This window comes from Amblyomma mixtum, chromosome 8 (genome assembly GCF_055824585.1).
Source record: "Amblyomma mixtum isolate Tamu chromosome 8, ASM5582458v1, whole genome shotgun sequence".
Classification (NCBI taxonomy): domain Eukaryota; kingdom Metazoa; phylum Arthropoda; class Arachnida; order Ixodida; family Ixodidae; genus Amblyomma; species Amblyomma mixtum.
In genome coordinates this window covers 684,402-806,297 of record NC_143019.1, presented here as the reverse complement: position 1 = coordinate 806,297, position 121,896 = coordinate 684,402, and the positions used below count along the sequence as shown (strand labels likewise).

The 121,896-nt window shown below is 47.3% G+C and overlaps 2 protein-coding genes across 2 annotated transcripts; one reads left to right on the top strand and one right to left on the bottom strand.

Annotated features, from left to right (window-relative positions):
• Positions 1-21,754: 21,754 nt before the first annotated feature.
• PolG1 (DNA polymerase gamma, catalytic subunit tam) lies at positions 21,755-25,519 on the bottom strand. The gene has a single exon (XM_089556330.1). It carries the CDS (start codon positions 25,432-25,434, stop codon positions 21,898-21,900), a length of 3,537 nt encoding a protein of 1,178 aa, XP_089412456.1. The 5' UTR covers positions 25,435-25,519; the 3' UTR covers positions 21,755-21,897.
• An 819-nt stretch (positions 25,520-26,338) lies between these two features.
• LOC149331105 (ubiquitin thioesterase OTUB1) lies at positions 26,339-72,049 on the top strand. Its single transcript, XM_089556329.1, has 8 exons — positions 26,339-26,473; positions 26,832-26,884; positions 42,636-42,734; positions 45,843-45,961; positions 48,997-49,081; positions 54,242-54,345; positions 65,126-65,216; positions 70,359-72,049. Exons 1-8 carry the CDS (start codon positions 26,395-26,397, stop codon positions 70,554-70,556), a joined length of 828 nt encoding a protein of 275 aa, XP_089412455.1. The 5' UTR covers positions 26,339-26,394; the 3' UTR covers positions 70,557-72,049.
• Positions 72,050-121,896: the final 49,847 nt, after the last annotated feature.

Genomic DNA, 121,896 nt, shown 5'->3' with positions numbered 1-121,896 from the left:
TGAGTTGGCATCACTGGTCGCGTCAGTCTCTGTGCCCGCAACCGCGCCAGCGTCTTTGCGCCGGGCGTGTGTGCGGTCAAGATGCCTCCAAACGCTAAGGACATCCTTCGCATCCACTGGGCTTAACCTTGATAAGCCTCCAATTTTTTTTAGCAGCGTCCGCTCCGGCGGACGCAGTTGTTGCTGCGATGCGCGTCTTTTCCTTCCTTTTTCTCTTTCCTCTGATCTCTTAACTCTCCTCTATCTGCACGTGGCAGCGGTGTTGGCTTGGCTCGAGCCAGTAGGCAGGCCCGTGCAATTTCCTTTTCATCCTTCTCTCAGTCACAACAACAACACAACAGCCGTCGGCGCAGTGGGGCGGTAGACACGGCGGATGCGGGCTGAAGAAGCGGATGAAGTTCCTTTCGCAATTTCCGGGCTTAACCAAGCTGAGCCTCTGCCAATTTTTTTCCGTCCATGATAAGATCAACTTTTTTGTTTTCGTTTTATTGCACTCTTTCAGCGGTATCGGAAAAAGGATACTGCAGGCTTTGTTAGACATGAAGGTTTTCCGGATGCGTTTCTTCATGCTTACTAATACAAGCCCACAACTTCACGGCGGTCTAGTTTCTTCTGCCGAAGACTTAGTACCCGTTTGGACAGCATAGCTATTGCGATGGATGCATGTCAATATATCGCAGTGTGGTGACGAGGCAAAAAAAGTGGTTCCTACCGTGTCTCTCTTTTTTTTTTTTGCGAAAGACGTTTTATCGCGAAAAATAAAATCAAACATGCCAGACTGGCTCAAGACTTCCAAAACAAATGAGCCCTGTAGACGCTACAGGATTCTTTGACATGGGAGCGTAAGGCACCCGTTTAGCGGAGAACCCGGCCGCGTGTCGAAAATATTCCGACTGGTCGGAAGAGCCGTGACGTCACACGTTGAGCTGTGGAATAAGAAGTATTAGAGTGAAATTGCGATAACGAGTTCATATCATCACTCAAATGTCATTATGAAATGTAGGGATGTAAAGTAAGTTCTATACGCTGAAAATAAAAATTGCATAATCAGTTAATAATGGAATCATTGACCCTTGTGTTGCGAGGGGAACACATTACCTCTAGGCCATTGAGGCCCATTCGCTCCGCTTGTTTAAAAACTGATTGATTGATTGATTGATTGATTGATTGATTGATTGATTGATTGATTGATTGATTGATTGATTGATTGATTGATTGATTGATTGATTGATTGATTGGGGTTTAACGTCCCAAAGCGACTGAGGCTATGAGAGACGCCGTAGTGAAGGGCTCCGGAAATTTCGACCACCTGGGGTTCTTTAACGTGCACTGACATCGCACAGCACACGGGCCTCTAGAATTTCGCCTTCAAGAAATTCAGCCGCCGCGGCCGGGATCGAACCCGCGTCTTTCGGGTCAGCAGCCGAGCGCCGTAAATTGGTAGTGGTTTAGATACAGCGACGGCAGCGGCGCGCCAGCTGTGTGCCATGTGACGTCACTGCTCCTCGCGCATGCGCAGTATGGCCTTTCCTCGGCTCCACGAAATGTCTCGGCGACTAGCGTAATGTTGCTCCCGCAACGAAAACTGCACTTTGTAGGCTATTATAAAGCACTATGTCGTGGTGTTTTCGTTGGCGAGTTGGTGTTTCCCCGAGAAAACTGAAAAAAAAAGAACTTGGTTAAAAATTTCAAAATTTGTTTCCCTCGTCCCGAAACAGCGTTCGCGCTGATGTGTGACAAATTTTGCATTGCTTTATAAGAATGTGAGCACTATAAGCGTGTCAATAACCAGATGCTTCTTGTAACACACATATGAATTAGCTTACGTTGCTCTGTCTGACCCATTGATTTCCTTTAGGAAGATCCTGGCATTGGAGGCAAAAGGAAGGGACCAACAAGCCACCTTAGTGCTAATTCTGAGTGTGAAGTAGTGGCTGCTCGCAATACAAAAGCCTCCAGCAGGACAAGATGTTATCGGTGCGCGCGCGTACATTTCGCCAATAGAAACAAGGCCCATTTCTAAAGACCTCTTTCCAGGAATCTCACTCAGCTATTCTCCTTCGCTCATCAATTAAAATCGCCTGCGATGTGGATGTTTGGTGTTATTTTAAGCGTCCTGGCTAGCAATTACCTCTCGAACGTAATTAAAAAGCGAAAGACTGGGGCACCGAAAATTGTTGTTACTTTATAATAGTGCAAGGTTTTACTTTGCGAAGCGAGATGAAACATAAATAATCCCAGAGAGAAATACGCATGTAGACAGAGAAGAAGACACACGACGTAGATTCGACCGAAGACGTCACAGTGCAGGAAATAGCTTCCCCTGGTAGCGCAAAACCCCAGCGCGCGAAGCCCCAGAAAAACAGGCAAGATAGGCGAGATTTGACGAGAAAGATCGGAAGAGAAAGAGGAGAGATGAATGAAGCGGGCCAACGATAAGAAAAAAGGGGAAATAAAAGGCTGCTGGATATAAAGGACGAAGATAAACGGAAAAAAGAAACGCCAAAAGGGTCTGGAGGGCTAGCCCATGAAGGGGACAGCGTCGTGCAACCCGACACCACTTGCAGCGCCGAGGCATGGCAGAGGGCGCTAGCAGCCATTTCTCTACTATTTTCTTTTTTCTTCGGCTTCCATGGCTTTCGCTTGTGCCTGCGTCGTCCATCGCATCGGCCCACTTTGCAATGATTACGGCGTAATCCGAGACGGTAATAATGCCTCAAGACCGCCATTTCTCATCCTCGTTCTCTCTTAGTCTAGTCCCCTTTTTCCCCGAATCTCGGAGCCTGCACCGTTATCCCGTTTGTGCTTTTTATTCCCTTCTGTTTCCTCTTATTTGCGCCGTCTGCTATTCATTCGCCTTTTGGCGCGCATTTGTCGTCTGCCGCCCGTACCCCCTCTTCACCCCTGCAACGCCCTGCGTTCGGCTTGGCTGCCTTGTCTTCTTCGCCTCGGCTTAGACTCGATTTTGTTCTTTTCGCGACGCGTTCTTTTCCTTTGTCCACGTTGTCTGCTTTTCGCCCATCGCAGGCGCATTTGTCGCCTGCTCCTCTCATCACACTACTGCCGCTGTTGAAGAGTAGCCTGCTGATCGGCTTGATTTGTGTCGGCTTGACTTGACTATTTTTTTTTTTTTGTATACGAAAGCATTCTCCAGCTTTCGCGACTGCTTAGTCTTACTATTTTGTTTTTGTTCTGTCTTAACTCGCCCCAACCTCACTGCCACTATGGACCTTCTGCCTTGCCGCCCCAACTATCCGCAGCTCTGCTTTGTCATAAAAGGATCCAGCGATTTTGTTTCACATTATCGCAAGTTTCTACCCCTCTAACCAATTTCAAAAATGCTTTTGTTAAGCTCTCAGCATGTGCTTTCCCTCGTTACTGTTGTTTTATATTTCCCTTTATGCTAACAGTTTTCTTTGTTCTGAAGAAAGGCAATCATTTCCACGCCCACTTATATTTTTCGTCTGGTATCGCGCCATTGTATTCCCGTATTACCACACGCGTACCCAGAAGTCATTGATAACGTACTGCATCGCCACACACACAATAAAAACGGTGACCCTCAAAGTGCTCTAATATTCCATGGCTCTATCAACGCAATTTCTTTCATGAACTTTTTTGTTTTTGCTACTAACGTATAATAGACAAATAATCTAGCTGCTAAGAAAAAAAGAGGGGGGTGTCACCTACAAATACTACCACGCAGCCATTCCATCGCAGGTACAAGGGACTACATATATAGTACAAAGAATTTTGCAGTCCTGCCCAGTGATTACTAATCATCATCATTATGATTCGGGCATCTAAGTCCACTGAAGCACAGAGATCTCTCTCGTTAGCCTCCAGTTAACCTTCTCCTGCGCTAGCAGCTGCTGTCTTATGTACTCACAAATTTCATATTATCATCAGCGCAGCTGACTTTGCTACGTTAGCCTTGTCTTGGAAGCCACTCCTTTACCCTAAGGGACCATCGGTTACTGGCTGGCTCTAATACACTGTGACATTGCATTCGGAAAATTTTCTCCTTTTCAGGGAATTTGAGGAGCAATGTTGTGGAGAAAAGGAATCTTTACGGAGTTTCGGAGAATTCTAAGGAACGAAAGCGTCTCACGTTTGGAGTTGTAAGTCTAACTAAGGAAATATTCTATTACGGCGTGAAACTTCACTGACGATACATGCGTTCTTCTGTCTCCACCCTACTCCCCATCTATTTCCTATTTTTTTACGTCTGCTAGGATATCCTCAACTAGCGTAAACGTAGACCGCACGTTTCTCATCATCGTTGCAGAATCTTGCTAGTGTCAGAGCGCAGGACCGAAACGCATTACCGCATTACTTTCGCATTACCAAGGTGCGTATTCATGCGGCAAACACGGTTTGCGAAGCGACAAAAAACAAAAACAAGGAAGTTAAAGAGGGAACGGATGGGAAGGAAGGGAGAAGGGGACTAACCTGCTCGTCTGTGGACGTCTTTGCACGACCACTGGGTTGTGTCGTTGTGACGATACCCTTAAATGTGGCGAATTACACTAGGCTTCTAACCGTTTAGAAACCAACGGGCTATTCTGAGAGCTTGCTAATTGAAAAGTGTAGGAGGCAGCCATTGCAGGTTCATTAGGTTTTAAAAAAATGTGGTCTGTAGACGCATTATGGTGAGACGAAATGTTTCTCTTGCAGTGGTGCAGTTTTGGGTTATTAATCACTAATCAGCGATATACTTTGATCCCCGTAATGAAAAAAAAATGATAGCGATTACGACGACGACGATGATGATAGTCAAAAAGGGTGCTTCTTCTGCAGTAAGTGGCGCCACCATTGCTGTTGCCATTCGTAGCTGGCCGTGGCGGAGCACTCGCGTAATCACCTGCTGAGAGAATTTTGCGACTATAATCTGGAGAGCAACCCAAGTCGTCTAAGTGATTTGTGCCACCTGGTGAAAAGTGCTACATCTAAAAAGCTGGTTTGTAACCACTGAACGAGGTTAACGTTATCTTCTGCGCTAAGCTGCACCACCGTAATCAGATGATAGCTTGCAAGCTGCACAACCGCTTCCGCATTACGGTGGGCGTTTAGGGCTATCCCTACCAGTTGACTCTTAGAAATAGAAGAGATCTGGCGTGCTTTCTCCCCGGTTCTTAAAACCGGACCGAATATTTATAATAACGTGTTACCAAGCACTGAGATTCATTCATACTCCTAAGGCATTCGCTAGATTCCATTAAACTCCTTTCCCAGTTTTCATGTGACTCGTTGACTTCTTTTTGAGAATCTGTTAGGTGCTTTTGGATTTCGCAATTAATGAGAGCTAGAAAAAGATCATCCCTCAGCGGCATAAATTGTGAGCACGTTGCAGTGGTGCGCTACCGAGAAAAACTGGCTGCTCACGCTGCGAGTTGTGGGTGCTTCACTGCAATAAAAACCGTTATGCAACGAAGCCAGCTTCTGGTTGCGCTCTCAGTGCTGCGAGGTGAAAACAGCCGTACGTCAGGAATTGATTACCAAGGGCCGATACATGTCCAACATTCTTGGCCAAAAATTTCGAATATTGGAAAATTGCGGGGTATTGTTATGGAAATGTTTAAGGTAATGGTCCATCCTTCCGTTGTGCGGCAAAATCTTTATTTTATAGTTTTTACATCGCTCGCATTGAGCAGTTAAGACTGCCGTAGAAAACCAACGGGGAACGCTTTCAACGATAGCAAAGATATTAAACGCAGAAAAACTGCAAGCGTGCCGACGGGCGACCTGCGAATATATTGATTGCTATAGTGAAATCCTGCAATACATAAAAAATTGCCTTCGTAATCTCTTCACCGTTCAAAAATTATTTTGTTCAGAATTGTTGGATGTGTGTGTGTGTGTGTGTGTGTGTGTGTGTGTGTGTGTGTGTGTGTGTGTGTGTGTGTGTGTGTGTGTGTGTGTGTGTGTGTGTGTGTGTGTGTGTGTGTGTGTGTGTGTGTGTGTGTGTGTGTGTGTGTGTGTGTGTGTGTGTGTGTGTGTGTGTGTGTGTGTGTGCGTGCGCGCGTGCGTGTGCGTGTGTGTGTGGGGGGACGAAATTGCCGCTGTGCACAGACAAGACGCCAAAGATGTCTCTCCCTGGCAAAGAGGGCGTTCGTGTGAGAGCCTGAGAACTTATCCTCCGGAAGCCAGTGGAAGGCAACCCCAACCCAAAGGAGGCGGAGCCCATCCCACTCCCCTATTCCCGCATGCTCCAACTACACCGACTGTACCCCAGAACTAACTCACCATATCACAAAAATCTCCGCCGAGCTGCTGCGCTCGAGCTGTGGCAGGATCATAATCATCAGCCTGACTACGCCCACTGCAGGGCAAAGACCTCTCCCATGTCTCTCCAATTAACCCTGTCCTTTGCCAGTTGCGGCCACCGTATTCCCGCCAATTTCTTAATCTCATCCGCCCATCTAACTTTCTGCCGGCCCCTGCTATGCTTGCCTTCTCTTGGAATCCTCTCCGTTACCCTTTTAAGGGTAACCAGAGGTTATCGTTCCTTCGCATTGCATGCCCTGCCCAACCCCACTTCTTTCTCTTAATTTCAACTAGGATGCAATAACCCACGTTTGTTCTCTCACCCACACCGCCCGCTTCCGATCCCTTAACGTTACACCCATCATTTTTCTTTCCATAGCTCGCTGCTGCGTTGTCCTTAACTTAAGCTGAACCCTCTTTGTTAGTCTCCACGTTTCTGCCCCATAGGTGAGTTGACAAACCAGTGCAAGCCCTGTGGTGCTGGAAACTGATACATTTAGCCGTCGATGCAGAGAACAATGCACACTGAATGGTTGTGCAAGCTATGTGCGAAGGCGCATTGATTCAATACTAAGCGAAAACCTCAGCTGGCTCACTTCCGTCGCATTTCAAGTCATATTGAGCGCGATTACGTTGGAGTCTCTTTGAAGTCGAGTGTATACAGAAAAACCAAATGGGTGGTTAGCAGCTGCTGAAGCTAATTCGACCCGCATACATCTGTAAGTAGCGGGAAATTAGATAGTTTTGCTACAGCTCTAAGCAACCTGTATGAAAGCGGAAATGAGTGCAAATAAATGAAAAGCGCTGTTGTAATGGTACCAGGGAGGTTAATATAAACCCAAACCATTCAGTGCATACAAGTGAGGTTACAGAGTCAGTGTCAGTATCTGAAGCAAAGAAGTGGTATTTACGCAGTAATCAGCAGCTGGACATGACTAATACCTGTACCACACGTGCTCAAGAATTGACAGTAACTGCTTAAGGCCTGAAGTTTGTTAATGACATTATTTACGGAGCTAGTGCTACACATTAACATTTAATGTTATTTTACGGAAGTCACGATTACGATGGCGCCTACAAGGCAGTCAAAAATTTCTCCTCAGTATAAACAGTTTTCGCGAGCAGTCCCACGAAACACAAAAAGAGCTGATAGACGCTTAAAAAATGTGTTTCGGCAAAGTCGTTCAACTGTAATATAAAAATCATTTTTGCAGAAAATGCCGCAGTTCTTGCTTGACAAGTCGAGTAAGTAGCGATAAACTTGCGTGTCAGCACACAGGCCGCGAGCCTGTCAGAAGTGTTGGTCAAAATGGCAACCTGCGCATCTGGAATGCAGTATACAGAGATGTCTGTTCTGACTGAAATTAAAACTGAACCATGTGCTACTATAGTAGGATACAACTTTAAAAAAAAAATCAGCACTTGCTAACACTGGGCCTCGGTCCGCGGCGTCCTGTATTACTCCGCTGCCCAATAGCAACAGTAAACGAAATCAACTTTTTAATCTTTGACTATATCAAACAATCTACGTATCAAAATTATAGAGCTCATAATTTTTTTCTTGTGGTAAGCTTCTTGTTTGGATAATAAGGAACGTTTAAGCTGCAGACTACTTTTTCGCCGTGGAGGAATTATGCGCGGAGAGGCTGAATGTGGGCGGAGCTTCACTGCAGACTTAACTTGTATCCGACTTAGGTAGCTGCTATTAACAAAGTTGCATACTTTTCTGCGCGTGGAATGGGGCGAGAGTACGCTATTGGGTATGATGGGGGTTCGGAGGTCATTGCTAGCTTGCTGCTGCTAGCTGCTGCTCGCTTGACGGAACCGCGGTCAAGCTTCAACGCCCGTTCCCACCACCACCGGTACAGGAGTGCCGTCGAGCCAATGAGTTGGGTGATGGGAGAAAGATTAAGAGTGGGTTTATTTACATTTTTACTTCATGGTGATTAAAAGTGAGACTTTTCTGCCACATTCGTTGTCGACTTTTATATCCTTCTCGTTCCCTAAAGTCCATAGGTTGAGGACGCCCACACCGGAGTGGGAGGGGCCTAGAGCTTCCACTTGTGCGCACAAACACAACACCGCACTTAGGGTCACGCCCCCGTCACATGTTGAGTCTAGGGGAAAGAAGGTTGTCGTCGAGGTAGCGTGACTGCTGTAGGTGGTGGTTTCCGGCCAGCCGAAGGTGCCCGCGGGTCACTGACATCTAGCTGTTCTTCATCAAATGACACCCGCCGCTCGAGGCCGGAACGCGAGGTCACGAAAAGGCCGGAAAGTGGTTCCGCGTGCTTGGAGATGTTCGCGATGGTTGGGGATGATGCCCGCCCGCTCGTCGCGGTGCTTGGCACGCCTAATAAGAGCCATAGGAAACGAGGCTCTTTGTTCCCCGGCATGGTCCCGGCAATTGGGGAATATAACGTCCGTCTCCCCGTGGCGGCGGCGGCGGCGTTCGACAAGTGCAGACACTTCGGAAAGGGGGTCTGGTTTTGCTTAAACTTCAGCCCCTTCGTTTTGGTCCTGCACTCCGACCGGGCAAACTCGGTCATTGGAATCAGCTGTCACCTGGGTCCTCTCCGTGCGGCCATGACGGCAGGCCCGAAAGTAATCACACTCAAGTTGCTCGCAGCCATATACAGTAGAAACAGGCGTGCTGGCAGCTTCCAAACGAGACCCGCTGACGACGATCTCAACAACGCATTGCTCTGGCGAATGACTTGTGGCGAACTCCGTAGGTCGCGAATGGCAGTAAGGCTAATGCCATTAAATTATGTGTGTGGCACCGCGCGAATGGCATTAAAACCTAATGGCATTAAATTCTTTCATGTGGCACGGGTATTACCGTTGGAAGGCATTAATCTTTGCCAAGCGGCATCGAGGAGGAGATGACATGAGGGATGGTGAAGGAATGAATTAAAACCCGACGGGCCCAGCGTCAGTCTCTGGGTTATGGTAAAAAGATACGCCATGTGTTCCAGCGAAGGCTCCAAATTATAAAAAAAAAAAGGCTCACTGAGGGGAAAAAGTGCTTTGCGCGGCCTTCTTTCAGTGGTGGCGAATGTGAGAGATGAGGCTAGTAAAGATTTTACTACTCCGGCTCAGTAGCCGAGCGCCATAGCCACTCAGCTACCGCGGCCTGCCTACCACGGCAAGCCGTGATTTAGGGGCACGGGAGCATGTCTCGAGCGCAATGTATCTCATTCAGCGCTTCACATGCGAGGCGCTGAATGCGACACAGCTCATACGATAACGGAAAACATTATTCAAGCATTTTGGTTTGCTTTATAATTTGTTCTCTGTAGTTTGCGAAAACGGTGCAGGCAGCTATGAGGTTGCCTTCAGACAGCAAGAAAAAAAAAAACGCTTTGCGCAGGCACTAAAGTTGTTTCTGACGACATCAGAGCTCTCTGTACGGAACTATCTTCCAAAAATGGTTGGTTTAGTTTGGTTTATTGGGGTTTAACGTCCCGAAGCAACTCAGGCTATGAGGGACGCCGTAGTGAAGGTCTCCGGAAATTTAGACCACCTGGGGTTCTTTATCGAAAAAAAAAAACATGCAATATGGCTCTTTGTAAATATGGCTACATTTTTTTTTTCACACTTATTTGAGAAGGCATTTAAGGATTGCCAATGGGGATTTTCCTCTCCGTAACAATGCTTCATAGTGCGACGTTTAAAAGGTTAATTTGTAGTCATGTTAAGTTTCATAGCTTCAACTATTAAAGTACTAAAGTTAGGCCTCAGAGATTATAGTAGCAGGTGGCTTTTGACATCCAAATCAGTTTCCAGATATTGAAAAACGCGACTGTACTTAGCGCAGCTGCATAATGAAATGCGTCAGAGCCACATCACGAGCGCCCATCACTATGCGCCGGTGCGCATGTCGTGTGGCCTCTGTCAAACCATGGCAGGAATGACGAAACGGTTTACTGTGTCTAAAGCCGGGCGGCTGCGAAAACATAAAAGGTGGCTATGATTGGAAGTGATTAGAAAACTGGTGGCTCAGAAGTAGAGCTGTGACATAGTTAGAAGTGTAGGAGCCCATATTGAAGGAAAAAGGCGAACTTTATTAACAATTTACAACACAGTTAAACAAAAATAAAAAAAGGCGAGCATGGTGGCTGTCGCCACCACCCTGTTTCAAAGGGGACCGTCCGTCCGTCCGTCCGTCCGTCCATCCATCCATCCATCCATTCATCCATCCATCCATCCATCCATCCATCCATCCATCCATCCATCCATCCATCCATCCATCCATCCATCCATCCATCCATCCATCCATCCATCCATCCATCCATCCATCCATCAATCCATCCATCCATCCATCCATCCATCCATCCATCCATCCATCCATCCATCCATCCACCCATCCATCCATCCATCCATCCATCCATCCATCCATCCATCCATCCATCCATCCATCCATCCATCCATCCATCCATCCATCCATCCATCCATCCATCCATCCATCCATCCATCCATCCATGTCAGTATATATGGGAGGGGGACCCAAAGAAAACCAGATGTTTTGTATAAAAACTTTCTTTATTAACATCTGCACAAAATTCCTTCAGTCACCTTCAAAGTACTCTCCACTAAATGCGATGCACTTCTCATGTCTTTTTTTCCCGCTGTTTGCACCATCTCTGGAACTCTTCAACTTTGATATCGTCCAGTGCCCTTGGCAAAGCTGTTTTTACAGCCTCCCCATAATCAAAACGCTTCCCTTTTAGAGTTTTCTTCATTCTCCGAAAGAGAAAAAAGTCAGACGGGGCTATAGGTATGGTAAATACGGAGGGTGGGAACAACAGGCCAGCCCCAGGCCAAACAGTGGGTCGCATTTAAGGCCGTGTGTGCGGGGGCATTGTCGTGATGAAAGAACCAGTCACCTGACTGCCAAAGTTCTGGGTGTTTCCTCCGCACATCCACTAGCAGAAAGTTCCAAATAAAAGTGCTGGTTAACAGCCTGGCCAAGGGAAACAAATTCTTGATGCACAATTCCACGTACATTAAAAAAGGCAATTATCATCATCTTCACATTCGACTTCAACTGTCTTGCTTTTTTCAATTTCTGGGTCATACGCGTAACACCAAAGTAAAGTTTCTCAGGTTCCCTATCTTTGCACCAGAGGTGCCCCGCCAGAGACGGTTTGTTCACTTGAAAGACCGAAGCGTTTCTTCGCACCAGGGGTGCCCCGTCAGAGACGGTCTTGTGATGAGTTGACACGCAGGGGTAAGACGAACACTTGAAGTTTATGTACAGATATTTACATTGCATACAAGCTCAGGCACTAGAGACAAAATTAAACCAACAACAAAAAGGTGGAACTGGCTAACACAAGGGGAGGCCCCTACTCGGCATAGCCGAAGATGCATAGCATCTCACCTTAGCCCAGAACCCCGCTTCCAGCTCCGGGGCCCGGTTTTAAAGCCCTAAAGGCCCGGCCCACATTTCGTAGCTTCCAATCATGTTGTGCTCTCAACATGATTGGTTCTTCAAGGGCATGGCCAGCTCTCCAGCTTCAACAAGGTAAAACCACCCTCTCTACCACTAAATAAACATAAAAACAAACACAAATACACATTCGTGCCAGTACGTGCGCGAATCGGTACCGCGGGGCGGGGGCCACCCGTACTTCCTGACGCGTTCGTGAGCGGCCGCGTTCCGAGAAAGGAGACGCTTCGCTTTGAGCGCTCCCAGCCGCGTTCCGATGTCTCCCTCTCCCTCCGATGACCCCGCGTACACTAACGATCCCTTACAACCAACTCTCATCACCTGTAATGAATTTGGTCAAGAAGTTTGGATCACTTTCAATCTCTTTTTTTAAGTCCCGGTTCAAATTCAGTCGAATGTTTTTTTGATACAGTGTGAGAAGGCGAGGAACAAATTTAGCGGAAACACGTCTCATTTGCAACTGCTCAGTCAAAATCCACTGACACGAGCTCCAACTACCGCCTGTATCTTCTGAAATTCGGTCGATCGTGAAAGACGATCTTCGTTGATTTTGTAACGGATTTTTTCAACGTTTTCATCATTTCAAGACGTTGAAGGACGCCCAGAACGAGCATGGTCTTCAACACTCATCTCACCACATTTGAAGCGCCCAAACCATTCGAATATTTGTGTGCGGCTGATAGCATGCCAGGCAGCACCGAAACATTGCGATAATGTTACATTTTTGTTATGCTCAAATGTTATTTCAATGTCCTTAATGTCCTTTTTTTCTAATGTTTTTGTAATGTTACATATAAATGTTCGAATAAACTTCCACAAACATTTATGAAACATGTAAACAACATAAATGGAACTTTCTCGAAAATGGTGAAGCAGCCCCGCGCACAAGCATGCAGGCCTGCCAGTGGTGACGGCACTGTCACAAAATTCGGCGCATTTTTGAAGCAAACAAAGAAAAACAGCGCCGCGCGGACGCGTCTCGACCAGGGGAGGAGGAAACCCCCGCGGAGCGCCTAGCCTGCGTGCGTGTGCTCTCTCTCTCCTTCACCACCGCTCACCGCCACGGCGGGCGCCGAGGGAATGAGTCATACACGAAGACTTCTCTGGAACATCCGAGTCGCTTCTACAGCTGACGGGGGGAAGAGGGGGAAGCCTTGCGTGCGCTAAGACGTGTCCCCCTCCTCTGCACTCGGAAGTCGGCGACGCCGCCACGATGGCGCCACGCCGGAATACGCTCGAAACTTCGAGATGCGACCGCCGTACTCTGACCAATGGGGACGCGCGGCCGGCGAGAGAAAGAAAGGGAAACTACACTGGAGATGCTGCGTGTATGTGCGCGCCTACTTTGGCGCGTAGAACAAACAGACGTCAGAGCGAGCCTATAAAAGAAGGACGCTGACAGCTATCAGTCAGTCCGGACCGCCGTTTAAGCTTCATCGAAGCGCGCCCGTTCGACTCCCGGGAAAACACCACTCGGCCACCATCGGACCAACGAGGCAACAATCGCCAGTCTGCGGGACGGCATCGTCGTGGAACTCTGGTCGTCGGCCTGCCGCAGTGCCCGGTGAACAAATTGTGTTTTGTTTGTTTACCTCTCTCTCTTGTGTTAGTGCACTTTAGGTGCAATATTGCCTTTGTACTGTAGTCTCTCTCTCGAGTTTAACTTTGCACGCGTTGCATTGTTTTGTTAATCGCTTTGTATGTGCTTGTACTAGTGATTGTGTAATCCTCTGTATCGTCTCTTTGCTGTATAAACTTTGTTTTGTTTGTGAACCTTTGGCTCCGACCCATTCTCTGGCTTGCGACCAGCGAAAGCTGGGCACCGAACGCCCAAAAACCTCTTGTCACTTGGTAGCTGGTCTCCGCTGAGCGTGCCACGCTGAGTCGAGGGCATCTCCTTTGAGTCCGAGACCGCTACCCCCACACGCTCTAAGGGTGTCTGGGAGCTTCACGCTAAAAGTGCGCGAAGTCTGGGTGACAGGCACACAACTTACAACACTTTGCAAGAACCAACAACAAGAGCGACACCTTCTCCGCTACACTACAGCACAGCAACTCGTATTCACTCGCCTCCAAACGGATATCATGCCGCCGAGCTTATATACTCGCCACTGCGGGATGTCCCAGGAGTGACAGTGGGGAATGGGTAATAACTAAAGTTTCGTGACAAAATAATGGGGCTCTTCATGTAATCTATGGCGAGTACTATCTAAGAGATGTGGTTACAAGGTACTGTTAGTTGAAAAACATCTTTTCTCTAAGAACAGTGAGAAAATGTCTGGAAATCCGTGCTCGAAATATATTTGCAATGTTGTTTTATAGTTGCGACTCTAACATTATAATAAAATTTAGAAGATTACATTAAAACAACGTTTGTTTAGAATGTGAAACTAACGTTTCCTATGTAACTTATAATGTTATATGTTAATTTTTAATGTAAATGTAAAGTTACTATACAACATGTAACATGCCTTATTAATACAAAAATTATACTGGTACAACATAAATGAGAACGTTATTAGGTGGATAAAGGATTATTTGAGCGTTAGGCGTCAATGTGTTGTTGTCAACGGGAAACAATCGCATGAGGTGGCTGTAACATCAGGGGTGCCTCAGGGATCCGTCTTGGGCCCATTACTGTTCATAATTTACATGAATGACATCTTTTCAGGTATTTCTTCATACATGCGTCTTTTTGCGGACGATTGTGTATTGTATAGAATTATTAACGATCAAAGTGACTGCGATGCATTACAACAGGATTTGTGTAAAGTGGCCCAGTGGTGTGAGAACTGGGGAATGCATATTAACTTACAAAAATCTGTACATATGTGTTTCACTAAAAAGAAGGTTCCCCATATTTTCACTTATAACATAAATAATAGCAGACTGCTTTCAGTGTTGGAATTTAAATATCTTGGTGTATATTTAACAAGTTCAATGTCTTGGCATCGTCACGTGCATTTCGTTACTGCCAAAGCCTGTCGTGTTGTAGGTTTCCTGCGACGTAACGCTAAACTTTTCCCTTTAAAGACTAAAGAACTGCTGTATAATACAAACGTTAGAAGCATACTTGAGTATGCTTGCACAGTCTGGGATCCGAAAACCTTGCTTGACGTTCAAAAGCTAGAAAGAGTTCAGAATTTGGCTGTTCGTTTTGTTTTCAATAACTATGGGCGATATTTTAGTGTAACGAGCGCGAAAAAATCTTTGGGTTGGGACTCACTTCAAAAACGTAGGAAAGTACTGCGTTTAAAATTATTTCATAATATATTTCATTCTAGAACTGGAATAGACAGAACCAAATATATAGCCAACCCTGATTACGTGTCTTTACGTAGAGATCATTCACTTAAAGTTAAAGAATACAGGTGCCGGACTGACCTTTTTAAAATGTCTTTTTTCCCCAAAACGGTTTCGGAATGGAACAAGCTGCCTGAGGAAGTAGTGTCCATATTATCAAATGATTCATTTTCTTCCATGCTGTGACATTTTTTTGTGTATAATTCCGTGTTCTTTCTATCTCATTGTTATCTTTTTTTTTGTAACCACCTGCACGCGGTGGCATTTGTGTACTTTTTCTTCTACCCCCCCACTGTAATGCCAGCCAATGGCGCTGTGGGTATGATGATAAATAAATAAATAAATAAAAAAAACATTACTCCAACTTATACATAACATTTTTATAACACTATTCTAATGTTCGGTGCTACCTGGGATCCTGTTTAAAAGCCTGTTGCAACATTTGGTACGCTTCCGTTGCCAATTTTTCAAGCAGGAAAAAAAATTTCAAACACACTCTTCGTTCTTTTAAACTTGCCATAAAGAATCCCAGGTGGAACAAAAAAAATTGAAGGCTTATCAAGGTTAAGCCCAGTGGATGCGAAGCATGTCCTTAGCGTTTGGAGGCATCTTGACCGCATACACGCCCGGCGCAAAGACGCTGGCGCGGTTGCGGGCACAGAGACTGACGCGACGGCGGGCGCGCGCCGCCTCATCCCTGGCGTGACGTCACATATCACGTGATGCAGCGATGGTGGCGCCGCCGCCGCGTCGCGCGCGACGGCGCGAACCGAAGCGTGGAGGCCTCCGCCGGGCGACGTCCGACGGCGCGATATGGATATGAGGCCCCATCTGCAGCCGGTGTGACGTCCTCACGTGACGTCATGTCAGGTGACCTACTTGAAGGTGACTTGAAGGTCAATGGTGGCCACCGCCGGGCGTCGCGCGAAGGACCGAAACCTACGTTAATATGCTTCGCATAATAACAGCAAGCGAAATATGACACTACGCTCAAATGTTAACCTACAAATTGATGCCGTCTGCACAGCTGTTTCGTGAAGGTCTCTACTGACCCCATCTAGCGGTAGAACTTTACTATGGCTATGAATGAAAGCGCGCTCTCAGTGTTTTTTTGGGTCCCCCCTCGTAGTCCAGAGCAGCCCAGGCAGGGAACAAAAGACACATGACACATAAGCTGCTGTATGAGGTGTGGGTGTGGCAGCGTGCGCCGAGAAGGCCAGAATCCGCCCTTATCATGCTGCCGTTCTGCGTATGCGCACCCTCTCCTCCTCCAGCTGCATTGGTTGAAAACCACAAACCGCTAGCTTCTACTGTGCAGTTCATGCATGCGACAGGCTTAAGCAACAGATGTCATCAGCTGCCAAACAGACACTTGCCATCTCCCATGCGCAGTTGGTGCCCCGTGATACCAGATGACGTCTTCATTGCAAACGAGCGCTTTTTTTATTGCGTAAGCAATATTACGACAGGTTTGAGCCCTTCGCGTCGGGGCGGCCGCGAGGCACGTTTGACCTTGAAGGGCGGCTCGAGGCGCGGCGCACTATCCCAGGTAGCACCGAAACATTGCAATAATGTTACATTTTTGTTACGCTCAAATGTTATTTCAATGTCCTTTTTTTTCTAATGTTTTTGTAATGTTACATATAAACGTTCGAATAACCTTCCCCAAACATTCATGAAACATGTAAACAACATAAATGCAACATTCTCGAAAATGGTGAAGCAGCCCCGCACAAGCATGCAGGCCTGCCAGTGGTGACGGCACACAACTTACAACGCTTTGCTAGAACCAACAAGAGCGACACACTACAGCACAGCAACTCGTATTCACTCACCTCCAAACGGATATCATGCCGCCGAGCTTATACGAGGTCTGTTAGAAAAGTATCCGACCTTTGGCCGTAGAAAAAAAACTTGCATAACTGGAGCGTTCCAAACCTAGTCACCTTCAAAGTAGTCTACTTGGGACTCCACACACTTCTCCCAGCGGTGCTGCCATTTTGGGAAGTATTCCGAAAAGGCCCCTTTCGGAATGGAGTTTAGCTCAGCTGTCGTTGCAGCCATAATGTTCTTCCTTGTCTGAAATCGCGCTCCTTTCAATGGCCTTTTGATTTTGGCTACCAGACAGAAATCGCAGGGGCCATATCAGGAGAGTAAGGAGTGTGTTGAACTACAGGAGTCTGGTTTTTCGCCAAAAAAGTCTGAATCAAGTGCGAGGAATGTGCGGGAGCATTGTCGTGATGGATGCGCACTTTCCTGTTGACCTCAACTCCGGGTTATTGGGCCGCACAGCATCACGTAGGCAACAAAGGACACTCCTGTAGCACTCTTTGGTCATTGTTTGACCCTGTGGAGTACGTACTCGTGGTCTGCCACACAGAGGGTGCCAAAGAAAGCAGTCAGCATCACTTTCACATTGCTGCGCACTTGGCGGGCCTTCTGAAGTCTTGTGGACGTGGAATGCTTCCACTGTGACGACTGGGATCTGGTTTCCGGGTCGTACCTGTACACCCAAGACTCGTCACCAGTTATTATGATGTTGATTAAGTCGGGGTCACTGTTTGCGGAATCCAGCATGTCCTGTGAGACTTCAACACGAAGCTGCTTTTGCTCCACCGTGAGCAGCTTCGGCACGAATTTCGCCGCAACTCTCTCCATGGCCAAATCTTCGGTGATAATGGAATGTGCGGAAAAATTGCTCATGTCCACCTCTTCCTCAATTTCTCGGATAGTCACGCGACGGTCCCGCATCACCACAGCGTTCAGTTCGGCAATGACCTGGTCATTTCGGCATGTTGATGGCCGACCGGAGTGTGGCTCGCTCTCCACCGATGTGCGGCCATCTTTAAATCAATTGTACCACTGTTTAATCTGTGTGCTACTCATAGCATCTTCACCGAAAGCCGTCTGAATATTCCGAATGGTTTCCACTTGGCTGTCGCTCAGTTCATGGCAAAATTTGATGGAGTAGCGCTGCTTCTGTCACTCCGCCATTTTCCTTGCAATAAAAAAACCGACGAGAGCACTGCGCACCGCCTCACTCAAATGCTGCTTCCCAGCGACTGACCCTATCGGCAGGCGGGAAAAAATTCGTGCATGCGCACAAAGGTTCAAGGTCACGTGATGCAAGCGCGCTTGTTTCATATCCATCAGGTGTTCGCAAAAAAAAAAAAAAATAACGCCGGATACTTTTCTAACAGACCTCGTATACTCGCTACTGCGGGATGTCCCATGAGTGACAGTAGGGAATGGGTAATAACTAAAGTTTTGTGACAAAATAATGGGGCTCTTCATGTAATCTATGGCGAGTACTATCTAAGAGATGTGGTTACAAGGTACTGTTAGTTGAAAAACATCTTTACTCTAAGAACAGTGAGAAAATGTCTGGAAATCCGTGCTCGAAATATATTTGCAATGTTGTTTTATAGTTGCGACTCTAACATTATAATAAAATTTAGAAGATTACATTAAAACAACGTTTGTTTAGAATGTGAAAGTAACGTTTCCTATGTAACTTATAACGTTATATGTTAATTTTTAATGTTAATGTAAAGTTACTATGCAACATGCAACATGTAACATTACTCCAACTTACATAACATTTTTATAACACTATTCTAATGTTCGGTGCTACCTGGGACAGCTGTAGCCGCGCCGCTGCCGAGTGGAGGCGCTGCCCTCGCCGCGCTCTCGCCAGCTGCGGAGTCTGGAGAGGAGGCTGGAGAATGGGGCGGGGGTATAAATTGCGTTCGCTCGCTTGCCGGCTATGTCGTCATGCCGCCTGATAAACAGAAAGGGAGGCTACATCGGCTTGACGAAGCCAGGAAACGACAACGGGCTTCGGAGACAGATGAACGCGAACAGCGCCTTGCTAAGCAGCGCGCTCAAGACGCTGCTAGACGGGCGCACCGCGTCTCTATCGAAACCGAATCGTCTACAACCGGTGATGATCCCGAATGGAACGCTATGAATGCTTACGCAACCTACCAGGTTTAACCAAAGTTAAACCCCAGCTAATTTTTCTTTTCTTCAACCAGTTCTCGCTCACTCCCCAGAGGGCGGCACCACGCCTTGCGAAAAGGCGGATTCACTGCGGCGCTGTACAGAGAATCCCGTTTCCGAAATTGTAAAAATTGATATGCCCACAACTGTTCAGACAATAACCTCAAACTACCACCGGCTAAATGTAGTACAAACAAAAACAAAAATTGGTGCAGAACACCGTGCGGACAACCACACCAAATGTCCATTCTCAGTGAAAATCGATTCTGTTATGAAGAAGCGCAGCTTGTTGGGCCAGTTGGTGCATGGTAAGTGGAAAACCAGCGGAAAGGACGTGTTCGCAAGCAGGAGACGTACACAGGACAACACTTGTGCTCAGACTTGTTTGGCAGTGGAAGATACATTTTACTGCTGAGAAAATGGGATTCAAAACAGGAAAACTTTCTGCTTGCCACTAATTCAAGTTAGTGGCGTCAAGACTGAGAAAGACTACTAATGCGATCAGTGCTTGGAAGGGAATGGCAGTGTAGTCGTGTCACAATCCACGCACTAAAGGCGTATGGATGAATTGATTACCACAGTTTGCGGGGTGGCGACGCCTGCGATTCGTTTTTTGACTTTGTCCAGTTTGTAAAAGCTCTGTTTCCAATAAAAGCATAGCTTTCTTAAGATTCTCATAAATGTCCAGTCATTCAAACGTGGTCATCTACTGGTATTGGTCAACTTAAATTTGAACTCAGCGTCCCATTAAGTACAGTCTTGTTTACTTACAGCCTCCAACGTTGGCTCTGATATGCTGCAACAGCCATACTTTTTACCGTAACAAGCCGATATTTAAATATTAATGCATACACGATGAAACAGATAGTGGAGCTGAAAGAACGAATGACTTCGAGTACTCCATGTCTGAGAAAGAACAGAAGCCGTTATGCGACATAGGTCAAACGCTAAAGCAAGAAAAGACATCAGATTTAAAGAAAGGTGCCAATTTAGATATAAGGCCGTCATGAAGAACTAAACCACAAGACAATTATTTGGAAAACGGAGTTTTTAAGTGTATGCATTTTTTTTTTTCAGCCAAGCACAAGTGTCCTAGTTGAGGTTATTTTTACTAACTGCAACACAGTTTTAGTCACCAATGATTCTCTGGGAACTTGGCATTCCACTGTTACAATGCGAGAACAAGACGCTTGCCTTGATGCCCTAGTCTAGATGCAAGGGCCCGGTATGATTTAATGGCTGCTTTCAACAATATGACCACTAAATATTGGAATAATAAAGTTCCAGGAGCATCTTAGCAAATTAAAACAGGAAAGCACAATCCATTCTGGCACTTGTTCTGAGGTTCCACACAATTCTGCAGCGTGCATAAATCCAGGTAGTAGTCGCCCACATCAGTGCCCATGGCAATGGTAGACTGCCAGCGCAGATTACTACATTGTTATTCTTTAATGCACATTTCACACAATGTGCAGAAGTTAGAGCAGGCATTGTTGCAGCAAGCTTGGTGCACTATACTTCGCAAATTCTTTAAATTTAGTGCGGCTGCTTAATGTTCACCTCCTTTGTGAATATGTTTGTATATGATGCCTTTTCAATGAATTTTACGCTAGTAGATGAAGACAGTCACTGTCAGAGGACGATAGACACCCAATTTTAGTTCTTTCAAATGATATATTACACATTAGAATTAGAGGCTTACTATGTGCCTCTTGGCTACGACTGGTAAATAATTTACAAGTGAATTTCTTCTTGATGCTGTTTCGGTTTGATCAACTGGACGATTGCTGCAATGTGTTGAAAGTGTTTAGATCATATCAGGCAGAACAAGAAAACAATACAACCACTGACGCCTCCTCTATTCTCATTCCAGCTCTTTAAGCAAACTGGCCCAAGCATTGCAGTGGATTATAATTACCTACACATCAGCTATTATATTACATTTTTTATGTGCGCCAAACATAAACACTCCCAACTAATCATAGCAATCATCCGGCTCATTAAACCAAAACAGCCTCAAGGACAAATACAAATAGAAATTATTCAGCGGAAGTAAGTGAATGTTACAGGGTAAACCATGAATTGCAATGCCTAACGCATCATTTGAAAGAAGAAAACATGCAACTAGAACTAGGTGCCTATGGTACTTTAAACAGCCCTTTCGACCGTATGATTGGAAACAGCCTTGCTAGATACGAAAGGTGAAAGAAAAGTGGCGGCATCTCTGTCATTATTAGAAATGCAATGAAATCAATTACATTACAGAGACAGAAGGCATGAAACTGGATGCTATACAATTAAAAGAAGTGAGAAAAGCATCGGTGGATTTTAAAATGGCACGGTAGGTAACTATGCAATTAAAAGAGCAATGCGTACACCCACTTCTGTTGAGAAGGAAACGTACCTACTTTAAAGTTCGAGAAACAAAAAAAAAATCTCCGCAAACACCATTAATGAGATATTACACGTGCCAGACTTCTACCCAGTAGAACCGGAATGAAACACAATTCCCAAGCCCATTATTCTAATCTTAAACATTCAGGATTCCCACAGAACTGTCAGTGCGAATGAAACACTGCTGGCAGTGCAATGCTTACAAAGCCACCTAATACGTACAAAGCTGTGTCGGAGACCCATGCCTGCAGTAGATGTGGCATCAACATACAATACAGCTGCGAACTAACCTTATCAGTGCGTAAAAAAATCATCCAGAAAAAATGAGTCCAAATGTCAGCAGTTAGTATTTATTTACTTCAGGGCCACTTTACCCTGAGTACAAAAGCCTGAGGGTGCCTGCCTCACACGTCTAAATGGACTAGGTTATAAACATAAGAACACCCTTGAACCTTTTAGCTGCAGTGAAATAAGAAAGCTCAGGCTGCATTAGCCTCGCGTGACAAACAGCCTCCGCTCGTCTTCTTCAGGACAGTGTAAATGTCCAGAGCTTCCCCTGGAGGGATGCCATAGCCTTCCTTCAATCCCTGGGGGTTCGAAGGCGTCACACAGTCCATGTCCACCTCTTTTCTGAGCACAGTGTCAACTTCCACACTACTGAAGAATGCCACACTTTGCGGAAGGTCCCGCATGCCTAGCCTCCAGGCAAAATAGGAACGCGTCAGCAAGTTTGTCACCTGTAGAGCCAAGGCAGCTCTGTACCTGTCCTCGGATGCAACCAGAAAGCGCACTTCATCATGAATGCTGACGGCAAAGCGGCCACGAATTGCAAAGTCTTCCATGAGCCACCTCATGGTGACCAGCATCAGGTGAAGGTAGTCCACTGCAGAGCTCTGCACGACCCAATTGATGCGGCTATTGAAGAAGTTGGTGTTCACAGCAGCAGGCTCCAAGGCACGGCTGATGCAGCAGCCCAGGACAGGAGTCTTTGGAAGCTTTGAGTTGGCAATGGATTCAAGCTTGTTGAACATGTGAGACTCGCTTCCACCAGACCAGATCTTACGAGCACCATGAATGTGGACGTTTTGGCCGCCAACGTTTTCACTGGCATTCACCCTCACACCCTTTGTCTGGGCATACATCATCTTTGCCTTGGACGCAGCCTCTTGGAGAGTCAGCCTGTGGTTGAACTGCATAAACAGCCTTTGTGCGAATGGCAAACCAGCACCGTAGATACGGGCATAGTTGATAACTTTTGCCTGATCCCTGCTGATGCCAACAGATTTGGCAATGCGGCTGTGCATGTCTGTGCCTGCTGCCTTGTTGCCTTGGAGGGTCATCCACCCAAAGGCAGTACAGCCATGCATGCCCCCAAAGTAGGCGTCTGCAAATACAGATGCAATCCAGAGCTCTTGCGAGTCCACATCAGCACCGACAATGTGGTATCCCTTCGGAGCTTGCACCATGCATTTAAGTTCACTCCCCACACGATCCTTGTACGCATTGCTTGCGGTCAGCCAGGTTGTCTCAACTCCTCTTCTCGTCACTGTGCCAGCTGGAATGATCCGCGGCAAAATGACGCCATAGTCTGCACAGCCATCGGGTTCCACTCTCCCTGGCAGTTCCTCTCTATCAAACCACACCACCATCTGTCCCATGATGCGGTCACGAGCATTCTTCCAGTATGAAATCATCTTGCTCAACGACAACACCTGGTTGGCTTCTGGATTGTCACTGGACTGAAGGATGCCGTCAGAAACCTTAGGCAAGAAGTCTTTTGCCAGTGGATTTCCAACTCTTTTATGAGGGCCATCCTTGTGTGGGAGCCTGAAAAAATTACAGCCTTCTATGCCAATGTCTGTGTCAGCATCTTCCTGCACTCGCGGAGCATCGGCTCTCTCCCCTAAAGCCCTGCGCCAGAGTTCCTTTGCTCCCTCTTCTGGGATGTTTTCCAGCTTTTTCCACATTGCATCTGCGTCACCGCTCTCCACAGAACAATTTTGATAGCCACAAACCTTCAGAAACTCCGCAAATGGAAACCTTGGCATTTTACTGTTGGTTCCCTCTTCATTCCTAACAGGTGCGGTAACAACAGACCCATCATTTTCGGTTTTCGGAACCAAGTAGCCCCAGCCGTGCTTTTCATCATAGTGAACAGGGTAGCCGTCCCACTTCAGGCGAAGTAGCTTAGGCACTGATCGCATTTGTGTACTTATCAGGTATGGTCCAGGAGCCCATTCTGGGTTGTCCTCGGGTTTGGCTGGCGGCTTCACACAGAAGTCTCTGTACCAAGCAGGATAGCCAGGCATGAACGGCTGCACCTTGTACAACAACTTTGATGTATCAAAGACGTGCTGAACCTGTATCAGCAATTCTTTCTCAGAGGCAACTGGACTGCTGTTCTGGCTGGCTTCCAAAGCTGAGGCTGGCTTTGAAGGTGGATCAGAACAGTCCTCCAAATGTTGCGGGCTCTGTCTCGAATTTGGTGGTGTTATCTCAGAACTGACACGGGTGTCTGTTTCTGATCCATCTTTGATAGCATCAGACATGTTTGCCAAGATTTCCCTAGAGGCTGCCTCACTGGTCTTCTTACTTTTCTTTCTAGAAGCATTTTTTGGAGTAACCTGTGATTCAGCAGGGTTTTTTTTTATCCTAATGCTCTGTACTGACCAGTCAAGGTCCCAGAGCCACGGATCTTTCTTATATGCCTCGTCGTGTAACAGACGGCAAGATGCATTGGCAATGCTCGTCAACATCTGCTTCAGCTCCTGCTGATAATCTTCATAAATGGAGTCTGCTTCTTTGAGGTAGCGTTCCCAATTCTGGTTAACTGGCAGATATGCCGTCAGCATCTCCAACATGCCTGCAAATGACACAGGGTGTGGGAAACGCTCAAAGTATAATGGAAGCAGCTTTCCCAGAACAACATGGGTAGCCACCACGTCATTGGCACAGTACGTCATGAGCTCATGAAAATTGTCCGCAATGTCCTGCAGCGTGCCACTCACAAAGGTGTCCCTGGATTCCTTCTTCAGCATTTTGCCCCCAGAGTAGAGCTTGTACACATCTGCCAGATTGTTGAGGGAACTGAGGTCTTGCCACATTTCAACAGGCGGACCACGCGTGGTCTCCGATGTCTTCTCTGACTTGCTAGCCATGGATAAAGCTCGCTGGAAACTCGTCAAACCTGAAACACACATGTGGAGGGACAGAGTGTCCAGAAACCTGAGGCGGCTCCCTTCAATCATGTACTGCTCCTTGATGAAGGACCTGTCGAAGCCCACGTTGTGGCCGACTACTATTCTAGCCGGCGACTTTTCCATACCGGTGTTTCTCTCCAAAGGTATGAGGTCGCTCAACTTTATCCGCTCTTTCCACCTGAACCGCTCGCCGACTAACTGCGGGCTGCACCAGGAGAACCAACACTCGCCAGAGGCCGCCGTCGCTAACGTCGGGTAGTGTCCCTCTCTCACGCACACCTCGACGTCGAAGATCAGCGACGTCTCGTCGGGGCAGTCGACTGTTATCGCTTCTCTTCCGTCGTTGACGTACTTCGTCCATCCTGGCGCGAAGTTCCAGAGAGACGGCATGCGTGGTAAGGGCGTGGCGCTCAGTTCTGCAGCGGCGTTCTTGTAGTCTTTGGAATAGCGGTGGCCAAGCTCCAGGAAGTGCTCCTCGAGGTTCGAGCCTAGCAGAGGCGGTAGCTTGAAGTCGACGGCTGGCAGAGGCGCGGTGTCGTGACCCCATAGCTTCTGCTCCTTCAGGTGAAGCACGCTTCTTTTTACGGCGTCGGGGACGGGCTTGTCGCAGGCGCCACCGAAGACTTGCCGGTGCAACCCAGCCGACAGCATTTGCACTCCGATGGGGTTGAAACGGCGCGCGTTTTCTGGTTCCGCGCTGCCGCTGCAATGATCCGGCAGCGCCGTTTCGGAAAGCGAAGCCGCATTTTGGCGCCGCCTGAGAGCGACAGATTTATCACGAAGGAAAGACAGCGGTACACGCAGCTGGGCTAGCATCAGGGGTTGTCACCACGAAAGTTCATGAAGATATTGTACCGCAATTTCGCTAACCGCATGCGCCTTGTATCCGGCCATGCGTGTTTTGTTTACGTTGGCTAGAGGTAGTCTGCTTATTACTCTAAAGAAAATAATAAAGAATTGAAATGTATAGCAGCGTCACCTATGGGTTGTTCATGTCATGTGGGCCTAAAGCCCACATTAGTTCTATGACCACAAAAATTACAAGATTGTCGAGGCTCTGCGTAAAGAATCTGTCTTAATCCTTCCGCTTTTTTTTTTATAGTAGACTACTATTGCTACAATTTTCTAAGTAACTGCACCTCTTCCGAGTATCTGTTGAAACTGCTCTTGAGCTGGCCAGTGAAATCAAAACCATCAAAACGCTTGCCGTAACTCTGATTATCAATGTACTGTATTATTTTGTAACTATAATTTCTTCAATACACGTCATTTTAAGTCAAGTGCAAAGGTTTGTGTTTCTGCAGGACAGTTTTGCAGCACCGAAACGCTTGTTTCATGGAGAAGTGCATCGTAGCTCTATGCACTTCGTCTTTCCTCACGCGGAAACCGAAATGAAACGAGGAGTGAAACAACGTTTTAAGGGATCTAAAATGTTGTAGTGAAACCCGTTAAAGCCTTTAATCAGAATAACTGAGCAATACTAACAAACAATAAATGCATCTTTTGTGACAATTATATTGTTTAGACAGATAGCTGCGCCATCAAGGAGCTAAAATTAACACTTTTTTAAAGTAGTTTTGGGAATAACTTTTGCGTTGCAAACTTTTTTTTTCAGGCCGTTAATGACAAAATAGCGTTTAAATTTTAATTTTTCGCCAATTATTTGTGACTTGTAGAGGAATGTTGTTTATGCGGAGTCTTACAGCCGGCAGGATTAGGAGGCAATGCTCTGATTCAAACGAACGCCTGCAGGCGCGCAGATGTCGCCACTCCAAAATGAACCCTTCGAACGTAAACATGGCCGATGATGTGCGGCAAGCTGAACCAAATTCACCCGCAAAAAACATGATGTCAGGTACGTTTGGACGGTAGTAGCTACGCATGCATTCGAACCGCTGTCCTGCACTTGTATGGAAGGAACTGCGGCCCGAAGTTTTGGCGGAAACAGTTCGAGGACCGGCACCCATTGTATTGGCCTCCTAGGCCTTAACCGCTCCTTGCATTCGATCGTTGGATTTGTTCTATCTGTTCTGTCAAGTGAGCGATGACTTCCTCGCTGGTTGTTTTTAATGACTCCTCGTCCTCTGCGTGAATGCTGCCGATATATTATTTTCAGTTCGCCGAACGTATTTACGGGCGTTTCTGTTTGGACGTCGTGAAGTGCGGTGTTGTGTGCGCTTGTGACAACTTGCTTTTCCGGCTTCGCCTTTCAGACATCAATCACGACGAAGCAATACTTGCGCAAGAAAAGGAAATTGAGCGTGAGGTAAGTGTGTATTCCTTTTTTTTCTTGCAGCGCCTCTTCAATGCCTCCTAGCATAAAGTTCCATCGCACGCGCGGGTTTGTCGTAGCTTCGCATACCGGTGCGTCGCGCGGCGTCAGCGTCACTGGGTGTCGGATCTCGGAGCACCTAAACGGTTAAAAAAGAGCGTGTTCCACTGTGTAGTCAGCTGTTAAGACGTTTTTTTCCCGTCCCTTCCTCTCTATACAATTTTTTTAGGTCGCTTCTGTGCTGAAAGACGCTGCGGCGTTCAGCTTTCATAATGAAACGTGTTCCGAGGAACGCTGGCAGATTTCTCTCATTTTCGAAGGCAATATAGGGAACAATGTGGTGCTGGGAACGGGAACCCTTAGTCGCATCGACTACTCTAGCCTGTGCAACATATCGATGTTTAGTTGTGAGCAAATCAAAGCCTGCTGCACTCATATTTTTCGTTTTGTGAGACAGGGTAGGGAACGGCACAAGCCTGTGTACAAATGGATTCTGGTGCAATGAGACTGCCATGTTAAGGCCAAATACTCTGTCGGCATATTTTTTTTCCAGGGTCTATTTGTGTGCATTGCCATAACCCATAGCTGCCGGGGTTGTTGCGTGTACCCTGGCATAAATTGCGATGATCATAAGTATGCAAGGTTGAATAGTGTTCAAATGCATATTAGAAAGCAACGTTTTTTGTTTTTTTTTGCCGCCGCGGTGGCTCAGTGGTTATGGTGCTCGGCTGCCGACCCGAAAGACGCGGGTTCGAACCCGGCCGCGGCGGTCGAATTTAGATGGAGGCGAAATTCTAGTGGCCCGCGTACTGTGCGATGTCAGTGCACGTGAAAGAACCCCAGGTGGTCGAAATTTCTGGAGCCCTTCACTACGGCGTCCCTCATAGCCCGAGTCGCTTTGGGACGTTAGACTCCCACTAAACCAAACCAAATCAAGCCTATGGGCCCTGGTGCAAAATCGTGCCTTGTAGAGCTCTGCAGGTTTAATTGTGATAAAAACTACATTCTATAGTTTTACAGGTAGCTAAGCGACATGTTGAAAAATATTTCACACCATACCTCTGCAACAAGATTTCTTCTTTCAAAGCATATGCCCGAAATGTTTTCAGATTGTAGTGGTGCCTTTGTGGGAAAAAACTTCATGCACAAAAGCGAAAGTAAAGGGATTATTCTGTTTTAAATCTTCCTGGTTTAATCCAATGCATTTCATGAAATGGACGTTCAACAGAATGTCCCGAATGTCAGGCTCGGATTAAAATTAATGCTGCTTATTTCGGCACCTGTTACACAGGCCGCGCAACTGCAGACAACTGAAATCAAGACTTTGGAGCTCTGTAAACGCAATCAATTGTCACTTGTTCGAGCCAGTGCCCATCGCACTGACTGTTGCCAGATGTTGCATTGCTGACGTCACCTTTAAATGAGCTTCGAAGTTGAGTGACCTGGCGGTGTGTTTTTTTTGTTGTTTTTTTACTTGTTGAGGCATTAATTATAGCACACTGCTGTATTGTAAAAACTGTGACCGCGTTTAAACTGATTTTGTCGGCGTTTTTTTTTCTCTCTGGCCAGTCAGAATCAAATTGAGCTTGGGATGTTTATTATTAAGAAACACGGCCTGTTTCATGTGTGTATCTGGTTGGTGAAGCAAGGATGGAGGGTTTCCCCACCCAGCACTTTCCGAAAGTGCGTGCAGTTTCCTAAATATAGGTATTGCTGCCATCGGCTGTCTTCTGCAGGTCACTTGTATGATATCAAGTGCTTTCTTGCATCATTACCTCTCAGATTAAACCACTCCGTTGTCAATTTAGAGGCGGTAATCACAGTCGCCAACTCGCTTGACGTGATGGTCAGTGTCAAGAGTTTGAACTCAGTGGTGGAAAAGGAGTTCTGCTGCTTTAACACCACAATTTTGAGAAATTAATGTATTTCACTGCCAAAGGAGCAACAACAAAGTCAGAGAGCTGAGCGGTCAAATTTTGCTTGGAACAAAGATTGGCATGGTGTTTGGCTTCACTGTTTTTTTATGAGGCAAAAAAAAAAATGGCACCCCGCTTAAGCGATACATGTTCCTGCTGGTGTGCCATGCGCTTGTTTGGTACACCGGTTTGCTGCTGTTTATGGGGTTCTGTGGTGGCTGCCTGCTAATATGCTTGCACCGGCAGACAGTCAAACCTCGCCACTGCAAAATTCATGGGACCCTTGAAAAACTTTGCTGAATTGGAATCTTCGTGGCCGTAAAATTAGCAAAGAACAGTGTTGGATTGGATAATCAATGTTTGTTTCCATATCTTTGATTTAAATACTGATTCTGTCATGCATGTATTTAGCTGATTATATGCCATAAAACATTGTCACATGTTTATGTAGGCCCAGAGGCCCGTAGCAGAGAGCATAGAGAAAACTCCTAAGAGAAGAGAATATTTGACCTTTGGCTGCCGAGGCTTGATATATCTCTCTGGATTAACGCAGTCAAGCCGAGCTTTTGCTTGGGTCTGACGAGGATATGTCACCTTTGACAGCTTTCAACTCACCGTCAGTGCCATGGCGTGTTTTTTGCAGTCCCATTGCATCACAGTTCTTCGTCGCAGTTTTCCATTGATATCGCCGACCTATCGTAACGCCCGTCTCACGGGCACTTTAGATCCTAATTGAATTCAGTCTGCATCTAGGATTTTGAGCGCGATTGAAGCATCCAGTGCTGCACGGGCATTTCTGATGCTCATTGAGAAATTGCCCTTATGTACGCAGGGTGGCACCAAATGTTAAGCCACGATCCGTAGTATGCTATGTCCACTTACACAGTGCAACCAAGGCCTGTGGTCTCGGTACGAAAGTGCGGGGTGACGATTACGATCCACCCAACTTCTTTTTCTTCGCCGACATTCTGTTGTCAGCTGTGTGACAAGACGCAGCGGAAGCGGTCGCATGGTCGGCTCGCTAACATGTGGACGGTAGCTTTGTTTGCGCCGATGGTAGAGCCTGGGGCTGAGATTATTGATAAGTCTGCTTTTTTGTAGCAGCATGGCGCACTAAAAAAGGTCTGTCATGCGGTTTGATCAGTTTGACATGTTTGCTTTATTAAACTTGCCTTCATTTCTATAGCCTAGTGAGATCAAGAGTGCCAACGCCCGCTTTGAGTTGCGCTTGGCACCTCAGGTGCGCATGGAGAGTCGTGATCATGCCAGGCAGGATCGGGATCGATTGCGCTTGAGAATGGTGTGACAACCTTTGATCTGCATTGAATTCGATGAGCATTGACCCAGTGAGGATCAAAAGTGCCCGGGTGTGTGACAGGGGTGTTAGATCCTGCTGATAACTTGTGTCTGGAAAAACAGCTGAAAAAACTGTCTTGAATAAATAGCGCGAACGAAGACGAGCACAAAAGACAAGAAAATGGACGACGCAGCGCTGTGTCGTCCATTTTCTTGTCTTTTGTGCTCGTCTTCGTTCGCGCTATTTATTTAAGATGCTTAAATCGGCCAACGCTGTTTGGTTATGCTGCACCAATGCACTGTCATTGACAACCAAGTGATTGGACAGAGCCCAGACGTGGTGAAAAATAAAAGTAGGCAGATAAGCCAATGCACCCAAGGCAAGCACTCCATCAGCATTCGCTTGTGTAATTAGGCTTTGGGTGCTGAGCTCAGCCTGGAAGCCGGAGGTCCGTCATTTTTGGATGCAGTGACTCTGATAAGATTAGCAGATAGCGAAACAGCAGTTAGTATCTGCAAAGAAGGAGTCAGGGTTGTGAGCAGTGTTTTGTGATTGTGGCCCTCGGGTCGCTAGGCCGTGCAGTTTTTATCCGGGCAGTCTTGGTGTAGGTCTCCGGAATTAATTCGACCGCCTGTGCAATTTCGCGCCATCTCAGCGTGCCTGATGTGATGTGTACACCAGAGTGATGGGTCGCGGCAACTTCTGTAGTGCTTTGGGGTGCACAAATTCTTTGTCTGTGACAACGGGCGTGATCTACCATAGGTTTCCTAGCAATAAGCACCTTCGCGACAAGTGGGTGAGAGCTGTCCGCCGTGTCAACTGGTCTCCGAGGAAGCATTCCCGCTTGTGCTCGAAACATTTCGCGCCAGATTGCCATGAAGACAGCGTGTACTTCAGAGAGAGCTTTGGACTCGCGAAGGTTTCGTTCAACCGACGCTTGAAGGCATATTCTGTGGCAACGTTATTCGAGTACAACCGCCCATCACAGTGGCCAGTTGAACGAAGCGCGCCCGTCAAGAGGAAGCGGTATGTTGGATTATGGCGTGAACTCACTTCCAAAAGCTCGCCGTCGAGACAAAGCTTCGCAAAGAGAAGACTGTTGGTGGTGCATGCCCCTGTAAGGACGTTGCTTAAGTTGTGAGCAGTGTTTTGTGATTGTGGCCCTCGGGTCGTTAGGCCGTGCAGTTTTTATCCGGGCAGTCTTGTTGTAGCCTCCCGCTTGTTTCACGGTATGTTGGATTATGGCGTGAACTCACTTCCAAAAGCTCGCCGTCGAGACAAAGCTTCGCAAAGAGAAGACTGTTGGTGGTGCATGCCCCTGTAAGGACGTTGCGCACCACGGCAACGTTCGGGCAGCAGATTCTTTCATCAGGCTGGGTCGGCCAGCACTCGCCACACGAACAGCTGTCAGCGGGAGCATCACATTAACTTTGTTCTGACGACTGTGTCACAAATGCATGCACGAGAAATGACTCAAATCAAGTAATCAAATCAAATAGTAATAAATCAATCAAAAGTAAGAAATCAAATGACTCAAGTCAAGTAAATGACTCGAGTAACTTCTCCGAGTTCAGACCGTCTCCACGCTGGAGGTGACGCAGCCTGTGGTGTAACTCGGCGGGCTCGCGCAGCGGTCGATCATACCTGAAAGGCGACTCGTCCAGTCCAAAATCGTCGAATGAGTCGTTTTCTAAAGACTCGCTGGTCTCGGAAAAGCTGTTCTCCGCGCTTTCAGTCATGTCGACAGCGCGGCTCAGGGTAGTTGCAATACCTTCGGGGACTTCGCAGCGCGGCGAACCCGTCAGTGACGTCACAGTCAATACCGCACGAAGGCACCTCCCCGGTTTCGGTTTTGCGGTTTCGGTTTCGAGTTGTGCGTTTCTTGCTGTTTAAAAATTATTTTAGGGTAACTTTTGAAAACCTTGTATCGTACACATTACAGGAGGTTCTTAGGAACACAAATAAGCCATTAACTTAAAATGGCTGAAAAATCGCCGGAGTTGCCCTTTAATGACACCCTGATCGAAGTCAATAGGAAGAGATGGGCTTGGGGAGGGCATGCAATGCGAAGGCAAGATAACCGCTGGTCCTTAAAGGTGCAGTGAAGAGGAATCTGAACTAGTCTTTTTGCCGCGGGAACTCAATCTACACGTTCCGAGCATTCTTAGAAACTTCGATTTATTGCCCTGTGTTGCCGATTTCCATAATTAAATCGAATTAATGGCCGGCTCCCGCATATTTTTTTTAATTCTCCCCGTACAGTGGGCGCAGTCTACCAACGTGCAGAGTGCCTTTCACCCAGTCCCTTGGCGACTTTCCGCTCTGCCATCGGCGGAGTAATACGTAGTAATCCGTAGAAGCAAATAGTCCGCGCGTATTTTTATTTCTGCGGGCTTATTTTGCGGCTATATTATCTGCGAATGAAACCATTTATTCACGGAAACCCAAAAAACAAAATAAAGCGAAATCAAAGCCTCCACGGAGCTGGCTGAAAGGCAGTCCATGCGTTGGTCGACTCCGCCCACCGTACGGGGAGAATTAAAAAAATAAAGGCGGGAGCGGGACGTTAATTCGATTTAATTAGGGAAATCGGCCACACAGGGCAATAAGTTGCAGTTTCTAAGAATGCTTGGAACGTATAGATCGAGTTCCCGCCGCAAAAAGACGAGTTCAGATTCCTCTTCAGTGCACCTTTAAGGGTAACGGAGTGGATTCTAAGAGAAAGTAAGCGTAGCAGGGGGCGGCAGAAAGTTAGGTGGGCGGATGGGATTAAGAAGTTTGGTGGGGTACGGTGGCTGCCGCTGCGAAGGTCAGGGTTAATTGGAGACATATGGGAGAGGCCTTTGCCCTGCAGTGGGCGTAGTCAGGCTGATGATGGTGGCTTTCTCCAGTGAGCAGGACATGCAGTCGCGCGGGGTGCACATTGCTGCCACCATGTGATGATAGTGTGCATTGACTTGGAAACTTGCTTTTGATGAAACCAAACGAGATAATAAATTCCATAGACTGCTTTGCATGTGCAATAATAAGCCAGTGGTCGGTTCTTTGTGTTACTTAAATTGCAAAATAAACTGTCAGATTTACGTTTGTTTTGCCACTGCTTCATTGAAATGGAAGCCCGCTCTGAAAAACTTTTCTCTGAGGGAAGTTAACTGCCTTACTTTAAATGGTTTGCTTGTGGGGAATCAGAGAAGGATTTTGTGGTAGTGGAAATTTTGTTGCGGGTTTCCACTGTAGCTTTCTGGAGCCACGAATAGAAACTAACAGTGCAGAGTGGTGGCTTCTATAACCCATACAGCCACAAAAAGCCATGTGGAGGCATGCATAAGGACTGCATGAAGCTATCACGGTGTACACTCATCATCATCATCAGCCTGACTACACCCACTGCAGGGCAAAGGCCTCTCCCATGTCCCTCCAATTAACCCTGTCCTTTGTCAGTTGCCGCCACTGTATCCCCGCAAACTTCTTAATCTCATCCGCCCACCTAACTTTCTGCCGTCCCCTGCTACATTTGCTTTCTCTTGGAATCCCACTCCGTTACCCTTAAGGACCAGCGGTTATCTTGCCTTCGCATTACATGCCCTGCCCAAGCCCATTTCTTCCTCTTGATTTCAACTAAGATCTCATTAATCCGCGTTTGTTCCCTCACCCACTCCGCCCTCTTCCGATCTCTTAACATTACACCCATCATTTTCCTTTCCATAGCTCGCTGCGTTGTTCTTAACTTAAGCTGAACCCTCTTTGTGTTAGCCTCTACGTTTCTGCCCCATAGGTGAGTACCGGTAGGATACAGCTGTTGTATACTTTTCTCTTCAGGGATCTTGGTAAGCTACCATTCATGATCTGAGAGAACCTGCCATATGCGCTCCACCCCATTCTTATTCTTCGTTATTTCCCTCTCATGATCCGGATCTGCGGTCACTACCTGCCCTAAGTAGACATATTCTCTTACTACTTCCAGCACCTCGCTACCAATTGCGAACTGCTGTTCCCTTGCTAGGCTGTTGAACATTACTTTGGTTTTCTGCATGTTAATTCTTAGCCCCACCGTTCTGCTCTGCCTGTCTAAGAGCAGAACGGTGGGGCTAAGAATTAACATGCAGAAAACCAAAGTAATGTTCAACAGCCTAGCAAGGGAACAGCAGTTCGCAATTCGTAGCGAGGTGCTGGAAGTACCGTATCTTCCGGTGTATAGGATGCGGCTTTTTTTTTTAAATCTTGCTGGTGCGTCCTATACAAGGGTGCGTCTTATACGCTAATGTTTCGCTTTTTTTTTTTTTGCGACTGCAGAAGTTACTCAGGTTCATGTTCAAGCTTTTTTCATTGAAAAAATATTACTACCAATGACGCGATTGTAACGTGGTTAATACTTCAATACGGGGACCGCCGTGCGCAGCTTTTCTTAGGTGAACTTTATCATGAAACGGCTGGTGTGACGACCGTTTCGGAGGCGCCAAGCAAAAGTAATGTGAAATGCCAAAAGATGAAGACAATCGCGCTTCTCGCCATTGTCAAGACAAGTCAAGACAAGCCGGTGTTCTTTTTTAGCCACCCTTTGCAACTTTGCTCCGTGTACGTAGTATGAAGAGAATGTTTCAGCTGCATTGCCGCCAGAAATGGGCGAACTTTTTGATAGTGGATATGAAGATGAAGACTTCGTAGGTTTTAGGTAGAAATAAAATGTTGTTATGGACATAATGCAGAGAACTTTCGTTTTTTCTTTCTTTTTTCTAAAATGTGGGCGGGTATAGCGTGAGTGTTGCCTTTTTCGATCACTTAGCGTTGCTTAAGAATTTCTCACAGGTACGGTGAATTTCGCGATGGTCGCGCAAGCGTGTTTAATTCTCACTAGCCTAGCCGGTTAAATTGGGGTGCGTCTTATACACGGGTGTGTCTTATATGCCAACTTTTTCAATGACAGCCTGCATATATGGTGGGTGCCTCTTATACAAGGGTGCGTCTTATACATCGGAAAATATGATAGTAAGAACACCAAGTGAGGCACTCAAGTTCACAACAAGATCCACCTGTTAAAGCTGATCCTGGGCAAATTGGTAGCTGCGTGGACACCGAGAATGTTTAGTTTAAGTAATTTTACGCGGTCTTCACATAGGAAACGCATACCACCCTTACGCACTACTTTGCGGCGCTCGTGAGTCAAGCCAAAACTTCTTTGTGAAGAATGGGGAGACCGCGACAGTCAACCACATTTTACATGTGTGCGAAACTTGAGCTCCGAAAAGAAGCATTTCGCTGTACATTTCAGTGAACACATTCTTCTCCGTCTTAGGTTAATTGTGGATAGGGCGAGTGTGTTTAATGGTCCTAAAGGAAGAAAATTGTCGAACGGACATTAATTTTGACCTTGTGTATGGCACATGCTAGCCTAAGTCAAGCTTGTACACATTGCCCCAAAACAGACGTGACTTGCAGAAGCCATTGATGTAGTCGTAGCTTCCGTCCGGTCCACAGGCACAGAAAATTGTTCCTGAGCCTGAGCAGAGAACATTTTGTGATTACATAGGAGTGGCCTCGAATGTGTGTGGCATTGGTCGCTCGTCATGTCACGGTTGATTTCCTGTCGTGACATTGGACGTGGCTGGCAGGCACCTCCGTGCAGTGTGATTAATCACGACATCGTGAGAATCTGTGGACATCATTAGTTTGAGGGCCTCCTTAAAGGTGCACTGACAAGGAATCTGAACTCGTATTTGTACCGCCGGAACTCGTCGTGAGAATCTGTGGACATCATTAGTTTGAGGGCCTCCTTAACTCCTTCGCTACCGCGGAAAAATGCACGATTTGGAGCGTACTGAAAGAAAATTTTTTTTCTCAAGAACTAATACACCCCAGCGCATATTGCAAAGCATGAAATTGTAGCTTATTAGTTACACTTCTGAATGAAACAAACATAAGAGTTGTGTGTGCAAAAGTAAATGAACATTTATTTGTGAAATTTGCTAAAAACACAAAAAAAGTATATAGCAAAAACAAAAATTACCGGCTGCACTAAGTCCGAACTTGATTAGAGGAAAACTGGAATATACAAACTGTTGCACATGTATATAGCTGTCATTATTCACAGTTTCAGCTATGAGAAAAATTTACTGCACTTTCCATGGCTTGTCAAGTCAGGAGTCATGACTGTGGTGCCACTGGGAAGAGCAATCAGGGGTGAAGATGTGAAGCAGAGGTAGACTGACAAGTGCTTCACATAAGGTTTTATCTTTGTTCCTTCCTTGTTCTCTGATAGCCAAGCTTGCAGTTTTTTCTTTTTTTTCATTCTTTTCGGTTGGTGTTGAATGGATTTTATGAGAGAGAGGATTGGGGGCGTGGACTTCTTTTCCCTCATCATACCCGAAGATTTCTTGAATGAGCTGCTTCCTGAAAGCCAGCTGATAAAATTTGGCATTTTAGGCAAGCTCTAAAACATCAGGATCGATGAAATAAGTTTTATCGATGTGGTTCAAAAGCCAGGACACTTTCCAAGTGTTGCCAATAGAAGCTGCCTCCACTGAATCATCCGGGTCCGTTACTTGCAAAAAACAAAAAACAAAAACAAAACAAAACAAAAAAAGCGAAAAACCAATTTTGAGAAATGATTTTTGATGGCAGAGGGCCAGAATAGATTATTCTGGTATTTCAGTAGAGATACAGTCGTGGCAGGTCAACAATTCCAATGTATATGATGATTCCAATGAACATCAGACTCTCCAACAGATTCACGTCTTCCCATGAGCCGTCACGCCAAATTTGCTGAAAATCTTCATCTATGCATACTTATTAGTGTTTCCGCACACGGTCTTCATCATTTCTGCCGTGAAGAGCATCAAAAAAAAGTTGAGAAGTCGAGCGAATCTCTGTGCGCCGCTCCGCAGCGATGCGCCGATATGGACACCTAGCTGTTGTCTTGGTTGAAAAACGCGACGCGACCTTGAGCATTTGGCAAACTGTCCTCGCCATACGTTGTCAAGACCCTGAAGCACAAAAATAAACCACTGTCATCAATTACAAACCATATGCACCGCAGAAAACACACAGCAAACGAAAACAGAACTTACATGCAAGTATGCACTGATGTTCTAGGCTCCCGAGGCGAAGTCTCGCTGTCGAAACCGAAATCCGACGTTTGTACATTGTTGCCCGACTAATAACCGCTCCTTTCGTCGCAAAAAACGAAACCGAAACCGGCAGACGTGCTGCTCGGTGTCAACTTTCGCTTTCGAGGAGCGCGCGGCGACGCGGACGCTATTTTCTCCGGCTGACGCTGCTGCGGCCGTTCAAAGTTTTATTTTTCACGGCGCCCCCTCATCTCAAAACACTGAAACCAAGGCTGCAATCGAAAGAGCAGTTGTTGAGCTCGCTAACTAGATGGCGGAGCACGTCCACAACGCTCCAAAATTAGCTTTTTTGCGCGGGCGATTTGAATCGATCATATGCGAACGATGGCCTATGTTGCAGTAGTGAAAGAGTTAAAGGTGCACTGACAAGGAATCTGAACTCGTATTTGTACCGCCGGAACTTGTTGTACACGTTCCAAGCATTCTTGGAAACATCAAATTATTGCCCTGTGCGGCCAATTTCCCTAATTTAAATCGAATTATCGTCGGGCTCCAGCCTTTTTTTTTAATTCCCTGCAAACGGTGGGAGGAGTCAACCAACCTTCCACTGTGGCGGCTTGCCGCTTTGCCATCGGCGGAGTGATACGTAGTGATCGGCGAAAGCAAGGAGTCGACGCGTATTTTTATTTCCATGGGCCTAATTTGCAGCTATGTAGTCCCTGACTAGACCTATTTATTCATGGAAACCTAAAAGAAACAAAATAAAAGCTAAAGCAAAGTCGCCACGTGACTGTCTGAAAGGCAATCCATGCGTTGGTCGACTCCTCCCACCCCATGCGTGGAATTTAAAAAAAAGGCGGGAGCCGGACATTAATCCGATTTAATTAAAGGAAATCGCCCGCATAGGGCAATAAATGGAAGTTTCTAAGAATGCTGGAAACATGTAGATCGAGTTCCCGCGGCAGAAAGACGAGTTCAGATTCCTCTTCAGTGCACCTTCAATGCGCGTTTGCCACTTCATTTTTTAGTCTCGTATAGTTCAGCGTATGACCACTTTTGCGATCAAGTTGGTCTTTCGCTACACGCGTGCCTGTCGGATAAGGTGCCCTGTATTGTCTGAATGAATTTTTTTTGTTTGAAACCTGCGCTGTGCTAGTGTCTTCTCTGAGGTGCACCAGTGTTGGGCTTTGCCGTTTGGGGTGCCAACAACCTCACCGTTTTGTTTCGAAATCAGTTTAGCGATGCCGTTATACGCTCCCAGTGGCGATATTTTTGGATGTGTGAGCTGCAAAATGTCAGGCGCAGCTGCCAGACATAAGTCTAATACCCCTGTCACACAGCCAGTTTATACCTGACCTTTTTAAAGCTTTTTCCATTAGCCATTCCTAAACCTCGTTTTCCCCGTTATTAGTGGGTAGTTAAATTTTTAGGCCCTTTACACCACTGAGAGCTTCCACATTTTTATTAAATCCCACAGAAAACAGTTCCTATACCTTGTGTTTGGCGCATGATGGCCTTAGCTGTCTATGTGCCATTTTACCCAACACAACAACACAACACGGCCAGTTTCAATGGCTGTTGTGTCGAGAGCCTTCGAGATTCTCTGTCACTGCCGAACTTGGAGGAGTTGCGTTGCTGCTACACGACAAATCTCAGTGGCCATTGAAATGGTTCTGGTGCTTTGCGCCAAGCTTGTGTGGCGGCACAATTGCTACTTTAGATTTTGTGAAAATAGCGGAAAAATTTTTATAAAGCTAAATAAATTTTGAAGTGCACTTTTTTTTGGAGTCGTGGGAGGTTTTTAATTTACTGTTGAAAGCCAGTTACGTTGCCTTGAAAGACTCTGCCTTTTTTTTTGTCTGGCAACACTGATGCCACTGGCATTTACTTTCTTTTGCAATGGAGAGCACAAAATTAATGCGCTCTGAACCAGACCGATGCAATTTTTAATTTGTTGTACAGACTGATAGGTTCCTGCTTGCATTTTAGTTTAGGAGAATAGCGCTTGTTCATACTTTTGTACCGTGCACGAAAGTGTGCATTGTGCCGCTCGAAGCAATGCTATAGTCGGGTGAAACTTAAGTCTGCAGTGAAGCTCCGCCCACATTCAGGTTCCGGGCACAAAATTCCTCCTCGACGAAAAAGTAGTCCACTGCTTAAGCGTTTCTTGTTGGCCTAAACAAGAAGCTTATGACAAGAAAAAAAAATTGAGCTCTAGAATTTTGATACGTGGATTGTTTGATATAGTCAAAACATTAAAAAGCAGATTTCGTGTACTGTTGCGAGCCAGCGGAGTAATACAGGACGCCGCGGACCAAGGCCCAGTGTTAGCAACTGCTGTTTGTAGCAGCAGCGGTCAGTGGCCTTTAGAGTTGATAGACCGTCTGGTTCGAGGGCCTTGGAAATGCCCGTGTGACGGGGTACTGTTTCAAGGTGAAATTTACGAGTGTCACGGCGCATCCGAGCTTCGCACAGTCCTTGCGAAACGGAATGGCGTCTTCCAGCCAAGCAGCAGTGAAAGCCGTTGGCATGGAACTGCCCCATCTTTTCAAAGTGCCCTCATAGTGCCTTTGCAGACATTGACTTGGCTTAAAGGGGTGGAGACACCAAATTTTGAAGCTATAAAAAGCCTGCTATGGGATTCCTATGTATGCAAGGGCACTCACAGCCAGGTGTTGGACGCAACAAACGTTTCAAAAATATTTTAATTCGGTTCCAAAGATTACCTAAATGCTCACTCTCACGATCTAGACCCCATCGCTAGCGCCATCAACGCTGACGTCACAAGGGGGTAAACAAATTAAAGTTTTAGTGACGTCATACCAAAATACAGTGACGTATGATGAGCGGGGCACAGCCGCGTGAGCGCAGTCGACGCACCAGCGAGCCGCATTTGCTGCTAACCGCCACTCGCTCGGTTTGCGGCGCGCCGTTGCGAACAGCGTCGCAGCGTCCGATTGCAGCTCGTCGCCTGCGTCCGGCCTGCTAGATAACGGCGAGCCGCTCGCGACAAACGCAACGACGGGAAGCGGCAACCAATGCGAGCCCGGAGAGCGGCAGCGTCATGATGAAATAGGGCGCACTCCTTGGAGCCGGGCGGCCTGCGCCAGTCTTCGTGCCGACCACCGGCATCCGAAGAACTCGACAGTATTGTTTGTTCACATTCATAGCAAACCCTGGGATATATGAATATCAAAAATGCATCGTTTCTGACGATCGTTGGCAAATACCGAGTTCCTGATAGAAGTGATGACTGCGATGCAAGCAAATTTCATCCCATATCGGTTTTGTGCTGCTGCTACCTGGTGCGGTTCGCCTGCCGTCTGCTAGCTCTGTTGCTGAAGACGTCGGGGAAATCGAACATGTCTTTTATTGTGGGACGAGTTCACAGTAAAGGGGTGCCGAGCGGAGCACGTTTCTGAGCGCTGGCCAGTCCCGAAGCGCCCTCAGCTGCGGAGTCGGTCGTGAAACCAGCTCAGGCCTAGCGACGACTAGGGCAGTCTGGGACCAGCGCGCAGGTCGTCGCCCGGCGTTGCCGCAGGCAGTGTCGTTGCCGAAAGATCCACTTTCAGTACAGTCATGCTGTCGTATCTCGAATCTAGGAAGCATCCTTACTTGTAGCATGGCTGTTTTGTGCGGACGTGAAGTACGCCGTGCCTGCCAGTCGGTCGGCCAGCCTGGATACCGTCTGCCGACGTCATAAAAGCGAGCTAAGGAGTGTTCTTGACGTAAATAATAAACCATGGTACAAGAAATGTGAAAAAAGTGTCATTTTTGAGGATCGCTGACCAATACTGAGCTGCTGGTACAGGTAACAACGGTGATATGAGCAATTTTCTTGCCAGAACCGCCTCGCAGCTGCCACTGGCCCGACGTTGGGGTCCGGCTCGCCTGGCGCCCGCTAGCTCCGCTGCCGAAAGCGTCGAGGAGATTGACCATACTATTATTTTATTGTGAGATGATGCTGTTGACATTAAAGCTATTTGTGAAAAGTATTCCTTTTATTATAGCGCAGGCGACTACCGAAGCGCCGGCCGCTTGCGAAACAGGCTATAGGCCTAGCGACGACCACGGCAGCCAGCCAGGCAGCAGCAGAGCTCGTCGCCCGGAGCGCCCGCGAGCGGTGCCGTTGCCGAAAGCTCCCAACATAAGCAGGCATGCTTTGTCGCTGCTCGAGTATAGCTGGCAGTTCTGATAACAAGGCGATTTTGTCTTTTCTTGTGATATTTGTACACCAACCCAAGCAGCGCTCAGGTACTGCTGCACGGCGGCGAAGTGTGACACCGGTTGTGGGCGCAGCGCAGTCATGCTTACTGGCATTTTCCAAAGTGCTTCGCATCCTCACGCGAACCCGCGAAGGCGATATTAGCGTGCGATAAAAAAAAAAAGTTGATGTCCTCACTCATTGGATTCAGATCCGTCAGAATCCGAGCTGCTGGTACTAGACATGCTGTTGTTTTTTTTCATGCGCTGGTCAGCACGTGTGTGAGAAAGCAGACGATGCAGCAGTAGGTGCGTCACAACTTTTGTGGACCCACGTGACCAAGCGAAGTAGTTGATCTTCCCCCTCTGTGACGTCACTGTCCAACTCGGCGTTCCGAAACCGAAACCGAAAATCGTTCACCTAAAAATGCGATAATAAATTATTCACTGTGAATATATGAATCTCTGAGTGTGTATCATGCTTCCTGGAGCCATAAGAAACGTTTCAAACTAAGAACGCCCGAACCACAAATTTGGTGTCTCCACCCCTTTAAGGGGGGCCTGGTCTTGAAGAAAAAATTTCTATTAATGAAGGCACAGTTAATAAATCTTCAGGGAATATGTATTTTTGTGTGCCGATTCTAAATATGTCATTTAATTTGTAAAACTGAGTACTTATGTAATTTTTATGCATGTATTTTGTGAAGAGCTTTGAAACACATTTCTTGCGAGAAACTTTCGGAAATATATGCCATTGGGTTCTCTTGACGTCAAGGAATGCCATAAGGGTAACTGTCTTCCTGCCTATCATAGAACTTGAGTTATAGGGCTTCGAAGTTGTCGCTTCAGAAATGAGAAGTGTGTATTCCTGTCACTGAAGTGGCAGCTTCAGTACCCTATTACTCAAGTTCTCTGGTAGCCAGGATGATAATTTTACCCTTATTGCATTCCTTGGTGTCAAGAGAACCCAGTGGCATACATTTCAGCGAGTTTCCCTTAGCAAATTTTCTTCAAAACTCTTCGCAAAATACTTGCATAAAAAGTGCATAAGTGCTCGTATGACATATCTAGAATCGGCGCACAGCAATGCGTGTGCCCTGAAAATTTCATAACTATGACTAGATGAATAAAATTTTCTTTTCAAAACCAGGCTCCCCCCTTAAGGCGTGCAGAATTTTTTGTGGCACTCCCCGAAGAGGACACACACCCCGAGCCGTGTTTTTCACGTGCGTGGCTGTTTGCTTTTTCTTTTCTCGTGGTGGCAGATCGCCGAGCGCATTCCTCTGGTGGACATCAAGCAGGACCTGTCTGTCCTGCAGAAAGAGTACGCCGCCGATGACCTCGTGTACCAGGAGAAAGTCAAGGCGAGTGGCAGCACCTTGGACCCATGTCCGTGCATGTTGGGGAACCCCCCAGGTGGCGCTAGTGAATCTCGGGAACGCGCCACTAGTAGTAGTAGTAAACACATTTATTGTAACAAAAGGAAGAGTTAGGGAGTAGGGGGTTGGGGATAGATAGATGTGGAGCTTCAGTGGTCAGTCTTCCCTAGTCCAGGATCCCGTTGGTCTCCGCCACTGCCTTGGCCCTCGTCACCAGCATAAGCTGTGCGCCACTAAGGCTCCCCACATAGCCAGCGTGCCGCTAACCACTCTGTTTTTTTTTTTTTCAATGGAAACTTCATTACAAGAACAGGTGATATACACAAACACTGTTTGGACCGATAGCTAGAAAGCTAGTGGTCGGTTCAATATAAAAATTACTTGCAGTTCAGCCACGGAGCGCAGAGGACTAAATATTAATCATGATATACACAATAGTGCAGGTTACAAAAAACACACAGCAAAAAGCCAAGAATAAGGTGGGAGACTGCAAGAAGAATACAAAATATTAAAAGAAACAAAAATAAGAAAAGAACACACAGAATACAAAGAGAAGGCATACCAAAACCAAGCACCAAGAAAAATGAAAACTTTAAAAGGGCGCAAACACACACGACCACAAAGTACAAGAGACAAATATGAACCAACTTGCCCAAAAAGAAGTGTTAATGAAGAAAAATGAGTTGTCAAGAATTCACAAAACAAGAGTTTCAAGCAACATTTGATTAGACTTTTAATGCAGCTTACAAGTCATTTTAAAATTTCTGGCTACCTTTACCTCGATGGGCAATCCGTTCCATATTTTTGCTCCATTGAACTCTATCCAGCGTTCACCATATACATTGCTACATTTTGGAAGGTTAGATTTACAATTCTATGCTTGTCTTGTATTATGGGAAGGTAGGGCAAAAAGGCTTAACGGAAGAGGAGAGCTAGTGTTTATTATGCTGTTTATCAAAAGCGAGATTTTATAGTTGAGCAAGGATGGGAACGATAGTACTTGATTAGCATCAAAAATGTTGCTCCTAGAGTGATCTGAATCAGATCTTATCGCGTTCAGTGCTCGTTTCTGGAGACAAAATAAAGGGGACAAGTAGTTTTTATGTGCGCTTCATATTTTCATTGATTTGGAGAAGAACTGCGAGGAGTTGGCCTCGTGTGTGCTCTGTGTTGCGACCCGGGTAGCATGGCCGTACTGGAGATGGGACGAGGAGGATGGGAGACTGAGCTAAGAGGGAGGCAACGAAAACTTTATGCACTTATTTACATTATTTACAAAGAGCGACTGAGAATGACTCTCAGTGGAAGGGAACTTCTTCGTCAACCGGAGTCGACGGGAGCTAGCAGTCCTCTTTCGGCCACACTCACAGCCGAGTTAAATAGGGTTCGGATTCCCCAGATCCCTGGTTGGGGAATAAAGTTCAAAGAGCACTGTCTAATCGGACGGACCGAAGTGGACGCTGGTGTTACCACCCACGGCAGGGGCGGTGCGGGCTGTTCCGCTTTTTCGCAGCTCAGTCGATGGGAAGGGGTAGATGCTGATGCTGGCTAATCCAACACGGCTGGAAAGGATTCTCCCGCAGTCTACCCGCAGGTGAATGAACGTGCTTCCCTGCTGGATGTCCAGAACATGAGACCTCTGCGAGGACACAGCTGTCTTCAATTAACAGCCAGCGTGACTGTGTGTAGCACCCCTTCGTCCTTCGACGACCCGAGGGTATACGCTCGGCCTGACTGGTGCCGCCACATCGCCTCCGCTTCTGCTGTGGCTGCCGTTGTCAAATTTGCGCCCTTAAGCCCCCTTCGCATCTTCGGCCTTCGCTGCTGCTGCCGTGGTCACCTCCGCTCAAGGAGGTCCCCTGCCCTAATCCACTTAGGCTAGGAGGGGGGCATCACAAACACCACACCGCACCGCTGCCGTCGCGAGGTTGTTGACCTTGTCGACTGTTCACGGTTGCTGCTTGATCGGGCCCATGTGGCCAGAAGTACAATCACAACCTGCCAAGCCACAGGGTCATATGCTTCTTTCAGCTACCTGCCATGCCCACTGTATTTCATTCAATGAGAGTAGCTTTGAACTCTCATAATTAGTACTCGGGGAAGCAGCATTGCGCTTCAGGAATTCATAAAGTGGTGCAGTAGAACCGAGGTTGTTGGGGTTAGGATGGGACTGGTGAACAACAAGCGAACAAACCAGGAAACATAGCAGCTGAACACATTGGGAAGCGAGTCTCATGTCTTGCCATCTCCCTGAATTCCGGGGTGTGAATTGCCGATCACTTTCTACTTTTTACGAAAATCCCCACAAAATTCTTCCTGTGGCTTGTGCTTGACGCATGATGACCTTAGTTGTCTATATGCCATTAAACCAAATAAAATTCAATGCAATTTGTGTTTGCGCTATTTTCGTTCCTGTCTCTCTATAAAAAAAAAATTTGTGCTCTGTGCCAGGTGTGTGGATGAAGGAAGACGACAGTTGCTAAAACCAAGTACTAGTATAGGAGAATGTTTCTTCTGCTTTCTAATCTACCATAGTTACTCGCGTAATTTGTACCTTTTTTTATATGAAAGCTTCAAAGGAGGGTGTGGAAATTACGCAGAAATTTTCTCAAGGCATCCCAAGAACACAACGCAGGTCATAATGTGCAATATACACGGTGTGTCACCGAAGACTTTACAGTTTTTCAAAATAGGCTTTTCGAGTTAAAAAGCGCTTTCTTCGGCATAGCATTGTCAGTGGTGTAGTACATCAGAATACAGCTAAGACGGGCTATCAGGCTGGTTAATAGTATTTAATAGCTAACTTTTTAACTATTACTGTTTGGCTCCTTAATTATAGGGTGGCGTGCAGCCCACCGTAATTAACACCCATGTCAGTTCTTAGAATTTCAAAAACGTGCTAACTCTCGACACTGTAGCCCAACAAATTCTGGCTAAATTGCACCAAAATAAATAAAAGAGAAACATTCTCCTATGCTGTTTGGTTTCGGTGGCTGTTGGCTTCCCTCGTATGTCGTAGCCAGCCCCTCATTTAGCCCTTCTTCCCCTGTGGGCTCAAGTGTGCGAATGGTGTCTCCTGGATCTGTGTGGCAGGACCTCCGGAGCAAGTACCAGTTCATCCGAAAGACTCGGCCCGACGGCAACTGCTTCTTCCGCGCATTCAGCTTCGCCTACCTGGAGAGCCTGCTAACAGACAAGCAGGAGTACACAAGGTGTGGCAGTCACTCGTGTTCCCCTTGTGCTCACCCCCCCACCCCCGTGATGCCTCCGCTGAGCAGTTGGACGTTGTGAAGTCGAGGAAACGGGATTTTTCCGTTAAGGGGGCAGCCTGGTCTTGAAAAGGAAATTTTATTAATCTAGTCATAGTTGTGAAATTTTCAGGGCACATGTATTTTTGTGCGCCGATTCTAGATATGTCAATTTCATGAGCGACAGATACAAATACCGTATTTGCTCGCATAATTTGCGCCCTCGCGTAATTTGTGCACCCGTAACTTATTACCCAGATTTATAAAAAAAACTTTTAACCACATATTTTGCGCACCTCATTGCGTGAAAACGCCAGCATGCACGCGGGAATGCACAAGCAGACCGCATCGATGCGGCGCACTGCCAAAGCCAAGCCAAAGCAGTCCCAGCCAAAGCGAAGCCGCGACGCAGTAGTAATAAGCAAGGAGGCCAGAGGGCTAGCCTTCGGTAGTGTAATGTGGCAAACAAACATGAGGTAATGACATGCTAGCCGAAATACAGTGTGGACAGGGCGCATAGTGCGAACGGAAAACGACTGCTGATCCCTTGGCATTTCGATGGAGTCGAAATTCTAGAGGCCTGTTAAACCCCCGTAAACCAAACCTTAGGGCAATGGAGTGAATGCCAAGAGCAGGCCAGCATAGCAACGGGTGGCAAAGAGTCGGCTGGGTGGACGAGATTAGGAAGTTTACGGGGGTAAGGTGGCTGCAAGCTGGCACAGGACAGGCTTGGCTGGAGGTCGTTAAGAGAGGTCTTCTTTGTCCCGTAGTGAGTGTGGTTCACCTATGGAGAAGAAAGGTGGAGGCTAACAAAGAGGGTTCAGCTTATGTTCAGGACAGTGCAGCGAGCTATGGAAAGAAAAATGATAGGCGTGACGTTACGAGATCGGAAAAGGGCGGAGTGGGTGAGGGAACAAATGTGGGTTAATGACATCCTAGTCAAAATCAAGTAGAAATGGGCATGGGCAGGGCATGGGATGCGAAGGCAAGATAACCGCTGGTCATTAAGGGTGATGGAGTGGATTCCAAGAGAAGGCAAGCGTGGCAGGGGGCGGCAGAAAGTTAGGTGGGCGGATGATATCAGGAAGTTTGCGGGGATAAGGTGGCCGCAACTGGCGAAGGACAGGGTTAATTGGAGAGACATGGGAGAGGACTTTGCCCTGCAATGGGCGTAGTCAGGCTGATGATGATGATGATGATCGTATGTTACTGTGTTCTAATGGGTAAGAGTCTGCTTTGGCTGAAAAGGACACTCTAAAAAGCTCAAATGAAATGCAGCTCATCGCTGCTTATTGCCTCCTTTTTTTTTCGTGCGGACTGCGGTTTGCTAAGACAGCCTTGTGCACACAGCTTCCTGCTTGCAGGGGGTAACTGTGGAATCCATGTTGGCCACGGCATGAATTAAGTGGCGGGAAGTTTTTTAAAAGTCCAAGTTCCTAGGCAGTGAATACATTGTTTGCTTCTAGGCGAATAACAGAGCCAGGAAAACTAATACAGTTGACTTTCGCTAAAAATTGAGTTGCGTGGAGTTGTCTTTAGACCTCGCTATAGTCGGATACAACTCGAGGGCAGAACAGCCTTGTCTCAAAGGAGGCCCTCCAGCCTGTGGCATCGACCGATTCTCATGACGTCGTGGATAATCCCCTTGGACCTGCTAGCCGGACATCGTAGGGTGTGGCAGGTGAAAGGGGAACATGCCAGAGTTCAGTCGCATTAACCGCTGAGGAAAATCAGTCGACATGATTGGTTGGAGGCAGTGGCGTAGCCAGAAATTTTGTTCGGGTGGGTGGGGTTGGCTGATGTTGCAGTGTGACCTCCTCATAAAATTTCTGGAGGGATCAAACGCAGGAATAATAAGTGCATTGCCATCGGCAATGCCATTGTGTAATAGATAACGCTACGAACTGTCTAGACAAGTGAAATATGTATTTTTTTTAGATCAAAGAATGCATTTGTATGTCTTAAAAATCTTGGCAGATATAACTGACACCAATGCTTCCATGTTTTTGCGTATTTACTAACTAAAAAAAATACCACACGAAGTCTCGAACTATATCAATCCAAAACCAGCAAAGGAGAGCATGCCGTTGATATGAAAACGTATTAAAGACCATGAAGTGAGCAACTATAGAGGACAAGTATTTGAATGAATCTTTGTTGTTCAAGAACCTTTGCATCTTTGTACATATGCAATGGCCCGGGAAAAATCTCAGTGACGCTGTCCTTTGTTCTAGGGTACTGTGCAGCAGCAGCTGTCACCGGTCATGCATTGCGAGTAATTGCACCAAAATTTTAGTCGCAACAGCGAGCACATGTATAAACAAGGAGTTCTGCAAAATATACATTAGAAGTGCGAAGAAAAAAAATGGAGTATTAGAAATGCGAAGATGCAACTTGATAAAGCACAGAAAATTGTCGAATCAAAGTCACTGTATGGATACACAGAACCTCGCAACAAGATATTTAAATACACGTTTGTCTCGATTAAATATATGTATCTAAGAAAAAGTCACTCTATATAATGCGTCCAACGAGGCAAATAAGCATCTTGCGCAATCCCAGATAGTAAACTTTACACACGGAAAGACAGACGATCCAGGCAAAAAGAAAACTATGATAGCAGAAGTCTCGATATGTACTTGGGCCATGATGCGGTCAGTGACAGTTCGAAAAATTTTTGGGGGGCTGAAGCTCCATAAGCCCCCCTCCCCTGGCTACGCTGGAGGGCCTCACTTGAGGGGCATCTGCCATTTCATTCTTGAGTTGTATCTCACTATAGCTCTGAGCGTATGTGCCATCCTGGTTTTGGCACCGTTTGACTTTCACTCACCACCCTGATGCCCTAAACTCCGCATACATTCATTCGGTTCGTTTGAATGTACGCATGTAAATTCTACTTCGCTTGAAAGAAAGTTGCAACCCAAGTGGCAGTTTGCCTGGGCTGGCTGCAACCAAGTGGGCAGGCAGCAGGGATGAGACACTGTGGCTGCGATTTACAGGTTCAAGGGCCTCGCTGAGGCAAGCAAGGAAGGGCTGGTCTCCCTGGGCTTTCAGCGCTTCACCATCGAGGACTTCCACGACACGGTGAGCAGGCTCTAGTCACCACGAGTGTGTCCCGGCATTGGGCCAATTAGCTGTGCTGCCATTTCTTTCACCCAGGGCACAGTGCTTGAGAGCTAGTAATGCAATTTGCGGTCGACATGCAGTCTCCGACCGATATTTCGGACTCGGTGGGACCCGAAAATGGAAAATCCGTGAACTTAAAAAAATGAACTTTTCTGCGAAAAACCGGCTTTCAAAATTGCGAAAATCGCCCCTCCCCATGTTCCGCCTACAAGCGATATTAGACTCTGAGTCCTAGCCAAGCTTTCTTCATGTCTGCACCTCATGGTACCAGATAGCGCAGTCATGTCGCGAATGAATGCACTCGCTGCCCGAAGCAAGAGCAGTCAGTTTGCATGGGGCAATTATGTTCACAAAAGTAGAAGCTAGCACCTCCGAATGCAGTCTCCCCCTCCTCCTCCGCTCTACCATGTTTGCTGCCCCCGCGGGGTGTGTCGTCCAAGCGGACGCTGCAGCTGTCGTCCGGCTGTACCATTTTAGATGCGATCGTGCGCCCTTTGTAGGCCATCTCAATGGCAGTGGGAAGCATCTCATTATCTCGAATGGCAACGAGGGAGAACAAATAGCCAAGCCTATCCAAGCCAGTTGGATTGCGCCCGCCAAGCCGATTCTGTTCAAATCCAAGATGGTGCCTTTCATGGTCGCGGCAAACGGGTTGGGTTGGTTGGCAAACGCTCTGAAAGTTTCGGCTTCCGCTGGCACCATTCGCGAGTCCACCAGGCACAGCACGGCTCGACGTGTGCATAGAAGAAAGTAGCGATGCGGGGCGCTCACTATTTCCGCGGTGAAGTTCAAGAAACGCCGAGAGGCCCTTACGTTTTTCGGCCGGTTCACGCACCGCAATGTTGCAAGTACGGCACGTTGGGCAAACAGCCCCGCTTACCAGTAACGTAAGCGCGCTGATGTCGCATATCGCGGCACTCGTGGGGTGACTGCTCACGGCTGTATCGCTTTCAAAGGGTCCAATCTTCACCTCCGAAGCGCACACAAAGTTCACTGCGGCGTCAATTTCGCCCAAGTGGCCGTTGCCCTGGTTAGGGCTAGCTGGCGTCGGGCGACTGTCTTCCGCTGTCGCTTTCTGACGCGGCTAGCAACGGCGTCCTCGGTACGCTTTCTTCGTGTCAGATTTCCGAGCTCGGATATCGCGCTTCTTCGTCTCGTCGTTCATTTTGAACCAATTGAGAAAACAAACGCCGGAGAGATCGATGTAGACGCAGCACAACGCGAAAGCAGGCGATAAGAGAAGAGGGGGCTTCACCGCAGTTGCGCATCGGTCTCGGCCAATGGCGGCTGCGCTAAAGCACCACGTGATTTAAAGGTCCAGTAGAAACGCTTGAAATAGGTGCCGAAAACTTGTTTTTTTTTATTATTTACAGCCCGAATACGAAACTGCAGGAGATGCTGTTTGAGAGAAGAAGGCTTACTCTTCCTCTCCAAGCAGACGGCAATGGCGGGCGCTCCCGCGTTCTCGAGAGGCAGACGAGCGAAAGTTGACGATGTGCGCGAAAAATTGCAGTTTTTCGAGTCGCCGTGGCTCAATAAAATGAATTTTTTATTAACTTCGCGTTCGAATTTTGCCTTGATTTTTTAGGGGATTGTAGCTGAATGCCCAAAGATAATTTTGCAGTAAAAAACCGAAAACTGAAAAATGTCGCGAAAAACTCGCTTTTCCGACGCGCATCTCCCCTTATGTGACAGAATCGGGTGAGCAGTGCAGGTCCTTTTTCTTTATAGTTCTCACTGGAATGACGCAATTATAACTGGATTGAGTGGGACAGATTTTGGATTGGTGGGACAGATTTTGGTATCGCCGCCGCGGTGGCTCAGTGGTTATGCTGCTCGGCTGCTGACCCGAAAGACGCGGGTTCGATCCCGGCCGCGGCGGTTGAATTTCTTTGGGGGAGAAATTCTAGAGGCCCGTGTACTGTGCGATGTCAGTGCACGTTAAGGAACCCCAGGTGGTCGAAATTTCCGGAGCCCTCCACTACGGCGTCTCTCATAGCCTTAGTCGCTTTGGGACATTAAACCCCATAAACCAAACCTAAACCAAACCAGATTTTGGTATCAAACCTATTTGTATACTTGTTTCTGTGGTGAGGGAACTGACACTTGTTGCTGGTTTTGTTTTTAATGTTTCACAGCAAGGTCTGTATTTTATATGGCACTAGCTAGTTCTAGTTGCTTCTAGTCATTATATTTACTGCAAGCCAATTACCACCTGTGATCCATTTTTCACTTGTTTTCTCTTATGGCTCCAATGGTAAACCAGTCTGAAGCAGTTTACCTTAATTGTTTCGGTTAATGCTTTACCACTAGTGTCATAGCCATATACGTGATGTTTTGGAGTGAAGTACTCTGGGTTTTTTATCACAAATAAAACTGTCCACATTATGTTGTTTTTTTTTTCCTGAACTGAAATTAACCCTTTAACCGCCAATTTATTTTCCGAAAAACTTACCAAAATCGCCAATTTTTTTTAAGTGACCATAATTTTCTCCATGTAATTCTGTTTGTGAAAATATATTACTTTGATGGTTTCTGGTTAAAATTAACACAAAAATTTCAAAAAGAAAAACAGTTTACGAGGGTGGCTTTCCCACAGTGCCTGCCGTAGTATTGGGTAGAACGCATTGAAATACCACGGATTTATTTCATATTGTACGCTGTGACATAAAAGAAAGTGCATAGACATTGCTTCGTCCTGAAAAGAAGGCCTCTTTCAGCCTTGAGACCACGGGCCTCAACTTCCAAAGCCTGGGGTGCGGGTTGGTCGCTTCATCCACGGTTTCCACATCGGTCAAATGGAGGCAGCGCGTTGAAGCGATTCCTGCTCATGGCCTTCGTGAACACTGGTGTCTGCAAAACTTATTTTGTAGACCAGTACATTTCCAGTTGAGGTTTACCAACAATACCCTGCTATATAATCAGAGCAAGGAAGACCATGATCTCATCGCGGTCTGCCAGTTTCCATGCAGAACGCCAAGCAGCAAAGTACTCTACCGCGTAGCGGTTCGTCTCTGTGACGATTGCGTGAACGATGTCCCAGTCAAAAAATACCTAAACCCAGCCGAGAGTGTTGTGCTCGTCAGTGGGCTGCCGCAAGATCCCAGGTACTGAATAAAAATGACACCGTGGATGTGCAAGCGGCGGGTTTTTTGTGCTCACACGCTTCTACACACGTGCAGCGACTCACCCTCGTCGTCGTCGCTACTTTCATCGTCATCTGAAGCAGACTCCAGCACGTACAAAGCCCGAGTCACTTTCAGAAACAAATTCCAAATATCGGAAATGCTGTTGTCACAAATGCTTGAAGAAGCAGCTTTTTTTGTCAGGACACTGCCATCACGGGCATTCCTCACGGATGACGCCATTGTGAAATGGCTCTTTTGAGCCTTCAATTACGCGCCAAAGGTGCAAAATGCGTTTTTTATGGTCGACTACTGCCCTGTAGTGTTCAAATTCGCATCCAATGCAAATGACGACCGTAACTCGTCTTTTGAGGTGGCAGCACCACAATATCGGGCCCGACGAGTGTGACTCGTCATTGGCGATTTTGGTACGATCTCCCATGACGAGTACAGTTCGGGGTTGGTGGTTAAAGGGTTAATAAGAGCTAATGTACTGCAACTACTGTTTGTAGTAGCTGCCACATGTCTACCGTATTTACTCGCATAATAGGCGCACTCGCGTAATAGGCGCACCCCCAGTTCGGTCGCGAAAAATCGGATTTTTTTATTTCCGTGCATAATAGGCGCACCCCGAACTTGGCACTGTGATCAGTACTGTATTTCCACGATTGCAAGCCGACGCCTCCCCAACCCCACAATCTTTATTTTAACAAAGTTCTTGCTTAACTTACTAGTCCTCACTAGTGCTGCTGCCGTCGGAGATGCTGCTGACCCACAGCATGCACAACGACATCGCGTGGAACAGCCGCACACAGTTTTCAGGGATGCTCACTTTAAACGTCCGTTTGGAAAGCTTCGTCAGCCGGAAACCTTCCCGACTTAGGACCCCGAAAACCGCGGCGATACGAGTCGCATACGAAAATTTAGGCACGGCACAGTCGCAACTGCTGCACTTCTCGTCCACATTGAATTTCCGGCCTGCCGCATGCTTGCCGTGCTCGAGATTTAACTCCCAGCCGTGTAGCTATTATGGCGCTTGTCCGTCGTGCTAAAGTAGCAACGCTCGGCGACAGCGCGAGAAAGCCACAACTACGATGAACTAACACGACAGAAACCGGCTCCTTGACAGCCATAAAAAAACTGGAGCTGGTGATGCTGATGTCGATATGGATAGCGAAAGCTCGCGGCTGCTCGTGGCGGACGAAAAAGTTGATGATGGTGATAAGCTTGACCTTGGACGCTATCCGTGGGCGGCACCTAGAAGCTCCTGTGCGCGTGTGTGGCCTCCGCGACCAAGTGCGCGTTGCTCGCAGCCGGAGCTGATCGCGGAGGCCACGGCGCGCGTATTTCGAAGGCCATTCCCGCGTGGATTGTGGAAAGTTTGGGTGCGGCCCTTACACGGATATTTTTTTTTAAATTATTTCCTTCGGGAAAACAGGATGCGACCCGTACACGGGTGCGTTTATGCGGTATGTTGAATTTTGCGAGTCGAAAAATTTCCGGAGATTTTACCCCGCGTAATAGGCGCACCCCTAACTTTGAGCCGGATTTTCTGGAAAAAAAGTGCGCCTATTATGCGAGTAAATACGGTATTTTTTTTTCATGAACCCTAGCAAATATCTTCAGAACAATTGCAGTCCTTTTAATTCTGGCCTGTGAGGTCCGTGATCAATATTTATGCAATTTTTAGACTAGTTGCAAACAAAATTGCTCTCAGTCACATTTAAATGTCGCCAGACTGCTCCAAAAGTGCTCTGAAATATCCTGAAAATTGCTCCAAAGCTGCTCTAAAATTGGACTTTTGCTGCTCCAAAATAAGATTCTTGCTGCTTCCGTGCCTGCTCCAAAAAGCTGGAGCCTGCTTTCACCCCTGCGATATTTTGAAATCCGCTGACTACTGTGCTTGTCAAACTGTCGTCTTTTCAGAGTGAGGTTGCACGCCTCGGAGTGAGAATGTTTTTTCCCCTTCCTTCCACTCTTGCTGTTTTCGCAGTTCATGGACGTCCTAAAGAGGATCGAGAACAGCATCACCCTCGAGGACCTCGTCAAAATTTTCAACGAGCAGGGTCTGTCTGACTACATTGTCGTGTATATGAGGTACGTGTGCTAAGGCTGTTGCATTGTTGCATTTTTGAGTTGCTGTATTTGATGTTATGCGATGTGATGTTACGGTGCCAGTCAAGTTTTTCTCGTAAAACATCAGATGGCTGGATTGGGCTTGTCAGATGCCCGTTGATGGCTGCGAGTAATGATGGCACGTTGGCTGATGATCGTATGATGACCGCTCGTCCGACGACATGTTGCCGGTTGGGGCAGCAGTTCCAACTTCTTGACGTACAAAACTAGTTTATTGAAGACGAGACCAAAAATGCAAGTAGTAGGAGAAAAGGCTTATGTTAAAAATGAGACTGAGACTCTGCGCGCTTCCTTTTTTCGCTGTTTGTTTGCAACGGGTTTTAATCCCTTCGATAATTGGGCGGAGCTCTAGTAAATCTGCTCTCGCCCAATTTCGGCCAATACCTCTGCAGTGGCACTTTACATACAAGTGGGCAGAGCCCAGTGCTCGCCAGAGCCCGACTCGGCGGACCGCGCACTTTTCCTGGAACACGCAACCTATCGAGGTGCCAGCAAAGCCGAACTCCACTGCTTAGCTCGACAGTTGGGTGGTTTCAGAAGTCGCCGACCTTATTGACCCCCTCCCTCCCTTGAGAGCTCGTCTCTTGCCAATGGGAAACGGTCGCCGACCCTCTTCAACCCTGACAAGGCTGTTCGTGGTCTAGCTCCCCGTTTCCCGCGGCCTTGGACAGCGTCCGAAGCGCGCGACGCGCTGTCACCATTCCTAACCCCTCCAGACTTTCCAACGGACACGGCAGTTGCTGGCAAAAGGGGGGGGAAGGAGCTACTGGCGCCGTAGGCTTCTAGCTTAACAGTGCCCTTGCACCAGCTTGGTCTCATAGTTAGTTTGCCGTCAACTTTTTTTTGTTTCTTTGTTTATTTGGATTTTTTGTGAAGGAAAAAAAAAAGGTGAACATGCTGGTTAGAACTAAGCAACAGACTGTTGCTTAGTCTGAATTAACTAGATGGGGTATCATTACAAAGCACATTTGGGTTATGACACGGAGTCCCCGATGGAATGAATGACTGCGGACGCGGGACCTGGGTGTGGGGTGAGGGCAGGCATTCCAAACTTCCGTGCAGTGGTGTGCTGCTTGGCTGTAGCGTTTTCTGGGGGTGTATGGGAGCATCAGAACGCAAGTGGCTTTTTATATTCTGGGTAACGAATGAGCTGGAGGACCTGGATCACTGAAGATGAGGTGAAAGGAAGAGGAAAAATCCGCCAGATGTGTACGCATGTGGTTATTCCAGTTTCTGTGACTGCTGTTGGGAAGTGTTGATGCCAGTGTCAGTGTTTAGCACCTCTGGGAAGGGGGGGGATGGAGTTTATCGCACGTGTGACGCAATAGACGACTGTGGGAAAGTGTGCAGAGCACAGATGACAGAGTGCCGCGTGACTTTGCAGTAAACTCATTGTGCACAGCTGTCGTCATGAAAACCAACTGAGCCACGCCTCGCTTGTGAATTGGCTTCGGAAACCTACTGGAGACTAGGGGTGTGGAAGAAAAAGAGGCAAGGGGGGCAGTAATTGGTGGACAACGTTCGGCACTGACCGACCCATTCAAGCGGCGCGCATGGCTCGATGGGCGACCCTCGCGTTGCCTGATGCGCTGATAGTCGAGAAAGCTCCCACTGGATAGATGCAAGGCGTGCGATATGCTCTGGCAGCATTCTGTCTCCCTGTTTGGGAGCCATTCTTTGAAAGCAGTGTCCCACGTATCACTTGCCCGCTTGCTAATGCTGAAGGTTTCGGCACCCTTGAACATAGGTTGCGGTGATTCTTTCATCTTCATCTCGATTTTATTCCTTGGGAAGAAAAGCACACTGGAATACAAACGCATGCCGGCAGTAACATGCTTGCTTGTTTGTACTCAGTGATGAAAACAAAGCGCGTCAGTGAGCATGAACGGATGAGCGCGCTATTGAGGGCGTGTTTTATTTCTCCTCTGGGAATAAGCCAGGTGAAGGCGTAACACTGCCGGTTGCCCACAAAGCATACGTCAGTTTTTTTGAGGCGATTCAATAATTCGAACATCGGATAATTCAAACTTTTTTCCCGGTTCCTTAAGTTGGAATTAACGAGCTTTTACTGTACATGCTAGCTTGCAGTGCATGTGCAAAATAGTGCTCACAGCCGTTGCACGCGCAGAGCTGCATGCAGTCCCGTGCTCTGTTCATAAATCTTCTGATGGTTGCAATTGTAAATAATTTGCCTGCTAATTGGAAGCCACAGTTCCTGCCAGAAAATGGACCGGAATTCGTTAAATTTGTGCTGGAAAATGGCGCGTGAATATCAGCTCCGCGGTGCTGCGCCACATTGCCGTGACTTCTAAAATAATGGGAGCGAGGCTGTCGCAAACCATCCTCGCAAGCAATATGGTTCGACCGCTGAGTCAGACATTCGCGAGTCAAATATTCAGCTGTGCACTTCCTCTGGCACTGGCACGAGGTGAACAGTTGTCGTGGATCGAAGCTAAATTCGCTGTTCTGGCGGTTCTGCACACTGTGGGCAGATCTATTACTAGAGACATTTAGTATAGCGTATGAGCGCTTACGTACGTTATACGCAAGCATATAGTGGGACGTTTGGGTGGAAATCGCATGAGCAGTTTTAGTTCATCGTATGCCAACCCGAGCGCAACGATAGTGCAGGCCGCAGTGGTGCCGGTGTTAAAATGTAAAAATATTTTGTGACATTTTTCGCATTAGCCAAGGTTGTCCAAGTCTTATCGCTTAGGTAGCCAGTTCCGAGGCCAGTTCAGTAAAGCCAGGGCCTAATTTCTTTTAGGTATCTAAACCGAGCAAGGTTTTCAATAACATCATGTTAAGTTCTCAGGGTGTCTACCAACCGGGAAAACCGTGAAAACCGGGAATTATCATGGAATTTGGACAATCTGGAAAAACTCAGGGGATTTGTGCTTATATCAGGGAAAAATAGCTGCATTTCTACATAAAAAGAATTAAAGGCGCGATAATGCTGCCTCGTGTAAACGATGCGGACTGGCATTGCACGGATTGTCCACTGCGGCGTTACGCGTACTCTCCTCAGCGAGCGCCGGCCTCCAACGTTTTGCCGTCAAGTGGAGCATCCCAGCAAGGCGGCAAAAAGCTTCGCGGCGCCAGCGGCACTTCGAATTTTGAAGCGTACTTTCCGGTGCTTCTCCGGCGCTGTGGTTCGCGCGTGCGCTGTTCGACGGCCAGCGGCCTCCCCTTGTTTTCCGGTGTTTCTGAGTGAACTCTTCCTCCCTGCGCGTCTCTCTGATGGAAGCGTCCATTTCTGCCGCAGGGGGTGCACACACGCGATGCAGGCAGCGCAGCTTTGGGAGAGGGGGAATAGTTTCCCGCCTTCTCGCGATCTGGCGACGCTGGCGAAGCAACGAAGTCTGTCCGTACTTAGCTGCGCCGTTTTGAACCGACTTAGTTTTAATGACTGCTGTTTTAATGACTTCTCGGCCACGTCGTATTTTCCGACCTGCCACACGCTAGCCGTGTTCGAGAGCAAACTCCCAGCCGTGTAGCTGTTAAGGTGCTTGGCCGTCGAGCTAAAACAGCAACGCCCCGCGGCTAAGCCATAAACCACGATGAACTATCGCGCTACCGCAGATCCCGGCACTTGACAGCAACAAAAAAAAAACAAAACAAAAAAAACGAGCTAGAGATGCTGATGGCGATATGGATAGCGAAAGCTCGCGGCGGAGGAAAACGTTGATGATGATGATAAGCTCTACCTCGGGCGCCCTCCGTGGGTGGCGTCTGGAAGCTCCTGTGCGCGTGTGTGGCCTCCACGATCAAGCGCCCGGTGCGCTCAGCCGGAGCCGATCGCAGAGGTCTCGGCGCATGCATTCCGAAGGCTATTCCCGCGTGGGTCGTAGAATGTTTCGGTGCGGCCCTTCCACATATCTTCTTTTTGTAATATTTTCTTCGGGAAAACGGGGTGCGGCCCATGCACGAGTGCGTTTACGCGGTGTGTTCAATTTTGAGTCGAAAAATTTCCGGAAATTTTACCCCGCTAATAGGCGCACCCCGAACTTTGAGCCGAATTTTCTGGAAAAAAAGTGCACCTATTATGCTAGTAAATACGGTTAAAAGCTACTCCTTACTATTCAAATAAGACTAAATCGTTTTTTTTATTTTTTAACATGCTTACTGAAGAGTGATACCGTCAGGCGGCTTTGTGTCAGGCTGTTTTTGCATAAACCAAAGTAATGTGTCACTCAGGGAATTTAACAAATGCACTCAGGGAAAACCTGGAAAACTCAGGGAATTTGGAAACGTCAACTTGGTAGACACCCTGGTTCTTTCGGACTCCTCTGCCTACCGCCGCAAGGCTATGACTACCTTGGCGTAAAAATCCAAATCAAGCCAATCCACAGTCGGCGGTGTTTGGTTAGGGTTAGGAACGGCGGAATCGTTGCACAGAATCCAAAATAAGGCAAGTTTATCCCTCATTCGTTCCGCTGTTGGCGAGAGGAGGCAGAGCGAATATCATGTGTTCCATTTAAGGGCAATGAATATGCCTAAAAACCCAATAACATTGGCAATTTCTCTCCGAAGCGGGGGGCTTGGACACCATCATGTTGACAACGCTATTTTTCCTGGCGTACACAAGAGCATGCACGCTAAATTCGAAAAAGAGCATACATAACGCGAACGTGCATAAGACCTCGGTTTGAAATAGCGTTTGGTGCATGCGCAGTACGAATGACGCTATTTTATAGTGTTCGCTATGCCTTTGTGTATGTCTACGTACGCTATACTAAAACTCTCTACTTTGCAAAAACAAAAAGTGTATTTTGAAATTGAGCAGCGCTGATAATGGCTCGAGGATATTACCGTATTTACTCGCGTAATAGGCGCACTCGCATAATAGGCGCACCCCTAGTTAGGGCGCGAAAAATCAGGTTTTTTAATTTCCGCGCATAATAGGCGCACCCCGAACTCTGCACTGTGATCAATACTGTATTTACACGATTGCAAGCCGACGCCTCGCCACCCCCCGCTTCCCAATCTTTATTTTAACAAAGTTTTTGCTGAACTGACTACTAGTCCCTACTAGTGCTGCTGCCGTCGCAGCTGCTGCGGACCCACAGCACGTACAACGACATCGCGTAGAACAGCCGCACGCAGTTTTCAGGGATGCTCACTTTAAACGTCTGTTTGAAAAGCTTCATCTCCAGCCGGAAACGTTCCCGACTTAGGCCCACGAAAACCTCGGCGCTTGGAGTCGCGTACGAAAATTTAAACATACTTGAAGGAATTGTTGAGCGCTAAAAAACCACGGAAAAAGGACGAACACACGGGACGCCGCAGTCGCAACTGCCGCACTTCTCGGCCACGTCGTATTTTCCGACCTGCCGCATGCTTGCTGTGTTCGAGAGCAAACTCCCAGCCGTGTAGCTGTTAAGGTGCTTGCCCGTCGAGCTAAAACAGCAACGCTCCGCGGCAAAGCCATAAACCACGATAACTATCGCACTACCGCAAATCCCAGCACTTGACAGCAACAACAACAACAACAAAAAAAACGAGCTGCAGATGCTGATGGCGATATAGATAGCGAAAGCTCGCGGCGGAGGAAAACGATGATGATGATGGATGGATGGATAGGAGCGCCCCCTTTGAAACGGGGTGGTGGCAATTGCCACCATGCTCAGCTTTTCTTTATTATTTTTTTGTTTACTGTGTTGGCAATTCTCATTAAGATTCTCCATCACCTTTGCTTACGGTTTCCTACAATTCTAACCTTATGCCACATCTCTGCTTTTCAGCCACCAATCCTCCAATCGCTTTTTGCTGACTTCCACTGCAGATTTATTTACATGACCATTGCTACCTTTAAACCCTAGGGCCTCCGGAAGAGTGACTGCGCCTGCATCGACCTCCAGATGGATACCATCACATTTGATTATGAGGTGTTCAATTGTTTCCACAGATCTACCACACACTGCACATGTGTCACCTTCTTCGTTAAATTTCTTTTTGTAGCTGCGCGTTCTAAGACACCCTGATCTAGCTTCAAAAAGTAGGGCACTGCCTCTTGAGTTATCATAGAAAAATTCTTTACTGATATGCCTTTTCCAGAATCGATATAGTTCTACACTATGTTTCTTTTCCATTGAATTCATCCAATTTTTAACTTCCGCGTTTCTAACCTGTCGTTTAATGCTCTTTCTTTCTCCGTCCTCATGACCGGCATACTTACTGGTTAGTTTTCTAGTTCTTTTCCGCCACTGTGAGTCAACGTTTTTTCTGTATAAATATTTAAATACCTTAGCTGCCCATCTGTTATCGTCCAATTTCCTGAGGCGTTCTTCATAGAGTATTTTACTCTTAGCTTCCCGTGCCTCGAACGATGCCCAGCCCATACCCCCCTTGTACTGCCTCGTTTGTGGTTTTGCCGTGGGCACCTAGTGCTAATCTTCCAACAGCTCTCTGATTTACGTCTAATCTCGACTGAACTTCTGCCCTTAAGCACAGAACCGCATTGCCGAAAGTAAGTCGCGGCACCATTATTCCTTTCCAAATACCTCTTAGTACTTCATATTTGTTGTACCCCCATAATGCCCTATGTTTCATTATCCCGGCGTCTCTTCGTCCTTTTGCCCTAAGAGCCTGTTCATGCTTTTCCGTGTATATCTGCCCTTCGTTTAGCCATATCCCGAAGTATTTGTATTCGGCCACTTTGGGTATTTCGTGGCCTTGTATTTTAAGCACCTGATCAGTTGTATCGTTAAAAATCATCACACCTGATTTAGTTGCGCTAAAACTGAATCCTAGAGCGTCTCCTTCGTCTCCACAGCAATTAACCAAAGTTTCTAAATCTTCCTGGCTATCTGCTAACAGTACAATATCGTCCACATACATTAAACCCGGGAGTCGCTGCTCAACTACATTTCCGCCTAATCTGTACGATAGATTATAACCCAGATTACTTTCTTCTAGCCTTCTTTCCATATTTATCACGTAAAGCATGAACAGCAGTGGTGATATAGGACAACCTTGCCTTAATCCTTTGTGCACCCCCACAGTTGTGGTACTTTTTTTCCCTTCCCATGTAATTTCAACTTCATTATCTCGGTAGATTTCCTGTAGAAAATCAATTACCTCATCACCAATACCTAAATCTGATGAGCTTGGCCTTGGGCGCCCTCCGTGGGCGGGGTCTGAAAGCTCCTGTGCACGTGTGTGGCCTCCGCGATCAAGCGCCCGTTGCACGCAGCCGGAGCCGATCGCGGAGGCCTCGGCGCGTGCATTCCGAAGGCTATTCCCGCGTGTGTCTCGGAAACTTTCGGTGCGGCTCTTACACGGATCTTTTTTTTTTAACATTTTCTTCGCGAAAACGGGGTGCGGCCCGTACACGAGTGCGTTTACGCGGTGTGTTCAATTTTGCGAATCGAAAAATTTCCGGAAATTTTACCCCGCGTAATAGGCGCACCCCGAACTTTGAGCCGGATTTTCTGGCAAAAAAGTGCGCCTATTATGCGAGTAAATACGGTAGTAGCAAAAAAAGTTCACTTGTTTCAAAGGCGTAATTTTCGCATATCAGAGAAGCAGCCCACAGTCAACTGTTTCGCACATTATTTTGCAGCTTTTCTGTGAAATACATAAATGCGCCATGCTTATCCTTCGTAGCACTGATGCCATATTTGGAAAAGAGTGATCTCTGGAAGCAAACCATGAGCCGAAGCCTGTGCTCGAAGCTTCTACCTGATTGCGGCAAGCCACCTCACACTATATCCTTGGCTGGCTGGAATGCGGATTCGCTGCAATTCCTGGACTTATGCCTTGAATTCCAACCCGGACACTTATGTTGGAGGTACGAGCCTAGGGCGAAGAAACAGTTTCTCCCTTTTTCATCAAGCCATTCAAAGACCGTGAAAAGGTCAATATCGAGTGCTGCTCTCTTGTCAGCTCTGAAGAAATCGTGTGAGCATCAGATGGAGACAAGTTTTCGGCGGCAGATTGATAGGCTAAAAAATGCGGACTACCCCGTTCCGATGCTCAGCAGCGTAGCTGAAAGCTTGCTGCGGAAAGTCAAAGGAGTGCAAGGAAGGAAAGGTGGACCGGAAGAAGGCAATGAGAGGGAGAAATTAGCAGTGGTTCCTTATGTTCATGGATTGACCCACAACCTCATGAAGATTGGCAAGAGGCACGGGGTCCGGGTTGTTTGCTCTGCACCGAACAAGGCAATGAGCATGTGTGCTCGAGTCAACAGGCAAAAGAAGCAGCAATGCCAGGTCGCACACCGAACAAGATTCAGCGAGTGTGTTAAAGGTGTGGTTTATAATATCCTTCTGGCTTGTGGCAAACAATATATAGGGCAGACGGGAAGGTGCCTTAATGATAGGATAAGGGAACATGCATCATCGCTATCAGGTGCCCCAAGCAGCAATCTAGCCTTGCATTGCAGAGATTGTAAAGAAAACAAAAAAGGAAAAAAAGTGCGCAAGTGTGAGCCCAAGTTGCATGAAGTTCAAGTCATGAAAAGGTATGCAGACCAAGTGACACGTGAGATCCTTGAGGCATTGGCGATACGGGAAACAGGACAGCGGTGCGTTAGTACACCATCAATCTCTCTATCAAGAAATTTCCTTCTTGAACGAACCCCACGGGAGATAAAAGCAAGATCTTTTTGACAAGGAAACAAAAAGCGCGGGTTTTCCAATAAAATTTAGTTGACAGTCAGCTTCGTCTACGTTCTATGTGTTCCTTTCTGTGTCTGCGTTTTGTTATTTCGGCTGTTCCCACCAAGAAGTATGAACCAACTAGCTCAGTTTTCTACTCTTTTAATGAAATACATGTTCCCTAGAGATTTCTTAGTTTTTTTCAAGACCAAGCTCCCCCCTTATGCCAGCCTTCAAAGAATGCCGCCCCGCAGTCACCCTTCTGTCTTTTAATTCTCCCCCACGCCGTTGTGCACCTCTCCAGGATTGCGTGGGACGCCATTTTTTGGTGCACGAATGGATGTCACGGGGGAGATGCGTTGGAGATGTCTCTACTTTAGGAAGTTCGAGGGGCTTTATGGATGATCTGTGCCCAGCACCCCCCACCACCCCACACACACAGAGAGCTGTGAGCGGTGGCGATGTGGGCGACCGATGGGCTGAGGCGAGCATTCTTCCACACTGCAGCTGGGTGCAGTCCTCACCTGTCTTAGTTTTTTGATGCGTGATTGTGTTTGATGCTGCAATATTGAAATCAGGAGTAAAGATATAGTAGCAACGACACGGGTGTGATTCAAATTGTCTCGTTTACTTTAGCATCTGTCACTGATAGGTTGGCTCTTCCGCGCTGGGGCTGCACTGTGTAGCTGCATTGCTGCTCCGTTTAGGCTTGGTGAAGTCGAGCGGCGCCTTTCCTGGCAACAGGTCTTGATGCGTGGCATTTGAATGATTAATACCATCATTACGGAGGCAGTCAACTGCTCTTTGAATGACAGTTGCTGCAGTGGCTTAGCAGGACCCCCCAACCGCAGGATGGCGAGGATGCTTTGCAGGCTATACTGTCATGCCCGGGATCTCTGGATCATGTGGCATTCATGCAATTTGTAAATGAACATGTGCTTGTAGATTGGTATTCCTCATGCTAAGCATTCATTCCATGCTTTAGTTCATTCAGATGCAATTTCTGCGCAAGTTTAGCACTTTTGCTCACGCTGCACCGGAATATTGCTCGGGAGCCGAGGCAACCTATTAGAGGCATGTTTGGCTTTGCCACTTTGGCTGCACTGTTTCTGATGCTGCTTTGTGTGCTTGCACCTTATGGGATATTTGGTTGGTGCAAATTGTAGGTTAGGGTAAACATTAACCCTTTCAGGCACCATTTTTTGTTTTGACTGAAATCAATTATTAGTTCACCTAAGTCGTATACTGAGGCCTCAAGAAAGGGAATTTCTTAGTTTTCATGTGTGAAAGACCAGCAGGTAAGTTTTGACAATGATGTGGAGAATTCCGTACAAAGTGTCAGATTTGTTAGAAATAGTAACATCGAAATGTTCTCATGTGTCAGGTAAACACCCTAGGGATTAGCGGACAAAGTGCTACCTAGCGCACTCTTATGTGAAATATTATTTACTGCATTCGCTACGTGGTTCAAAAAAGCAACTTATTTGCAATAAGAAGGGTGCTCAATTTGACTGAAACAATGAAATCACTGTTAAGTGCTACAGTTTCTCAGAAAAAGCTGTAAGTTTGCTGCTTACACACTTGTGTACAACGCCACTGCGATGGCTCAGTGGTTATCATGCTCGGCTGCTGACCCGAAAGACGCGGGTTCGATCCCAGCCGCGGCAGTCGATTTTTGATGGCGGCGAAATGCTAGAGGCCCGTGTGCTGTGCGATGTCAGTGCACGTTAAAGATCCCCAGGTGGTCGAAATTTCCGGAGCACTTCACTACGGCGTCCCTCATAGCCTTAGTCGCTTTGGGACGTTGAACCACCACAAACCAACAATTGTGTACAAAGTGCGTGGAAGGGTTAACCGAAAGAGCGATCTTTAATGCAGTCTGAGGTCATGCAGCAGTGTGACTTCGTTGAAACTGCATGTCCATCATTGGCCATATTTTCTTGTCCTGTTCAACTGAGACCCCCTGGTCCTCAGTTGTGCCGAATTGATGTTCAAGATGCAGTGGCAGTTTGTGCTGCCCTGTGACACCCGCTGGGCCGTTCAGCTGACGAGGTGTTGTTGAATGTGCCTCGATAACGGGGCACCAGGCACTCTTGTCCTCGCACCCGTACGAACCTGTGTTGTGCCAATTGTGCCCGCAGGTTACTGACATCGGGCCAGCTGCAGAAAGAGGAGGAGTTCTTTTCGAGCTTCATTGATGGGCAGCGGACAGTCCAGGAGTTCTGCAAGCAGGCGAGTGTCCCTCTCCCCCGCCTGGGAAACGCTAGGCTGTTATTTAATGGTCTTTCAGCTGACGAGCCTTGGCGTGTGAGACACAGCATTTGGGAACGTCGGGTGCACTGCAGACCCCGAAATGTACTTCCCCATTCGTGCCGGTTTGAATTTAGCTTGTAGTTGCGTAACAGGCCCGGCAAATCATTCATAGAGAGGTAGTGCACCGAAAGTCAGTGTTGGGCGGTGCATCGTTAATCCTTTGAAGCTTGGCGTCTACGACTATGCACGCGACTGAGTTCAAAATTTTTTTACAGGGCGTTGTCTAGTGCTGCTTTCACGATGTCAGGGATGCCGGCTGCATTTGGAATCCCCGCTGGACAGAATAGCAGTGCCGTTTCTTGTCTAGATAAAGGAATGAGATGGATGTTGCGGAGTTCTTGGCGTATCTAGGATGTGCTGTCGCTTCTTTCTTCTCTCACACAGTGGAATACTGTAGCTAAGTTTTCGTTGCGGACACAGCTTTGGATGATGAGTGGAGTAATTGAGCATGGATTAGACAGGTAGAGCAGAACGGTGGGGCTAAAGGTTAACATGCAGAAAATCAAAGTACACTCAAATCTCGTTATAGCGAAACGGTTTATAACGAAATAATGGATATAACGAAAGAATCGCAATTCCCCTTGAAAGTCCCCATAGAAACCCATGTGTTTAAAATTTCGTTTTAACGAAAAAAAATTTCACCGATCAACGAATATAACGAGCAGTTGTTATTCCAAAATGCCAACTAACCGGCCAGTTTGCACACAACATACAGATTTGGGAAATTGCACGACGCGTTACGGACCTCCGATGCGGCAGTTCGAATCTCCCGCGCCGGCCCCTCACCATCCAGCAATGCTCCAAGCCAAGCCAGGCTGGCCAAGCAGCCACAAGCGGTCGGTTTCACCCTTACCATCTGGGATTGTCCCAAGTCAAGTTTAGCGAAGCCAAGCCTCGCAGTCCATTGTGTTCTGTGCCGCGCGCCATCGCAAGCTTCGTTCCGTACCAGCGCTGTGCGTGTAGGGGTTGTAGGCCTAGCTTTACGGGCGTGGTCAGTCCGTCAGTGTGCTTATTTTCGACATGTCGCCAGTTTCACGACACAAAAATGAGTAGCGGCAGTAGCAGCTTGAAGCGAAAACGAAAGGTTATCGACCTGGAGCAGAAGGCAGCTATAATTAGGGCTGTTGCGACGGGCACGAAGAAAACACAAGTGGCCAAGGAGTTCGGCATCGCGCTGAGCACGCTTTCTACGATCATCGGCAACAAAGACGCTGTCGCACGTGGTGCGAAAGGCAGCCGCAAGAAACTGCGTCCTCCTGCCTTTGAGGCCGTGGAAGAGGTGCTGTTCAAATTGTTTTTTGGACGCAAGGGCTACTAATTTGCCCGTCAGTGGGGCATTACTCCAGAGAAAAGTGAGAGGCTTTGCCTGCATCACGGGCTGCGACAGTTTCGTTGCAAGCGATGGCTGGCTGCGCCGCTTCTTCGGCGGCCACGAAGATGGTCTCGACATAGCTGCTGCTGCCGAGAAGGCCGTGCTTCGGTTGAGAAAGACGCAGCAGCGAAGCATCACCGATTTTTTTGCACCATCGACGTGAAAGGTTCGACATGAATAGCGGCAATAAAGTCACTTCTAAATGCCTTTATCACTGTATGCGATATCGGCAAGCAATAGCACTTGCCGCGGATGCAGCCACTCGGCCGCGACGGGAACTCGTACCTCGGCTATGGCTTACTTGTAGTAAGTGCAACCTCGTATGCAATAATTAACCGCGTAATTATGAATCAGTGACTATAACGAACTAATGATTATAACGAAAGAATTTCGGCGCCCTTTCGACTTCGTTATAACGAGATTTAAGTAATATTCTACAGTCTAGCAAGAGAACAGTTCACTATCGATGGCGCGGTACTGGACATTGTTAGGGAATATGTCTATTTAGGGCTGGTAGTGACAGCTGATCTGGATCATGAGAGGGAAATAACTAGAAGAATATGAATGGGGTGGAGCACACGTGGCAGGTTCTCTCAGATCATGAATGGCAGTTTGCCAATATCCCTCGAGAGAAAAGTATACAACAGCTGTATCTTACCGGTACGCACCTATGGGGCAGAAACATGGAGGCTAACGAAGAGGGTTCAGCGTAAGTTGAAGACAATGCTGCGAGCTATGGAAAAAACGATAGGTGTAACGTTGATAGATTAAAAGAGGGCAGAGTGGTTGAGGGAACAAACGCGGGGTAATGACATCCTAGTCTAAATCAAGAGGAAGAAGTGGGCTTGGGCAGGGCATGTAATGGGAAGGCAAGATAACCGCTGGCCCTTAACGGTAACGAAGCGGATTCTAAGAGAAAGGCGGATGAGATTAAGAAGTTTGCGGGTATACAATGGCTGCAACTGGCAAATGACGGTTAATTGGAGAGGTATAGGAGAGACCTTTGCCCAGCAGTGGGCGTAGTCAGGCTGATGATAATGATGAATTCAGCATAAATTGGTTTGACACAATAGGGCTCCAATACCGCAAGCATTATTCATGAAGGAGCGTGCCGTGCATGACTAATTAGTTTGAGCCATTTATGGTGGTTTTATAAAGTGGGGGTTTGTAAACTTGTGCACAAATTTCCTAAATTTTCATGTTAGTTGAGCATAATGTGCTTCTAAAACGGTTCTAACCTTGTCTCATGCAATAACAAGCAGGAAATTTGCAAAATTAACTGGCTGGTGTGCCTTGTAGGTAAGCATTGCATTATCCCAAGTTTTTCTGCATTGGAATTAGGCTGTTGATGTGTGTAAACGATGTGGTCCGATGCATGAGACAAACACCATGTTTTTCTTCTGCCTGCGGTGCTTTTAAGCTACCAGATTAAAAGGCCGAGAAACTGTCGCATCATTAAGGCAACGCTGGAGTGTACAGTTAGTTCTTGTCCTCTTAATTCTTTTGCTTTGAAGTCTTGTGTAATGACGTTTAAAAAAATGCCGCCACCGTCTGGAAGACAAAGTAACGAGCGTTAGCTGTTCGGTTGTGCGCTCTATCGTCCATGTGTTGTATTGCCACGTGAGAAGGCTACTTTTCCATACCTTACGGCAAGCGGGCGTCTTACCGCCTTGAGGTCGGATATTTTTTACCAGTTTGGGCCGAAAAAGTTTTTCAGATTCTTTGGAGGGCTATTTTTCCTTAACTCAAGGCGGTAGGTGCCCAGCTGCCATGAGGTATGATGTGAGCTGCCGAGTGCTGACGACATGGCCGCCATGTTAAGCCTAACCATAAGCAGATATTAACGTGATTAGACAATATTGGTGTTTAACATGTCCTCCTCACCGAGCCCGTTACGAATATCCATTAGTTAGATCATGACGGTATCGGTTAGTTAATTATAAGCACTTAGATATAAGCATGACCACAACTAAATATTAACTTCGTTAGTTAATTTTGGTGTGTAACCTGTTCTACTCATAAAGAGGATTCGAATATCTAATTCGTTTTATGATGCCTCATTAATTACTGAGTTAAAAGCGATTAAACATAGTCTTGTGACCAGTTAATTATGACGTCACAGAATCAGTGATGTCATCAATTACCAATTCGATATACTAATGACGTCACCAATCAGTCATCAATTGGGTTGCTGTATTGATTTACTGTGGGGGTCGCCATCTTAATTTCACACCGATGGGAGGTGGCAGCAGACCCCAAGAAACCAAGAAATGTGATGAATAAGAGCTAATTCTCTTAAAACTGGCCCCAGGGTTGGTAAACGCCAAAGCTGGTTGCTTGTCGTCTTTGCACAATTTTCGGCAAGAAAGGACAACCACAACTTTTTTTTTATGCACCTCAAGGGGGTACACTGTCTTAGACCTGGCCTAATGAAACTGTACCGCCTTGCTCAGTTTTTTATGCTGATTTCAACAATGGAACTGCCTTTCTCATAAATTGGTCAGTTCCCAGGATAATTAATTTTAATTAGTCATTCATTAGCACCTCGGTGCAAGGAAAACTGCTGTATAAAAAATCATTTTAATCCATGGCTATATAGTATGGTGAGTAAAGAGGGCAATAATCGAAACCATTTTTCCATTTTACCCTCATTAGTAATTTTACAGCACTTGAAATATCAATGCTCAAGGTGTGAATGTAATGCATCAATAAACGTGAAATTATAAATTTTTGAAGTGTGATTGAAGAAATCTGCTCCGATTATTGCACACACTGTGCCTTCATCTTCCCTTAGCAAATGATGACGTCTCTGTTGAGATACCGAGATATTGATGTTGAGATATCGACATACAAAGACAGCCAGATGTCCGAAATTTTCATGCCATTAAATTGTCTGCTCCTGCATAAATTCAGCCTACACGTTGACCTGAATTTAATGTTGTGGTCAAAATGTTGATTTCTTGAAGGAAAAAAACTGGTACAGTTGGAAAATAATAGCTGGAGATTCCACGAATGTCACTTTTTGTAAACAGATTTTTTTGGTCATTTTTTGGTCTCAAAGACCAGTGTCCCCCCCTTAAATACTTCAAAAGATCGGCTGTTACCACCCCAGAATTTTCACTGCAGTTATGCTTTAGTCTTTGTGCTGTTGGCTGCCAACTTTTACGATCATAGAAGACAGTTGGGCTAGTTGGTGTGAAACTTCAACTGACGTTTTAATGCACACATAACAGATTTTTACACTTGTATTCGGCGCATGCTCAGGAGACTGTACCCCCGCCCCCTTCTCTTTATCACGAAGCAGGTTGTCGTAACAAAGAGTAAACATTTAAACCAAATTGACGGGCAAGCTTTTTGACAGATAGATTATCTCTTTTTTCGTGAGGGCTACTGAGGGTGTGCTCACGCACTTGTCCCCTGCCTTATCAATGCAAAATGCTTCAAATATGTCCCTGTCACCCTGCCTATGAAGCCGCCTCAGCACTCTCGTGTGGCTAGAAAGTGGAACTAGCGTGCTGTCCCGTCGGTTCCTTTTGTCGCTGTCCTTGTGCTTTCCACGCTAGTTACAATGTCGCAGTCACCAACTTTTACGGCGACAGCGTTTAAGGCCTCTCCTGGGTTTGTGGCTTCGGCGACGTTGCTGTTGGTGTCGCTCATTTCTAAAAAAAAAAAAAAATGTCCGACTGCAGGAGGTGGAACCCATGTACAAGGAGAGCGACCACATCCACGTGATCTCGCTGACCCGTCACGTGGGCGTTGGTGTGCGCATCCAGTACATGGACCGTGGTGTGGGTGGCAAGGTCAACGCCCACGACTTCCCCGAAGACCGAGAGCCCCGCATCCACCTTCTGTACAGGCCAGGTCACTACGACATCCTCTACCAGTGAATGCGGTGTGAACAGGGAAGGGGGGAACGACCGCCCCCACCCCAGTAACCTGATTTTTTTTTTTTTTATGTGGGATGGTGGGAGAAAAAAATTCAGACTGAAAGCATGCTCCACAGTGTCACCACCTGCAATGCAAGTTGGTTGGCTACGAGCACATCGTGAATTTCAGGTGTAAACATCCTTTTTTTTTTTTTTTTGCTGTGTGTGTACAAATCTTTTGTGGGTTCTTGTGGACATTTGGAGGAGCATCTCGAGGCTGTCTTTTTTTTCAAGTTGACTGATAGACTTGTGCATGAAGGACCGTTGGAGCTAGAGGCGACGGGCTTTGCTGCAAAATGGATCAAGTGTGCTGCGGTCTGGAACTTTGTCGCTGTAGTCGCATTAACCTCTCCTGCAAAGTTTGGAAGTGTTTTGGGTCGCAGTTCGCTGTCCTTGCCTCACAGTCCTTTGCGCATGACAACAGTCTTGGAGCCCTCTAAGAAGAGGAGGCAGTCGGTGTGATTGACTGCCCATTTTGGCGGCATTTTCAAATTTCCCAAGGAAAAAGAAAAATGGAGCTGACCGTGAAGAAGCAATGCAAGTCACGCCTCCGACGTAGCGGGGAAACGTCGGATCATCTACCATGCATGGTTCCTTCGTTGCATCTCACCATTGTTTGTGCATTTGGTCTTTCAAAAGCATTTGCTGTCTTTCCATTTACCACTTTTTTTTTTCCATTGAGGGGCTTGATTGAGATTTCTTCTGAGGTGATGTCATGTGCAAGGATGGCTTAACCACAGTTTGTTCACTCTGGGAAAATGAAGATGGATGATTCCAAAGTTTTGTTGGATGGCTCAACCACCACTTCCCAGCAGAGCCTTCCCAGATTTGTTAATCCAGAATTGGAGTTTTGGGTTGACCGAAGCCACTGTTGAAGGTGACCAAACAACTTTTCAGAGATGTCCATCAGGGAATCGGGTTTCACAGTGTACGGAAAAAAGGCCCCGAGCAGCAAAAATTCACTACTGCATTTGAGTTTTGTTCTTTGGGAGTTTGGACATCGCTAGCAACAGTGACTGTACGAGTAATTTCTGAAAACATGGTTATCATTTAGAGACCTTAGTGGCTATCCGAAATTTATAGTTTTAAGGCCATCCTTACATTGGCACATTGTGCAGGGCTTGTGCCATTGATTTCTTCCATGTTAAGCACGGCTGTGGTCACATTGGCAGCACATTTGGAGAAAAAACATACAGTTTTGGTTGTTTGGGTTGTACAGTTTGCATACGGAGCTTGAATGGTACTCTCCAAGTACCAATGCAGTCGCACTGCAGTTAAACCACGCTGTAGTGCTGTGGACAGAAACGAGGCCTTGCTAGTTCAGCCCCAGTTTACCAGAGAGAGACTTGTTTCAGGTTGATATGTTTCAAAGCTTTCAAAATTTGCCTCCTTGCAAGTCCAGCTTTTGTGTTTTTCTAAGTTTCGAGAGAAATAAAGTTGGGCAGCCTTGATAACACGTGTGCAGTGAGTTCATTCTTTCTAGCAGCATGCCCAAAGGGACGAATCAGTGACAGAAGCGCGAGATTGTTCATGAAGTGTCATGAGATTGTTGGAATCGTGTGGTGGAATATCAGAAAAAACAAGGATTCAAAATTTTAATTTGGCCTTGAAAATTTCAAAAGCTGAAGGACTATCTTGTGAAGCCCTGCAACAGTGAAACTTTACTATAACAAACACGGATATTACTAACTATCGGCTCTACCAAACTCTTCATAAATATGACTCATGCAACTTCTACTTTATACAGGGTGTCCCAGCTAAATGTAACCAAGCTTGTAAAAAGATGTTCTCCAGCGCAATGAGACCAACTGAGGGTTGTTGACAGTCGGGTGTCCTAGTCTGCGGTAGTTTTTCATTATACTAAAGTAATTAATTAGCAGAGACTAATTAGCTAACTTTTTAATTATTGCCTTCAGGAAGAAAGTGTCACTGCGGGAGTACTAGTAGATCCCATAGAAAAATAACCGTTTGCCGTGTTTGCAACCAAGTACCACTGATACAGCTTCTTTTATTTGCCTTAAAAAAAGCTGGCGAAATACAAAAAGAACCACGTGATAGGGAAGCAGTTTCAGCGCTCCCAAACGACCGGTCAAGCAGCGACATCCGCTTATGTTTGAAACGCTGTCCCGAACAGGGTTCGGCGTTTTGAGGTGATGGCGAGATATGCTCCGAAAACTGCTTATGCGTCATAGAAAGTAAGCGGGCGCTGCTTTTCAAGGAAGTGAAGCGCGGCTCTCATGGAGTGCTTTTTCACGTGAAACCTCGCCTCGAGTGATCGGCATGTGGCGGTGCCGCCGACCTTGCACCGTCACGCGCTGAAGAAGCGGTCGCCCTAGCGCCCATGCGAGAGTTGCTGGCGTATATCTCGCAACCATCGCAAAACGCCGAACCCCTTTCGGACAGCGTTGCAAAGATAAGCGAATGTTGTTGCTTGACCGGTCGTCTGGGAGCGCTGAAACTGCTTCCCTATCACGTGGTTCTTTTTGTATTTTGCGGGCTTTCTTTTAAGGCAAATAAAAGAAGCTGTATCAGTGGTACTTGGTTGCGAATACGGCAAACGGTTATTTTTCTATGGGATCTATAACTCCTGCATTGACACTTTCATCCTGAAGGCAATAATTAAAAAGTTGGCTAACTAGTCCCTGCTAATTAATTACGTTTGCATAATAAAAATATCCTGCAGACTAGGACACGCAACTGGCAACAACCCTCAGTTGGTCTCACTGGGGCTAGGGCACTTCGTCTTTTTTAAAAGCTTGGTTACATTTAGCTGGGACACCCTGTATATAGAATGTGGTTCGCCATGAAACACTCCCGAGCACCACCGTTCGGATAGCAGGCTTCGCCGCACTGCACAAGTGACTGGTGGTGATGCGGCAAACATTCAAGGTAAGGTTTGCGCTTCCTTTTGCACCAAAAACATGTCCAATAGTATTAGGCCGGTTATCTGTGCTGCTTGGGTCACGTGACATGGCGCACAGAGGCCAAGTTGGGCCACGTTCAATGTCGACGAGCCATCAAAATTGGCGGGACAGTATTGACAAGCATGTGCCGGGATGTATGCAATTTCTGCTTCCCATTGCAACAGGCAGGACTTAAACAATGCAAGCACCACAGATAATTGGCCCACTATTAGGAACATATTGTTATGCGGCGGCCAGCCAAACAATGAGATGTGGTGAACCATGGCTATGAGATGATTTAATGGCCGCTGGCCTAGCGCAGGCGCTCCGTCCCGCGCCACTGCCAGCTTCGTCTTCGTCACACTACCCGGGGCCTCCGAGCGATCGTCCCGATCGGTGACGAACAGACGGCGAAATGGCGATGGTCTTGAGTGAAGGATCGAACAATATGTAGAAGATGGTGCAGTGCTGGCCGCCACGATGAGAGAATGAGTCCCGGTCCACGAAGCATCCGGGCCGTAGGGTGCCAGGAGGGGTGCCACCAAATGTTACGCGGCGGCCAGCCGAACAATGAGACGTGAACCATGGCTATGAGATGATTTAATGGCCGCTGGCCTAGCGCAGGCGCTTCGTCCCGCGCCACTGCCAGCTTCGTCTTCGTCACAATATTGTTAGCGGGCGCCATTTTCATGTTCTCTATTTGTTTCTGCGAGGACCGTTTTTTACGAGCGACGTGGTGCATGTCTTCCCCCCCCCCCCCCCCGTGCGAGAGTCTGTGGGCGGCAGCTGCGGCGGTGCGCGCTGTGCCCCGAAGCAGTGTTCCGTTTCGGAGGGGCGGCCAAGGCTCGGACGCGGGACCGCTCCCACCCCCGGCGTTTCTTGGAAGAGAGGCTCTCGCACATATTCTTCTGTTCTCTGTATGTTTACGTGTTTTCTGAGCGTATTTGTGTGTTTGTAACTGTGAGAGTGTCAACTTTGACACAGAGCAGATCCCCCTTTGTGCGGCCCAGAAAAAGAGCGGGAAACGAGCAAGACAGGTTTTTGTGCGGTCAGTGTGTGTCCGAGCGTGTGCGCGAGCAGTTCGTTGAGCGGAACAATGTTCTTGGTGTATAAGTAGGGCTTTGTACAGTCAGGCCGGAATGAAACGCGAGCAGAGCGTGTCAAGAAAACAAAATATTTTACCTGCCTACTTTTAGCTGAAGTGTACAACTAGCCTGATTCATGTGTCTGGGTAAAGGGCCTACTGAAAGGCACAATAGAAAATAGGTTGTAAAGGAATATCTCGCTGCAAAGCAGAAATGGATGACATGCGTGTTCGCGTTTCATTCCGGCCTGACTACATTGTGTATATATTAAACTTGTACATTCTTAAGCGTAATTTAAAGTCCGTCTTTCTATCTACATATATAAATATTCCTTCATTCTATATTAGCCGAATAAGCTAACAACATTGGCAAAGGCCAGTCTTACAAAACACCAGAGAGACCATTTGCAATATTGGGCTAGTCAGGAACATGTTGGCAAAGGCCAGTCTTGCAAAACACCAGATCTTTCATTTGCACTATTGGGCTGGTCAGGAACATGGCAAAGGCCAGTCTTACAAAACACCAGAGACCATTCTTTTGCACTATTGGGCTGGTCAGGAGCATTTTGGCAAAGGCCAGTTTTACAAAACACCGGAGAGACCATCCATTTGCAATATTGGGCTGATTGCCTGGGCTGGTCAGGAACATTTTGGCAAAGGCCAGTCTTACAAAACACCAGAGAGGCCATCCATTTGCAATATTGGGCTGATCACCTGGGCTGCTCAGGAACGTATTGGCAAAGGCCAGTCTTACAAAACACCAGAGAGACGATCCGTTTGCAATATTGAGCCGATTACCTGGGCTGGTCAGGAACATATTGGCAATGGCCAGTCTTACAAAACACCAGATAGACTACGCATTTTCAATATTGGGCTGATCACCTGGGCTGATTGGGAACACTTTGGCAAAGGCCAGTCTTACAAAACACCAGAGAGGCCATCCGTTTGCAATATTCGGCCAATCACCTGTGCTGCTCATGAACATACACAAAACACCAGAAAGGACAACCATTTGCAATATTGGGCCAATCACCTGTGCTGCTCATGAACAAATTGGCAAAGGCCAGTCTTACAAAACACCAGAAAGGACAACCATTTGCAATATTGGGCCGATCACCTGGGCTGCTCACGAATGTATTGGCAAAGGCTAGTTTTAGAAAACACCAGATAGACCATCCATTTGCAATATTGGGCTGATCACCTTGGCTGGTCGGGAACATTTTGGCAAATGCCAGTCTTACAAATTACCACACCCCATCCATTTGAAATATTGGGCCGATCACCTGGTCTGGTAAGGAACATTTTGGCAAAGGCCAGTCTTACAAAACACCAGAGAGACCATCCATTTGCAATATTGGGCCGATCACCTGGGCTGGTCAGGAATATTTTGGCAAAGGCCAGTCTTACAAAACACCAGAGAGACCATCCATTTGCAATATTGGGCCAATCACCTGTGCGGCTCACGAATGTATTGGCAAAGGCCAGTCTTACAAAGCACCAGAGAGACCATCCATTTGCAATATTGGGCCAATCACCTGGGCTGGTCAGGAACATATTGGCAAATGCCAGTCTTACAAAACACCAGAGAGATCATCCATTTTCAATATTGGGCTGATCGGGAACATTTTGGCGAAGGCCAGTCTTTGTGTCGCTTCGGGATGTACCCCACAATTTACGAACTTTCATACCTTTTCTAGTCTGCAAAGCTTTCATGCGGACTGCGTTGGAGCTGCACGGGTTTCTTGACGCGTGGTAGCAGCTGAGCTGCCGTTGCCCGCGAGCAAAGTACATCGCATTTTAGTCGGTGCGGTAAAATTAGCACAGGCGGCAGGTTGAGTTCTTCCTCTACAAATTCGTCTGTGTACTTACCAGTGCTTCATAACCTTAGCTAGTCACGCAATCTGCTTTTTTGTGGGTACAAGTTCCTGCCAGAACTACTTTTGTTGTATGTTTGCTGCGGTTTACGGCATAATTTCTGTAGAAATTGGCATACTAAACCACTCTCTGAAGGAAGTGAATTTCGATTCGGCTGTAATGCAAAATGCAACTGCACGACAAATCTGTCGCATTTTCAGCACTGCTGTTTTCTTTCTGCCTGCACGAATTATGTCTCAGCAAGCATGCACCAAGACTGTGTGGTTGAAAACATCTACTAATGTGCGTCAAAGGCCTCAATGGGAAGTGACACAGCAACTATGCCAATGACAGACGCCTTATTGCACACAGAATTAACTGAGCATAAATATGGATTGTAATTCATCTCTGAGCTTGCTTGGAGGTGCGGGACATAACGTGCCATTTATATATCTGTTACAGCTCTGAATTTTCAGGGTTCATGTTCTTGATTTCCCAATGTTGGTTGTACATTATGCGTATGAACAAGAAAGTGCTGAAATGTATGCTTTGTTTAATGGCGTCTCTTGGAACGTTCAACAACTCCACAAAGTAAAATTAATGTTGTTTCCCATCAAGGCAGAGGAGTCCGTGTAGCCATTTTGCTGTCGTGTAGTTTATGCTGACAGCTCAGTCGAAGGAGAACCCCCCAACCCGTGTAACATATCCTTAATGGTTGGCACGTATTCAGCTGTTGATGCATATGTAGAGAAATGTGGAAATGCGTTGCATGTAAAGCATTCAAGGTAACATAGTTAAGTATTAACACTAACAGCTAAGCAAAAGGCGAATTGCCTTCTGTTTTTCTTGATGAAAACCTGTGCGCTCGTGTTGTTAGTGTCTTCTTGTGTCCTGTCCTACTCTGCGCTATATTCTCTCGCTATGAAAACCTTAAGTCAAAGAAAGGCACCAAAGCCTGCTGCCCAGCTTCGCTACAGGCACGACAACAAAAACAAAGTGTCAGGCACAAGGATAAGACGGAGAGTGTAGCTCTTGACACCGGCAGCTTTATTACTCAACTGTGAAAGGAGCAAATTTTTCCGCTGCTAATGGTAAACTTTTCTTGTTGTGTGGGTAATAACATCTGAAATAACCTTTTTCTTGCAAAAAGAATTGCAGCAAATTTTTTGTGCATGTATAGATGAATTTAATGCAGGAGGTCTGAGTGAGGAGTAGTTAATTATAATAAATAGTATGGTAGAACGGAAAAAAATTTTGTATCGGCTTTTCTAGCTCACACAGAAGCTTGATCCAACTTGATTTCAGCATATTTTGCAAGTTTGTTTGACTAAGTCATGCAGACTTGCAACAAAGGCATTCCCAACCGGCTTTAGTTTTGGCGTAAGCACTGCAGCATAACATGGACGGTAAAATGCTACAACGGACCTTTCCGACGACCTCCATATCCTCTACGATTCCAGGGGGAGCGTACAGTATGAAGTCTGTTTCATTTTTAGTCTCACCGTTAGGGCTCTTCCACGTCCACTTCCTGTTTACTCGTTTGTGGAAGAAGGTATTCATGATCCGTAAATTATTTCTGTCTGCGAGTGAACTCTACTAATAACTCTCCCCTACTGCTCCTAGAACCTATGCCATAGTCACCTACCGCCTTGTCTCCAGCCTGCTTTTTACCTACCTTCGCATTAAAGTCCCCGATCAGTACAGTGTACTGTGATTTTACTTTGGTCGTTGCCGATTCCACATCTTCATAGAAGTTTTCAACTATCTGGTCATCATGGTTTGATGTAGGCGCGTAGGCCTGCACCACCTTCAGCTTGTACCTCTTATTAAGCCTCATTACGATAGCTGCCACCCTCTCGTTAATACTATAAAACTCTTCTATGTTGCCAGCTATATCCTGATTGATGAGGAATCCCACACCTAGTTCTGTCTATCTGCTAATCCACGATAGCACAGTACGTGCCCGCCCTTTAGGACTCTATACGCCTCATCTGTCCTCCTAACCTCACTAAGCCCTATGACATCCATTTAATAAGCATTTTAGCAAAACATTACTGGTCACAAGATTGAAATGAAGGGTCTGAAGAGCGGGTGACAAAATCTCGTGACAGGCGTAATATGAACACGACACTGCACAGGGATCTTCAACATGCAGATGCCCCGAGTGTTGTGCGGTACACGAATGCCTCTGGAAATACGTGGTGGTCTCGTGTCGTGAGGTGTCGACCTGTCGTCTTCAGTGGACCAATTTTTGTGTTGCCTCTGCTACCTCACTCACCTTGATAACTGCACATTGTGTCAGGCGGTCGGCTGCATTCAAGGAAAGTTTTCCAAAGCATCCTGTTTACCAAACTACAAGTAACACTCTGCTGTTGAAAATATGCCCCGGACAGCTTTTTCATTCCCAAAAAACCGAATGCCCACAACAGAAAACTTCAGTGCAGTTAGGCACACACGCGGCCAGTCCCCTTGAACCGTGTTTGTCCGCAACGCTAGGACTAGGCCAATGTTCCCATTTTTTCCACACTGCTCCAAAATTCATCCCTAATGGATTGCTAATATCACTTCTAGGTGGCGTATTAGTTGCAACGCCAGTTGGAAAGTGTGCGCGATGGGGGGTTCCACCGAGTTTTATTCCACACCTCTTGCTGTGTATTTTGCAATTTGTTTTTGGCTACGGTAGCCAGGCTTTCCTGCATGACTGCAAGCAGCCGTTTGACACATGTGGACTGACCAACAGCAATGGAGATTTATTCAGCTTGTTCTTCACCAGCAGGAGCTTGTATATGTAACTTTTAACTTATAAGAACCAAGTGCACATGCAAAAAAAAATGGAATAAAGATTCAAGGAACAAAATTTATTTCATCTACGCTGCGCGCACATAGCAAGATGCACGGCACCTGAAGCCGTGGAACTGATGAGTCACATCGGTACTTATTCGTTCACTCCTATTGTAAGAGAACTGTTGCAGTGCCTTAAAAAAAATTGCTCGCCAAGCTCTTGCACGATGGCCTCGCGGTACGTCGAAGCTGAAAAGATGCATGTGATCATCAGCTAAGTACGAATATCGGAGGAAAAACACAAGAACTTTTGAAGCGAAAAGCTTCACTGGGCTCGTCAACAGTGGGTATGGCGTGCGCTGTGATCAATTTTAGCCACAGCTGCGCATGCGCGAAACCGAGTGACGTCACGCGGAGCGCAGGTGGCCGCTGCTGCCGCTGCCGTCACCGCTTCTCCTCCTCGCCACCGTTTTACCCTTCGCCGCTGCCGCGCGGTCCCCGCCGCTGTCCCAAGAGGAGAAGGTTCTTTCGCAAGGCGGTGCGAGTACGCGTGAGCGGGCGGCGACCATAGAGGAGGCGGCCATCCTCGCCACCGTTTGACCTTTCGCCGCAGCCGTGCGCAGTGCAGATTTGAAAGGAGGGGTATATAAGGCGCGCTTGCCCATAGAACAGGCGCAGACACTCGCCATGGAAGGAGAAGAAGCAACAGTCGGACGGCGCAGAAACACCGATCCAGAAGTGGTAGCCTGGATGTTGGCTGAAAAGCAGCGAGAGCTTTTCTTTTATCCAGGCTTAACCTTAGCTAAGCCACAGCCATTTTTTTTAACAATATGGCTGAAATTTCTTCAGCGTGGAAGGGCGCGCCGTAAGTGAAATCTTTGTTCAGCCATTCATGTCATTTTTGAGAAAAAGGGATTGCAAGTACAGATGCAAATTTCAAGATTTCTCTCGGTGTCAGAACGTAATGCGCGTCTCAGAGGGTTATTAAGAGATCGTACTCGGTTATCAGAGATAAGAACTTACCTCTACAACTACCCTAGCAGCCCAGCTAATTGGCCCAATATTGGAAGTGTATTCGCAAAGGTTGGGTCTGCAGGAGTCCAATATGAAACCATCAATTTCCAATATTAGGGCAATTATCGGCGCTGCTTGGGTGATGCAGTCTGTTGTCATAAACATTTCTTCTTTCTGTTCCTCCGTCATTTCACCCACGCTATTCAACGTGGCCATGATCGGACTGGCGAAGCAACTAAAAGAAATCGACGACATCCACCATGCCATTTATGCCGATGACATCACAATATGGACTAGCACTGGCTCACTCGGCGAGAAAGAGGATAGGCTACAAGAGGCGGCCACCTGCGTTGAAAACTACGTCAAAGCAAGTGGGCTAGCATGCTCGACCGAAAAATCTGAGCTCTTAAGGGTTTGGAGAGGAAAACAAGAGCCGAACAGTCCCTACCAGTAGAGAACTTCGACTACAAGTTTACCTCGAAGGAGAACCAATACCGGAGAAGACACTCATACGAGTACTAGGGATGTGGATACAGTCAAATCAACGCTGTACTCATACCCTTGCGCTATTAAAGGCATGTACACTCCAAGTGGCCCGCATGATTACGCGCATCTCACATAGACGTCATGGCATGCGAGAAGAAACACTCAAGCTGGTCAGGAGCCTAGTGGTCAGCCGGGCGACATACAGTCTCCCGTACTACAATCATATCAAAAGTGAAATACAACAGGCGGACGCGATTTTACTCAAAGCGTATAAAACCGCGCTTCGACTACCCCATAACACCTCAACTGAGAAGCTCTTAGCCTTGGGACTGCACAACACGTTCGAGGAATTACGGGAAGCGCAGCATGTTGCCCAAATGCGCAGACTACAGCAGACCCCCACAGGCAGAGTTCTTTTAAAGAAACTGGGCTACACAGAACAAATTCGAGAAATATTGAGAACTGAAACGATCCCCGATGAGTACCGCAGCACGAGGGTGGCACCAATACCAAGAAACATGGACCCTAACCTCCACAAAGACCGCAGAGAGGCAAGGGCCGACCGCTTACAGAAAACACACGCATCCCAGGATACAACAGTGTATGTGGACGCTGCCACATACGCCATGACAAGGGGACAAGGCACCAACAACGCAGTGGCAACTGTAGTCAACTCGGAATTACACGAGATTACCAGCGCCTCCCTGCAAGACTGCACGATAGCTGAGGCTGAAGAAGCGGCCGTCGCTCTAGCGGCAGCGGAGGGCTATCGGACTGGGTGGTCACTGACATTTCTTACTGATTCACAAGCAGCCTGCCGCAACTATCTTTGCGGCAGAGTCGGTCACAGAGCGCTCCGCATACTCCGCTCTATAGACTGCAAGAGGCGACAAAAACATGCAAAACCACACAAGCCGATCAAACATAAGTTCATCTGGGTACCGGGGCACACGGGGGTGGCAGGAAACCAAGAGGCGGACAGGATAGTTCGAGGATATACTAACTACCGAGCATCCAACGTCAACGACTTTGAGGAATCCCTGCCAGTACCTCAGGAATACTCGGCCATACTCAACAACTACAAAGGCAGCAGGATGCGGTACCCACCACCGCACAAATCTTTAAACAAAGAAGAGGCTGTCACATAGAGATAACTTCAAACGGGGTCATATCCAAATCTAAACACACTAAGTAAAATTCACCCCACACTTTACGCACACAATTGTCCGTGGTGCCATGAAAAACCTACACTGTATCGCATAACATGGGCATGTCAAAAAGTCGACGTCGTCCCAGTTATACAAAACCCAAAGTGTGGAGCAATGGGAGGGTCTGCTCTCCAGCGACTGCCGCGATGACCAGATCGGTTTGATACGGCGAGCTCAGCTGACGGCAGCATCCAGCGGAGCCCTGGAATAGGGGCAACCGACCGTTGCGGATGGACTCATCTGACCGCATAAAAAACACGTGCTGGAGCCAAATAAAGTTATCCTATCCTATCCTATCCTATCCTATCCTATCCTATCCTATCCTATCCTGTCTTATCCTATCTTTCTGTTCCTGAAGCCGAGCAATATTTCTTAGCTTTGATCTCTAGTTGGCCTCTTTAGAGTGAGCGTTACAGTATATTTTTTGAAAGCTACGCTCATTATGTTTTGCGTTGTCAAGAAAATGTGGTGGCTCTTGGTACGTGTTGGCAGTAAAATGAACCACGAACAAAGTTTGTATAAACGGCAGTGCACACTTCTGCGCATTCAAGGAACATATTAAATATCGAAGCAGGTGATCCCTCAACATCTACATAGTATACTTAATGGGACACGGAAGTTGGGCACGATAGTCACCAGAACCACTTCTTGCCAGAGGAAAAAATTGCTTTATCAATGGCATGTACAGAAGGCATTAGAACTGGTTAGCCTTTAATATAAGGTTGACGACTTGAAGTGACAATGGTGCACTAACATTGCGCAGGCTCCCGTTCGCTCCCTCATGCTCAACACCCTCTGCTCCGTTTCACGGCGAGCCGGAGCGCGCTCAGAGGGCAGAAGGAAGTCTCACAGGCCTCGCAGCGAAGTGCTGAATGTCTCCCTTCGGCACCATGGAAGCCACGCGCTGGTTTCTGTCTTGTCTGATCGTGTCTGATGTTTCACGCTTTCCAAGCGAGCGTCAGTGTCCCCGCCCTTGCTGCGCACTGTGCTTTGCCAGCCTTTCATCACTCCGCGCTTTACACGCTTCATTTGATGCTATGCACGATGCTACACCTCTATGCGTATCCTTGCGGCGCTTCCAGCTTTATAAGATGGCGCTGATGTCACCCACGCCACCTTCCAAGCCTCCTTCCCAACGGTTTACTCTTTGCACAATACCAGCTGCATGGTCTCTCTGCGGAGAACTACATGTTGCATGGTCGTACGAAATGCCCGCTGACGCTCCTAGCGGTGGTGGTGATGGTGATCTCTTTTATTACACACCAAAAACGGGACCAGTCCAAGGACCGGTTGCGCTGGCTTAGAGGAGGTCGGCGGGGATCCCTTGGGATGTCGCGGCCTCCACCGCGCGCTGGATAAGCCGGCGTTGGTCTGCTGGCTCGGAAGTACGCAGGAGAGGCTCCCACGTCTCCGAGGTGTCCGAGTTTTTTGTGTTGTAATGTGTACAAGTCCATACCATGTGTATGAGAGTGGCCGGAGTTGAGGCATTTTCGGCAAGTCCTCTGACATTGCTTGCGCCACAGACCTGCTCCAGTGCAAAATTTTTGACTCATTGCCGGTGAAAGCTTTCACCCGGAACAGCTCGCTTGCTCCAAAGGTATTGTTCGTGGTGTCGACCCAGCATCTTCCCCGCAGGAAATACCGGAAGAGTTTCAAGATGCATGTGTGCGGGTTCTTTCTGTCTACCGGTGCGGTAGAGAAGTAAACGGTTGGCGCGTACCGACAGAATGAGTCATAACAACTTTTGCTGGCTCCTCCTGTCCTTCCGAGCTCAATGTCTGGCCGATAGTGTACCGTGTGGGCCCTCTGCAGCCCCGTCCTTTCCAGTGCTCCAACTGCTGGCGGTTCGGTCACAGTGGTAAAGCGTGCAAATCAGCGACGCGCTGCCGTCTTTGTGGTCAAGGTCATTCAGCTGACAACTGCGCCTCTGATCTCCCCCTTGTGTTGCCTCAGTAACTCCAACAACTTAGCTGATGATGCCAACTGTTGGAAACGCGCCGACGAACAAAGCCTGTTAGACAAAGCCTGTTTTTGCTTGGGGATTTTAACTTCCCAAGCATTGACTGGTTCAATTTTTGTGCTAGTTCTACTACCGCTGAAGCTTCTAACTTTGTCACTGTTTGTTCCGACTTCAGTTTATCTCAGCTTGTCAATCTACCAACACGTGTAACACCATCGTCATCTTCTTTGATTGATCTAATACTTACATCAGCTCCTGACATCAGTTCTGCAGTGTTACACGTACCAGGCTTCAGCGACCATGACATATTACACTTCTCGTTTTCAGTGCCATCTACGCGAGCAAAGCGACAAAAAAAACGTATCCGAGATTACAACAAAGCCAACTTTGACGCTATTAATATGGAGCTCTCCTCATTTCTCGATGACATTTTACTAATCCACTCGAGGCTTTCTGTTTCCGAACTCTGGTCATCTTTTAAAAGTAAACTTCTCCATCTCAGTGACAAGTATAGTCCACTAAGAACGATCCATCACTCATCCAGTGCCCCCTGGTATAACACCTATCTAAAACGCTTATCCAATAAGAAAAAAAGGCTCTTTCGCCAAGCAAAAATGAGATGTAGCCCTAACCGATGGTCAATATACAATCAGGCAGCACAAAACTACATAAACGCTCTGAAAACAGCTAAATTCAATTTCTTTAACACCACAATTCCTTCCTTAATAAGTACGAATCCGAAACAATTTTGGAACATTGTAAAGAGCTCCAACGATCGAACAATCACCCTGGTTGACGAATCTGGCAAACAGGTCCCTGAAAATTTATGTGCTGCCTTATTGAATAACACCTTTTCTCTCTCGTTCACTAGCCCCTCAGCCACTCAATGCCCGCTTTTCCCTCATGCTCATTTTTCTCCAATGGACCCCATTGTTTTTGATCCCGCCGGAATCAGAACCATCATTAGTAAACTGAAACGATCATCGTCTTGTGGTGTCGATGGAATCACATCAAAACTCCTTCAGAACACTACTGAATACTGCTCTATTTTATTAAGCTTTATTTTTGCCAAATCACTTAACGAGAGCTGTCTACCCAAAGACTGGAAAACAGGGAAAGTTGTTCCTATTTACAAATCTGGCCATTCACACAAACCGTCTAACTATCGCCCCATTTCCTTGACATCAGTACCCTGCAAAATACTTGAGCACATAATCTTCACCAACCTCGTCAACTTTCTCGAATCAAACCAGTTTTTTCATCCCTCCCAGCATGGATTCCGCAAATTATACTCATGCGAAACACAGTTACTTATGTTCACCAATGATCTACATTCATTTTTAGACTCGGGATTCATTACTGATTGTGCGTTTCTAGATTTTTCCAAGGCCTTTGATAAGATTAATCATCAACTTCTTATACTAAAACTCAGTAACCTTAACATCGATCCTGTAGTACTTGACTGGATAATTGCATTTCTTTCAAATCGCACCCAGTTTGTCACAGCTAACGAGACTGACTCCCTTGAGGTACCCGTCCAATCAGGAGTGCCTCAGGGATCTGTCTTGGCTCCATTGCTTTTTCTTATTTATATTAATGACTTACCCAACTGTGTATCTAGCTCTATTTGTCTTTTCGCTGATGACTGTGTAATATACCGTAAAATAACTAACGCTTCTGATGTGACTTTACTCCAGACTGACTTAAACAATATCGCTTCTTGGTGCTCCCTTTGGCAGATGAAACTGAATGCTGCAAAATGCAAAACAATGCGAATTTCCCGCAGTCAATCATCCTGTCCAAGCTACTGTATTAATGATTCTCCACTCGACTCCGTTTCAACTTATAAGTACCTTGGAGTACACATTGCGAATAACCTTTCCTGGAAGTTTCATATTAACTACACAACAGCCAAAGCCAATCGCATGCTTGGGTATTTGAAACGTAACTTTTCACTAGCTCCGTCTTCACTTAAAAAACAGCTATATACTACCTATGTACGACCCAATCTCGAGTACGCTTCATCCATATGGGACCCTAGCCATGTATCACTGAATAAAACCTTGGAGAGCGTACAAAATCGCTCTGCTCGTTTTATTCTCAATAATTACCACCGCACAGCAAGCGTCACTAACATGAAACTAAGTCTAAATTTGCCCCCTCTCACTGTCCGTCGTAAGATTTCTCGTATTTGCCTCTTCCATAAAGTTTATCATCATAACCATCAACTCAGGACGCGCCTGATCACAGATGCTGCGCATGTTTCTGCCCGTGTAGATCACTGCTACAAAGTCGCCATACCTCGCCACAACACCATGACATATGCAGAAACATTTCTACGAAAAACATCCCGTGACTGGAACCATCTACCTGCTGACCTGGTCGCTATCACCGACAACCACCGATTTCGTACTTGCCTTACTAACATATTTTGAAGCCATTTTTTATTTTCTTTTTAAAACTTGCACTGGCGCTTATCATGATCTGTATGACTGTTCCTTCATTTTTTTTTTTACGTTGATGCTGTACTCTGCTGCATTCTGTTCAACCAAACTATTGCACATTTGTAACCGACCCGTGTGCTTTGAATACGTGCCGTTTTTGTTCTTTTTTCGTCGTTGTTGTTGTTGCCTTTATATTTTTTTTCTGTTTCCTTTTATTAACCAAATTGCATAGTGTCCCTTGTATTTCTGCCCCTCCCCTCTACAATGCTTTTGTAAGCCCTGAGGGTAAAATAAATAAATAAATAAATAAATAATCCAGGCGAAGCAATGCTCGAGAGCAGATGCTTATGCACTTCTGGACCGGAAGAATAACTCGTACGCTAGCCGCGCGCGATCTTCTGTTGGAGAACTCGAATCAAGTATGACTGCTTCTATACTGTCCACAATAGAACAGGCTCTTTCTGCGGTCGTCCAGCGAATGCTGAGCACTTTTACTGAGCCTTTATCTCAGCTTGTTGCAGGCCAATCTGCGCTTCCTCAATCATCTCTTCAGGCGGCGACGTCTGCATCTCTCCCAACTTGTGCTGCTAGTACTAGCCTCTCCATGTCGCCTCCTGACGCATCCCAAGTCCCGCCTCCCACCAGCGCCCCAGGCAGTCTCTCTAGTGTAGATATCTGCACCACGGATGTTGAAAAGCTATGCCCTACCCAGAAGCGTCGAGCTCCTTGCTCACCCTCGAAGACAGTTGCTCCGCAATCCAAAACAAAGAAAGGACCCTCAAAAGTAATCCCCCAGTCTGATGTGCTGAAAGAGGCTGTTGCTGCCGCTTTCATCAGTCAATAACCATGGCGGGTCTAAAACTTCTTCAGTGGAATTGCCGCTCTCTACATTCTTCCTTTCCAGATCTTGAACTACTTCTTCGTAAACATAATCCAGATATTGTGCTTTTGCAAGAAACGTGGCTCTCTCCAGTTAAATTATTTTCAATGAAAAACTTCGTGTTTTCAGAGTTGATCGGGTTACCGGCAGGTGTGGCGGGTTAGTAATTATGGTGTCTACAAAAATGTGTCCCCGGGCCTCTATTTCGCAGAAAATTATGCTCCCTAACTGTGAACTGTTGGTGGTCAACATCTCACTTCCACAGTGCGCCAAAGTTACTATTGCAAACGTCTACTTCCCTGTAGGCGTTCACATGACAGACAGTTTGGATAGCTTACTCAGCAACGCAAACTGTAAAGTCGTCGCAAGGGATTTTAATGCGCACCACAGTACCTGGGGTAGTAGTTGAGACTCGTGCGGCCAGCTTCTTTGGTCATGGATGGCCACGCATGCAGTGCGCTGCTGCAATTCTGGAGCAGTAACCTTTACGCGAGGAGCTTATCGTTCAGTCGTAGATTTAACATTAGTTACTCGTTGGGTGGGGGTATCTGCATGTTCAACAGAGCACTCGGGTATATCTAGGAACCACTTTCTAATAACCTTTATTATTCTATCAAATCCCCTCTGAAAAAGTTGGGCCACAATGATGCTTGTAAATCACATTTCGTACAATAAATTAATGCCTGCCTCACTTCCCTCTATAGTTAGCTCGAGTCGAGCAGACAGAGCTCAGCAGACTTTTTCCTTTCTGCAAGATGCTGCTGAGCATGCTGTATTCTCCGCGTGCACTTCAGCTCCTGACAGAAAGCCGTCTCCATGGCGGACGGAGGAGTGTGAGAAAGCTTATCGTCGTCGCAAAGCTGCCTGGAGAAGCCTTTCCTATAATCAGAGCCCAGCTAATTGGTTAAATTATAAGTTCTTTGCATCTTTCAAACGAACTGTCAAAGAAGCCAAAAAGGAATATAATCAAAATTAAATACGTCTCTCTCAAGTCTCCAGAACAGGAAGGCTCTATATAGATTCATGGCGCACAATAAGAAATCTCTTGCCGCCTAGCGCACTAAGTCAATAGTGTTGTCTCCTCAGGAGGCTAAGCAAAACGAACGTATCGCTCAGGGGCTGGATTTGCGTTTCCAGACGCAGAAAACAGAACCTTTATACACACCCGCCCCCAAGCTCACACTACACAGAGGTTGATGTGTCAGAGCTCCTGCCAATTGTTTCTTCAATGCAGTCGGCAGCCCCGGGATCTGATGGGGTTACTGTGGGTATGTTGAAGATTTTAGCGCAAGACTTCCCCACTCACCTTCTAGATATCGTTCACGCGTCATTGTAAAAAACGTGTATTCCTCAGAGTTCGAAGACTGCGAAAATAATTTTGTTTTTGAAGAATGCAGATAATAGATTTCAACTAGACAATATACGGTCAATTGCTTTAACCTCAAACTTAGTCAAGTTGATCGAGAGAGTCGCCTCACAGTCGCCTCACAAAACATGTTAATGCAGTTAACGGCCTCAGCTCTGCGCTGATTGGCTTTCGTCCCGGTTGTTCCATATGGTCCACGCACGTGGATCTAGAAAGCTGGATCAGACTTTCAATGCGCAAGAGGAAAGTTTCGGCTTGGGTGACACTTGAGGTTGCTAAAGCTTATGACAGCGTGCAACACACTGTCCTTCTTAACAAACTTGCACAGCTACAACCACCGCACTACATGTATGCCTGGATTTGTGAATTTTGAAAAGACAGATTGTTGCTGTCTACAGACGGATCTTTCTTTTCTGATACCTATGTCTAATCTAGAGATGTGCCGCAAGGATCTGTTCTGTCACCGCTGCGTTTTAACATATTGTTTCAGGACATCCCCATTCATCCCAACATTATAGTTTTTGTATACGCAGACGATATAGCTTTTTTCGCCTCAGAAAACAATATTCATGCTCTTTACCAGTCTTTGCAGGCATACCTGACTGCTCTTGAAAATTGGTTGGGCCAAATTAACTTAACACTTAATGTCAACAAGTGTGGCGTGCTGGTATTTCCTTCAGACACCCCTTTGTACATCTCGCTAGTCTACCGTTCCACCCCAATTCCGCAGGTGGAGTCGGTTAAATACCTACGCCCCAGTTTGGGCTGGCGCCAGCTTATTAAGAATAATGTCATTAAAGGAGAACGTGCTCTAGTCCGGCTCACACAGGTAGGCAATAAAAATTTCGGCATGCGTCGCGACACCTTACTGTTTCTCTATAAGGCTTATATGAGACCAATTCTGGAATTTTGTTGCGCCTTGTTCTATGGTAGCGCAAACTACAAGCTGCAGCCCTTAGCCTTACTGGAAAGGCGTGCCCTACGGCTATGCCTCGGGCTCCCAAAATCAGCTTCAAATGCTCTCCTTTATCTGGAAGCCCGTATTCCCGATCTATATTCCCGCTTCCAACTACTCACGATGCGTACTTTCCTCAGATCCTTTGACCCGGCCCCCGGTGTTAATCCTTGTACTTATCCTTGCAGACTGCCTTTCAGTTCTAGTCTCTCTTCAAACTTCCGGCACCTCTCTCTTAGGTTTTTAGTTCCGCGCACAGTAAGGGAGATCCGCTTTGTCTGGGTACCTGGTCATTCGGATATCTATTTCAACGAGGTGGCTGATTTATTGGCAAGGTCAGCTCTGACTGGCCCTGTAATCTATCCCGTACCTCACCTCATTCTGTTGGAGACCTCCCGTTTCCAGCAGTTCCAAAATGCATCAGCCAGCTTGGGCGATCCGTTGCTGAATACCGTGGATTTTCAACATTTAAAGTTCCCATGGAATGTCCGATCGTGTAAGTCAAGGCTGTGTGAAGTGTCAATGACGCTTTTGCGATGCACAATCCCCCACCTCAACTTGTACTTATGCAGATGCCGGTTCGCTACGACAAACCTAAACCTTTGTAACACATGCGGAGAAGTTGAAACAATTCACCATTTTCTCCCCTCTTGCGGGCAGTTCGCATTTCAGAGAAAGCAGTATTTGGAGGTCCCTATTTCGAGGTTAGGACATCCTTTGTCTCTACCAGTTCTGCTCTCGTTTGGTGCGATCGCCACAGGATTCTCGTAGTAGCGGAGGCAGGATGTCTCCCACTAGAGGTGATTGCCGCCCAGGAAACTATGCGTACCCATCTCCGCCATGTTCTTCAAGGGAAGAAGCACTTCCTGCACTGTGTCCACCTAACTCACAGCAACTCTAGCTTTGGCCAGGCAGTGCAGCTCCTGCCCATCCCTACTATTAATCAGCCACAGAAACTACTACCTCTGGCCTTTCCTCCATGGACACTCTCTCCTCTAAAGGTGAAGAAGTTTGTTCCAGGTGTGAATGCAAAGAGCCGCATGCCACAGGCAGCGCTTCTGCAAACTACTCTCGCCTACTTAACGGAGGAATATAGGCAGCACACCCATATCTTCACCGATGGTTCAACTACTAAAGAAACCTCTTCATGTTGCCTTTATGTGCCCTCAACAAGCCATGCCCTTTCTTACCGGCTTCAGCGGAGGACATCCTCTACGACAGCTGAGCTTCACGGCATTAAGGAAGCTGTTTCTTACATCCTGCGCCGAACCGCCAGCCGTTGGGTTATCTTCACCGATTCGAAAGCATCTCTGCAGATCCTGGCCAACCTGCTGAAGAAAACGAATCACCAGCCAGTTTCCCTGGACATCGGATATCTACATCATTTAGCTATTGCCGCAGGCCACTGCATAACATTTCAATGGGTACCTGCTCACTGTGGCATTCAGGCTAATGAAAAAGCAGATGAAGCGGCCCGTAAGGGCCATCAACATCGGAGATACATTAGAACTTTTTTCACGAGATCTGATGCGTCCCAGATGGCGAAAAGTTTTGCTTCCGAAGAAACGTATTGGCTTTGGGGTTTCTCTGGAGGGAGCCGTGCGGGGCGGACGCGTTTCGCATGGGCTCCGCAACAAAGTGCCGAAATCCTGTGAAAGTCCTCCCCTGGATTCCCGAATTTTGTTTCGAGGACCTTTATAAAGCCTTCCGGATTCCATCGAGACGACAATCAAGTCTGTGAGTGTTTTTCGAACTCTTCTGCGGACTTGTGAAGTTTCGAGGCGGCGGGAGACGCGCTAGGCTTAACGCAATTAGGAGCTCCCTAGGATTTCCCTAGGAGCTACCTAGCTCCCTAGCCAGCGTGTGGTGTGTCCAAACGCAGCCGACCGAACCCCATGGCTTCGTCTACCCAAGCGACAGCTGGTCCCAGCGGACTCCAACCGCCTTCCGTTGACCACCTGAACGTCCAGAATTATCAGGGAATGGATGTAGACCCCACCAACAGCAATCTTCAAGTGACGGAAGGGGTGCGTTCGTGGACGCCCGACGACCCCAACTCCAACTGGCATCTCCATATGTGTAAACGTAACCAGAAGAAGCTTGCACGAGGGGAAACAGTCGTCATCGCAGGAACGGCTTATGTCCCCCCAGCTCATTTGTTGAAAACCTTTGTGAAACCAATTACCACTCCCAAACCGGAATGCCATGTGGCACCGAGCAAACCGCCACCGAGGCGCCGACGCCTGCCACCGCTACCCAAGACCGACTTGAAGGTAATAATCCGACCAAAGAAAGGCCTAGAAGTCAAACAATATACGACCCTCCAGTTTTCCCGAGCCATCGTAGCTGCCTGCAACGACCGGGAAAAATGCGATCACACCAAATTCCTGGTGAGACTTCGCATGGGCTCCAATGTAATCATCGCAAGTACTCCCTACGACGACACGGCTGAGGCTCTCCGCTGCATAACCAAGCTGGTCCTAGGGGGCAAGGAATATCACGTCAATGCTTATGTGGCAGCGCCGGAAGCGTCGTGCGGGGCGTGATTCACGGAGTTGACCCAGGAACACCGTCCGAAGAACTTTTGGCCAACCTCCGTGTCCGAACCCAGGGAGCAGAAGTACTACAAGCCCGCATGCTGGGCCAGACCAAAACAGCGGTCATTACGTTTCGCGGCCCGATCATTCCCCGCTATGTCATATATTACGGGGGTGAGATGGCCTGCTATCCGTTCAGACCTACCCAACAAGTATGCCATGTGTGCCTGAGGCTGGGGCACAGATCGGACGTCTGCTCGACCCCCAACATCAAAGTATGCCAGAATTGTGGCCAACACAACCCCGAGCAAGACCATCCCTGCACAGTAAAGTGTGCTATCTGCGAGGGAAAACACCCAACGGGATCCAAGGAGTGCAAACAGCGTCTGAAGACCAACACTACTCCTCCCACCTACCCCCTGAACACCAAAAAGCAAGGCAGGCTCAGCCGAATCGACAAGTCCAAGCGAGATTTCAGGTGGTTCTCATCAGAAGACGAGGAGGCCGAGTATACCGACCGCTCCAGCTCCCGATCCAGATCCAGAGGGCGATCTAGTTCCCGGTCCCAGTCAAGGCCAGGCGACCTTTCCCTCCCAAAACACAAGCAAGACAAGGCGAAGCAGGAGACCAAGACCAGCCAGGGCCAAGGACCTCCACCAGGGAAGAAAATAGACTCCCCCGACAAAAGGGTAAGCTGGTCTCAGGTTACCGTCTCCCCTGCTCAAAACAATACTAATACATGCCAGGATTGCAAACAGCTAGAAAATACTAACAAACAGCTCAGAGCAAAAATAGCGGAGCAAAACCAACGCATACAAAGGTTAGAGGAAAAGGTCAACCAACTCTTTAGCTCTCGCTCAGTAACACCTAGCCCAGTACAAGCATCACCAGCCCCAGCAAGTATGGAAACTGAAGACCTTAGCAATCTGCGGCCTCAGACACAGAACACAACACCCCAAGCCTCTGTTCAATGCCCTCCCCCTGACACAAATGTTGAACAACCAACTCTCCAACAAATTATGGTCCAAATCCAGGCTCAGATGCAAGCTCTGCAACAACAAATGCAACAACAATCCCTCCAGATGCAACAGCAAATTTCCGCTGTGCAAGAAGAATTCAATTCTAAAATCCAAGTCGTCACGCAGGGAGTCAGGAAACGCACAGGACTGACTGACAACCCCCGGGCCAAAGTCAACAGAAGACACACAAGCGTGGCTGACGTCAGCGATTGTGAATCCGTTGCTAGCAGTCAATATGGCCCCCTCCCCTAAACAAGCACAAAACCACTTAGAAATCTGGCAATGGAATTGTAGAACTTTCAAAAATAAGGACAGTTCCTTGCTTATGTTCATTCAAAAGTCTCCTATACCCCCGGATATAATCTGTCTCCAGGAAACCCGCGTGGCTCCTTACCTTCGTGGATATTATACAATGGCACCTACGGACTCGCCGAGAGTAGCTACTCTTGTGGCCAAAGCAGTTACGACAGTCCCACATCAACTCCCCTTCATAGATATTAACCATATTCTAGTTGAAGTTCTGCCGCAAAAGAGGGGAAAGCAGAGCATCTTTATCCTAAATATCTACAGCCCTCCAAGCCGCAAGAAGGAAGATTTTCTGCCTATACTAACAGAATGCACCAGAATAGCCCAGGACAACCCCTTGGTGGTTCTGGGTGGCATGAATGCAAGACACAGCTCCTGGGGCTACATAGCGACTCTCAAAAAGGTGCTAATCTACTTGAAGCCGTAGAAATGCTAGGTTTAGGGCTCGTCACTGATATTACCTCTCCTAACAGAACAGGGAACAGTATTAGCCGAGATACCTGCCCAGACCTCACCTTCATTAAGAACATTAATCACGCAACCTGGACTAATCTAGGGGAATCCTTGGGCAGCGACCACAACATCATAAGTGTCTCTATACCAACTGCCAGAATCAGAAGAGCTCTGGGAAATGTACACATCACGGACTGGGCAAAATTCAGAGACTGCCCGCCGCCAGAAGGAGGCATTAAAAATATTCAAGAGTGGACTCAACTAATCAAAGATGCCCACTCAAGCAACACTCGAACCATCCAACGGACCGTAGAAGCACCGGACGTAGATCGCCACCTATTGCATTATGGGAGGCTCGAAAAGGCCTCACTAAACGCTGGAAAAAGCAGCGTCTCAATAGAAAACTAAAAATACGAATTGCTAAGATTACACAGCAAGCGCAAGCATATGCTATACAACTATGTAGACAAAACTGGTCTGAGTTTTGTACTTCCCTGAAAGGCACTCTAAGCACAGCCCAGACATGGACCATCTTAAGATGCATGCTCGACCCGAATAAGGCCAAATCAGTTACCAGCCGAACTCTCCAAACAGTTGCCCATAAGTTTCAAGGCACAGACCAAGACCTCATAACAGCCATGCATCGCAAGTACATAGGAGACCACACCCCTCCATGCACCCTGACCTATGAAGGACAACAAAATACAAGCTTAGACGCCTCCATAACGGTATCTGAAGTTTATGCTGCAGCAAGAATAGCTCAGCGGAACACAGCACCGGGCGGAGACAAGGTTACCAACGCTATAATTCGAAACCTCAGCAACGACCATCTGAAAGACCTAACAGAATACATTAACAAGGAATTATGGGAGAAAGGCCAGGTTCCAGCTGAGTGGCGCCATGCGGACATCATTATGATTCCAAAGGCCGGGAAACCCCTGGCAGTAGAGTCCCTCCGCCCAATCTCCTTAACCTCCTGTCTGGGCAAACTGTATGAAAGAATCATACACACCAGACTCCAGAACTATATAGAAGATAACAACTTTTACCTCTACACTATGGTGGGATTCCGAAAAGGTCTCTGTACACAAGATGCCTTCCTAAGGATTAGCGAAGAAGTGATTAATACAATACCCACCCACGGAGAAAACCTTCTTTTAGCCCTGGATTTAAAAGGAGCCTTTGACAACGTCTCCCATCAGGCTATCCTAGAGGAGCTGAGTGGTCTAAACTGTGGAGAGAGGATATTTAACTACATCAAGGCTTTCCTCTCCAACAGAACCGCCACCATAGGCATTGGTGAAGTCCGTTCTCATCCCTTCCCCATGCCTAACAAGGGTACTCCTCAAGGGGCTATAATATCCCCCCTCCTCTTCAATATTGCCATGCTAAAGCTAGCAAGAAAGCTTCAAACACAGCCCGACATAGGCTACACGGTCTATGCCGATGATATAACTCTATGGGCCACACACGGCTCCTTAGCCCAAAAAGAAGAAGCCCTACAAGAAGCCATACACAGGGTTGAAGAATTTGCTGCGGAAAGTGGTCTGGAGTGTGCCCCGGAGAAGTCTGAGGCCATTAGACTCCACAAACTCCCTTACACATCCCCAGGAGAAGTTAAGCTTTTCCTGGGAGGACGCAAGATTAATGAAGTGGACAAGATCCGGATACTTGGGCTCTGGCTTCAAAGTAACCTCAGATCCGACCATGTGATCAGAACCATCAAAACAACAGTTAATCAAATCTCAAGAATGATCCGCCGCATTACCTGGCACCGCAAGGGTATGAGAGAAGAGGACACCCTTAGACTCGTCCAGGCCCTAGTTCTGAGCAGGATAACATACGGCCTCCCTTACCAAGAACTGGGCACTGTGGAAACCAGAACTATCGATACAATCATAAGAAGGGCTTACAAAACTGCCCTCAATCTTCCAATAGCCACTTCTACAGAACGACTCCTAGAGCTTGGTCTGCACAACACTTTTACCGAGCTCCAAGAAGCCCTCTTGAAAAGCCAAAAAGAACGCCTTCTAACAACCAATGCGGGAAGGACGATCCTGACTAAATTAGGGACATGGCCGGGGCTGGAAACAAGAGGCAGTAAAACTTCTCTTCCACTCCAAACCCGAGAAAAGATCGCCGTTAGTCCAATCCCACGTCACATGCATCATGCTCATCAGCAAGGCAGACGACAAGCGCGAGCAAAGGCACTTCAGAAACACCTAGAAAGCGACCGTAAAGCCGTTTACGTAGACATTGGGGCCTACCCCACGCCGGGAAAGTTCTCAGTCGCTGCGATTGACCACCAACTAAAACCGGCTCTCCAAGCTTCTATCTATGCAGAAAACCCCTCCTCTGCAGAGGCTCTGGCAATAGCTATCGCCATCAAGTATAAAGACCAAAGAGAAGAGTCCTGCAGCTTTCCCGTCTTCTAGCGTTTTTCCAGCTTCCGCCCAACTTCAACATTGTGTGATAGTCCCTCCAGGCGTCTCCGACTATCGGCACTCCTCGCTGCGCCGCTGTCTACCAGAAGTGCAGTAATGGCCTCCCGTCGCTCGCCCGGCTTCCTCGCTGGAGGGAAGCCATTTTGCGCGCGTTTATTCGCGTTGCCCCAGATGTTTGAGCACAAGCCCCAGAGCGCGGCAGTTCTTGCTCTCGTCACTGCGCCAACTGGGCTGTCGTGGACTTCGTAGCTACGGATTCACGGCAGTTTTCCCGCGCACCTCGGCGTGCCCATACCATTCCTTTTGGAACTGATGCCGCGGCGGCGCATCGCAAGTCCTTTGCGCAGCTTCACGGCCCTACTGATGCCGCTGTTCGAGGCGACGTTCGCGGCAGCGGAGTTCGTGGCTCCCTGCTCGCACCCAGCATTCCTCAGCGCCTCCGACGACTGCAGCGCGTTGGTGGTGGCAGCGTGGCCGTCTACTACGGTCTGAGGCGGGAAGGACCTTCGGAGACCCACCACTCCCTTATTTCTGCGAGTGCCCATGGATTAGCCTGCTCTACCTACTTCGCCACCGCCCAGCCATCCTGTCGCAGTGGTATAGTTTGTGCAGTGTTCGAGTGGTTGTATTGACTCTCCCCCGCCGGATTAAACGTGCCTTGATCTCGACTCCCACGCTGGACTTTGCCGAATGCGCGGTCTGCCGCACCATGGATGCAGCGCGCCACCGCACGTACCTGAGCACGTTCACCTTCCCGCCTGGCTCCAAGCAGTCTTATCCCCACACTTAGTCACAAGAAAATAAAGCTCCCAGGATCGTTACGGGGGTGTAACGCGTATGTTTGAGGGCTCGCTGTGCTGTGAGAAGGCGCAGGACAGAAGGCTGCGTTTAATTCATGGTTAAAGCTGTTGCAGCCTTCTGTTTCATCCCTGCGTTTCCGTAGGCAACGTCGTCAAGGTATGTTGCTTTATTTTATTTATTTTATTTATTAGGCCCTTTTCGCTCTTTTTTTATTTTCGCCTAGTAGAACTAATATTTTTTTGTTTTGATAATACGGCGCTGAAACTTGCTCCGAGTCTCTAAGCGTGAGGGAGGTTTCAACTTGAAGTAAATCTGTGACCTGAAACTGCGTGTCTACAGCGTACGCCCATCTCGTCTTTTCTTTTGTCACGCAAGTTGCTCTTTACGTATACGTTTGCTTTTGCGTGTGCATACCTGCTTTTGCAGCCCTTAGATTGCTCGTTTAAGGTGCATCAACTTTCAGCCTGTATTCTGTTTTACTTGCTTCATTTCGCAGATTTCTCAGCGCTGGAGAAAAAAGTGGCCATCATTATATGCATGGCGCCGTAGTGCTATGTACACTGTGTATTAAATGGTGCATACGTTTGCGTCTGCTGTTTGTATTCATTCAGATTTGCGCCGTTACGCGTAAGTTTTGTTCGGCACGGACTTTCAATTCGGTGTGTATTGCTTTTCTTTGACTGAAACATGACTGCATTTTGATTGTGGTTGTGTATGGTGCGGTAGCCGGTATGGACGACAGGATGCAATTCGTGCTAAGAGCACAGCTAGTAAACTGATTTGACTTCTGTATGGAGCTGCTATATACTTGCTCTTATATGGGCCAAATCGGGTGACTTTTTGATTTCATATTTCCTTTGTGTGTAAAATGCTACGACATTTCACGTAAACGGATAAGTGCAGAACGGCCGAGCCAGCACGCATTCACACGAGTGGAAAGGTGTATTACACCGCCTGTAACGCAAGTATGCGCCTGAAATTTGGCACATATGTGCGCTTGGATGCCTGCAGGCTGTATGAAAAAGGAGGAATAATTTTATTGAACCAGAGCCGAGAAATCGAGCATTGACCTTTTGGGGCTTTCCATGGGATGCACAACTTTTTGGACATTGCTAGTTGTGGGGACGTTTTTTAGATGTGTTCGGGGAAAATGAGCACCTCCTGGGGAGATTCCAGATGTCTCGATGGGTCATTTTTGGGAGATTTTGAAGAGGTTTTGTGTTTGTTGGGATGTGGGTCGATTGAGTGAAGAAACTGGTACTGATGTGTCGGCAAACTCCAAAGCCAATAGAGAGAGAGAGAGAGAGAGAGAAAACTTTTATTTAAAATGAGGAAGGTTGCTCGAGCAACTTGGGTGGCACCCCTAGTCCAAGGCGCCACTGGCTTTAGCTGACTGACGGACGTGCTGAACCAACTTAAGTTGCTGATCCAGGGTCTCGCTGGTCAGGGCCACCTCCCACTGCTCATATGTCGGGTTGGATACAGTTAAGTGTTTTGGTTTTGTTGTGCATTCCCACGATATGTGGTAGAGCGTAGGGCAAGCTCCACACCAAGGGCATGTATTCTGATATTGAGTGGGGCTAATCTTGTGTAGGATGAACAAGTTAGGGAAAGTATTGGTCTGAATTTTCCTCCAGTCTATGGCTGCGGAGGAGTCTAGTTTTATATGAGGGGGTGGGTATATTCTGCGCTCCAGCCGAATATGTTGTAATCTGTCACCATAGGTGCTAGGCATGGGCGTGGGGTAGGGATGAGGATCCGCCCGGTGGGTTAAATCTCGGGCTAGATCGTTGGCTACCTCATTTCCAGCTAGTCCTTCGTGACCAGGTGTCCATGTTAGTCTGTGTGTTTGGCTGAGATTGCCAAGTAGCTGTGTTGCTCTTGAGGGAAGCCTGCCATTAAGAATGTCTCGGCAGGCTTGTTGGGAGTCTGTTATAACGTGGGAGCATGGTGACCGCCGCTGCCGGCGGCGCGATGAAAATGCAGACCGCCGTCGCCTGCCTGCAGCATGGAGCCGACGGCCACGTGCGAGAAACGCATGCGCCGAGAGAGATGCAGGGTTTACCGTTTCCTTCGGCTGTTCGAATGAAACTTCTGTTTCATCTCTCAAAGCGACGAGTGCAAGAGCAAAACCTTCTCTCCCCGCAGCTTGTGGCGAGAGGGAGAGATAAAAGAGAGCGAGGAGTCGATTTTTTTTTTGTTTCTTGTTGAAAACCATTGGTCCTGAAAACGTTATACCCAGTCACCTTTCTGGGACCAAAATGCATTAATTCGTTTTTGTTGCTGCCTAAAACTCTCGAAAAAACGTTTCTAGACCTTTAGTGGGAGCACTGCCTTGTTGCTTGTGTTTCTATGTCTTGCCTCTATGGTCTGGAAACGTTTGATAAATGCTGTACTGGGACTGGGACATTCCATCCTTTTTTGGAGTTTGTGAGGAGGTTTTGTGTTTGTTGGGATCTTAGATCAAGACTCTCACCCAGAATTCCTCGACATCTGGAAACACTTTATCATCGACTTCGTCTGAATGCTGCATATACAAACGGCTTGCGATACCGTTTTGGACAAATGAACAGTCCGCACTGTGACAACTGTGCCTCGATAGAAACTGTGGAACATATCTTGCTTGAGGGCCCCGCGTATGCTAACGAGCGTACGTACTATGAACATTGCATGCAGAAGCTCTGCTCAGTGCCCCTAACAATGGACAAAGTTTTAGGTCCCTTAGCCTGCCTTAGGCAACAGAGACTTGCAATGAACTTTCTATTCACATATTTAAAAGACATTGGACATCTCGATAAGCTTTAAATTCACTTGCACGTTACCTTCATGCATTCTTCATGCAGTGAACTTCGTCAGCCCATTTGACGGACTATGCACTCCATCATTCCATAGCTTACATCATTACTCACCATTGCATCCTTAGTACCCATTTCATGGCCGCATTTTATCTTCGTTTTTTTTTTTTACCTTTTCCACTCTGCTCACCTTCTGTCTTTATCTCCCAAATTCCCCTCCCTACGCAGAGTAGCATGCCAGCGATTTTTAAACGCCGGCTAAATTCTCTGCTCTTCATTAAAGAGTCTCTCTCTCTCTCTCTTAAAACTATTTGTGGCTACCTTCATGATTACATCATTGCAACTGGTCGCTTACTCTGTTAACTCCATATAAAATTCCACCGCATGTCCAAAAAGCCTACTTTATTTTATTCCTGGTATATCTAATTTATTTATTTGTTAAAACATTTTAACAATTCATATATATTTTCTAATTTCAATCATTCTACTATTCTACTTATTTTTTTTTTCCCCGCACATATACCTTTTTGGCATTCACCACCGTACCTTGGCCAATCCCCCCGCGTGGGTATGTGTCATTTTCGTGCGGAGAAGAAGAAGAAGAAGAAGTTCGCTCCCTGGACGGTTCGACGCAGGTTGCTGATGAACGCGGTGCGCATATCTACCCAGTAGTCGCTCAGCAACTGGAAATTGGGGCGAGTTTAAGCGCAACGACGCTCAGTAAAGAACGCCGAAAGCCCGAAAGCATCCAAAGGTCAGACAGGACTCGGCTCTCCGGCTGCGCGAACTGGCTCTCCTCGACGTGAGAAGCGGGCAAGTACTTTGCATGCAAAAAAAAAAAAAAAAACTGCACCACAAAGGTCACGCACCAATTTACTTCTGCAGCGGTATTAGCCGTGTGTAGCTCGACCCAGGTCTGTTATTGCAACCCTTTATTCACTTGAGATGCGCAAACTGTCTTTCTTTAATTTTTATTATTCTTAACTCAGCAAGAAGTTAATCCTACGATGTAATTATAGGCACTGAAATGTGTTACCTTGACTCCTTAAAGTACAGTGGAGAACTCTAAAGATAATTTCGAATACTCCTCTGACTAGTTAGCTGATTAATAGACTCAGGACCATAGTCTGCTGCTGCCGGCCGCTAATTGTTTTTACGTCTTTCTACTGTATATGAGACCTTACTGCAGCGAAAATGGTATCGACATCCTGGCCGTAACGCAATAACCCCGTTTATTCAGCTCTGTTAATTCGCAAAACTGGCCAATTCGGATAGCCTGTCTGGTCCTGTCAAAACCATGCACTATTCCGTTCCTTCAAATTTTCATTTATTCAGAGAAATTTGGCCGCGCATCGGTTAAATCGGTCACGCGGCGGATCTCGCTTGTGCAGAGTGCACGGGAGATGTGTTGGTGATGTAGACGAGATCTGAGACTGCCGATTCTGGTCACTACAGCCCGAGTGGAATTTATTCCCGGCCTCAATTGAAGGCGCCGTAATGATCGCCACGAGTGAAAAGGCACCACAGGATGCATTTTTACTCTGCGCGGCACTCCAGCGATTTCGTCTTTGGTTTCCTTGCGGGCGAGTCGCATTCTTTGTGTTATCAAGGAGCCTACATGGAATTGTTTTAGATTACGTCTTGTGCATGCGTGCAGGATATGCTTCTTTTTTCCTTTTCTCGGTGTGTAAGCATGTCGGGGGAGTTTGGAAGGACCGCCGTGGTGGCTCAGTGGTTATGGTGCTCGGCTGCTGAACCGTGGGACGCGGGTTTACTTCTAGTAGGGACGGTCGAATTTCGATGGAGGTGAAATGCTAGACGCCCGTGTACTGTGGGATGTCAGTGCACGTTAAAGACCCATAGTGGTCGAAATTTCCGCAGCCCTTGACTACGGCGCCCCTCATAGCCTAATTCGCTTTGCGACGTTTAAGGGCAACTGAAGCGGTATTAGAATTCGATGAGTTTAAGATTGCTGAATGTGCAAATTGTGCAGGTAAAGCTGGCGAAATAGTTTTGCTCTACCATTTGAAATGTGTGCGTAATCGCCGAATGAAGTCGTCGTCGGCGTGCAGGCTTCTCTGCAGTGCTCTGCGATGGGCATAGGCCCCGATAATGACGTCACGTATGACGGCACTACGTTTCCAGCGACGACGCACAGCAGCATGCAGGCGGAAGCAGCGGACATCAGAAATTTCGGCAACAATGACGTCACTACCGAGGTTCCTCGCACTCCTCCAACGTAGTGAGGAGAAGCCTAAACATCGTCGAGGTTTTAATCGATGATTATGTGACCATTTTGAATGCTAGTGCAAAAATACTTTGCATGGTTTACCTAGAAGCTTCATAGATTCGAATTATAGAATAACCTTTAATTCTCAAAAAACCGTTTCAGCTTCCCTTTAAGCCGCCATAAACCAAACCAAACCAAGTCTAGTCAGCGGCTGGCAGCATCAGCCTATGTTCCTCCTTCTATTGGTGAGCTAGATGATCAGACGAGTGTACGAAATTCTCTCTTCAGTGTTTCACTCTATGCTAAAAAGTTAAGGGGTCACAATTCCGGGCTCATAATTTCATCATGTGGTCACCTTCTTGTTTAGTTAAGAATGAGATGAATTGAAGAAAGACAGCGCACCGCAAGGGAAGAACTCTATTCCGTTTTTCTTCTTTGGTTCACTGATTGGCTAAAGAGATGTCATGCCTCGAGTACTTTCTAGGCGAATGGCTGAAGCAGAGTGATGGCGCAGGCGCAGCGTTGCTTCAGCCAATGGCAATCTTTTTCCTTCAGCTTGTCTCACTGATCCATGTGGAGCCGCTGCTTCTTACCAGTACGCTCCCCTTCCTCCATTCATCAACTGCATAACTGACAATTTCCTCCTATTGCCGCAGATCTACCTCCACCAGTTATTCCCGTCTACATTTAGGGAATGCAGCGAACGAGAAATTAAAGAAAAAGATTGGCTGTGGTTTAAGTTTAATTAACTCTGGTTGACCTAAAGGAATGCGAAAGCACGTTGCTTCTTCCTCACCTCCGTCTGTCTTCTTGTCCTCTCCTTAGCTTTATCCATAGCGAGACTGTTCAGACGAGCCGAAGCTCACCGGTATACACCCCGAGGCATCCCCTCCTCCCCCGGAGCGAGCGCTGCCGAGAGGGACGGAAGGTCAGCGTAGCTACGGCGCGACGGCGGCCACCCGAGGTCGTTTTGGCTGTCGGAGTGTTGCTTTCGCAACAAAATGAAATAAAAGCAAAATGGAATTTACTTACCGACCTCGGTGAGCCGGGATAGTGACGGCCAAGATGACATGGGTGGACCATGAAGTCTGCGCTTCTATAACAGACGCAGTACGCAGCTGTCACTATCGTTTATTCCTACTTCGCGTTGTTCCCCGGGTGCAAAGTCTGGAAGTTTCCTCCTTGCTTCTTGTTTCTCAGGTGCCTTTACTGTCTTCTGCGTCGGGTTAAACTATAAATTGAAGTGAATCAAAATGCTCCGTCCTGTCTCGTCCATGAAAGCTTCCGCCATATAGCATAGGCTTCAAGTTGAAAACCATAACTAGCTTACATTATTAAGTTAAATTATTCTCATTTATTAAAAATTCCAGCAATATCTCATTTAAAAATACCGAATGGACTGTGTTTAAAAAGAAATTATTTAGCGTCAGGATTTGGGGCGATCTTTTATTGTAATGGAATTACGATCATGTGTGAGGTGTTTAATGAGTCACATGTAGATTTGAATAAATAACATGAGAATAAATATGATTAGCCCTTAATGGTAACAGTACAGGTCACTTGAAGCATGGCTGACCCATGAATCATTACCAAGAGGGTCACTTAAGTCAATGATGGTTACATGACAAGGAAACATAAGATCGCCGCATAAGCCCTTAGCCTACATGTAAAGATGTTTTGCGCGCACCACGGACGGGACGAAGCAGGCGACACACACACAGGCACGAACTTCGACTGAATTTTATTGTGGCAATGACGCATACTTAGGTTTTCACAATCAGGAAAATAAGCTAGGCACGAACAAAGTAAGCAAGAACTGCACAGCCGCACGTGCCTGAAACCAAACGCGACTCTGTCAGTCCTCCTTCCCATCCAAAAACTTCAATTCCTTATCCAGTAAAGCCGCTGACGGACACACACACAGGCACGAACTTCAACTGAATTTTATTGTGGCAATGACGCATACTTAGGTTTTCACAATCAGGAAAATAAGCTAGGCACGAACAAAGAAAGCAAGAACTGCACAGCCGCACGTGCCTGAAACCAAACGCGACTCTGTCAGTCCTCCTTCCCATCCAAAAACTTCAATTCCTTATTCAGTAAAGCCGCTGACGGAGCACTCACACACCCCCACCACTGTCACAAAATTCAGCGCATTTTAGAAACAAACAAAGAAAAACCGCCGCGCGCATGGCGTCTCGCCGGCGCGAGCCCAACGGGAGAGAGGGAAAGCCCCCGCCGAGTGCGTGCCTCTCTCTCCACCGCCACGGCATGCTCCGAAGGAATGAGTCATCCACGCCGATCTCTCTGGAACGTGCGAGTCGTTTCTTCTGTTAACAGGGGGAAGAGGGGGAAGCCTTGCGTGCGCTAAGACACGTCCCCCTCCTCTGCACTCGGACGTCGGCTACGCCGCCACGACGGCGCCACGCTAGAACACGCTGGAACCTTCGCGAAACGACTCCTGACTTTAACCAATGAGGACGCGCGGCCGGCGAGAGAAAGGAAGGGAGACAGCACGGGAGATGCTAAGCGTATGTGCGCGCCTACTTTGGCGCGTAGAACAAACAGACGTGAGAGCGAGCCTATAAAAGAAGGACGCTGACAGCTATCAGTCAGTCCGGACCGCCGTTTAAGCTTCATCGAAGCGCGCCCGTTCGACTCCCGGGAAAACACCACTCGGCCAGCATCGGACCAACGAGGCCACGGTCGCCAGTCTGCGGGACGGCATCGTCGTGGAACTCTGGTCGTCGGACTGCCGCAGTGCCCGGTGAACAAATTGTGTTTTGTTTGTTTACCTCTCTCTCTTGTGTTAGTGCACTTTAGGTGCAATATTGCCTCTGTATTGTAGTCTCTCTCTCGAGTTTAACTTTGCACGAATTGCATTGTTTGTTAATCACTTGGTATGTGTTTGTACTAGTGATTGTGAAATCCTCTGTATCGTCTCTTTGCTGTATAAACTTTGTTTTGTTTTGTAAACCTCTGGCTCCGACCCATTCTCTGGCTTGCGACCAGCGAAAGCTGGGCACCGAACGCCCAAAAACCTCTTGTCACTTGGTGGCTGGTCTCCGCTGAGTTTGCCACGCTGAGTCGAGGGCATCTCCTTCGAGTCCGAGACCGCTACCCCCACACGCTCTAAGGGTGTCTGGGAGCTTCCCACGTAAAAGTGCGCGAAGTCTGGGTGACAACCACTTCTAATAATTTCCCTCGCTTCGACTATGAGAGTACAAAATCCGGCACCTGTTGAAGAAAAGCTGGCACCCTTGGCACGAACTGCAATGCGCTGCCATGTGACATTTATGGCCTTGCCTTGCGTTGCGGTGATGCTCGACCAGACGCTCATTAAAGCACCGGCCGGTCTCACCGATGTAGCACTTGCCACATGAAAAGGGTACCACGTAAACTACTCTTTCTTTGCATTCTACGAACTTTTTTTATGCTTAACCGTGTATCTTGTGTCCTCATTTTTAATTTGGAAGCTCTTTCGGCACAATATTCCCAGTTTTTAAGGGGCCGAGAACAGGACTTTAGCGTCAGAATGGGATGCTATTTCCTTGAGTTGAGAAGTTTTGTGATAGTACGGAATGACGACCATTTTTTGCTTTCTTCTGGCTTCAGCGCTTTTTGGTACTTCTGCGGTTCCTTCTTCTGTATGCATCTTTGCATCCATTTTCATTTTGCGATGCATGCTTTCTGCGACACCTTCAACAACCTGTTGTGGAAAGCCTGCTCCTTCCAAACGCGAAACTTGTGAATGAAAACTTTCCTGCATTAAATGATGGCATGACTTCTCCAGCGCTTTCAAAAAGCAGTATTGGGCAATACTTCGTTTTACTAATTTTGATTGGGCTGGTGAAAATTGCTGCAGAGGCTTCTTGGCTCCTGCTTCGTATATCCAACACGAGTGGCTGCGTTCAAAGAAAATCCTGAGATCAGGAAACTTGATGCCATTCTGCTCAGGCAGCTTGTGAGTTATGAGCAACGGCTATAGACGGCTTTCGAAGCATGTTAAAGTACTGCCAATTCGTGCGTCAGGGTTCTTAAAAGACTTGTCTAAAATCACTAAAAAAGTTATCAAAGAAACGAAAAACCCAAAAACAAAAAACACGAAACGAAAAACAATACCCAGGTCAAGTACGTGGGTAGAAACCATCCTGTCACACTGACCAAAAAACAGGTCACTGAGTAAAGGAGCTATGCATGAGCCGATACAAACACCTTGTTCTTGCACGTATACACACCGTTGTTGAAAGTTAAAAAGTGGACGGTGTAGTAAGGGAGTAATTACTCACTGACATCCACCCGTGCACAGCCTCGGCTGGCTGCGCTCGGGTGGAATTACTCCCTTCTTACAAATCTACTCCACCTTGGGGAATTCCCCTAAATATTTGGCCTGACCAAAAGTGGACGTTAAATACACAGTAAATAACTAAAAGGCGCCAGAGCGTATACCCAAGGCCTTCTGGAAAGCTGCGGCACCAAACGATCTACACCTGCTTCCACGCACGAGAGCAGTTCATTGTGCGGCAAAGAATAATAAAAAATATAAAGACAATAAGCAATAAAATAAAGAATAACAAAGAATTATAATGCCACGTATCATTGTAGTGTTTGTTCGTTCACGCTCAAGGCTGCAGGAAAGGGTTGTTATCACTTTTGTTCGTGACGCGAGAAGCGACCAGACTGATCTCGATTGATCGCAGCCATGAAAGGCTGCATCTAGGTTTTTCCAGATTACTGTAGATGATCTTGTCCTGTTATCTGGAAGTTTCCTTAAAGGCTTTAAATTGAGCGATGCCGCGAGAGGCGGACATTTTCGTAGTTCGACGACCGCCGAGCACGCCTGTTGCTTACGCCGCCGCCGAGTGATTCAGTTCTTTTGAGGGCGCAAGTCAGCCCAAATAAAGAGCTTCGTTTGAAGGTATTTGTTGCTGTCTTCCTGAACGCTGGACTGCCGTCACTACAACGTGACAATAATAATATGGTTTTTCAGTAGATGTCGAAGATGTTCATTATTCTTTGCCGCACAGTGAACTTCTCTCGAGCGTGGAAGCATGTGTAGACCCTATTGGTACCATAGCTTTCCAGAATGCCTCGGGTACAAGCTTATGCCGCAAATACGCTCGAGTCACAAAGTACGAAGACAAAGGTGAATTAACCGCCTTCAAACACGGTCCCAGAACTTTTCCACCTCTCTTTCTCTCGGCGCAGTGCTGGCCTTTGCAGCGTCAGCAGGGATGACGTTGCGGAACGAGGCAGCGACTGAACAAGTGGCTCAGCGACTTTCCCAAAGTCTCGACTATCAGGTGAATTACGATTTCCATGAACCTCTTACGCTTCCCCGTACGGTGTGGGACTGCAGGGGCCGTTGCGCAGTCGGCGCAGTAATGATCGCCGCCTTCATCGTGCTTCGCGAATATAACCGAACGTTGCGCGTCACCAGACAGTAGACAGCTGACTAGTTTTCCCTCAGTGCTCGGAGACGTTGTTGCCCAGGCGCTTCCGCCATTCCCGCTGCCCATGCTTGAGACTGAGAGCTGGGCTCCTTCTAATGGGAGCAGCAAGTTGCCGTCCCGCGGCGCGCCTCCCGTCGAAGGACTGATATATTCCTCTCAAGTGGCCCCAGCAAGGATTGCTATTGTAAAGCTATCGTTCAAGATCTTTTAATAGGGCACTATCTTGCTATTTCGCGTCCTGCTTTAGTAAAAAAAAACAAAAAAAAAACGGGGCACTTTGGCTCTCTAAAGAGCTGCAAGGCGAAAGCCTTTCTTGGCGCACTGTTTGGCATTGACTGCGAGACTGTTTCGGCTGTACTAGTGCTTTATTTGACTAAACTCTTTGAATACATTGCAACTACACTCTTTGACTGCCGACTTTGACTGCTTCTTTAGCACGACTCTCTCTCTGCTTCGATGAGTTCGGTTGTATCCATGGGTCTGTTCGTGGTTAAGAGGTATGTAATGTGGTCACCCATGGACGCCTTACGCCCCTCTCGGAGCGGACTACAACTATTTTATTAGTTGTCGTGTGCTCCAAAAGGGGGCGTTAGGCATCCGTGGGTGACCTCATTATCAAGAAGAACAGCGCGAAAAGACAAGGACCACAGGAAGATACACAAAGACAAGCGCTGGAGCAGTGACCTTGCGATGGCTGGAAACCACCAAACAGCTGCAGAACATGTCTCGGAATGCGTTTTTCTCTAACTGGAAAAGCCAGGGTTCGAGATTGGCAGATTGCGAAGGCGACGTAGGTGACAAGAACACAAGGGTGGATTGACAAACAGGTAATAGGGCCCGATGTACTAGAAATGAAGCTCGTTAGGACTGATGTTTGGGCGAGTTGGTATGCCGTGTTCAAGAAGAACAGCGCGCTGTTCTTCTTGAACATGGCATACCAACTCGCCCAAGCATCTGACCTCATTAGTTCGAATCCGCGCACTTTGGCGTCATAACCATTTCGACGAAACGAAAAGCGTGACACATCTGCTGATAACCTTCTGTCGACAACAATGAGGCAGTGAAGGCTTCCACCTTAAAAGCTGTTTGTTGGTGGATGACGTCACAAGGTCACGGGACAACAGCTGGAAAATTTGACTGAAATCCAAGGGGAGAGCGTGCGAACGGGAAATGGCGATAGAGAAGCAGGTTAAAACTGGTTCTCGGCACCCAACGCGTCCTGGAAGAGCGTCTGGCAGCGTCACTTGCCAAGGACCCACAATGTACTACGTACTCTTTAGCTGCATGATTGTTTCTCCTAATAAAAATTTGCGAATGAAATATTAAGGCGGAAGCCTTTAATGCCTCATCGCTGTAAGCAGAAGTTGTTGACAGAAAATGTCACGCTTTTCAATTGGTCGAAACGGTCGTGACGTCACAGCGAGCGAATTTCAAACGGGGTCAATTGTACTTTGGCTACTAACCATGCAACCAATTAAAGGGATTGTATAGTGATTCTCCAAGTTAGTGGGACTTACTTAACCAATTAGCCTAATTAACCTTCCTAGTCAGACCAGATAAATAAATAAAACCGAGTAGGAAATTGGCCGAGCTCGGGAATCGAACCCCGGTCTCCAGAGTGCGAGACGAGCACGCTACCACTCCGCCATGCCAGCTCGATGGCTTGGAATGAACAAACGCGCGTCTAGTGAATACGGTGTCTTCGTTCACTCCCATCTTCCTCCCTTCCCTTACGGCGAGTTTCAGGTGTCCACCATTATACGTGAGACAGATGCATTTCCTTTCCTCAAAAACCAATTTACCGACGAGCAAGGTGTACAGCCGAATGGGCGATGGCGTTCTGTGGACAACCTGAGGCCCATATCACTGACCTCATGTGCGGGCAAGCTTATGGAGACGATGGTTCGGGATCGCCTCTCTCCATACCTGGAGAGTAAGGGCTTCTTTGCAGTCACCATGTTCGGGTTTCGCCCCCACATGTCTGCACAGGATGTCCTTCTCCAGCTGCACAGGGATGTAATACGACCCACAACTATGCAACACAATGACAAAGCCATCCTCGCCCTTGATCTGAAAGGGGCTTTCGACAATGTTAAACACGGAAGCATCCTGGCCAACTTGAGTTCTACCGATTGTGGGGCTAGGGCCTACGCGTATGTAAGAGATTTCTTGACTAATCGCCAGGCCTTTCTTCGGATTGAGGGCGAGGAATACGGCCCTTACATGATGGGAACACGGGGTACCCCTCAGGGAGCGGTGTTATCACCGCTCCTGTACAACATAGCTATGATGCGCCTCCCAAGCCAACTGGCCCGGGTGGAAGGCATTCAACACGCGTTATATGCAGATGACATTACAATTTGGACCACTGAGGGGAGCCTTGGGGACATGGAGGCCCGCCTTCAGCAGGCCGCTTCCATAGTCGATGCGTATGCTATTGACTGTGGGCTCCAATGTGCTCCAGCGAAATCAGAGCTTTTGCATGTCAGAGCGAACCCAAAGGATAGGACAGCAATTCACATCTCTCTGTCAGGAGGTCCTATTAGAGAGGTGGAGGAGCTCCGTATTCTGGGCCTTTTCATTCACCACAGACTCAGACCGGACTCCACCATTCTGAAACTCAAGAGAGTAGGCGAACAGGTAGGGCGCATGATCTGCCGCGTTTCCAACAAGCGGGGCGGTCTGCGGGGCAGGGACGCGCTTCGGCTCGTCTATGCCTTCGTGACTAGCCGGATCCTCTACGCCGTGCCATATCTCCGCACTACTAAGCAAGACGAGGCGCGAATAGACGCCGTCATCCGCAAGGCAACTAAGCGAGCCCTGGATCTCCCGGTGGCTACCTCTAATGCCAAACTCAAGGCATTGGGGGTGCTAAACTCCTACCAGGAGCTGCGGGAGGCCCACCTCGTGAACCAATACACGCGGCTTATGCAGATGGCCCCTGGGCGCCGCCTGCTAAACCGCTTACACATCCAACACGACTGCACTCCAGAGGAGGCGGAGCGTATCCCAGTACTGTGGCGCCATATGCTCTGGGTCTCCCCGCTCCGCCGTAACATGGACACCGACATGCACGTAAACAGGCGACAAGCGCGGTCTCGGGCTCTTGAGAGACAACACGGCTCCCGACCCGGTGTATATTATGTAGACGTAGCAGGCCCATCGCCCCCGGGATTTTACACGGCCGCTGTCGTTCACCAGGAAATTCACGTTGATGGACTCTCTTTTCGAGCCCCGAATTCAATGCGAGCCGAGGAAGTAGCGATAGCGCTTGCTGCCGCCCACGCCAATTCGAGAATCATCATTACGGACTCCCGAAAAGCATGTGATCATTACTTGGCAGGGGAGATCTCCCCCTTAGCTGCTTGTATTCTAAGACGGACTGCCCAAAACCCAAAAGAATCCAACACCCAAAAGAATCATTTGGGCTCCTGGCCACTAGGGTTTACGAGGTAATGAGGCCGCTGACGCGGCTGCCCGAGCGCTTACTCACCGGGCTCCTCATCCCAGCTCTTCTGGCTCGGAGACTAACCAGCCGCTGCTGCGATTCAAGGAAATTATAACGCATTATAGCGACATCCACCGCCTTTTACCGGCCCCTGCAAAGGGGCCGAGTAAGACGGAGGAGCGAACTTTAAGGCGCCTGCAGACAGGTACTCTACTCTGTCCTGCAATCTTAATGCATTACGATCCTAACACGGATGGGCGATGCCCACACTGTGGGGAGACCTGTGATATCTTCCACATGGTGTGGGCATGTACTCAAAATCCCCACCTCCCCCCTTCCCCTACCCCTTCCAGAGAGGCATGGGAGACTGCCCTTCTGAACTGCTCCTCGCTTGAGTCCCAAAGGGCTCTGGTGAAACGGGCTAGAGACGGGGCTTTGTCATGCGATGTCCCGGACTAGGGACGCCGACCATGTAGCGGGGCCACTCTGTGGCTCCCAAACTCTATTTCAGTAATTAAAAGTTTTCACCACCACCACCACCTCACTGCACTTTAGGTCAACAAAGTGCTCCCCTGAATTTTTCTTGTTTTGTCCAGAGAGCACGCTACCGGAATTTTCATCCGCCTTATAGTGTACATTTTATATTTGTTGGTGCTTTTTACCACTCCTTCGCACAAATTTTTTTCTGTTTTGTTCCTCAAGAAGTAACCTTCCTCTCTAATGCCTAAATGGCGTTGCAGAGAATGGAATAGGTGCACGAATATAAGTGTGCTAAGGCCTTCTTCAGGGCTTAAAGGGGCACTAAAGAGGAGTCTGTGCTCGTCGTTTAGCAGCGGGAGCTCGATCTCCATGCTCCGAGCATTCCTAGGAAACGTGGAATTGTTGTCCTGTGCGGCCAACTTCTCTATTAAATCGAATTAAACGTCCTGGCTCCCGCCTTTTTTTTTTTAACTCACCTCCGAAAAGAGAAATCAATCAACGCATGGTGTGCCTTTCAGCCAGCCGTCTGGCGGCTTGCCGCTCTGCCATCGGCGGAGTGATACGTAGTGATCGGCAAAAGAAAAGTGTGCACGCGTATTTTTATTTCCGTAGGCCTAATTTGCGGCTGTGTAGTCTGTGACTGAAGCTATTTATTCACGGAAGCGTGAAAAAAAACAAAATAAAAGTGAAAGCGAAGCCGCCGCGCGACTGCCTGAAAGGCACTGCGCGCGTTGGTTGGCTCCTATTTTCGGAGGTGGGTTCAAAAAGAAGGCTGGAGCCGAGCCGTTTAATTCGATGTAATGGAGAAATCGGCTCCACAGGGCAATAATTCAAAATTGCTAAGAATTCTCGGAGAGTGTACATTGAGTTCCCGGGGTATAAAGACGATTTCAGATTCTTTTTTAGAGCACCTTTCTTATTGCAAAAACAAATGGTGTTCCTTGGGCAAATTTTTCTATTTTCATTTCCTCTTATTCGAGATAGTTTATTCACTCCCTGTGTCAACATCGTTATCAAAACGAAAGTTACGGTCGGCAAGCGACAGCAACTAACCCCTGGTAGCCTCAATCCTGAACCCTACGTGTACCACTCCCGAACGCGTCCGAGCGTTCAATTCGACGCTTCTTAGGTGCGTGGTCCCGTGGTCCTGCAGCTCCCAGCGGACGTGCGTCCACGTGACTGGGACCGTGGCATTCGGCTGGCCACCAGCGCAGGCGTGCTGGCCATCCTTATCGTCGGTCTGTCGGCCATGGCCTACTCCTTCAATGAGGCGCAGCGCCATATGGACAACATACACGACTCGGACAACGTGGAACCCAGAGAGTCAGTGAGAGATGCCCCCTTCTTCCAGTTATAGTCCGTCCTTCATGAGTAGGGCCCGGAACTTTAGGCATTTGCCTAAACATGCCTATAAACGCCTATACGTGAGATATTTGCACTTGCCTGCCTTTTTGTTATTTTTTAGGAAATACTGCCTATTTAACCGCACTTCTTGCCTATAACTGCCTAAATCCGGCATTTCGGTCCTAAATGCCCTTTTTCAATTTTCATACATCATGATTAAAGGCGAGGGTCTCGCCAAACGTTTTTCTAGAAGTGTAACTGGCGCAACCAAAGAGGTTATATGATCACTGTGAGTGCAACCCGGCCGACACCCGAACCGGCGCCGTCCAGCCGGAGACCATCGCCTCAACACGCTCCGTCCAGCCGGGGACCGTCGCCTCAACGCGCGCAAGACTCGCTCGTTGCTCGGCCGACTCTCGGCCGCCTACCACTCCTCAGAGAAAGGCCGCTTTTTTGCCTGCCGCTTCCAGAACCCGTGACACTGACTTGAGCGGGCTCACGACCTTTGCTTCATCAGCGCTCTCCATTTCATTTCGTATTGACATGCCGAAGCAAAACGGCATCGAGAGGCGCTCGTTGCAGTTTGCAATTTTGAGATGCTTTTTTCTGCTGCTTTTTTGCAACACATGCGAAACTTCAGTGTCAAGTGAGAAGCGTTGCCATGTAGTGCAACGCGTAGCTACCAACAAGCATATGGCAAGCCTGAAGCGAACGAAAGAGGGGACAGGGCAGCTCTATTGGCAGTGGCTTTCAGTGGTAGTTTGACAGCAAAAGAATGGTCATTTGCCAAAGAGTTGTGGCAAGCATTTTTAACGGCAGATATCCCGTTACCAACAGTGATCTTCGGAGCTTTCTGGAAAAGTACACCAAGCAGCATGAAAAAGATGAATGAATGCTTCGTAAGAGATACGTTAAAAAATGCTATGAGGATACTCTCGCCGAAATCAGAGATGAAATTGGGGCCAACTACATTTTGGTGTCAGTCGACAAAACCTCGGACGCTAGCGGACGGTATGTGGCCAACTTCATTGCCGGAACATTGAGCCTAGAGAAAGCCCGATGAGCAATCCTGCTCAACGGAGATGTTCTTGAAAAGGTGAGCCATTCGACTATAGCGCGCTTTTTCACTTCATCTCTGGAGCTTCTATGGCCAGGAAATATTCAGTATGAGAAGGTATTTTCGTTCATCACGGATGAAGCATCCTACATCTGCACGGCAAAAAAAGGACCGACGCTTTTGTACAACAAGATGGTTCACACGACCTGCGAGGTTCATGCAATGCATCGTGTCGCCGAATGTGTCCGGCTCTCTTTTCCCCGAGTTGACGGGTTAGTACCTAGCACAAAACAGCTGTTTCTTAAATCTCCGTTAAGAATTGCTGTTTTTCGCGCCACAGCACCTGGCATTCCTCTGCCGCGAAAGCCTGTTTGGCTCGATGGGGAACATGGATAAACGCAGCAGTATATTATGCACAGCACTTTGAAGTGGTCAAGCCTGTCTTTGAGGAAATCAAGGATGACGCTGCGTGTGTGATCTCGAAGACGCTAGTTTGGAAAGAGACCTGACATACATCAGTGCAAACTTCACAGGCGAGTTTTGAAAGAGACTTGACATACATCAGTGCAAACTTCTCAACATTGACGGAAAGGACGACAAAGTTGGAAAAGGCTGGACTCTTAATAGATGAATCATTGAAGGCAGTCGAAGAAGTACAAGCAGCACTTCAGGGAGTGGAAGGAAAGGGCGCTACTGCTTCTACGAAGAAGCAGCAATTGATAGAAAGATTAGAGGCCTAGAAACAATTTCCCAAATCAGAGACCTTCCACGCGGAGACAGTACAGCCATATCGCCTGAAGGCCTGAGTCCCTATGAACTCTCACGTTTTAGGTCCGCGCCACCAACTTCACATGACGTCGAAAGAAGCTTTTCAAAGTACAAAGCGATGCTTAGCGAATTTTTAGTGCCTAAATGTCCGGGCCCTATTCATGAGATATATATCAGCGTTGACTCTACAGTAAACATTCACCGGAATAATTGACCTCGTCGTAGTGTGACGTACCCGAAAGCACCAGTATACGATTCCTGGGCTTAAAAAGACCCTGAAACAATTTCAATGGGCATGCTCTAGTGTTACAGATCTCTAGAGGTGGTCTCTGAGGGTTTTCGAGTTAAGTTTGAAAGCTCTGCGTGGACCCTATAATTTATAAATATTTTTTGAAAATCACTGCTCCCAGTAGCTTGCTACGGATTAACGTAACACACACCACCGCGCGTCCACTACCCCGATGGACGTCAGTGGGAAGAAGCGCTAGCCTTGAAGCTCACCCCGTCTGCCCACTTACGTCATCGGGGAAGGGGACGCGCGGTGAGGTGTGTCGCCCAAATCGGTTGCGAGCTACTGCGAGCAGCGAGTTTTAAATATTATTCCTAAATTAACGGGTGCGGACAGATCTTTCAAATTTGACTCGAATATCCACAAAAACCACCTCTACAGATCTGATGCAGTAATAAATGTCCACTGAAATCATTTCAGGGCTCGCTTAAAAAAGAACTTGGGTTCCGAAAGCAACACTACGCGAGTAGCTGAGCCATTTCGCGGAGCTGACAAAAGGCCATACTGCACATGCGCGAGGAACAGTGACGTCACACGGCGCACAGCTGGAGCGCCGCCGCCGTCGCTGCGCGGGTGACTCAAGCCTGGCCCGCATGGAGCGTTTTTCCGGGCGATTCGTCGGCGTCGACGGCACCGGAGCGTTTTTTTTTTTTTTTTTTGCCGCCGGAGAGGACGTTTTTGCCAAATCGTCGGGTTCTAGCCGCGGCGCTCCCCAGTTTCGCATGCGCAGTAGCGGCGCATAGGTAGCGTGCCGGGGCCGCCGCTGATGCCGCACGCTCTCCATCGCATCTCTCTCTCTCTCCTCGCTGCTTTCGCAATCCTCCAGGCTTAACCAGAGCTAAACCACTGCCAATTTTTTCAGATTAATCTCAGCCTAAGCTATTGTATAGAGCTTAGTGTGACGTCCAACTCACCGCTGGCGGCACTGCTGTGATTCGTGCTTTGAAGCAGTTCAGTGCAGTGTGGTAAGCACTCCACGATTTCGTTCTGTTCTCTTGTCAGCTAAGAGCATAAGTTTTCAAAGTTAACAGCTCCCGGTTCCCCCAAAAGAAGCTGCCAGCATCGCCTGCGTGTTGCAGGCTCTACTCAGCGCTGCTATGCAGCATTTGTCACATATAAAGAGCCTAAGAGATATGCTTCCAACCTTTGTCGAGAGATCATCTCACCTTCAAGAGTTTTCAAACGGCGCAAACGAACAACCAGCCACGCAGTTTCGCCCAGAAGCGAACCCTCAATTACCCAAGTAGCACATGTAATCGTCCCAATATTGCAAATAAATCATTTCACTCTGGGCATTTGTTGGACCGGCATTTGCCAATACGTTTTCAATACTTCGCCGATTAATTGCGCTAATTTGTTTGGTATCTCTAAATTTGAGGGAAACTTCGAGAATTGGCCAACCGTTGTCGTAAGATCCATAAGGGCACATGAACTTTCCAGTGGTGATGCCACTATCGTTATTATTTCTTTGCAACAGAGAAGTGCCAGAACACTGACAATATTTTAATGCGAATGGTGGTGCTAGAAAGCAGACTCAGCATATCCATGTTACATGGAAAACCTTAAATTAGGGTTTTCTACATCACTCACAACTCCTGTGCTTTACTTCGAAAAGAGTGCGCCAAATCATTCCGCAGCAAGAACACTGAGGCTACAGTGGCCATTAAAACATGGTCCTTAAGTCGGGAAGTGCGAACAAAGAGTCATCTGGCTTCCATCACAATGTGGGCAGCGGAGGTTTCTCAGCAGCTAACGATTTCATTGAGCTCGTTGCGAGGATGGTGATTATGGTTAATGTATATCCTCTGATTCAAACTTTATGCACTATGTCGCAGATTTTCCGTCTGTACGTAAGCATAGTCGCAGTGAGGTTTTCTGAGAGCAACCGAGAAACCAATTTCTTTCAGAACAGCAGACGATCACACAAAAAATACATGAAATATAGCCTCATTTGTCATGGTAGAAGTTGTACAGAGGTATGCCATTGGCTATTTGCTTTTGAATCTTCGTAGTGGGCAACACGCTATCTGCAAATGACTTATCAATGGCATGTGTAGTTACACATTATCATCAACCTTAGCGGCGCCATGCGTCTGGACAGGAAAGTTACCTTTCAGAAATTCGCCGTTGTCATACCACGTGACTAGGAGGCGGTGTAACAGTTGCTACGTCTGTGGTTAATCCATCAGTTTCGCCACGGATGAGGCGCGTCGCCAGACCGTGTGTGTCGGCGCCGCCGTCAAGCCGCGTCCGATCATCCAGTCGATGTAGCTCGCCGAGAAGGTGTACTGCAGGGGACGCGAGCTGAACGAGCCGCTGAGACCGAGGAGCAACGAGGAGCTAAACTTGCGAAGCAACGGAACATAGCTTTCGCTCTGTTTAACTAGGTTTACAAGAGTTAAACCTCGCCAAATATTGATCTACTTGCAGCCTCGAGAGAGCGTGGGCCATGGCTGTCAACCACACTGCGAATAGTGACCCGACGACGGACGACTTGGACTTGATTTCGTGGATAACCGACTCTGACATGGCGGAGGAAGTCCCATGATACTCTGCAGACGACGGTTTTACTGCAAGACGGCGGTAGCGCGCGGGTTTAGATTGCGACCGACAACAGCTCTGAGTCAAGCCAAGGGCACTATTCTCGCGTTCTTCAAATGCTTATTGCAACGGAGCCAAGTGCCTGATTAGCAGTGTTCGTAATAAATTTAACGAGGGTTGACCTCAATACACATAGGGTATTGTTGTAGCTTCAGCTAAATCACTGTCGAAGTCGTTTTAGTAAGCCTAAGTAGCTGCGTCATGGCTTTGTGAAAGAATGGTGATGACCCAGTCTGTCTTCTTTCGTTCGACAGAGGTGCTGCACTGTCAGTGATAAACACCACTGTTTCTCATGCATCTATCACTAACGCCCATGAGTACTAAGGAACGCTAACTTTCGTTTCCCCTTGGCGTCGACAAGAAACAATCTGCACTTTATAGCGCAAAACAGTCAAATATCGCTATAGGAAAATTTTTATAATGAAATAATAGATATAACGAATGGACACCTTGAACGATCCCATACAACACTGTGTTTTGTACTGTTTTAGAGCGACAACTATTAAAGCCCGTTCCCTGGCTGGCAGTGTCGTTGTTGTATTTGTTCTTGTCTTGCTGCTGCTGCTGTTATTGTAGCAGTAGTAATAATGGTAGGAACAGTAATGACGGCAGTTTCAGCGGTTGGACTAGTAGTAGTAGTTGTAGTGGTAGTGGCAGTAGTAGTGGTAGCTCTGGTGGTAGTAGGTGTTGTACTAGTGGCAGCAGTAGTGGTAGGACTAGCAGTAGAAATAATGGTAGTGGCAGTAGTTGAGACACAACTAATAGCAGTGTTAGTGGTATTAGTAGTGGAAGTAGTGTAGTAATAAGGGGTAGTAGTAGTGGAAGTAGTAGTGTAGTAATAGGAGTAGTAGTAGTGGAAGCAGTAGTGGTTGGACTGGCAGCGGTAGTAGTATTGCTGGTAGTTGCAGGGCTGGTAGCAGTAGCAGTGGTAGTCATATTGATAGGAGGTGTAGTACTAGTGGAATTAGTACTGGTAGCACTAGTAGTAGTAGCGGCAGTTGTAGTAGCAGTGGTAGAACTAATAGTAGCAGTAGCGGTATGCGTAGTGGTAGTGCATGTATTTGTGTACTAGCAGTAGTGTAGTAGTGGTAGCTGTCGTGTACTGGTTGTGGTAGTGACAGTTGTAGTAGTCTGCATTACCGGAAGGTGCTGATCACAAGGAAGGAGGACAGTTATCGAGGAGAGAAAGGGGTTTGGTAAGAGCAGAGGAATGCGCAACCGCAGGATGATTGCTTTAGAAGCTGAAGGGAGTGAGGAGGGATGGTAAAGAGGTCGTGATGAGGAGGAGGGGTTACCCTGATAGGAGGAAAGAATGTGGCTACTACGAAACGCGCCGTCCGAAGGAAGCTTCGAATATTTCTTGCATCCTCTTACGAGGAACGAGAGAATTAGAAATTGATCGCACTTTTTGCTGTTGTTTCTTGGGCGCATGATTTTTCTTATTTGTTGCTGTCTTTTTATCCGTGCTTTTGACCGTGGTTTTTGATGGTGTGTTGTCAGAGCATGTCATTCTGTTTTAGGCGATTCCTCTCCTGGGATGGCCCTCAAGAGAGGAATACACTATCTATAAATAAATAAATAAATAAATAAATAAATAAATAAATAAATAAATAAATAAATAAATAAATAAATAAATAAATAAATAAATAAATAAATAAAAAAATAATCTAGGTCACTCTAGCTGTATGGCACACCCAGACACCGCAGATGGTCGTTCCCACAGGGAGAATGACGAAGAAAAAGAAGTCTGTTCTTCGTCATCGGCAGCTTGCCACTCCCCCGTAGTGGGTATGTGCCATTCTACTTCAGGCCAACCAACCAACCAGCTTTTTGAGCAAGAACTCGAAGGTCAGCGCAGGCCAACGGACACTGTAGCAAGCGCGGAAGCAGTCGCCGAGCCACAAGGCGTGAGTACATGAGCGCTGCAAAAATAAGTGCGAAACTCAACGTCGGTTGAATTCCACTGTAAACCATTGACAAAATCCTGTCACTGGCACTCGCATGAAAATTTCAGTCAAGAGCACGCAGATAATTATGTTTATTTGCACAATGCCTCGAGCAGTACTACGTTTTAAAGCATGTAGACAGCTAGCGTCGTAGTGTGAGTAACGACCTTTTCGGCACTGAACTTCAGCATTAAGCTGTCCTTATTTTATTTATTTATTTACTTATTTATTTACATACCTACAGCGCCCTTGCCGGCATTAGTGTAGGGGGGAAAGAAAAAAAACAATATAAGTGCACAGATTATATAATAGAAATTCAGCAGCAAATTGAAAAGCATCAAACATCACTATTTGCATCACTTAATCACACTGTATTGTGGTAATGGAAACACAGGTATGAGAAGTTAAAAGAAATGCTAAAACCCATTAAAAAAGAATATTTTTGAGATCCTGGATAAAAGACGAAGGGGTACCGGAAACAATTTCGGCAGGCAAACCATTCCACTCATGTACTGTTTTAGGGAAGAAGCTGTTCTTAAATAAGTTTATTCGACAAGCATATTCACGCACTTTTCGGGAATGGTCCGTTCGTGCAGATACATAAGTTGTTTTTTTTTAGATATTTATTTTTAACGATGCCTGTTCTAGTGTTAAGAATATTGTAAAATAGCGACAAGCGCACGTATTTTCTTCTCGTTGCTAGCAGCGGCCACCCTAGGTTTTTGGAAATATCGCAAGATCTTTTTGAAAAGTCGTAATTTCCTGATACAAAGCGAGCAGCACGTGCCTGTACGCGTTCAAGCTTTGCGATGTTACACTGGGTTGACGGATCCCAAGTACTGCAAGCGTACTCAAGAATAGGGCGTACATTTGACATAAATAATGTTTCCTTTAGCTTTGTTGGTGCCTGATTAAAGTTTCGTTTGAGGAAATTTAACATTCGACTAGCCTTCATAGTTACGTTATCTATATGAGCATTCCATGACAGATTGGAAGAGAACACAACCCCCAAATATTTGTATTCTCTTGCGACCGACATGCAGGTTCCATCCATAAAATAATTGGTAAGAATTGGCTGTTTTTTAGTTGTAAACCTTATAAGATTGCATTTGGATAAATTAAGAGACATCTTCCAGGACTGACACCACAAAAAAACGGAGTCCAGGTCGTTCTGTAAATGTTGACAGTCTGCTAAAATCTTAAAATGCGTAAGAAGTAGCAGCAGCCGATATGCACCGCTAAGCGACTTATTTTAGCCACTAGAATAAATGCGCTTCTGCTAATCGAATACAATGCTCAATCAATTCGGCAACAGCACTTCGGAGGAAAATGCTACAAAAAAAAAAATGTCTTTTAGAGTGTGTGCTTCCTCTTCGCTTTCACTAGGGGAAAAAGCTGGCAGGCTAATGTACAAGCCCAAAATATAACCATACTTTCCTTTCTAATGCATGCCCAATATTTATTTTCTGGCTACTTGTTTATTGCCCGTGTCTTCTGCGGGCGATGCGCTCGTATAGCTCCAAGTGAAAGCCAAGCCCGTCAAATTTAGCTGCACGCAGTCCATGGCTGGTCTTTGAGTACAAGAGCGACTTGTAGGTATCAAATGGCCCTGTACCGACGTAGCAGGAAGTGTAGCGTGCCACAGAATGTAGTCCTGAATCCTGAAGCCAAACACTTCTCATTGAACGTCAGTGAAGCTTGCAGACTCCCCCTGGAAAGGCTAACTGCCTGATTTTCTTGACATCTGGTTCATGCCACCAGAGACTACACATTCGAGTCGGTCACCTGGACACATGATTACAACCAGTACCAAGCATAGCCAGCGACTGCTACACTGCCAGCGCCAGGCTGCAGGCACAGCATCGCCACGCATATCAATATGATGTTGACCATCTCGGCTCTTAGGCTGAGCAGTGCAGTTGAACGGCAGCCAATGGCTATGTGTCCTGCAATTCTTTTGTATTAAGCATGAAATGCTTTTAGCTCCCGTTGTCGGCAGTGTGGTGACGTCACGCCGAGACCGATATCCACTCATCCGGGCTCTGAATAAAAGGGAAGTTTATTCAACAGTGCAAACAAACAAAACATTGGAAACACACTCATGACTGAGGGCAAACCAAATGCATACAAAGTGGGTGGCCACCCAGAAACACCATGACCTTATTTTAACACACCGTACATATCACAAATTACAGCCTATAGTGCATAGAACGAACACTGGACAAAGAAGAAAGCCTCCCGTAGCAACGAAGCACGGGGGGGGGGGGGGGGGGGGGGGGGGGCAAGGATCTTTCTCAGGGTGATTGGCCCTTTCAAAATTATACACCACCATCCTCGAACAAACCAGCATAGTCGGTAAAGAGAGGGGGGGGGGGGGGTCGGCCCGGCTAATACC

Bases quoted from the DNA above. Each gene is read 5' to 3' on its own strand.
- PolG1 (XM_089556330.1), bottom strand. From the start codon at position 25,434: ATGCTAGCCCAGCTGCGTGTACCGCTGTCTTTCCTTCGTGATAAATCT.
- LOC149331105 (XM_089556329.1), top strand. From the start codon at position 26,395: ATGAACCCTTCGAACGTAAACATGGCCGATGATGTGCGGCAAGCTGAA. The intron at 26,474-26,831 runs GTACGTTTGGAC...TTCGCCTTTCAG, and splicing joins CGCAAAAAACATGATGTCAG to ACATCAATCACGACGAAGCA. The intron at 42,735-45,842 runs GCGAGTGGCAGC...TCTGTGTGGCAG, and splicing joins TGTACCAGGAGAAAGTCAAG to GACCTCCGGAGCAAGTACCA.